The following is a 135,099-nucleotide window of genomic DNA, read 5'->3' as shown; positions in this document are numbered from 1 at the left end:
CTTCTTCTTGCAGGAACTGCTGACACACTCCAGCCACATGAGGTCTAGCATTGTCCTGCATTAGGAGGAACCCAGGGCCAACCGCACCAGTATATGGTCTCACAAGGGGTCTGAGGATCTCATCTCGGTACCTAATGGCAGTCAGGCTATCTCTGGCGAGTACACCACGTCTCCTGGTGAACTGGCCTGTCTCCTGGTAGCGCCTCCAGGCTCTGGACACTACGCTGACAGACACAGCAAACCTTCTTGCCACAGCTCGCATTGATGTGCCATCCTGGATGAGCTGCACTACCTGAGCCACTTGTGTGGGTTGTAGAGTCCGTTTCATGCTACCACGAGTGTGAAAGCACCACCAACGTTCAAAAGTGACCAAAACATCAGCCAGAAAACATAGGTCCTGAGAAGTGGTCTGTGGTCCCCACCTGCAGAACCACTCCTTTATTGAGTGTGTCTTGCTAATCGCCAAAGATTTCCCCCTGTTGTCTATTCCATTTGCACAACAGCATGTGAAATTGATTGTCAATCAGTGTTGCTTCCTAGGAGGACAGTTTGATTTCACAGAAGTTTGATTTACTTGGAGTTAAAATGTGTTGTTTAAGTGTTCCCTTTATTTTTGTGAGCAGTGTATATTTGCTAAATCCTTGCAGATTTCCAGGTGGCTGGTGCCTATCTCTACTAGGCATGAGACAGGTAAATCACAAAAGCCAATTAGCTATGCATCTTAAAACCATGCTTTTTTTTGCATGTAGCTTTTTCTACATGCGAGGTCAGTGTATTGCAAAGATTAGAATAATTTATTAATAACATTAAACTGTTATTGACCCCTGTTGATGTAATTGCTTTTGGCTTTCAACAGTACATTACCCATTTCAACAATGGCCTATCTAGTTATAGATATGACCTAGCTCTCCTGCCGTTAGGTTACACCAAACTGACTTTCTGATTTATAACCATGTCTTTCCTCAACTAGATGACAGACTTAGAAGGTTTCGCAGCCATCTCCAGGGCAAATTCAGACAAGGCTTAATTTGTCCACCTTCAGTCCAGAAGAGTGGCACCTTGAACACTAACCCTGCAGTGAACCGTGGTTATGGACAGAGACTGTACTAGCAGACGCACAGAAACTGTCACAACCAACAGGGTTCATGGAGAAGTCTAAGAGAAAGCTTCTTCAGGCCAGCTTATCAGTCTGCAGCACAGGAACCTTCCTCCTACCGGCGGATGAGCTCATCGTCCACATTGTTTGCTCCAGTTTCTCCTAACCCACATAGTGCTGCTCAGATACAGATCTGTGCTCTGGCTCCTGCAAGAAAAGTTCCATCAAGCTGTACATTGGGAGGTGCCAAGGCCAGGAGTTTGTCACCTCAGACTGCAGCTGGGAAGGCTTATCTCAGACCACAGTTTGCTTTGAATGTTGGAGGTTACAGGCCAAGGAGTCAGCTGCTGCTCAGTCACCTGGTTGTCCTCAGAAACAGCAGAGTAGGAGAGCCTGCTCTGGTAATGGTCCATGAGATCCCAGAACTCTTCAGTGGGTCTGCTATCAAATGACTGAAACAACCTACTGAGCAGAAGATACCAGGTCCAGAAGCCACCAGAGATCTATTTTCTTCTTCCACAGTGTGTACCAGCTTACAACCCTGAACTTCTGAGTGTTCACCCTAAATCCAACTGGGCCATGGACAAGCAAGGAAAAATGTCCAGTGCCACAAATCTCCACATCCCCCTCCTCATTGGGTGCCACATTACAAGCCTTACCTCCCAAGTGTTTGTCCGAATTCAAAAAGGGTCCAGAGGGACAAAGAGCCCATACAAAGGCTCTACACCTCTTCCTCAGTGGGTACCTCTCAACAATTCTGATCTTCCAGATGTTCATCCAGCATCTACATGGACCAGGGCGAGGCTGCCTCACACTTTAGAAGGTTAGGAGGACTACATTTGTCATAGTCGGTTTACTGAGTTGTTCTTGCCATGAAACAAATTCTGAAATCTACAGTCTTATTGTGACAAACTGTCCCTCAAACAAGAAAATCTTTGGAATGTAAGATGAACTTAATGCCACGTACTCTGAAATGGTCTTGAGTGTGAGTGTTTTTTTTATTTTTCTGTCAAACCCTGAGGCAGTTTAACAAAAGCCTACAACGGTTTTCAGTGAATCTGAAAAGCTGACACGTATGTCTAAATTCACATTGAAGGGTAAATCTTCAATTTTAAAAAAGGTTGTATAAATGGGATTTAAAAATCCTCAGAGATTGAGATGGTTTGTTTTTGTTTTTTGTAAAGCCAAAGTTGGATTTAATATGCTGGATTGCATAAAGGTTACATGTTGTGGCATTATTGCATTTGTGCCAATGTTCTTAGAATTGGCTTCCTGATGTCAAAAGGCTCATGTTAAAGTCATACCTGATTTTAGATGTTGGACAAGATCCATCTGGTCTTCTGAAACCTTTGTATATAATGTTACCATGACCAGACTTAAACAAGGCAAGGCAGTATTTACTTCAGCTCCTTAGCTCTGGAAAACTTCCCAAAATAAGAGATGTGCAAAAACTGGTTTCTTTAAATCAGGACTGAAAATATTTTTACCTTCAGCTTTCCCATGAAGGCCAAAGAGGCATTTATCTATTTGTTTTCTCATGAAACATTTTGAGTTACCTTGTGTGGGAATCATGTTTACCCAACTTGGTTTGCTTCTTTTATAACTTCCTGTAGCAGCTAAGTGTGCTGCAGCGTTCACACTTTTGTTTCTGTGTAAACTGGAAAAATGAGACCTTTGGGATCAGATATTTCTTTAACAATGCTACATTTCTCTACACGTTTAGACAATAATGCTTCACAAGTGGTGGATCATTAAATGCAGCAATTATTAAGCTAATCACTTGTCTGAAAAATCTGAGGTAATTCTTTCCCCTAATCAGTGAGCATTAATGATATACTTCATGGAAAAGAATAAATAATATTTGAAAACACTGATTCTCAAACACATTAATGTATCAACCAGAAAGGAATGATTTTATGGGATCTATTGATAGAATCAATACTTATTAATAAGTTCACCAATATATATCAATGCTTAATTTGGTAAAGAAACAAGACAAACATGAAATCTAATCTAAGGGAAATTCAAAAGTGAATTGATAAATAACCTTGAGTATCATTAACTGATTAAATATTTAACTATCTAATATCTCTCCCTGAAAGGTAACTTCAAGGTTTTCACAAATAATTTGGAGTCCTAAATACCTGATTGATATCTGAGGGACAATTAATCACACCATAGAAAATGAAGAAACATTAACATAATGTTAAACAAAATAGCAGTGTCTGCATTTTTCTTTACAAACTCATATTTACTGTAAAAACTGAAATATCTTTAGGATTTATCATTACTGTGAATCACTAAACTAATATTTAGTTGTCTAACCACTGTTTCTGAGAACTGCTTCACAACTGTGTTGTATGGAGCCGACCAACTTCTGTGAAAAGGTATTTCACCCCAGGATGATTTGACAACATTCTACAATTCATCTGCATTTATGATGTCACCCACAGGTTTTTAATCGGATTAAAGTCCGGGGATTGGATTGACCAGTCCAGAACTTTGATTTTGTTGGTCTGGAACCCGTTTCAAGGGCATTTCCTCTTTGGCATAAGACAACATGACATTTTCAGGTATTATGATATAGGCAAACTGGTCCATAGTCCCTATGCGATAAATAGGCCTGACGCCATAGGAAGAGAACCATCCCCATATCGTGATGCTTGAACCACCATGATTCACTGCCTTCAGAGTGCTTCATTTCAGTGTTTAGGGGTCGTCTGCAGCCCTTGGACCCAAAGAGAACAACCTTACTTTCATCAGTCCACAAAATGTTTCACCATTTTGCTTTAGGCCAGTTGATGTGTTCTTTGGTAAATTGTATCCTCTTCAGCATGTCTCTCTTTTAACAGTGGGACTTTTTGCGGGGGCTTCTTGCCAATAGATTAGCTTCACACAGGCGTCTTCTAATTGTCACAGTACTCACTGTTAACTTCCGACTTTCTTTGATCACCCTGGAGCTGATCATTGGATGAACCTTTGCTATTGTGGATGTTCTTCAATCCATTCCAATGGTAATTTCTGGGTTTCTTCCACATCTCTCTGGTTTTGCTTTCCCCTTTAAAGCATTGGATGTCATTTTAGCCGAGCACCCTATCATTTCCTGCACTTCCTTATACATTTCTCCCCTCCAATCAACGTATTAATCAAAGTGCGCTGTTCTACTAAACAATGCCTGGAACGACCCATTATTGTCAATGTGCCTGTTTGAATCAATTATTTAATAACCCAGACTCAGGAGCATGCATGTAATGAATGGTGGTTCTGTTGGTTTTCTACGACTCTACTACACCTACTAGTCAATTATTTTGCCTTGTGGTGAAAGGACTGCTATCATTTTGAACACAGCTGTATATCATGGATTAATCAGGCTTGTCTTTTCTGTTGGGCTCTCGCTTTGGTGTTGGTTCTGTTTGGTTCTCTGTCAGACAGTCCATCATTATTCTCCCAGTCTGACTCGTCTTCCTCGCCCCATCATGACATCATCAGCATGGTGGGTGTATTTTGGGGCAAAGTATTCATCATGGCCAAAATTAATCTATTATTCTTTCAAATCTTTCTTGTTTAGGGTTCAGAAGGACAGAGTTCCAAAGCAAAGCCTTGATAAGAATATCAAGTCTATTCAAGGTCTACTAAGATAAACTGCTTATTCAGTTTGGCAATTAAAAAGATCTAAGTAGCAGAAAAGATCAAGATCATCTTTTTTTTATTATATTGCATTTGAATCAGTTTTGTGTATAAATGCTAAATCAGAAAAGCCAGGTTTTATGCACATTAAACAAGTGTTGACCAAGTTGTGCTTTAATCAGAGGAACAGACATAGAGGCCTACAAATAAAAACACAAAAAACACAATGAAAACAGATGGAAAGAAAAGATATAGGTGCAGTGTGATTGATAGGCTATGCTCAAAAATATTAGTGTGTCAAGAATTTGTCTCATTACATATTAATTAATGAGAAATCTATGGAAAAATCAGTTTGAAGGATGAAGTCTTCTAATTGGAGATCTGTCTTATTGTGAAATTTAAAGAAAAAATAAGATGCCAAGTATATTTATCAAAAATACGATCTAATTAGACACAATAAGTATTATATATTATTAATAATTGCATGACAGTATATTTCCTAACACAGTGATAACATGGTCAGTAAACCATTTACCAGTGGTTTTGGCACTGTGAGCAGGTGCCAGGTCGTGCTGAAAAATGAAATCTTTATCTCCATAAAGCTTTTCAGCAGATGGAAGCATGAAGGGCTCCAAAATCTCCTGATAGCTAGCTGCATTGACCCTGCCCTTGATAAAACACAGTGGACCAACACCAGCAGCTGACAAGGCACCCCAGACCATCACTGACTGTGGGTACTTGACACTGGACTTCTGGCATTTTGGCATTTCCTTCTCCCCAGTCTTCCTCCAGACTCTGGCACCTTGATTTCCGAATGACATGCAGAATTTGCTTTCATCCGAAAAGTACTTTGGACCACTGAGCAACAGTCCAGTGCTGCTTCTCTGTAGCCCAGGTCAGGCGCTTCTGCTGCTGTTTCTGGTTCAAAAGTGGCTTGACCTGGGGAATGCGGCACCTGTAGCCCATTTCCTGGACATGCCTGTGCACGGTGGCTCTGGATGTTTCTACTCCAGACTCAGTCCACTGCTTCCGCAGGTCCTCCAAGGTCTGGAATCGGCCCTTCTCCACAATCTTCCTCAGGGTCCGGTCACCTCTTCTCGTTGTGCAGCGTTTTCTGCCACACTTTTTCCTTCCCACAGACTTCCCACTGAGGTGCCTTGATACAGTACTCTGGGAACAGCCTATTGGTTCAGAAATTTCTTTCTGTGTCTTACCCTCTTGCTTGAGGGTGTCAATAGTGGCCTTCTGGACAGCAGTCAGGTCGGCAGTCTTACCCATGATTGGGGTTTTGAGTGATGAACCAGGCTGGGAGTTTTAAAGGCCTCAGGAATCTTTTGCAGATGTTTAGAGTTAACTCGTTGATTCAGATGATTAGGTTCAAAGCTCGTTTAGAGACCCTTTTAATGATATGCTAATTTTGTGAGATAGGAATTTTGGGTTTTCATGAGTTGTATGCCAAAATCATCCGTATTAAGACAATAAAAGACCTGAAATATTTCAGTTAGTGTGCAATGAATCTAAAATATATGAATATTAAATTTTCATCATTACATTATGGAAAATAATAAACTTTATCACAATATGCTAATATTTTGAGAAGGACCAGTACTTCTTGAAGAAAGAAACAAAAGTAAAATATATTAGGGGAAATACAAGTGGTTACACAGAAATACATCAGTTTTTCAAAACTTGCTGGTTCTGTCTCTCTCTTGGACTGAGTCAGAGCCTTGTGAAAAGCTTAGTGACAAGTGATTTTTTCAAGCCTCATGAAGTCCTTGAGGGAAAGTTCAAGTCAACGCTCAAGTCTTTCGTCCTAATTCCAAGTCAGTCTCTAATAAGGATTCTTTCACCTCCTAGGGTTGGTCTTTCTCTGCGAGACTGAAACATGGATCTCTCCGGCTGAGGCCAGTGTTTTCATAGAATTATCCCACTGCTGCTAATGCTGTTATATATTTTGTTATATTTCGATTCTTTATGCCATACTGTTCTGAACTCGGAGGCCCTGATCAAAACCCTGATCAAAATCAGGTTCTTTTAACCTTAATGTTATTAACAAAATTTAGATCTCCAGTATGGTGCCAAGTAATTTTAGACATGCTGTGATGCAACCTTTGTTGAAAAACCCTGGCCTTGATCCGTCTTGTTTGTCAAACTTTAAGTCAATCGCCAAGATAAATTTTATGTTCAGAATTTTGGAAAAAATTGTTTACACCCAGCTGAAGGCGTTCCTGGATAAATTTAAAATGTTCTAGTCTGGATTAAAAAATGTACCACAGCACTGAATTTACTCTTTAAATGGTTTTAATGACATATTTCTAGTGATGAATTCTGGCAACTGTGGTTTACTTGTGCTTTTAGATTTAACAGCTGCTTTTGACACAGTGGACCATGACATTCTCATCTCTAGACTGGAGCAGTGGGTGGGCATCACTGGTTCAGCTCTGCAATGGTGGAGATGAATGGCATTCAATTTCCTGAATTTTAATGAAACAAATACTGATTTTTGAAATTCCAGCTGTATCCCCACCTTTGGTCCCATATGAAAAATCTAGCGAAAAGGTAAAAATGGACCCAAGCCTAAAATTTGACTGGCATCTCAATGCTGTGGTTAAGCCCTCTTTCTTTTAGCTGAGTTGCCTGTCAAAAATCAAGCCCCTCCTTTCCAGACGCCACCTAGAGACAGTGATTCATATTTGTATTATCTCACGCCTGGATTATTGTTATTCAATTTTGATTGGAGTTAGCCCGGCCTCCCTCTCCTATCTACACCTGGTACAAAATGTTGCTGCACAATTTTGAACTGATAAAAGCAAAAATGAGAGCACACAACTCCTGTTTTTGCCTTGGCGTGCTCTTAGGTCGTGTGACCAGATGCTTTCGGAAGTCTGGAAGACATTTTAAAAATCCAGAGGAGACAGAACTTTGCAGTTGTGGCCCCTAAATTGTGGAATGAGCTGCTGCTAAACGTCAGGCAGGTTCCATCTCTTGCTGATTTTAAAACTTGTTTAAAAGCATAATTTGTCTCTTTGGCTTTTATCTCAGAGTGAGTTAGCATCTGTGTCTTAATGTTGTACCTTTTCTTTGTATCTATAGTGTTTTAGGTTCTCTAAAGCTCCTATGTATTTTACTATAGCTGTTTTAATTGATTTATTCCTGGTAATTACTAAAATAAACATTTTCTCATCACATCCATGACATGCAGGTCACCTCTAACCCTGTATCGCTGTAGGTTTAGTTATCCAAACCTGTACTGTTTGTCCCTAGGCCTAAAATTATTACATGAATGTTTACTATTTATCTTTAAATCTATTAATCTACTAACATTTCATTAAGCATGCAAAAACTGCTCAAGGCTGCTTCATACAATTTTTAAAATCTATCACATGTATTATTTACAAAAACATAGTAATTCACGTATGTTCTAAAAATAATAGTAAAATATTAAAACTTAGTAATGTTCTGAAATTCTGAATGAACCAAAAAAATTTTTTGTTTTTTTTTGTCTTTGTAATGACTGAACACCTGTTTATCAGTGTCTTCATATTGTCCACTGCTTCATTATATATTGCACTAAATATGGTTTGGATGATTTTCTTCTCCTCTAAGATGTTTTAAAGAGTCAGTCATTTTCTACCGCTTATTCCATAGTGGGTCGCAGGGAAGCTGGTGCCTATCCAGGAGTCTACGGGCAAGAAGCGGAGTACACCCTGGACAGGTCGCCAGTCCATTGCAGGGCACACACACAAACAACCAAGCACACACACACCTAAGTGCAATTTAGAGAGACCAGTTAACCTAACAGCATGAGTACCCGGTGAGATCCCAAGCACGCACAGGGAGAACATTTCAAACAGAAAGACCCCTGGCCGGGAGTTGAACCCAGGACCTTCTTGCTTCAAGGCAACAGTGCTACCATGCAGCCCTGTTTTAACTGGAAACCGGAAAAATCCTTGTAATGACACAGCAGTTTAACTGCGAGATGTTGGAGGTCTTTATTTTGTTCTGAAATTATCCAAAGTCATTTAGCACAGCTTTCTTTTGGGGTAACATCCATGTGGTTATTATTATGAAGCTGCAGCTAATATGAACAGATTGTTTTGAGCCAATAACATCCCATAATCCACCAACATCACTGGCTAATAATCCAGCTCATCCTTTCCCAGTAAAACATGCGGAGCAGCTGCAGTCTGCAGCCTACAGACATGCTCCTTTTCACTCTTCATTACATGCGATAAAAAGTGGTACTAAGACTCAGATCAGTAGTCCGAGTCAAGTCTCAAGTCTTTAGGACACAAATCTAAGTCTGAAGACTTATTTTTGTGACTTAAGCGTGACTCCAGTTGCAGAGCTCGTAAATAGTTCATAAGCAGCAATTGGTGGCAAGAAGAAAGTCATTGGTAAAACAAAAGTTATTTTAAATCCTGTTGGCAGTATGCAACAACCCATGTTGGGGGACACAGCAGACACATTAGACAGACACACATGGTGGAGGCAGCATCATGCTGTGGGGATTATTATTTTCATCGTGGGTCATGGAAGCTGATTTAAAAACAATATTATTGTGTTAAATTTTTACTAGACTAACATGATAGAATGCAACCAGGATGGCAATCTTTTCATTAGTCAGTGGGCACAAGCAATGTATGGGACACAGCATCCATGTAAAACGCAATGTGGCAGCATCATCCTCTGGGGATGCTTACCTCAATGGAGCTAAATACAGAGCAATCCTAGACGTAAATCTGGAAGAGGCTCCTAAAGCCTGGGGCAAAGGGTTGCTTTCCACCAAGACAACAACTCATAAACACAAACAAAACAAATGAGAATTTGTTGCAGGAAAATTGCTGTTCACAGATGTTGCCACCCAGTTTGACTGAGCTTGACTGCTAAACCTAACTGCAATATAGATTTGTTTTGACAAGTACAGATAAAATCTGCTCAACACACACCAGATCAAGATACCAACTTACTGTATGCACAAAAAGATTTACATCTATAAAAGAAATCATAAAAACAACAGCAAAAATTATGCATCTTGAAAGCAGTCCTTTTATTTTACAACAGGACTCATATGTAGCATTGTCTCAGTTTTTCTCTGAGAATTGAACTAGGGTGCATTTAACCTGGCTGTGTTTCTTGTTCTAAACAGAAGAGGGCGCTAACACATCAGAGACAGAAGAGGAGCCAGCTGAAATGAAAGGTGATGGATGAAACTTAATCTGTAATTCAGTGAGTTTCTGAGCATATATAATCAGAATGTTGGATGCATGTCTGGATGAGTGGGACTGAGCTTTGAGGGATTTGTTCAGTATTCTCTTGATGGGATTATAACAGTTTGACAATCTCTTTCATAGGGCTGAGAAAGCTTTGGCAGCGTGTGTTTACCCCTGACTGCCACGATGGTTTGTCATGGCTCGATAAAGAATCCACGACAGATGTCCTTTAACGCGCTCTACACCTCAGGTGACAGGTTGAAGGAAATTGAAAGCACGGATGCGTTAGTAGCTTATTTCACTGTTTCCATGGCACCTGGCTGTTTGAGTTGTGTCTGGACCCCTGGACAGACATGATGAAGAGTTCATCATGTTCTATCTGAGCATTAAAGTGCTTACAGTGGTCACATACAATGACTTGCAAAATAATTCCACACATCCCCTGAACTTTCTCGCATTTTGTCATGTTACAGCTGCAAACCTTGCTGTATTTTATTGGAATTGCAATCATGAGATTGATTAACGTTGGAGCTACATGTTTGCGAAGTTGGTAACACGGTGGCCTTGCAGCAAGAAGCTCCTGTGTTTGACTCCCGCCCAGGGGTCTTTCTGCATAGAGTTTGCATGTTCTCCCCGTGCATGCATGGGTTCTCTCCAGGTACTCTGGCTTCCTACCAAAGTCCAAAAACATGACTATGGTTAATTGGTCTCTCTCATTTGCCCTTAGGTATACATGGTTGTTTGTCCTGTATGTCTCTGTGTTGCCTGCAATGCACTGGTGACCTGTCCAGGGTGTACCCTGCCTCTCTCCTGTAGATTGCTGGAGATGGGCACCAGCTTCCCTGCCACCCTGCATGGAAGAAGCGGGTATAGAAAATGGATGAATGATCAACATTGTTGGGCAATTAGAGAAGTACCCAAGAGGCCCAAAAAAATGCTGGGGAAGCTGCAGATATCTGCACTCACCGGCCACTTTATTAAGTACACCTTGCTAGTACCGGGTTGGACCCCCTTTTGCCTTCAGAACTGTCTTAATCCTTCGTGGCATAGATTCAACAAGGTACTGGAAACATTCTTCAGAGAGTTTGGTCCATATTGACATGATAGCATCACACAGATGCTGCAGATTTGTCGGCTGCACATCCATGATACGAATCTCCCGTTCCACCACATCCCAAAGGTGTTCTATTGGATTGAGATGTGGTGACTGTGGAGTCCATTTGAGTACAGTGAACTCATCGTCATGTTCAAGAAACCAGTCTGAGATGATTCGTGCTTTATGACATGGCGCGTGATCCTGCTAGAAGTAACCATCAGAAGATGGGTACACTATGGTCATAAAGGGATGGATATGGTCAGCAACAATACTCAGGCAGGCTGTGGCGTTGACACGATGCTCAATTGTTACTAAAGGGCCCAAAGTGTGCCAAGAAAATATCTCCCACACCATTACACCACCACCACCAGCCTGAACCGTTGATACAAGGCAGGATGGATCCATGCTTTCATGTTGTTGACGCCAAATTCTGACCCTACCATCCGAATGTTGCAGCAGAAATCAAGACTCGTCAAACCAGGCAACGTTTTTCCAATCTTCTGTTGTCCAATTTTGGTGAGCCTGTGTGAATTGTAGCCTCTGTTTCCTGTTCTTGGCTGAGAGGAGTGGCACCCGGTGTGGTCTTCTGCTGCTGTAGCCCATCCACCTCAAGGTTCAAAGTGTTGTGCTTTCAGAGATGCTCTTCTGCATGCCTTGGTTGTAACGAGTGGTTATTTGAGTTACTGTTGCCTTTCTGTCAGCTCGAACCAGTCAGGCTATTCTCCTCTGACCTCTTGCATCAACAAGGCATTTGCGCCCACAGAACTGCTGCTCTGTATATTTTCTCTTTTTCGGACCATTCTCTGTAAACCCTAGAGATAGGTAGAGCGTAAAAATCCCAGCAGATCAGCCTGTTTCTGAAATACTCAGACCAGCCCGTCTGGTACCAACAACCACGCCACGTTCAAAGTCACTTAAATCACCTTTCTCCCCGATTCTGAAGCTCGGTTTGAACTGCGGTTTGACCATGTCTACATGCCTGAATGCATTGAGTTGCTGCCATATGATTGGCTGATTAGAAATTTGCATTAATGAACAGTTGGACAGGTGTACCTAATAAAGTGGCCGGTTAGTGTATAGCTCAGATGGGAGAATCTGTTGACAGGCCAGCTAGTACAGGTCCTTCTCAAAATATTAGAATATTGTGATAAAGTTCATTATTTTCCATAATGTCATGATGAAAATTTAACATTCATATATTTTAGATTCATTGCACACTAATTGAAATATTTCAGGTATTTTATTGTCTTAATACAGATGATTTTGGCATACAGCTCATTAAAACCCAAAATTCCTATCTCACAAAATTAGCATATTTCATCCGACCAATAAAAGAAAAGTGTTTTTAACACAAAAAACATCAACCTTCAAATAATCATGTACAGTTATGCACTCAATACTTGGTCGGGAATCCTTTTGCAGAAATGACTGCTTCAATGCGGCGTGGCATGGAGGCAATCAGCCTGTGGCACTGCTGAGGTCTTATGGAGGCCCAGGATGCTTCGATAGCGGCCTTTAGCTCATCCAGAGTGTTGGGTCTTGAGTCTCTCAATGTTCTCTTCACAATATCCCACAGATTCTCTATGGGATTCAGGTCAGGAGAGTTGGCAGGCCAATTGAGCACAGTGATACCATGGTCAGTAAACCATTTACCAGTGGTTTTGGCACTGTGAGCAGGTGCCAGGTCGTGCTGAAAAATGAAATCTTCATCCCCATAAAGCTTTTCAGCAGATGGAAGCATGAAGTGCTCCAAAATCTCCTGATAGCTAGCTGCATTGACCCTGCCCTTGACAAAACACAGTGGACCAACACCAGCAGCTGACACAGCACCCCAGACCATCACTGACTGTGGGTACTTGACTCTGGACCTCTGGCATTTTGGCATTTCCTTCTCCCCAGTCTTCCTCCAGACTCTGGCACCTTGATTTCCGAATGACACGCAGAATTTGCTTTCATCCGAAAAAAAGTACTTTGGACCACTGAGCAACAGTCCAGTGCTGCTTCTCTGTAGCCCAGGTCAGGCGCTTCTGCCGCTGTTTCTGGTTCAAAAGTGGCTTGACCTGGGGAATGCGGCACCTGTAGCCCATTTCCTGCACACGCCTGTGCACGGTGGCTCTGGATGTTTCTACTCCAGACTCAGTCCACTGCTTCCGCAGGTCCCTCAAGGTCTGCAATCGGCCCTTCTCCACAATCTTCCTCAGGGTCCGGTCACCTCTTCTCGTTGTGCAGCGTTTTCTGCCACACTTTTTCCTTCCCACAGACTTCCCACTGAGGAGCCTTGATAGAGCACTCTGGGAACATCCTATTCGTTCAGAAATTTCTTTCTGTATCTTACCCTCTTGCTTGAGGGTGTCAATAGTGGCCTTCTGGACAGCGGTCTTACCCATGTTTGGGGTTTTTAGTGATGAACCAGGCTGGGAGTTTTAAAGGCCTCAGGAATCTTTTGCAGGTGTTTAGAGTTAACTCGTTGATTCAGATTCTGGTGGAAACAGGAGAGTTGAGATGCACATTTAATTCTGCCGTGATTTGGGCAGCCGTGGTTTTATGTTTTTTGGATACAATCCGGGTTAGCCCCCGAACATCCCTTTCAGACAGCTTCCTCTTGCGTCCACAGTTAATCCTGTTGGATGTGGTTCGTCCTTCTTGGTGGTATGTTGACATTACCCTGGATACCGTGGCTCTTGATACATCACAAAGACTTGCTGTCTTGGTCACAGATGCGCCAGCAAGACGTTCACCAACAATTTGTCCTCTTTTGAACTCTGGTATGTTACCCATAATGTTGTGTGTATTTCAATATTTTGAGCAAAACTGTGCTCTTACCCTGCTAATTGAACCTTCACACTCTGCTCTTACTGGTGCAATGTGCAATCAATGAAGACTGGCTACCAGGCTGGTCCAATTTAGCCATGAAACCTCCCACACTAAAAATGATAGGTGTTTCAGTTTCATTGTCCAACCCCTGTATATATGTATGTACATTATATATATATATATATATATATATATATATATATATATATATATATCAGTAGAACTGACCAGCATGGTGAGTAAACATAAGCAATTCAAAATAACGATAAGCATGTAAATGAGCTACATTCAAATGTGTTGATGCTGTGTGACATTGATTACATTTTGCTTAGTCATCATGATTTACTACAATGGAAATTAATATTTAGACATTATAACGCCATCTGTTGGCGCTAAGGCAGACATTTGTTTTTCTCCCAACAGTGTGTGTCAGTTTCTGAGTCTGTCTGGCTTATCTGCGGGGATCAGTGGGGATTTTCTCACCCACCAATGTAAATATGTGTGAAAACATCAGCAGTTTTTGATCCAGGCACAAGAACAGCGGTGGATCATTATATTGGCATGTCAATCATTTACTGCGCAGCGAACTCCACCGACCGGAGCAACTGCAGAGTTTGATTTGTCAGCAAAACAACTGCTTCAATGTAAGAAGTGCAGGCCACATGGAAATATCTAATATACATTTAGTATCAGCTTACAGCCACACACCTCCGTGTATTTTTATGGGATTTTATGTGAGACCAACAAAACGTGCATCATTATGAAGAGGAAGGAAAATGATGCATGGTTTCCAATATGTTTTACAGTGTAGCGTCCTTTTGTCTTCAGCCTTCCTCAGTAGACAGCTTGAAGAACCTTGTGCTGTAAATTACAGGAGCAGGTATTTCTGGAGTATTTCTCCACCAGCTTCGCACAAATGTTGTGGCTGGATGGAATGTCAGAACAGCTAATTTCAAGTCTTGCTGCACATTGTCAATTAAATGTGTCTGGACTTTGACTGGGCCGTTCTAAAACATGTGATTTGATCCAAACCATTTTGTTGTACATTTAGGGTCGTCGTCCTGTTGGAAGGGGAACCTCTGCTCTAGTCCCTAGTCTTTTGCAGCCAATAGCAGGTTTTTCTTCTAGGATGAATTCAACCTCCTTCACTGACAGGGCCCATTCAAAAACACACAGATGTAAAGGCATCTTTATCCCACTTGAGTTGTGGATCTTGGAAGCTCCTCCGTAGGTAACATGGGCCTCTTTGCTGCTCCTCCTTCAGGTTTACAGCCATATGTTGGTAAATCTGCAGTTCTACCGTACTTCCATTTCATAGAAGTTTACACTGAGATACAAATCCACAGCACCAATTTCCAGATTTTTATTGTTATAAAACTTGTTCTTCAGATATGTACTAGTTTGTGTTGATCTATCACAAAAGTAGAATGAAACATACTGAAGGGTGTGAAAACATTTTCAGGGTGATGTATAAATGTGAATCAGAAATAAATTCACAGCAAACATCTTACGAAGATTTAATGTACATTTATTCTTAACACGTGGAACATATAGTATAAAGATTTCATACTGAATAAATGATATTCATTAAGCCAAAAAAGGGGGAAAAAGGAATTTACATCAAGTCTTTAGCTACATCATCTGAGATACAAATATGCAGAATCCGCATCACTGGAAAAAAAACAAAAAAAAAACAAAAAACAAAATTAAAACTAGTTTCTTCATCAAGGTTTAGTTTGTCTTTGTGAGGGAGCTCTAATGAAACCGTGGACATTTTTGTTAATAAGCTCTACACTCAGCCCAGAGACAAGCTGAAGCTTGACGCTTGTTTAGATGTGGCATCGGACAGCAGCTGGACACCCTCCCCAGAGCGCTGAGTGGTACAGGGTGTGGGGCGGGGCGCCGAAATAACGGAGCAGGGTGGGCGTCAAGTAAATTACATGGCGCACGGGGGTGAGGGACAAAACGTCAAAGATTAAAAACGATGAAGAGCAACAGAAGCTGAGAAAGAGAGAAGTATAATGTACAACGTGATATTTACACTGCAGCCTGGACTGCGTCTAGCGTTGAGGACCAGTCCTATAGGTGACTTTTTAATATAAGAGGGTCAGGTCATACAATCAAGGGACAAAGAGAAGAGGTCGGGGTGTTGTAGGTTCACCATACTTTGGGGGGAAAGCCGTTTTCTCTCGACATGAACTAAAACTGTTTTTAAAAACTACAGTTTGCTGCCAAGCCAGCATATCTCAGTGTGAAACAGTATTATTACAGTATGTTTACAGTTCTTAAGGTGTACAGTACAGAAAAAAGTCCTACAATCTACTGCACAGGCCTCCCATGACAAACGTCTGTTCATAGCCAATAATGTGGTTCCTGTGAGGCTGAGTATATAGCATCCAAAATTACAGCAATTATACCACACCACAGTCCATGAGTCTACCTAGCCTCCGAACATGAACCATAATATTGTTTCCTATGTGCCCTGCAGACCCCTCTGAGGGGGACTGCGAGCACATGAATCCTCCAAACTCACTGTAAACGAGACAGCAACTTTGGTTACAGTTTTTTTTCTTCTTTTTTTTTATGGAGTTTTTCTTTTAATTAAAAAACAAGTTCAGTCCGCAGGGCAGTGCACTCTGTCCTATGCCTGGGTCCCGATCTGCTCTTTCCTGCTCCGTGTGAGACAGTTAAAATCCACAGCTACTTCATGATATTCCTTCCTTTAGTGAGAAGCAGGGGTAAAAAGACAGTAGAGTCCGAAGTGATTTTTGCATAAATTAAAAACAAAGGAGAGTCAGTTTTTACTCGTTTCACTCACGCGCATACAACACATACATACGCACACAAAAAAAGGAGCTTGGGGAGGGGGAACGGAAAGAGGCAGAGCTGAAAGCCCCTGGCGGCTGTCATGACTGGCCAATCAGAAACAGTACATCACAGATGACTTGGGACACCAGAGGGTTCATAAGTGGGGACACTGAGATGTCTAGTAGGCGCGACTCGTACAAAGTGAACTCTGAGTGGTTTTCCTCCACTTTGGCCAGGGCGTGCAGTGCCCGAGCCGCCCGCCGCATCATGTCCACGCTTGTAGGCTCAAAATGAGGACCGCCCTGCATTTGAAGCAAGGAGCTTTGGCTCTGTTGGTATTGTGTGGCTGCCAGGCTGTCCTCCAAGAAGCCTAGCAGGTTCCCCACACTGCCTTTCTGCACAGCGATGGCCCGTGCTGCTAGACTGTCGCCCTGAGCTAAGTTAGCTAGCAAAACAACTGCCATTTCCCGACAGACAGCCACCTTGCGTTCACCAACAAGGCGTACGAGTGAGCCGTAGAGCTTCTCCAAGCGGCTGAATGGTGGCGTTGCCAGAATGAGGTCAACATTGTTGTCCTGGATGCTGAGCTTGCTGAGGGTCTCGAGGACAAGTCTCTGGGGTGAAAGGGAGCTGTGTGGCCCAAGCGTGGGGAAGGGATCCAAGGCCTCTGCCGAGGGGCACACTGCCCAGTGGAGCAAGCCATCCAGCAGTGGCAGACATATACTCTCTGGGTAAATGGAAAGGTCCAGCTGGCCTGAGATGTTGGCCAGAGTGACCAAGCAGTTCTCCCTTAACACCTCAAGGCAGTCCCACCACCACTCGTCTCTGTCGCAGCTCACTCCTTCATCTTCTTCTTCCTCCTTCTCATAGGTGACTGGTGCCTGTTTGCGCTCAGGGTGTCTGTGGTGGAGCAGCACCAGACGGCCCAGCAGCAGCAGGAGGCCTGGGTGTTTGGACATTTCCAGGTCATTGCCTGGAACGAAGGAGAGGCTCCTGATGATGTTGGAAACGCAGATGCAGCGGCGGGCCAATGAGTCCTGCCAGTCCGACAGAGTGCTGAGAGGAGTTTCGTCCTTGCTGTGGGGCTCATCTTCTAGGATTTTGACGTTGCGGCGGCTCTGAGGGTCAGGGTTTATGCTGAACAGATACTTGCCGTTCTCCTTCTGCTCCTCAGCACCTCCGCGGACCACTTCCATTGTGACCGACCCCGGTCGGGCCGACAGTACATCATCAATGGTTGCAGTGACTGGTGCACCAATGGGAAGAGAGGAAGGGGTCTTCTCCCCTGAGGCCTTGTTGGGATCAGAAGACTGGGCCGGCTGTTGTTGAACCTTGTCTTCTAAACAAAACTTGGATTTCTCTGGGTTTTCTGTTGTCATTGTCCCCGCCAGCTTGACCTTCTTGCGGCCTTCAGTGGCCGGTGGCATGCGTTTCCGCTGCTTAAGGAGATCCATCTGACTTTCGAAGTGGGTCTGGATGTGTTCAGTAGTGTCGCCACCGCCAATACTCCAGTGTATCAGGCCACTGTCAAAACTCTGCCGCTGCCCAAGCTTGGATAAGTGGTTTAACTGAAAGGGGTTCTTCTTACGCACCACCTTGATGGGGAGTTTATCAAACTTGCTAGCCTGCTTGGGCTTTTCCAAGTGGACGTTGGGGTCCTGAGAAGACCCTGAGGTAGAGCAGCTGGCTTCCTTGATAGAAGACTCCTTTTTCTCTTCCTCATCCTCATCTTCTGAGGACTTGTCTTTTAGAGAGCTTTCTTCCTCCTCCTCTTTAACCTTCACCTGTGAGGAAGTGTCATGATTGGCCTTTCTTTCCTCATTCTCCTCATCCTCCTCTTCATCTGTGTCCATGTCTTCATACTCAGGTATAGGAATTTCATCATCAGAACCCTCAGCTGCATTGGGATCTATCAGGGTGCGCTGACCAGGGTCTCCCACTTCATACTCCTTTAGAATGCCAAAGATCTCAATGAGGCAGCGTCTGAAGTACTCCACTACGAGCTCCAGGAACCCAGGTAGCTGCAAAACCAACAAAAAAGGTAAATGAATCGGAAAGGTCCAAGAGATAAGACCATCTAGTTCAGTTTGCCTAGCTGATGCAAGGCCCCGACCAAAGGTGAGGGACTTACCTGGCAAAGATTAAAAGTAGCAATGCTGCCGTCATCATACAGTAAAATGTTGATGGTGTCCAAGGCCCAGGTGCTTTCAGCTAATAAACCTGACTTTAGGGACATCATAACTCTCCAAGCCTCAGGAGTGCCTTTCAAGAAAGAACAGAATGCCAATGAGTCAAAATTACTGGAACCTTCACTGCCTGTATGTGTCTTTTACTTCATGAGCTTAAGATGAAACAAGTTCTTTACCAATGTCTTTCATGGTGAGCCGCCTTCTGGGTTTAAGGTGGGGTTGGGTAGCTTCCACAGAGCCAGGAGGGAAGGCCACATCTCGTCGAATCATGGGTTGCTGCACAGGGGCCTGGCCGATATGCGATGCGGGCACTGGGGGGCCAGCTTTCTGCACCTTAATGCCAGGGTGCATGTAGGGGGACTTGCTGGGGGATGTCCTGGTTTCCATAGGCCGGGGCAGGGGAGCTGGGCTTGACACCTGAGGAATGTGGTTCTGAGAAGCTTGGTAAGTTGAGGGTAAGGGTCTGGTCATAGGTGGTCCAGAACTGGCAGGTCCAAACGGTGGCTGCCTCTGGTTTACGTGACCGGGCCACTGCCCCTCGTGGTTCATGCGTTGGTCTGAAGGCATCATCTCCTCTCCTGAACGGTTCATGCCGTGGTACCCAGGGCCCTGGCCTGGTACAGGAGGTCCCTGTCGGTTGGGATAATTGGGATAACCCATCTCATTGCGGCCCTGCCACACTGGGCCCTGGGGGCTGTCAGGACCGGAAGGCATTGAGCTTGTCATCATCTGAGGAGGCATGTGAGTCTGGGAGTTTGGACCTGCAGATGAAGGTCCTCTATCTCTACCAAAGGGGAAGGGGAACTGGCCCTGTGGGCCTGGGGGTCTGCGCTCTCCTCCTGGATATGTATTATACTGGTTATACATGTCCTGCTGGCCCTGGTGCCCAGAGGACTGGGGTCCAGGCTGCTGCTGCTGACCACTGTAAGGAACGTTGTATATTTCTCCCTCATGGCGCTTGGCTGGAGGGCCATACCCTCCATCTACGGGCCGCTTGTAGTTCTGTTAGCAGAAAACAATAAGCACCATTATTATTGCATTAACATCTGTCTCTGCTTCACAAAAACATTTTGAGAATAATGACTGCGTAGAAAAGTCCTTACAGGTTGCTGCTGTGGATATATTCCTGGCTGCTGATTAGGGTATGGGCCACCAGGGGGAGGCCCTTGGCCAGGGTATTGATTTGTATAGGTATCATGCCTGAAGACAACAACCAAGAATGAATGCAATTACATTTGGTCTCCACAGTAAATCCATAGCCTGGAATGCTAGGGAGATTATTCCTGCCGTCATGGTCACAAATGCCTCAAAGGAAAGACAGGCCAGTATGCACTGAATGGTACCGACCTTTGCTGCGGTGGAGGACGGCTGGGTGAATACATCCCTGCGTCAGAACCAGAAGGCATCATATTGGCCTGAGGCGCTCCCGGCCCCATGTTGCCATCAGGGCCCATGCCTGGTTCCTGCCTGTAAAACCAACCAGTAGCCGTCATCAGTTTGTTAAATATACAGACAGTTTCCGAAGACAAATAAGCCTGACCTGAAGCTGACACCTAACAGCTTATAGGGTGCTTACCTTCGTTCATATCCATATGGGTACTGCTGCCGCTGACCCATTGGCATGTTCCCCATAGGACCTGGTGGTCCTCTGTTGTATTGTTCCCCCATTCCACTGTTAGGGTTAGGTGGCATGAACTGTTCTCCGGCTTAGAAACAAAAGCAAAATGACAAAGTTGTTAGTTTCAGCTCCAACGCCTGTAGCATGGGATTGGGTCAGTGCGCCTATCTGGACCTTTGGTTGTTTCGTACCTGAAAAATTCATCTGCATGACGTTTTGTGCAAACAATGTTTCCATTTGGTGTGAAGGGAATGTTTTGTATCAGTTAGACATGCTCCTACCTTTTCTCATGCCTCCAAACGGGTCTTTGTTTGACTCGTAGGGAGCCATGCGACTCATCATCTCTGGACCGCCCATGCCCGGCTGGTAGCCCTGAGAGTTAGGAGTCATGGTGTTTCTTCTGGAAAACGCTGGGTCTCCGCCATCAGCAAAAGGATCCTGCAGATTTACACTACTCCTGCAGAATGACAAGAGTTGTTAAAGTCAGAATGTTTATTAGTCCACCTCCAGATTTAAAACTGTATTGCATGTTTCAGTAGGTTTATTTAAGACTCTGCCCTGCCTAATCAGTTTGTTATATCAGATACCTGAAGACAGTATAGGCCAAAGATTTATGAGCAACCTCACGTTCTGTTCACAATGCCTTTCTTAAAAACAAGTCTGAGTTCTGTGGATTGTGGGACGCATTTACTGGATGATCCTTTTGCTTTTATTGAAATGCAAAATAAATGTTACAAAAGAAAATTAAGACTTATTTTTAAAGTTGGGAAGATTTGCAAGAGTTAGAACTTCAGAGCAAAAATAAAAAAATAAATCACAGTCTGCTTCCGATATAAATGTTACCACCACAGGGGGGTCATTTTGAAGAAAGCAACGTCTAAGCAAGAAAACCTTGTATTACCTGATAATTAAAGTAAAAATGTATTTTGATTAGTGAGTCATGCTCCCAAACTGCTGGCCTCCAGAGTACAGGTCCTTCTCAAAATATTAGCATATTGTGATAAAGTTAATTATTTTCCATAATGTCATGATGAAAATTTAACATTCATATATTTTAGATTCATTGCACACTAACTGAAATATTTCAGGTCTTTTATTGTCTTAATACGGATGATTTTGGCATACAGCTCATGAAAACCCAAAATTCCTATCTCACAAAATTAGCATATCATTAAAAGGGTCTCTAAACGAGCTATGAACCTAATCATCTGAATCAACGAGTTAACTCTAAACACCTGCAAAAGATTCCTGAGGCCTTTAAAACTCCCAGCCTGGTTCATCACTCAAAACCCCAATCATGGGTAAGACTGCCGACCTGACTGCTGTCCAGAAGGCCACTATTGACACCCTCAAGCAAGAGGGTAAGACACAGAAAGAAATTTCTGAACGAATAGGCTGTTCCCAGAGTTCTGTATCAAGGCACCTCAGTGGGAAGTCTGTGGGAAGGAAAAAGTGTGGCAGAAAACGCTGCACAACGAGAAGAGGTGACCGGACCCTGAGGAAGATTGTGGAGAAGGGCCGATTCCAGACCTTGGGGGACCTGCGGAAGCAGTGGACTGAGTCTGGAGTAGAAACATCCAGAGCCACCTTGCACAGGCGTGTGCAGGAAATGGGCTACAGGTGCCACATTCCCCAGGTCAAGCCACTTTTGAACCAGAAACAGCAGCAGAAGCGCCTGACCTGGGCTACAGAGAAGCAGCACTGGACTGTTGCTCAGTGGTCCAAAGTACTTTTTCGGATAAAAGCAAATTCTGCATGTCATTTGGAAATCAAGGTGCCAGAGTCTGGAGGAAGACTGGGGAGAAGGAAATGCCAGAAGTCCAGTGTCAAGTACCCACAGTCAGTGATGGTCTGGGGTGCCGTGTCAGCTGCTGGTGTTGGTCCACTGTGTTTTATCAAGGGCAGGGTCAATGCAGCTAGCTATCAGGAGATTTTGGAGCACTTCATGCTTCCATCTGCTGAAAAGCTTTATGGAGATAAAGATTTCATTTTTCAGCACGACCTGGCACCTGCTCACAGTGCCAAAACCACTGGTAAATGGTTTACTGACCATGTTATCACTGTGCTCAATTGGCCTGCCTACTCTCCTGACCTGAACCCCATAGAGAATCTGTGGGATATTGTGAAGAGAACGTTGAGAGACTCAAGACCCAACACTCTGGATGAGCTAAAGGCCGCTATCGAAGCATCCTGGGCCTCCATAAGACCTCAGCAGTGCCACAGGCTGATTGCCTCCATGCCACGCCGCATTGAAGCAGTCATTTCTGCAAAAGGATTCCCGACCAAGTATTGAGTGCATAATTATACATGATTATTTGAAGGTTGACGTTTTCTGTATTAAAAACACTTTTCTTTTATTGGTCGGATGAAATATGCTAATTTTGTGAGATAGGAATTTTGGGTTTTCATGAGCTGTATGCCACAATCATCCGTATTAAGACAATAAAAGACCTGAAATATTTCAGTTAGTGTGCAATGAATCTAAAATATATGAATGTTAAATTTTCATCATGACATTATGGAAAATAATGAACTTTTTCACAATATGCTAATATTTTGAGAAGGACCTGTATATAGAATAATGCACAGGATTTTACTTGATTCCTGTTGAAGTTGTTGCTGTAATGCCGCAGGTTCACCACAAGGGGAAGGTTTAATGTTATTATAGTGACTCCAGACAAAATTAGCATAACAAAACATGATTTTATGGCTTTGACATCATACCTGACACCAGGCATCGGAGGCATCTGTGAGTGCGGGGTGGAGGCTGGGGTGGGAGGCTTCAGGTCTCCTCCTTCTGTCATTGAGCTGGTGGTTGATTGGGGAGTTTGGGGCCCTTGGAGGGACCCTGAACCAGCTGCAAGAACAATGGTATAACATTAGGCATTTTGGCAGCAGTAAAATCTTTCTTGTTGTCTTCTGCTTATGCGGGACCGAATCGCGGGGGCAGCAGTCTCAGCAGAGACGCCCAGACTTCCTTCTCCAGCTCTTGGGGAAGCTGAGGTGTTCCTAGGCCAGCTGAGAGACATTGCCCCCCCGCCCTCTACCTCCTGACTCTGACCGATTACTGATTGAGGCCATAGAAGGCAGGAGTCAGCCATCTGAGGGAGTGAGAGAGAGAGTGTGTGTATGTGTGTGTGAGAAAGACTGAGTGATGGTTTGTTTGTGTTGTGAGTGTGTGTGACATAGTATCGCTCATCCTTAACTTGAGCTCAGGACTTCTTACTATTAGCACGGCAGTTTGATGAGTCACAGGTTCCCATTCATTGAAACGACACACACACAAACACACACAGTTGGGGTCACTGGCAGGTCACATTTATTCACATTTTCTCACATCAGCCTCTTCAGTTCTCACACTGCCTCTCCACCCCTCCCCCCTCCCCCAGGGCAGGGATTTCCTTCTACTAAAGATGAAGGGGCGGGGGGGTGAGGGGGTCTTGTAAGGATTTAAAAAAAAATTGCCTATGTAGCACAGCAAAAACAGAGAGAAACGCCCTGAAACCCCATTCATCATAGTCCTGATCTCCAGGGACTGACGCTGTGTTGCTGTGGCTCTGGGCCAAGCACAGGAAGCCAGGAGACACCACTGATAGAGCACTGCTATCGCCAGATCACCTTATGGCCCCACGTGGTCCTCCCGCCACACCACCTCTATGCCCAGATCTTCTTCCTGTTGCCAGCTGACAACCCCCACATTGCCTCTTGCAACAACAACCCGACACTGACTCAGAGCCCAGTGTCTGACGGGCCTGGGTCCCAGCCAGACTGAAGCAACACGTGGTTGCTCCTGGTGTTGTTGCTTCCTGGCAGCTACAACACACGTTCATCCAAAACAAACTGCTCAGAAGGAACAGCATGGCCCTTAGCAGACCACTGCCTTTTCTAACCTGACCTACACCCAACACTGACGGTTGGTTAAAATAAGAAGCATTTCCAGTGTGAGAAAATGCAGGACTTCCAACATAGGGATTTTTATTTGTAGAAACAGAGTGCTGCAACAGAAGTCACCGTTACATACATGACAATAAAGTTAGATATTTTAGGGTACCTTGCAGTTTGTCACATTAGAGCCACATACTTTTATGCATTTGGTTTGGATTCTATGTGCTAGAGAAACACAAACTAGTGCGTAATTGTCAAATGGATGGAAAATGATACACCATTTTCAACATGTTTTGAAAATAAAAATCTGCAAAGTCTGCCGTGGTTGTAACGTGAAAACACTAACAGGGACTGAATACTTCTGTGGAATAATTTGACAGCAACTCTGACCTGGGCTCGGGGGCTGGATCTTGGGCTGGTTCTTTTTTGTGTCTGTATTGAAGAAGTCCGGGGGCGGGTCCTCGCCACGCTCAATCTTACACTCAAAGGCATATAAACACTGGATGTACTGTTTCTTGAGCGAGCTGGCCGCACTGCTCGACGTGCCCACGTTTAGACTGGTGGCCAGCTCCCTCCACTTCTTATTCTTGTTTACCTGGCGTGAAAGAAAGAATGGAGGGAGAAATCCCAGGTTAGATGTACTGTACTAAACCAAGATGTTTACGCTGAATTCGTGCAAAACTGCTGGCAAACCTGGGTAAGGCCGCCGATCTCTTTGACGGACACGTAGAGGCGGAAGAGATCGAGAGGTTTGCGGCCCACAGCGGGCAGATTGCTCATGCCCATGGCCTTCTCCTCAGCGAAGGCCAGGTATCGGTCCACCCACATCTTCCTCTCCGGCTCTGGGCCCAGCTCATACAGCCGGGTGATCTTCTCATTGGTGATGGTGGAAGAACTGGACTTCTAAAAGACAACACAGATAATCCATAGGACGGAGGAAACACCATGAATGAAAAACGTCAACTAGACGATGATTCTTACCTTTTTGGATTCAGGTTTTGGAGTCCCATCAGCTTTGTTGTTGACCTTTTGGGTAGGGTTCATTTTGTCCATGCCAAACTCAGAACCAGGTGCTATCCCTTAGTGTTTGGGTTCAAGAGAAAAACATAACCATATAAGAGCAAGTCTTACAGCAGCCACACTACCATCTGATCTATTGTAAGTTAGACTCACCGGGGGTGTTGTTGGCCATGTTCCCACCCACTGGATAAGGCCCCGGCCCTCCCTGGTTCATTACACCGTGCATGCTGTTCATACCTGGGCCATAGGGAGGTCCTGGTCCCAACATACCCTGGGACATGTTAGGATAGCCTGGGGGCCTAGAGAAAATATAGCTTATTTTAACCGTGTGCATCTTAGGACTTACCTGATAAATCTAAACCTACATATACAAGACTTCAGACTGGTATTCTCATTGTTACTTTCACAGTGTTAAATTTATTTTCGAAGAAAGGTCAATTTACTTCATGACATGTGCTCTGCACCCTGACTCTGTATCCTTGCTTTTAGGGATGGTGTCATTCACTGATTAGCTGACCACTGCCACTCTTCACATTTGCACCATTGACTCTGCTGCACACTCAGGCACCAAACTGAACAACAGACTGGGTTGCATGTCTTAAAGAGGCAGTCATCTCTCATGGTCACACAAACAGGCTCAACACACACTCAGCAAATAGATGGGATTCATTCTCCAAGCATGAGACTATGAACGCACAGAGATGCTCTGGCCTGTTAGAAAAAGCACCCACCTGTTGTGTATGGAGTTTGCAGGACCGTGGTGCATGGTGGGGCCCCCATCCTTTCTGTTCATGCCTGGAGGGGGGCACATGCCGGACCCCACCTGAGGAGGCATGCTTCCTATGTTGGCACCCATACTGGGAGCGTAGGGCCGAGGACCCATCTGCCCCGGACCTATCCTTCCGGATGGCATACTTCCATATGGAACCCCACTGCCCTGACCCGGCATGGGGCTCATGGAGCTGCCCATTCCGGTTCCGCTGGGGTAGTTAGTGTTGGGCATCCCTGTGTAGCCTGGCTGCCTGGGATAACCTGGAAGGATTATGGATCACATTTAGGTGTCAAATGTAGTCATGTCTGCTTGTTCAGGCCATCCCAGCAGTGGTTCTGTAAAACAAGGCTAACTCATATTCATTTCTTCATGATGGGAGTGTTTCACAGGCTCGGCTCTAAATTTAAATCTGTGTTGCCTGTTCTGACAAGCCGCCTGATGAAACAGGCTTTATCTGGCCTCCGCCGCATGCTGACTCATGGCAGAACTTCTTCACAGAACACTGAAACCATTTCAGACTTCAAAGTGAAGCGATATCATCAATCAAACAAAAAGGCTATAGTTGTTCTATGCCGGCTGGAAATCGTTCACACGGTTTTCAGCATTCATAAAAACACAGAGAAACCCTGCTTGGCATGACTAAGCAGATCCAGAGTCAGATCCAGGCATGATTACTGGTGTCAAGATAAACCAAGGTTTACCAGGTTACCTTACTTCCTCAACTTGTAGTTAGCCGAGTAACTTAAGTTGACATATATATTGAATTCATCTTGGAGCTTTTTGACTCTGGCAGGAGAGGAATTAGCTTTCACCCATAGGTTTAACTTTAACACCACAGCATGTACAGATTTAACATATAACTTAATAAAGTTAATATCTATTATGGGAAATCTGGACTCATTTCAGTCATCGTAATGCCTAAACATCATAGTGATTAGCAGCCTATTTTCTTTCTGTCAAGTTTTAAACCGATGTCGTGAAAAGTGTTGCATTTTCTTTCATAGTTGCGTAGGAATAGTTAGAACTCAACTCTAACTGCTGCTCTATATTTAATTAAGCAATCACACTGTCACAATCAAGCCTCACCTTGTGGGCCATACTGCCCCCCCTGAGGGCCATAGTTTCCCATAGTATTGTTCTGGGGATATGGTCCCATTCCACTATGTATCTGGCCTCCTGAAGACTGGCGTGGGGATAAGGCAGAGCCAGGCTGTCCAGGGGACCCATACGGAGGCATCTGAGGGTTACGCATGTACACTGGAATAGATCCAGAGGGAATGGTCACTCAGGTATGAGACAGGACACAGCCCACAGAAACATGTTCAAGCAGCAGTGAAAAAATGCATCAGTTGGTTCGACACTGAATCCTGCACAAAACAGCTGAACCAAACTTCTTTGTTCTTTTGGCAGGAACCTCAGAATGAGTGCAAATGCATCCAGTGGCCAAAGTAAGACCCTCTGAGAGCTTAGACAACCACTGACCGAGACTGCTTTAAAGGATTCCTCTACGCTCTTTTCCCTTGAAAGCACTATATGAATAAAAGTGGCATGGCTCAAGACTTTTGCACAGCAATGAGCTGACATCACAGTGTGGTTAAGAACGTTGCTCATTATTTTCCTCATACAAAACAAAAACTAATAATGTGTCTGATTGCTGCCCTCTGACCTGGCAAGCAGAGTCTCATTTAAAGGCACAGTCCCCAAAAGTCTTTACAGCAGAGGAAAAACACGCAAACATTCAAGAAACAATGTGCCACAGCAGACCACTGAGTGTTCACACTATTTAAAGAAACAGACAAATACCTTGTTAAAGTAACTGAAGGTTCAACTGGACCGAAACTGCAAGTCAAACTCTCGGACAAGTAAATCCAGATCAGTTTAATCAAAGTTTGTGTAGATACGGTAGATTAGAGTGAAACTAGCCTCTGCTCTCTGTGCTTCGCCCACAGATCATCGCTGTGGGATCTGACTCTGAGGTAAATAATGAAGGCGGTATATAACAGCGTGAGCACAGATCCAAATGCCGTCAGTATTTATGATACACAAAACTACAAAGTTGGACATGTCTTCTGGAAAATTACTCAATTGTTTCAGTCTCAGGGTTCCCACACATGTTCCCCATAAACAAGCTGATTTTCAGCTCATTCTGGATGTTTAACGCGGTTCAGTTTATTTAGATTTCCCACTATATTTGGGGTTAGGTAACAGTGTATTTCAAGCATTAAACCCAGGATCTTTTTCACCTTGTCATCTTCAGATACTGATGTTCTCAACTCATTATGGGATGAGACTTAATTTCTCAGCTTTTTTTCCCTGCGGTAAGACTTTAAGCTCGTTTTGCTCTGATGATTGTTTTAGTTATGGAGACATTAAAGCTCAAATTCCTGAGATTAGGGGGAAATCTGTTGATTTTAATCGAGAAATCACAACACCGATGCTTGCACCTTGTTCTCACTAAACATATTTATCCCAGATCCATCCATCACCTTCAGATCAGTCTAGAGTGTCACAAAAATGACACGAAACAATGAAAATAGATAATCTGTTATCCTACAGTCAGTGGCTGTATGGAATCTGAGATACCTGTAACATAACCTATGTTCAATCAGCCTAACAATCAATCACTATCTTCAACAACCTAATTTTAAACAGGCAGATCTTTAGTTGTAGAAAATGGAGGAGTCTGGAAAGAAATGCTTTCCTAGAGCCAATTCAATTGTTCCCACACTGATCCTGTACTTTTTAAGCCTGTGGAGAAAGGCTGTAGTCTGAGGTAAAAGGTCAACATAAAAAGTCCAACAAGTATGCTACGATTGAACTGACTTTGTAAAGTACCTTGAGATGACGTGCTGTGAAAGGCGCTATATAAATGAAACTGAATTGAATTAAGACTCCTAAAGAAATCTGGCATACTGGAAGTGGTGTAGACTCAGAGTGACTCCGTGCGCACTGTCCACAGATGTCTGAGGTTTCATAGTCGAGCGTACCAATTTCCTAAATTTCTGGTGATAAATTCCTATATTTCCCACACTTTCTGCCATGACTTAATTGGATGAGGTAGAGCTAATTTGCCTTGCAGCTTTGGGAAAACAACAAGAAAAAAGGGTGATGTTAAAGGTTAATAAAGCAGATTAGGGATGAAGAAGGGGAATGCACCTCAAGTACTCCCGACTATAGGAGCCTTTAGAAACTAAAGAGCGGCACGCTGCCACCTATTCTAATGGAATCTGTCATTTCTGATCAATGAATACATTTTCCCTCATTGCTTACATGAAGTGACGAGGACAGAGGTCCAGTTAAAAGCCTAATTACACTGTAATTGTAGCTGGTGGATATAAACTGATGGAAAAAATTCATTTTTATTTTAGTTCCAGAGGCGCTCACCTCTGTCCGGGCCCATGGCTGACTGGTTCATGGAAGAATGCATCATGTTGTCTGACTGGACGCTGGGTGGCCGGGGCGGCATCTGGTTACCTATGGGACAGCAAAGACACATTGGCTCAACAAACCGTCTTCACCATTTACAACTCTGTAGTTTATCAAAGTTTCTAAAAGCTCAGCTTCAAACACTCTTTTCATTGAGACAACTAAAGTATCTACCTGGTACAGCAGCTGGGGAGAGCGGGCCGGTGCGAGATGGGGTCACACTGGCCGGGGAGCCAACGGGTGACGGCGAGGGTCCACGTATGCCAGGCAGGTGGGGCGGGGTGTGCGGGGAAAAAGGCGACTGGGCCGGGTTGCTCTGCTCACCCTGACTGCTGGACACCCCGGAGGTGCTGACGCCTGGACTTAACACCGCCTCGGTGCCGGTGGGCAGGTCATCGATAGAGCCAGAGAGATCCTGGTTACGAGGTGGTTTAGAGACAAGTTAGGTCATAAAAACATCATCATTTCTATCACTGAGCTCTGCTTTTAAATAAGACAGAGGCTCACACATAGACATGGTTAAGGCTCATTAAACAAACGATTTTAAAGCATTCTGCTGTCTGATTACTGAGCTGCTGGTGTTTAGCTCAAACCTGGAACAACACAACACATCAACATTTCTCTGGCAGAAACTACAGCAGCACATGTGGCTAAACAAAACCAGCAGGTTACAATAAAATTATAAAATATGTCTGGGTTTGGTTACCCTGAAACACGTGAAGCTGAACTCATCACTGATGTGTTCCAGAAATCTCTCCCTTTTTTAAGAGGTGTGTCTGTGTCTCTCATACATGACTCTAGTTTCTGCTTAAAAATGCTCCACATTCCTCCAGGAATTCTGATAATGATCCATGTTGGCAAAGAAAACCCCGTCTGTAGGAAAAGGAGGGGGTGGGGGCCGGGAAGGGGGCTTTTGAAGCAAGTCATCTCAGGAGGCAGCTGAAATAACTGGTGTTGGCCGCAGACTCTGCTGCCATGTGGTGTTGTTATTGAGCCTCGCTGGCTGGGACACAAAAACAGGGAGGCGGGCGGGAAGGTAGGAAGGCAGCGATTGTGTTTGTGGGAAGGTGAGTGTTTACACATCGGCCCGTCACGTGGAGAACATGTGCTCGCTCAGAAATGCAAGCTCATCTGCCTGTCACACTAAAGGAGGGGGAAAAAAATCAGAGAGCGGAAGGGATGAAGGGAAAGAAAAAAGCATGCTTTGGAAAGTGGCCAAGTATTCCCATAGAAATCTCACACACACATGCTGGCTGCAGCCCCGAAGCCGGCGGTTTTGCACTTGAAACGGCGCCCGTTGCTATTTTTGGGATGTGACCTGATGGAGGAACCCCAGAGGGAGTGACAGGAGGAGAACGCTGATTCAGAATCCACCCTCCCACCACCACTCCACCCTCACCCAGTTGCCTCTGCCCTCCCTCACTTCTACGAAAGCACAATCTCCATGGTTTCCTGACCTGAACGGGGAATGTGGCTTCTAAAAAACCCATGCAAATAACGCTGCGGGGGGGATTTAATCACAAGTCTCACTCCAAAGTGATTTTAACAAATATTCATGAACGCAAAACAGGTCAGAACAAGAGATCTCTGTGTAGCTGGAGATCTGAGCCCACTGAAACAGACAGCAGAGTTCAAACAGCACAACTTTGCAACCCTGGTGAGTTTTTCCAGCAGCCAGCCTGGTCAGCTGACTCCCACCCACCACTCAATTTCTCTGTTTCCAACCAGCACCAAACCAACTCTGAGGAGACATCACAAGACCGGTCATCTGACAGAGGGCTCAGTCTGTGCCGACCACAAAGACCACCTCTTCAGCAGCAAAGCTCGCTTTCTCAGCGACAGAGACCCAAATTCAGACGCAGACCAAAGAGGCCAGGCCTCATTTCATGGAGCTATGCCTAGAAATGACACATCTGCAGGAGCTTAGTCTGCAGTGCTTTGCAGGACTAGTCCAAATGTGTATTGTATCTTTTCATTGGACAACATTGAAGATATGACACTTTACATAACAGTCAAACAGAGCCATTATTGTCAAAACCATTGGCAACAAAAGTGAGTACCGTATTTTCCGCACTATAAGGCGCACCGGATTATAAGGCGCACCTTCAATGAATGGTCTATTTTAGAACTTTTTTCATATATAGGGCGCACCGGATTATAAGGCGCATAGAATAGTAGCTACTGCAGTCAAACGTTTGACTGGGGTTGCGTTATGCATCCACTAGATGGAGCTGTGCTAAAGAGAATGTCAACAAAACAGTCAGTCAAACTTTATTAATACACTACAAACCAGCGTTCTGATAACTCCATTCACTCTCATGGTAAGGTCTCCTCTACATAGAATTCTATTGAATAGAGCCAACCGCACGTTAGGAATGCATTGGAGTCTATGAAGTTGAAGTTGAAATCAAACGTTAGTTAAAACGTGAAAGGGAACTTTTCCCTGATTCAGTAAACACGTAAAAGAAACAGTTTGATGCACTAAATCAAACGTTAGTACTGTTAACCTTTCCTGTTTCTGTCCCCTGACCGTAGTCTGATGACACAGGGGAGACGCTTTCTCCAGGGCCGAAGTTACTAGTTTCCTCGGGGTTAACTCCCTCACTCATACGTTGCTGAGTTGAGCATGAAGAAACAGCATCAAAACACTGAGTTGTTGACGAGATTCGGGGTTCTTTTTAATGACTTTGCAGCACGTAAAAACACAGGGCTTACAGACTCATACACCACTGCTCCGGTCGCCGTCTCTACCCACCCCACACACACAATAATACCGACGTCACTCCTTCACTCTTGATTCTCAGCTACGGCAGCACACAGCGCCACCTCTGTCCGGAGGAGTAATGTCAACATCTTCCATACACACACACGAAACATACACCCCACACACTGAGCTTCTAATCACATATAGTTCAGGCAATTCCTGCAACAGTACATTCAAACGTTATACACACACAAATGGTGTTGGACTAGGAGTAAGCACGGTACAGGTACCGCTATTACTTCGGCGACGCCCCTGACTACGGTAGCCGTAATGCTGCAAGCGGTGCGGCTACCAGTCGTACTGAAACATTTTGACAGAGCGCCGTGTACAACCAGTATGGATCAACCAATTAACCAATTGATCCATATATAAGGCGCTCCGGATTACAAGGCGCACTGTCATTTTTTGAGAAAATTAATGGTTTTTAAGTGCGCCTTATAGTGCGGAAAATACGGTACACCCCTAAGTGTAAATGTCCAAATTGTGCCCAAAGTGTCGATATTTTGTGTGGCCAGCATTATTTTCCAGCACTGCCCTGGGTCATTGGGCCTGGAGTTTACTAGAGCTGATATAACATATTTACAAAACTGTGTACTTACTTTTGTGAGATATGTTAACTCTTGAATTACATTTCTACAGTTCATACATCCTTCCTCTTATCCTCAGAACGAAACTCAAGTAGGAGGGACAAAGGGACGAGTTGACATGGAGCTGCCCAGACTAACAGCTGTTACCCACCAAACTTGTTTACAGTCGCTTTATTCAGCCAAAATTATTATAAGAAGCAACTAAGAACAATATTAGGCACCACAGGTGTCTGTTTTTAGGAATGAGCTCTCGTCCATCCATGCTCTATTGCCAATTGTCCTTGCAGGTTGCTGGTCCCTATTGCCAGTGGTCACTGGGCAAGAGATCACCGATCCATCACAGGGCGACACAGAAATACACAGGGCAAGCAACCATGCACACACACACACACACACACACACACACACACACACACACACACACACACTCATAACTAAGGACAAAACAGAGACCAATTAACCTAACAGCCATGTTTCTGGAAAGTGGGAGTTCCCGGAGAGAACCCAGGCATGTACGTGGAGAACATACAAAATCCATACAGAAAGACCCAAGTCTGGGATAAGAACCTTTTTGCAGCAATGCAACCATGCTACCAACAGCGCCGTAGTGCAACCAATGAATGGGCTCTCTATAATCATATTTATCCTTTCAGAGTTAATGGTTGGAAATGAAGCCTGAAGGAATGACCTAAGCCCCGCCTCCTCCTTCTGACAACCGCCCCACGAGCCACTCTGCTTTTCACTTCAGTTCACTTTATGTATATAGAGTCAATTCAATCCAATCATGCAGATATATTCCAAGTCAAGGACAAACGTTCCAAACTGATTCCAGTTATCAAACAATCCAGCCCAGTTCAGTTCTTTGAACCCATCTTTGGTTGTGTTACTTTTGGTTGAGTAGGGAGTTCCCGGTAGTCCTGTTTTTTAGTTGTTATGTTTGGATGGGCAGGGAAGAAGTCCGGATCCAATTCGGCTAGGACTCCTCCTCCTGTCGGTTTGTTTGTGATCATAATTTTCATTCTACCCGAGTTCAACCAATGCCACTGGTCTGGACTTCACATAAAAAAGCATCACTTGAGCCACGTTAATTCATGGACCGTAACAGACGATCATTTTCAGTCCATTCCTGTTAGAACTGAGAAATTGAACAAATTCAACAAATCTCTATAAAGGCTCAAATTGCTGTGTTAAAACCACATGATTTTAGAGGACAGCTGCAACATTTTGTCAACAAATACTATTATAAGTAGCAATTAAAGGGATTCAGGTTAAATGGCTAAAACTGATCCACTATTTTCTTGTTTTCTTATTGGTGAGGTATATAATACACACCATAATACACGATACAACCAGTTTTAAACTGGCTCAGAATCTGTAAAAAAAGTTGTAAGTGTGCTCATTCTTGAAATGTCAACAAAAATAGAGTAAATAAAATGAGTAAAAATTGTTCCTCTCTAGTTGTAGGAAAGACCTCCCAGTGAGACACAGTGGAACCTGTTCCCACAACCTGAAGAAACAGAAGAGTTCATAAAAGTTTGAAGCAGATCTGGAAACAGATTTTATGTTGAAAGGTTTTACTTTTTAGATTTGGCCCAGAAGAGCAGCTGGTCCCTTCCAGAAGGGACTACAGGTCCTTCTCAAAATATTAGCATATTGTGATAAAGTTCATTATTTTCCATAATGTCATGATGAAAATTTAACATTCATATATTTTAGATTCATTGCACACTAATTGAAATATTTCAGGTCTTTTATTGTCTTAATACGGATGATTTTGGCATACAGCTCATGAAAACCCAAAATTCCTATCTCACAAAATTAGCATATTTCATCCGACCAATAAAAGAAAAGTGTTTTTAACACAAAAAACATCAACCTTCAAATAATCATGTACAGTTATGCACTCAATACGTGGTCGAGAATCCTTTTGCAGAAATAACTGCTTCAATGCGGCGTGGCATGGAGGCAATCAGCCTGTGGCACTGCTGAGGTCTTATGGAGGCCCAGGATGCTTCGATAGCGGCCTTTAGCTCATCCAGAGTGTTGGGTCTTGAGTCTCTCAACGTTCTCTTCACAATATCCCACAGATTCTCTATGGGATTCAGGTCAGGAGAGTTGGCAGGCCAATTGAGCACAGTGATACCATGGTCAGTAAACCATTTACCAGTGGTTTTGGCACTGAGAGCAGGTGCCAGGTCATGCTGAAAAATGAAATCTTCATCTCCATAAAGCTTTTCAGCAGATGGAAGCATGAAGTGCTCCAAAATCTCCTGATAGCTAGCTGCATTGACCCTGCCCTTGATAAAACACAGTGGACCCACACCAGCAGCTGACATGGCACCCCAGACCATCAATGACTGTGGGTACTTGACACTGGACTTCTGGCATTTTGGCATTTCCTTCTCCCCAGTCTTCCTCCAGACTCTGGCACCTTGATTTCCGAATGACATGCAGAATTTGCTTTCATCCGAAAAAAGTACTTTGGACCACTGAGCAACAGTCCAGTGCTGCTTCTCTGTAGCCCAGGTCAGGCGCTTCTGCCGCTGTTTCTGGTCCAAAAGTGGCTTGACCTGGGGAATGCGGCACCTGTAGCCCATTTCCTGCACACGCCTGTGCACGGTGGCTCTGGATGTTTCTACTCCAGACTCAGTCCACTGCTTCCGCAGGTCCCCCAAGGTCTGGAATCGGCCCTTCTCCACAATCTTCCTCAGGGTCCGGTCACCTCTTCTCGTTGTGCAGCGTTTTCTGCCACACTTTTTCCTTCCCACAGACTTCCCACTGAGGTGCCTTGATACAGCACTCTGGGAACAGCCTATTCGTTCAGAAATTTCTTTCTGTGTCTTACCTTCTTGCTTGAGGGTGTCAATTGTGGCCTTCTGGACAGCAGTCAGGTCGGCAGTCTTACCCATGATTGGGGTTTTGAGTGATTAACCAGGCTGGGAGTTTTAAAGGCCTCAGGAATCTTTTGCAGGTGTTTAGAGTTAACTCGTTGATTCAGATGATTAGGTTCATAGCTCGTTTAGAGACCCTTTTAATGATATGCTAATTTTGTGAGATAGGAATTTTGGGTTTTCATGAGCTGTATGCCAAAATCATCCGTATCAAGACAACAAAAGACCTGAAATATTTCAGTTAGTGTGCAATGAATCTAAAATATATGAATGTTAAATTTTCATCATGACATTATGGAAAATAATGAACTTTATCACAATATGCTAATATTTTGAGAAGGACCTATAGAATCAGATCAGGGACAACATGTGAGAAGCGTGGCCTCTCCTGTTTAATGCAAACATGAACGTTTGTTAAGAATAATAATACATAATTCAACAGTAACACAACTAAATGTAATCCAGAAAAACAAGGTTATTTTCCTCGATGTGAAGACAACAGCTCCAAACAAACCTATCTCAGAGCCTACAGCAGCACATATCGTATGCACGGCTTACAAAGTGAGCTCTCTTGACATTCTGTAAATATCTGACAGCTCTGATTCCTCAGCCTGGCTTGGCAGAAGCATTGTATACCACACACACACACACACACACACACACACACACACACACACACACACACACACACACACAAGCTCCTACCTACTCCTACTCTGCAGTCATTGATTTTTCCTAACTCAATACTGCACAGCACCAGCCTGTTCTGCTGACTGCACAAGCCGGACAGCGAGGGGTGGGGGCAGAGCGAAGGGATGGAGGGAGGTGGAGGGGGGACAGTTGATGCTGAGGCCCTTCTATTCAACTGTCATTATTAGATGGCAAATGTTGAGGAAAACGCATGAGCTGAGGGGTGGCTACGTAGGACTGGTTTGTATGTGTGTGTGTGTGTGTGGGGGGGGGGGGGGGGGGGGGGGGGGGGGTGATAATAAGCTCTGAAGAGGGTCACAGCAACATCATCTATGGTTATTACAACAAGTAATGATGTGAGTTTAGTAAAAAGTAATATATTTTTTTAAATGTTCAGGAAAAATGAGTAGCCTGTGTTGTGGAGAGGAGGAGAGAGCTGCAGGTCTCGTCTGTAGGAGCCTCTCTCCATGGCAGCCATTTTGTGCCTTTCCCAGCTCTGCCTAACATGGAACTACAGGGCTGAGAACTGCTAAACAGGTTTTATCATCTCTCAACAGCCGAGAAACCCCCCAAAAGACCTGCTTGTGTGTAGAAGATGTATAAAAAGCAGTAAAACCCGTCAATGTAGGGGAATTTAGTAAATAGATGCTTTTTAATGTTTCCCACTATTTCCAATGTTCTCCACTGCTCCTCTCAGTGTGCCTGTGCTGTCTCTGAGTCATCTCCTAAGCTCTCCGCCGTCCTAATGTATTCCATTTGCAGATTACTTTACTGAATCAATCAAGCCTGAACAGAGCCATTAGTCCGCCGTGCCGGCCGCCTTTTACCCCGTCGTTCTTTTTTTTATTCCAAAGTGTGAGAAGCAGAAAGCAGGAGCGAGGAGGCAGTAATGGAAGGTATATCTTGAAAGTGTGACTGTGACCAGTAGTGTAACCAGAGCAGGTGCTGCTGGGGTTGTTGGTGGTGGAGGGAAGAGTTCATCCTTAAGTCTTATACGTCAGCGTTCCATGAACCTAGGCTAGAAGACTTCCTTTGTTTTCAGATGTCCAGATGCTGAAATACAAAATCTTGCAAGTGTATTCACACTGCTTGAACATTTTCACATTTGTCAAGTTTTAACCAAACTGCAATGAATTTTATTGAGATTTTGGCTACACACTGTTATAGTTCAAAAAATAAATGGAAAATTAGACCAGAGCATGCAGAAAGCTATGTGCATCAGAAAACACATTACTCTTGACAAACCGTCCCAGTGGCGAAAAACATGGTAGTGGCAGCATCATGCCTCGGAAATTCGCCAATGCTTTCAGCTATTTTGAAAACAGAAAAAAAAATACGATTTTAGTCAGAAAATGGGCAAAGCTGGTAGAGGCATGCATTAAAAGATGGCTGTACACTTGGGGGTCTTAATAAAGATGCACACTTTTATTTGGCAAAAGAAACAAATCACATAAAATCTCTAGGAACCGCATCAAAGTCTGGTTATTTGACTAAATGTGAAAACGTTCTAACTTCACTGTGTACATTAAAGACTGAGCTCGCTCCAGGGTAGACACGTGCCTTATTAGGGGAGGGAAAAAACCTGGCCGCATCTCAGGTGCTGCCATGGTTACCATGATCCACGTGGTTGTCACATTAGAGCCAACATAACCCCCCGCCCCCCTCTGCTCCTCTGTCTGTCTCCGTGAGGCCTCCCTGCGTGCCTGGCAGGGTCACGGTGCAGTCAGCGACTACAAAAGAAGAAGCTTGTCATTGTTACAGGAAACGCAGAAGCACCAATCATCAAGCACTGATCATCCTCCTTCTCCTCCGTCACTGCATGCACTTTAATTACATACACATAGCCGCTAGGCCTTTTACGCTCAGGAGCCCTGAGACACACACACAGACAATGAGTGGACAAACAGAGGATTGGTCCAGAGTCCCTCATGTTTCTGTTTATTTTCTGACGATCTCTTCTCGTTCAGCAGTCACACAGGCTGAAGTAAGCTTTTGATATCAGAGAGGGGTCATGGGAAGAGTCGCGTCTTCTCTGTTAAGCACAACATCAAATGAAACTCTAAGCTCAGCTACTGAATGTGATGATTTGACACATTGTCATCAGAGTGTGATCGGCGCACTTCTGCCCACCATGTACAACAGATTAAATCAGAATCCAGCATGTTTAGTCCGAAAGCAACTCTGCAACTCCTCTAGCAAATATCAGGAGCAAATATCCAGAGCTTGTATAGGAAAAGTGACCTGTAGGAGACCAGCGTTCCCACCAGACATGCTGACGCATGAAGGCCTCAGAAGTCCACCAAGGGCTCGGAGAGGCAGTACCACCCCCCCACCACCCCCAAGTAGAGGTTTGCAGGCCTGAGCACAACCATAAGGGGGCACTCCCACCCCACTATGAAGGAAAGAAATGGAGAAAGGAGCTAATGCAAGGCAGTCCCCTGCTGGCAGCAGGAGCAGCAGCCATTACGGGCGTTCACTCAGAGCACAGGATGGAGAGGAAGTCCTCAGTCCATCAGTAATCTCAAACACAGATCAGATGATTAAAATGATCATGTCACAGGGCTTGGTGGGAAGCTTCCACACATGAGCTAGCACCTTAGGAGGATAACAACTTGACAAAAGGAACCAGGAACATCTAAAAGCAGTGAGAGAAAATTCAATTGGCCACTGCTGTTCTGTGCTTACATTCCTACCTGGGAAAAAAATGAAGGCTATGATGTATGACTCTTAATCAATAAGGAGGGAGTTTTTTTAAAGGATTCACATTTGCCTAATTGAGCTTCTCTGTGGGGGGGAAAAAAAAAAAGGGAAACACTTCAGCTGTCTGTGAAGCAGCCACAGAGATGCTGAAGAGGAGGAGGGTGGACATAGAGGGGGTGGGGGGGTTCTGATTGCTGTGAATAATGAGGAGATGGTGAGTATGTGTGTGTGTGTGTGTGTGTGTGTGTAGCGGTTGGGCCTTTTGTGGAGATCACAATAGTAGCAAGGAGTCCCAGGGCAGCACGCAGATGCCTCAAGTGAGGCAGGCAGCTGCCCCAGCCTGGGGTGAAGGGTGCTGGGATACGGAGGACCAGAGGGGTGAGGAGGTTGGGCTGTGGGGAGGCTCCAGACCCCTAGAGCCAGACTGATTGCTCTCCTGGACCAGTATGGCCCCTCCCCTCTTACTCTCATACAAATAACCCAATCTGAGAGGGGGAGCTACCGGAGCACATGACTATTGGTGAACTAACTAGGAAGAGGAAAGATGCTTACATGTATATAACATTGGTTTATTGCATAGAGTGAGAGTTAATGTGGAGATGCTTTTATCCATCCAGCCTCAGCGCCTTTTTTCCAGCTCACACAGGAGAAAGCAGAGGACAGACAGTGCTGCAGTCAGCCACAGTCTTTGTGCTGCAAAACTAGCTCAGCCCAGCAGAAATGGAGGCAGAGGGGAGGGGTGTGTGTGTGTGTGTGTGTGTGTGTGTGTGTGTGTGTGTGAGTGTGAGAGAGAGAGTGAACGAAAACAGCTAAACGAAAAGAGTGTTCTGGGTGTGTGTGTGGAGGAGCTTGGAGAGAGCGAAGCGCAGTTTTCTGCAGCTGAGAAACAGTCCAAAACAACACACTTCGTCAGCAGATTGAATTTTCTCAAGCACATTAATTAAAAATCATATAGAGGAAAGAAGAGAGAGGGCAGGGGAGAGAAACAGAAAAGAAGGGGAGGGAGAGAAAGCAGCGAGAGGCGCCCTGGAACCTGAATGAGACACGTCCACACAGGAAGCCAGGGCCCCAGAATAGCAACAGGAAGCTGGCCCCGGACTCTGAATGCTGTCAGCGTCAGAGCCTTCGCAAAGCAGGGCTGTGCTGCACAGCGTTATGAAAGCTGATTTACTGAGAGAGGAGAGCGAACAAGGCAGGGAGGGGGGCAGAGGGCACAGGCGAGGGAAAGAGAAAATGAGAATTTAGACTGAAAGAGGAATGAGAGAGAGGAGAAATATAGGTGTATTAAACATGGAGAAAAAATAAAAGCATGTAATGTAGGAAAAGCTACAGGGGGGGCTGGGCTGGAAAGGATGGGAGGAAAAAAAAAATCAAAGTGGGCCGGCCTTGTCAGGCTGATAGCTCCAGAGCTGTGTCGCAAAAACAAGCTTAGCTGCCGCAGGAGAACCGAGCTGGGCTGGGTTGGGCTGGGCTGAGATGGCAGCGCAGGATGGGGTGGTGGGGGGCGGTGAAATAGAAGATCCTTTAGTTTCACATCAGGGGGTTTGGTACATAAAATTAAAGGTCATTAAAGCAGGGGACCTGCTGATGGGATGCTGGTGGTCTATGAGCTTTGCTACTGCAATGAACAACAGTATTTCTCTGGGGTGGTCTCCAAACAGTAAATGATCCAGTAAGAAATTAAAGACTACAACACCTGAAATAACTTAACAGCAGGTGTTTTGGTATTTTAAGTATCTAAATAAAAAAATGAAGCAAAAGCTAAACTGGCTTATTTTGTCTTGTGTTAAAAAAACTCAATAATAAAAATATTGTATAAATCAGAACAAAGGTTCTGATCATATTTATGTTACAGCAACTGTGCATGAGAAGTGTGTTTAACTGCAAACAATCATCAAATGTTCTTTTTGTTTTATATTCATATAACTGAATCCGACTCATTCTTCTTATGCTTTTTTTCTGTATCAGATCCACAATCAAACTCTTATTCCCTGTGTTACTGAATGCACCATTTACCCTAACCCTAATTAGCAAATGCCCCGTAGCCATCACTAACAATAAAAGACTGGCCTGCATGGCAACCATTATAACCAGCCTATAACAGTTTGGAAAGAAAGGGAAAAAGTGAATATGCAATGAAAATATGAGATGCAACAAGAATTCAACAATCCGATCCTTTTCAGTAAAGTGAACACACATTATGTGTAAGGTCTAATAGCTCACAGTAACCATGGAAATCTTTGGTGAAGAAGTTGTTACTTCCAGAAATAATCACTGTAAAAAATATAGCAAAGTACAGAGTAACGGACAAACAGTGGAACCTGAGGTTTATTAAGCCTGAACACGAATTAAAATTGAATCTTATCTTGTTCCTATCTGAGGTGTATATGCACATGGAAAAAAGCTATTGACTTGTTGTCCCTTCAGGGAACTCTTTTGCACTGACTACTCTCAAAGTACACCCCAGTCAAAACTAAAGAAGCACATACAGTGGCAGAAGCAAAATCATATGGTGACTGGATCGGTCAAGTTCAGCTTGAGCGACCGATCAGAAACTCCAAAATCCCACCTTTCTCCAACAATGCATCATACATAAATGCTACCAGTTTGTGGTCATCACAACACTCTTTGGTGTGGAAGTTATTACTCAGGGAAGAAGACTCAGATATTTCCTATCCTGGGAACATTTTGTTGGTTTGGTTAAGTGGTGCATTGCACTGGCACCAAATTCAGCAGATAACAGGAAGGCTAAACAGAGAGGTTGCTCTGTTTTATTCCTTTTAACTGACCCTTGTCATGGTCCAAGCTAGAGTTGCAAATATTACAGCTTTTTGTAAATCTGTATTAGATGATACACACAGAAACGGAAAAATAGCAACGCTAACATAAGATGCTAAATGCTCAATAAAATGTCGACTTCAAATAATTTTCTCTTTGTTTTCTGCCCCAGACATATAGACTGCTCAAAAAAATAAAGGGAACACTTAAACAACACAATATAACTCCAAGTAAATCAAACTTCTGTGAAATCAAACTGTCTACTTAGGAAGCAACACTGATTGACAATCAATTTCACATGCTGTTGTGCAAATGGAATAGACAACAGGGGGAAATCTTTGGCGATTAGCAAGACACACTCAATAAAGGAGTGGTTCTGCAGGTGGGGACCACAGACCACTTCTCAGTACCTATGCTTTCTGGTTGATGTTTTGGTCACTTTTGAACGTTGGTGGTGCTTTCACACTCGTGGTAGCACGAAACGGATTCTACAACCCACACAAGTGGCTCAGGTAGTGCAGCTCATCCAGGATGGCACATCAATGCGAGCTGTGGCAAGAAGGTTTGCTGTGTCTGTCAGCGTAGTGTCCAGAGCCTGGAGGCGCTACCAGGAGACAGGCCAGTACACCAGGAGACGTGGAGGAGGCTGTAGGAGGGCAACAACCCAGCAGCAGGACCGCTACCTCCGCCTTTGTGCAAAGAGGAACAGGAGGAGCATTGCCAGAGCCCTGCAAAATGACCTCCAGCAGCCCACAAATGTGCATGTGTCTGCAAAAACGTTTAGAAACCGATTCCATGAGGATGGTATGAGGGCCCGACGTCCACAAATGGGGGTTGTGCTCACAGCCCAACACCGTGCAGGACGCTTGGCATTTGCCAGAGAACACCAGGATTGGCAAATTCGTCACTGGCGCCCTGTGCTCTTCACAGATGAAAGCAGGTTCACACTGAGCACATGTGACAGACGTGACAGAGTCTGGAGACACCGTGGAGAGCGATCTGCTGCCTGCAACATCCTTCAGCATGTGGGGTGGCATTTCTTTGGAGGGCCTGACTACCATTAGGTACCGAGATGAGATCCTCAGACCCCTTGTGAGACCATATGCTGGTGCGGTTGGCCCTGGGTTCCTCCTAATGCAGGACAATGCTAGACCTCATGTGGCTGGAGTGTGTCAGCAGTTCCTGCAAGATGGAGACATTGAAGCTATGGACTGGCCCGCCCGTTCCCCAGATCTGAATCCGATTGAGCACATCTGGGACATCATGTCTCGCTCCACCCACCAACGTCACGTTGCACCACAGACTGTCCAGGAGTTGGCGGATGCTTTAGTCCAGGTCTAGGAGGAGATCCTTCAGGAGACCATCCGCCGTATCATGAGGAGCATGCCCAGGCATTGTAGGGAGGTCATACAGGCACGTGGAGGCCACACACAATACTGAGCCTCATTTTGACTTGTTTTAAGGACATTACATCAAAGTTGGACCAGCCTGTAGTGTGTTTTTCCACTTTAATTTTGTGTGTGACTCCAAATCCAGGCCTCCATTGGTTAATAAATTTGATTTCCATTGATGATTTTTTGTTTGATTTTGTTGTCAGCACATTCAACTTTGTACAGAACAAAGTATTCAATGAGAATATTTCATTCATTCAGATCTAGGATGTGTTATTTGATTGTTCCCTTTATTTTTTTGAGCAGTGTATAATTGATGACCACTCATGGCAGGAAGGATAGCAACATTTTAATGCTGTTAACTATCTTCTAAGGATAAACTGTAACAGCTTCAAATTGGTATCAGCAGGTAAAGCTTTACAGAAACCTGAGACTGGGTACAAGCCAGCGAAATGTAACTACTGTGTCTTTGTTATTCATTTGTTAGCTTACACACATGGCCACCGAACCACAGTCAAACAGCAAACTATCAGAATTCCTGAGAATGAAACGGTTTTCTTTCTGAGGCTCGTCTGAGCTCCGCCATCTACATCCCTGATAATAAATGTATAATAAAGGGCTACAAGGACAGGCATTATGAAAGAGCTTTGATACTGTAGCTGTGTTTTATTCTGACAGAAGAATGGAGAAATGTCTGCTTCAGAGTTGGTAAAGGCAGAAAACTGGATTAATGACAGCTTAAGCACAACTACTACTATAGAGGAAATGTGGTATGTAGGGGATTTATCTCAGTGTTCACAGGAAAATAAAATCCACACAAAAGCACTTCATCTCCGCTCAAAAGTGAAAAACACTCCAGATGAAGATTGGATCTTATTTGCTAAGGCCAGAGTAATCAGAGAAACAAGGGCAGGAAGACAGAAAAACAAACTTGGGTGTGAGAGTGTGACCAACATGTGACCTTCCTCAAATCTGAAGCACTTTCAGGCATGTTAGAAGAGAGAAGCGCTACAAGAAGTGGGCGGTCCTGACTAGGATTAGCCCCTCAGGGTGTACAAAAGACTAGAGAGAGGACAAGAAGGAGATTTGGGGGGGGGAAAGTAGAGAAGGAAGGAGTGAAAAGAAGTAAATGTGGCCTGGTTGTTAGTGCCCTTCCTACGGGCTGACAACAAGAGGAAGTGTCACATCCAGTGAGTAGAGGAACCTGAAGTTAACAAAAGGCTGGTCTGCTTTACATCTGATCCAGGCCCGCCTTCCAAAATAAAAGCTCAAACCCTTGAACATTTCCATACCTTGTTCCAGCCACAAACTTAAATTTATTTTATTGGAATGTATGTGAAATAATAAAGTAGTGCATAACTGTGAAACAGATGGGAAATGATACAATAAAAATTTCAATGAGTCATTCTTCTTTCTAGTCAGATGCATGGAGACCATATGATATGTCTCTATTGTCTTGCTAGCTACAGATTATCAGTTGGATTTAGGTTTGGGCTTTGACTGGGCCATTCTAATAAATGAAGACCCTTTGATTTATGTTTAGGGTTGTTGTCTTCCAGTAAGGTAAACCTCTACCAAAGTCTCAAGTCTACTGCAGACCAGATCTTCTTCCCAGGATCAGCCTGTATTTAGCAATTCTGACCATCCTAGCTACAGATGAAATATTCCAACAGCTGCCACATTTCACCATGGGGATGGTCAGTGTGGGGTGAGGTGCAGTTAGTTTTTCTGTCACACGGTGCTTGGTCTGAAATGACCAGGGCACATTATTTCATTTGTTTGCCATGTCCCCTATTTTAATTGCAACAAATTGCCATTCAGACGTAAGGGGTTCTTTCGTTAATGCTTTTCTTCTTGCCACTTGTCCATAAAGGCCTGATTTGTGTCCTGTCAACAAATTCCCCCACCTGAGCTGTGGCTTTCTGCAGCTGCCTCAGAGTTACCAGGGCCTCTTCGCTGCTTCTCCGATCAGTGCTCTCCTTGCTGGGTATGTCAGATTACGTTGACCGGCCATTTCTCGAAATGTTTACGGTTGAGCATACTACTTCTATGCTGGAAGGGCTGAACAGAGCGCTGTGAGATGTTCAAAGCTTGAGATGTTGTTTTAAAACCTAAAAGGTTTAAAACACCTTTCTGTGTCCGTGTGGGCAAACCATATGAAACTCACAGACAAGCACATGCCCCTGTTACTTTTAGTCCAGCTGAACAACCGCGTTCTGCTCGGAGATATACAGTTTTTAATACGGCCTCCCAGGGGGTGATGATGTGCTGATTTATACACCGTCTACTCAGAGGAGAAGTAGAAAAATACCAAGAGTGATTTCTCACCTGAATATGAGTGCAGCTTTTGAATCCTTGTTTTTCCTGACAGATAAATGATCCACACTGGGAAAACAGCACTGCATTTCTCTAAAACCCCTTCTCCTGTTTCCACTCTTCCATGGACAATATGTTGTACTGGGTTTTATCTAAAGGCAACACAGTTCAAGGCACTCAAAAATGTAAACCACATTTCTCAGATTTTTATTTGCAAATAATTTTGAAAAATCATGTATAGTTTTTCATTACGCCTCACAATTACGCGCTATGTTGTGTTTGTCTAACACATGACGCATCACAAATCCGGTTTTAATGTCACCAAATGTGAAAACGTTCAAGGATGCGAAGGAGGTTTCGGTTATCAGATCCTGTACGGTTATAAAATACATTATTGTAGATAAAACATTGTTGCTTTGATAACAAAACTTCCAGACAATATTTCTTGAAAATGTGGCTGAGATGATTGAACTGAAAGCTCCCACAGGACCTCCATGAGACATTAACCAGCTGTTTTCACAAGCTGCCCAGCACTCCTTGTGAAGAGCAAAACCCTTCATGAGTAAAACTGCTGGAGAACCCTTTTAATCAGCAACTAGGGTTATTCATTACAGACTAAGTCAATAACATGACTTTTTGCTCTCCCTCCCCATAGCACTTTATTCATGTCCTTTCCCAGAAATGACACGAGTGTTTGGAGGTCACAAGGAGATTGGAAAACCTTCAGGATGTGTAGGATTCAACTGCATTACTTTGTGAGCTGCTGTCTCTGTAAGTTGCTCTAGGTGAGCTTTGTGCACTGACTGTACAAGAGATTTTAGTTCCCACAACAGTTAAACTGTACTTGTGTCCCAGTACCGGGGTGAAAACACACCAGGAACCAGTTCAGCCTGTTCAGCTAGTTCCACAACTGCTGCCTGTTTTTTACTCCCTCCTCCCTCCTCACCTTCTACCTGCAGAGCTTCAGTCAGGCTGACTGTTGCTCTCCTCCTGACTGCGGCCTCCAGGAGACGCTGAAACTCTTCTACAGCTTTACTCCCACCCTAACCGATGCTAGCTTTTACTGCGCCTGGATGAGGTGATGTCTGAGTGTTTGTCCTGATTAGCTGCTGCTGATCTGAGGCAGAAAAGAAGAAATGTGTCTATGGTTTACTGCATTAACCTGCATAGTGAACTTAATCAGGAAAAACAATTAGTTTGCATGTAGTTTGCAAGTGGTCATATTTAATAGTTCACCAGGCTTCTGAAGTTCCAACCTTTCGTTTGCATCTCTATCGCTGTCTCAATGAAAACTACAAATGAATTTAAACATTTTGTACCAGGAAAGAATAAAGCAAAGAATTGAGACATAACGCTCTAGATCATTAACTGTACTCCAACTAAGGTTTCAGTTAACACCTGGGAGGAGCTGGAATGCTAGTTTCTTTTTCAAACACTGTATTATTGGGGATGTTTTGTATTAATTCAGCTAAATAAGACATACAATTAGTAAACAAAGCATAATATATCCTATAAAACTATCCTTTAACGCATTTTCTCTAGGGATCCAAAGCAACAGGCAGGGTACACCCGAGACAGGTCACTGGTCCATATACAGAACAAGGATGGGAACCTGATCTGATCACAGTTTTGCCCCTTTTCCATTCATGATTCCAGAACCGGACGGATCCACTCTGCTCGACCTCGGTTTACTTGGCATAAAACATTTCCATAAACGGCTGTAGTTGGGACTTGAAGGTCCACCAACAGCCCTCAGCTTGGTGTGCTGTGTAAAGTAAAATTGACACTCACGTCTCACATCGTGTCGTCCAACAATGAGGTTGTGGAGTCCAGAACACCCTCCTGTCCGCAACTCGTTGGACAATGACCATATATGGTGTCCATGATAACAAATCACCACCATGGTGTTTAGTGTGACCAGCTCCAACCATTGTGTTCCCTAACATTTTAATACTCTCTGCTACCTCAGCGAACACCTCGTCATTTCTTGTCTTCCCATTGAGCTGCTGCTGAATATTTCAGTCAGATTCATACGGCCGACCACGCCCATGGCCAATCAGTGAACGGCAATCTGTTAAGGTTACATTTCCGCCCTTTCTTCACTACTGTTGGTCCCACTCTTGAAATTTTTTATGAACTTCTGTCTAAACTCAGGAACTGTGCCTGCTGCTGTTAGACCTGCTAAAAACTTTTCCATGACTCATCAGTTTGATTTCAGACCTATTTCGTATTTACCATTTCTCTCCACAATTTTTGAAAGAACATAATTTTTATACAATTACAACCTTGTTTTTTTTTTTTTTTTTTGAAACAAATGGTATTTATGAAAAATTATTTCATTCAGGTCAGCACTGAGACCACCCTGTTAAAATTACGCAATCACAAAGCTATGTCTATTGATAGTAAGTGCCCTGTAGTTTTGGTTCTGTTGGACCTTACAGCAGCCTTTGACACAGTGGACCATTCTGCCCTTCTGTCTTGTTTGGACCACTTTGTTGGTGTCTGTGGCACTGCACTGAAGTGGTTTACTTCTTATCTGACAGGCAGATCCTTCTCTGTCATGATCAATAATCTATCCGCCCCTCCAGTGTGGGGTGCCACAAGGCCCCATTCTAGATCCCCTTCCATGTTCTCTCCATATGCTGCCACTTGGGAAAATTATAACCTGTCCATCTGTAAAGACTTGTAACTGTTACAATAAGCCAACCGACTGCAACAGGTTTTCTCCATCTTGTTTTGACAAGAATACTGGGATTCTCAAAACTGTTATGCTGATTGAATTTCAATGCAGAAATGTCTTGGTGAACTCGTATTTAACTTCATGGTCGCAATTAAGAGTATGAATTAATCTTATGATATTAAACAGTTTTAATTCTTCTTGGCTTGAGATAATCCAGAACTACGAATATTACAAAAATGTTTGCTGCCGTTTTCTACATGAACATGTTGTTGGGCTACATGATCATCATAATGTATTTTTAACCCCAGCTTATTATCCTAAAGTGAGACCAAAACCAGAAAACTGGAGATGGGACTGGACATCCCAACCTCAGACCCTGCTATGTGGGAGTGTCTCAGCCATGTAACGTTATGGGCAGCATATGTATGAGGTAACGTCTTTGAAATATGTGTTTTGGATCAATGAACATTGAGTTTACCTTAAAATTCTGCTTACAGATGAAATATTTTCAGCTTTCTTTTTTTTGACAGAGCTCATCAAACAGTTGAATGCCAGATGCAGCAGATACCCCAGGTGAACATTAACTGAAAACACCTGTAGGAATCACAGCAGCTGTTTTTTAACTAAGGCTGTCAGGGGTCTGCTCCCAGGCTCTGTGCTCTAATCTGCACCCAGAGGTGTGCGCTCTGCAGGAATGGGTGGGAGGAGGTGGGAAAGAAAGGATTGGTTTATGTCTTCTGGAAGATTAATGCCTCTCTCAGCCTATCACACAGCACTAATAGGGAATCCCTGAGAAGTTAGAAGGGAAAAAGCAACATAAAAATAGCACTGGCCCAATGAGCTTGGCCCACAGAGAGATGTATAAATAAATAAGAGAAATAAATAAAAGAGAAGGGAAACACATCCTGAGGGCATCCCCTAATGGCGTAGACAGCTCTGCCTTTCATCCCTCCCTCCCTTCGTCTCAAGATCTCTAACTCCAACCAATCATTCACACTATTTAAAGTTATTTGCTAGCCGTCCCTCCAACCACCACCTTTCCTCCCTTTCCTCCTCGCCGGCTCCACTCTCTCACTTTCATTCTCTCGCATTAATGATCTCATTTCTCACTCTCCTTCCCTGAGGCCCAGAATGAGGTTAGCGCCACAGTCTGACCTATAAACACTGCCATGGAAACTGCAGCATGTTACAGCGAGGCACCTCTTTATCAGGGAGGGAGGGAGGGCTAGGGGCTTCTCTCACCTTTATCTTAGCCAGCAGGCTATCGCAAAACAGTTTCTCTTTGCTTCCTACACAAATACTTTGGTTCGCACTCAGAATATGTTGTCCCTTTAAGTCAGCAAAAACCTGCAGGCCTATCCACACATCAATCACTTCAAGCATCAGCCTCTTGGTGAGAGTCTCTATATTCCCTTTGTTTTGATCAAAACCAGGTAATGACTCAGAGAACGCACTGGAACATCCTTGGAGGAAGATCCCTCCTCAACAGAGGTGCAGAAGAGACGGAGAAGTGCTGGTGTCTAGAATAACTTCAGGATTTTAGAGTCTTTTCACTCCTGGCTATAAATTAGCAGGAATGTCAACACATTAAACAATAAAGTAAACAAAGATGGTTTACTGATTGCATAGAGCAGACTGATTAACTACTAGAGCTACACCAGGAAGACAGGTGGCAACCAGAATCGGATGACTTTCTGCTTGAAGGGCCTAGACTTGTGACTGGCTTGTTTTGTGGATCTGTGAGCGAACCATGTCTAAGCACTACAAGGCTGTCTTGACAGCAGCACTCTTTAGTGTGGAAGCTGTTGCTGAGTAGTGTTGGGCGGTAATAAGGTATACCTGCGGTATCTTTCAAAAGCAACGGTATCAGTTTTAATACCGTCATTACATCATTAAAAAATATAGGAGATAAGGATTAAATATAAGATAATTAAATCAATGTCTAAAAATTAATCTATGTCCAGCAGCACTTATATGTGGTTGAATTTTCAGTTTTACTTCCACAGTAGTGAGACTTTTGATATTTATGAACGTGACGTCACCACGTGACAGCGAGGAGGAGGAGAGAGAGAAAGATGGCAAGTCGCGCACCGTATGAACTTGTCGCTAAGAAGAACACGACATCTGCAGTCTGGCAATACTTCGGGTTCCTAGCAAATGAGAAGGGGGAGCCAGTAAATACTGATGAGGCAATATGTAAATTATGTGATAAAAAGGTGACTGCAAGGGACGGAAACATGTCAAACCTAAGGACGCATCTCAGAGTTAACCATCCACTCACTGCTGCGAGGATGCATTTGGCCCCGAGTTCAATAAGCGCAACAGTTTCAACACCTCCCGCTGATACCGATGCAGGACCAAAACCAACCACAACTAAGTCCACTGCCACTTATACGCAGTCGACAATAATAGGGGCCTTCGGGAAAACAACGAAGTACAAAAGGGACAGTGTCTGTTGGAAAACCTGCACGGATGCAGTGACAAAATACTTGGCAAAGGAAATGGTCTCTTTCCACACGGTGGAAAAAAAGTCCTTTAAGGACATGGTAAAGGTACTAGATGCCCAGTACGAGCTACCAGGACGGAAACATTTCTCACAAACAGCCGTCCCACATTTATATATTAAAGTTAGAGACGAGGTTCAAGTACTGCTGTCAGAGGCTGAGAGTTATTCGTTAACAACTGACATGTGGTCATCAGTTAACATGACTCCATATATGTCCCTGACTGTCCACACCATTACACCTGAGTGGAAACTTGAATCCAAATGCCTCCAAACAACGTATTTTCCTGAGAGTCATACGGCGGACAACCTTGCTGCAGCGCTCAGAGTTGCACTTCAGGACTGGCAACTTGACGAGAAAAAACTTTCAGCCATAACCACTGACAACGCTGCCAACATTTCTGCCGCAATCAAGTCCCTAGAGTGGCCGTGGCTTAACTGCTTCGGTCACAATCTAAACCTGGCTGTCACAAATGCAATGCATGACAATAGGCAAAAAACCGAGCGCGCCCTCGGAGTGTGCCGTTGTATTGTCGGGGCCTTTTCACACAGCTGGCAACGTAAGAGTGAACTCCACAAGAAGCAAGTGGAGTTGGGACTCCCAGAACATAGCCTCATAACGGTAAGCAGAAATTTGTATCTAAAAATCTGAATCTGTTATAACATAGGCAAACTAAAAATATAATCATATACATTAAGGGGCTTATTTATTATTTATTTATCAATTCGTTTGTTTATTCATCTATTAATTCATTTGTTTATTAATTCATTCATTCATCCATCGGCAGGACTGCGCAACTCGCTGGGGCTCCAAACTGGCAATGGTGGAGCGCATCCTGGAGCAGGCCCAGGGGATCAGACACGTCTTGTCTGACGACAGAAGGAGCAGCCTGTCCCTGACCTGGCAGGACACAGATGTCTTGAAAGCTGTTCACGACGCACTGAAACCAGTCGGTGACTTCACTGATATTTTGTCAGGAGAACATTATGTGACCAGTTCCTCTATCCTCCCCATAATCCAGCTATGCAGGGACAATGTGTTGGCTTTGTCAGAATACGACCTCCAGCTAACAAAGTCAATCAAAACTGGAATTCTAAAAAAGCTAGAGGCCAAGTATGAATCCGATTCAGTGCGCAAATTAATGCGAAAATGCACTTTCCTCGACCCTCGTTACCGTGGAGGATATGAGACTGATGCCAGCGCATTGGCTGAGACCAAGGCAGAATTACAGGCTGAGATCGTGAGCTTAGAGAACCAAGCACCAGCAAGTCCAGTGGTCATCATCAGAGTGGAAGAGGGAGAGGCGCAACCCGAACCCCCACGAAAAAGGGTGACTCTGGGAAATCTTCTGCAAAAACAAGCCGATGCAGTGGCAGGTCCCATCGGCAGCATAGAAGACCGAGTTGGAGCTGAAATAACAGCCTACTGTTTGGAGCCCGTTATCCAAGCAGACAAAGACCCACTTCTGTGGTGGAAATGTGCTGCCCGGCGTTTTCCCCTGATGTCACGGGTGGCCAGAAAGCACCTGTGTGTCTGTGCCACAAGCTCGCCGTCGGAACGGGTTTTCAGCACCGCGGGAAAAGTTGTAAGTCCCCAACGTTCCCTGTTAAATCCAGAAAAAGTTAACATGCTGGTTTTTCTGGCTAAAAATCTTGACTAAACCTGTTGACACTTGCCACCCAGCTCACTGCTATTATTTGTTTCTTTTACTTTTACCACTTTTTTAAAGGTCGCTCTTTTTGTTATTTAAAGTTGTTCAGGCTGTGATTTAATTTAATTGATTTGTCTGCGCATTCTGCGCAAAAACTATTTTGGGTGGTATGGGTAATAAAATTTTTTTGACTGTTATATTTGTACTTTTTAAGCAGTTTCTAATAAACGTTAATATTGTGCACATTATGTTGTTATTGTTTCATTATTAGTGTTTGGTATTTAATTTCTGAACAAGTAGGCACAAGTCAACAGTTTGGTGATGCCGTCTCAGCCTTAAGTCATAATTTTTAATTAGTCACGGTAATGCCGTTTACTGAGGTAAAATGTGGAGACGGTATGAAGGTATCAGAATTTGGATACCGCCCAACCCTATTGCTGAGTGGAGAAAACTCTAAGTTAGCCATTTTCAGTATCAGTGCTGTGTTTAAAAGAATTCAGAGGAAGTCCAAAAATGTAAAAAGCTATTTAAAAGGGAAACTGTATTTTTACTATGCATCAAGGCATCTGCTGTTCATTCAGGCTCTGAAAGGGTAGGAGAGAGCAAAACGTTCAACAGGCAACAGGAAGGCTGAACAAAGTTTAATGTTGCTCGGTTCTATCGGATTGAGCTTTCAACCTCTGCCTGTTACAGAGCAGGTTGGATTTGGTGTATGAGTTTCAGTATCACCCCTAGCTTGGGGTGAAAAATACTCAACTGGTTTGTCTACAGAATAAGCAAACCAACACCAACTAAAGCTGTGTGCAGGTCAACCGATCCAGATTCAACACCAGTGCTCGGGTCACTGCTTATTACTGGTTTTTACTCCAGTCCAGACATTTTTAAATCATTGTTATAACTAAATCCTGTCTAAACTCAGTTCCTTGTATCTGCTGTCTGTTATGTCAGGTGCCCCCCAAGCAAGATGTGCATAAGCAATTTTCAACAAAATCCCTAAAAATCCTTGCCAATTTTTACAGGTACAGCTTGCAAAACTATGACAGGTTGTGCACATTTGTTGATACAACCAACTTGCGCTTTCTATTAACATTTTCACCCTTTACAATGACTGCATTGCACCTTCCTGTCTCTGAATCATATGATCTGCTCTTTGACACCTCTCAGAGTAGCGTACAAAGCTGCACAGAGAACGGCTGAAATACTCATTAAATTTTATGACGTTCAAAGCAAAGTGTTGATATTGCAAACAAGAGCATTTTTTCTGTATGTTTTGTTCATACACAATTAACTAAACTACTCTGAACTGTGTTGCAAACCAAATGATAAAGAATCAAACAGAAATCAAATAGTCCAACGCTTCAAAAAACATGGCAGCTAGAGAGAGGGGCTCACCGGCAGACTGGAGGGCCGCCCCTGCATGCTGTCTTCCTGACCACTCTTGTTGGGCTGGTTAGATGGAGGGGCACTGGACTGGGAACTGAAGGAATCCTGGGAGAGCTCCTGGTTATAAAGCAGACAACAGATGAGCTTTAAGCATTAACCAACTTTTTTAAAATCACCAAAGAGCAACTTTATGCTCTCATTGTACCTAGGGATGGGTACCTTTCACATTTCAACCGATATGGTACCGATACTCGGTACCTAGGAACCGATACCAGTACTCGTAGAGTACCAGTTTTCGGTACTTTTATGTTTGTTTATGTGGTAATAAATGTTAATTCGTTTAATAATAAAATCACATACATTTTCAATTTAACATATTTCTCAGTATGTAAACTTTAATATCTCAAAACAACATCCAGCTGTTTGTATTGAAACATCTCAGTTGTTTCAAACATTTCTTCAACATGAAAACCCTTAACTGATTACGCAGTGTTTTTTCTTAATAATGCACAAATTAAAACCCAGCCATGTTTCTGGCTGCAGACGAGCTGCTAACAGATGCAGGCGCGCTAACAGAAGGCAGGAGTTTAGCCGTAGATCTGAGCCCGATGAAAATTGTGTCTCTTCAGCCTCGAGAAAAATCTGGTGCTTAACCAGGTGCTTCCTCAAATTAGAAGTATTCCTGCTGCTGGTCTTGAACATCGCGTCACAAATATTGCAGTGAGTGTAATATGCATTGCATTTTGAAAAGTGGAGCCATACTTTCAAGCGCTTTCTATAAGACATATGCTCTGTGCGCGCAATGCTATGTTCATGTTTGGCATGGAAAATCGCCCACTCTTCCACTCCCTCAGTTTCACAATGATGCTTTTAGATACTGAAACATGGTAGTTTGTTTTTACATGAATCGGTACTCTGTAGTACTGATGGAATTCGGTCGGTACATATAAAAGTAACGAATTCGGTACCCATCCCTACATGTACCAATCCTAATTTTCTCTTAGCTTCACAAAACAAGAAGGTAGCTCTGCACGCTTCATGTCAAAGGATGGTTTAAAATATGCTGATTTTTACCTGTGGAGGAGGTGGGAATCTCTGATATGGAGACTGTTGCTGCTGCGGTTGTTGCAGGGGGGGTGTCTGGGAGTAAGGTGACTGTTGGCTCTGCTGGGTGTGACCTGGGGGCTGCTGGGCTTGAGGAGGTGGACCTCCTGGTTGTTGCTGTTGCTGCTGTGGTCCTTGCTGCTGCTGTGGGGTCTGTTGCTGAGGTGCCTGCCCTGGTCCAGTGGTTTGTTGGTAACCAGGTTGGCCCTGAGGGCCCTGTTGACTCTGGGGTCCAGGACCCTGTTGTTGTTGCTGCTGCTGCTGCTGCTGCTGTTGAGGCTGCTGCTGCTGCTGAGGAGAGACATAAGGTGGCTGTCCTGAATGGGACTGTGGGGGCTGGCTATAGGGAGGCTGTCCTGCAGCAGGTCCATGGGGCCCTTGTGATTGTTGGTATGGGGGCCCTGGCTGCGCATGTTGGCCGGTGGGTTGAGAAGGATGGCCCTGCTGGGAGTAGGGAGCACCAGAGCTTCCCTGGGTCTGGCCAGAATATGGAGGTTGCTGCTGGCCGGGTAGAGGAGACGGCCCATGCTGACTATAGTAGCCCTGGTTCTGTTGGCCAAAGCCTCCTGGACCCTGTTGTCCATATGCAGACATCTAGACATGAAACAGGAAGAACAGTTGGGGTCAGGTTAGGCTCAATTATAGGCTTTTTATGCACACCAACTCTCCAACTATCTTTCTGGGTTTTATTCAGGAAGCTACACCAGAAATCAGAGATGGGAGAATGCTGGTCAGTTTGCTCCTTTGCAATTTTATAATATGTAGATTTCATACCAACTTTTTACAGGACATTTCTTCAACTTGCTGATTGACCTGAAAGCTGAATGTATTGGAACAAAGTCTTTCCGTTTCATTTTGTGTTAATGCCAGTCACAAAACCTGCAGGATTGGTTGATGTTGGCAGCAGTTTGAAAATTTCAAAGTTGAGGTACGGGTCTCTATTATTTAAAGAATACAAATAGAGTATAGTTAGTAATACAAAAACCTTGCTAATCCCCATCATTACATACCATGACAGTTTAAACTGTCAACTCAATCATTTTGTTTTAAAATAGTAAAACCTTCTATCTATTGTCTATCTTTCTTCAGTTCATAGTTCTTTCTCATATACCTTAGGGCATATTCACACTGCTGGTCCGGTCCAGGGATCGGTAGAAGTGAGAAAATTCATACCATCAGCTGGCCCGGTTAGCTTCCACAGAAATTTTTTCAGACTAGACCAAGTCATGCAGGTGCAATGAATTGTTTCAGGGGCAGATTGGCGTTGATCGAGAAGAAAAAAAGCACAAAGAAGAAAGGCCAGTTTCTGTTGCTACTTTGATGTTCAAATGCACTTGTGCGCCTGAACCTCTTCACTACTCCGCATCGCCCCATGAGACATTTTCAAACTTCGAGCTTTTATTTTTCCTCTACTGAAATGTGTTGCTCTTATGTTACATCGTCTCGTCCTGCTTTTGGTACGCTGGCCTGGCATGCATTTACAAACAAACAAACTGCTCCAGGGCCAGGATAAACCATGCCGAGATCGGCAGTTATAACTGTGCCAGGGTACGGTTCACTGGTCCGTCTCAGGGTCCGGGATGGGTTCACACCGGCGTGATCCACTTCAGAAACCGGACTCTGGCACAGTAAAAAGCGTTCCAAAAGGTCTGGTATGAAAACACTGTTATAGTTAATTGCCTAAAATCTGTATCGGGAGGTCATGGCTTTAGAAATCACAGAGAAATCTCTGACTTGCATCTTTAAATGTTAAAACTTAGTAGATTTCTAAGGTTGCTCTATACTAAATCCAGATGTTTCTTCTTTTTCCTACAACCATCCTGTACTGCACACACGTAGTCTGGATGCCTATGTCCTTAAAAACTATTTTAAAGTTTAATTCAAAGAACCACATTGGGCAACTCTTGAGCTGTAAAGCAGCAGTTTGTTGCCAGACGATGTGAAAACAAAGTGATCTGGTTGTACAAGTCTAATCAAAATATGGCTCTCCACGTAGCTCCATTCTAGCATTGCTTCATTATAATATTGCTTACTCAGACTGTGAGCTTGTTCAGACTAAGATAGTAAGAAGCTGTTTACATGAAAGTGTTTGACTGAAACAACATGACAGTTTGCATTAAGCAACTTCCAGCAGTTAAACTGCTCTAACTACAGGTTGTATTTTTATACCAAAAGCTGATCAAACAAACTACATGTGAGAAAATGATTGAAAACTGTCAAAATCCTCCAAGTGTATCGTTTTAAATTAGTGGCATGAAAATAAAAAATGCATGTGGACTTCAAACTATAAAATGAGCCGTTTTATATTCTGCATAGCCTGCTGTAAAAACAGCATTTTCATTTCATTATGCTCAAAAAGCATACAAGGAGAAAGCTCTGATTCTGTGAGGAAACACATAAATAAACAGAAGGCATGTCTCTGTTGTAAGAGGGATGAGGGAGGGCAGATCTAAAGTCCCAGAGGATTCAAAGAAAATACAAGATGGTAATAAAGAATTGCGGTGCATTTAAAACAACATCAAGTGGCTCTATTGTATCAGACTGGCAGAGGCAGGGAGGCTGTTTTCTTCTCTGCAGGGCACTTATCGAGTTCATGGTCAGACACCAGCCAGGCCAGTATGAGATAATCACAGCGCACAATGGGCACGAGACCACCGGCGGCGGACGTGGAAGAAAAACCTTCACTCCGCGGGATTGCCTCTGTTCAGACGACTGGCTGGCTGAGGAGTTCAACAAGGGTCTGTTTCCTGGCTATGTGCAAGCAGCAAGTGCAAACTGGATGTTTAAAGTGTTCAATCGGGTGAAGGTGCTGCCCGCTGAGGCTGGCAGCACAGCAGGAATGTTCTCTATCTTTTGATTTCATGTGTGAAAATAGAGTTGACAGTGAAAACCTGATTGCTCCTGTATTTTTCGAGTGCTTTCGAGTGCTTTTCCGTTCACTTTCAGGTGAAGACAATCCTGACTGGAGGCAGGTATATACAGGGGTTGGACAATGAAACTGAAACACCTGGTTTTAGACCTCAATAATTTATTAGTATGGTGTAGGGCCTCCTTTTGCGGCCAATACAGCATCAATTCGTCTTGGGAATGACATATACAGGTCCTTCTCAAATTATTAGCATATTGTGATAAAGTTCTGTATTTTCCATAATGTCATGATGAAAATTTAACATTCATATATTTTAGATTCATTGCACACTAACTGAAATATTTCAGGTCTTTTATTGTCTTAATACGGATGATTTTGGCATACAGCTCATGAAAACCTAAAATTCCTATCTCACAAAATTAGCATATTTCATCCGACCAATAAAAGAAAAGTGTTTTTAATACAAAAAACGACAACTTTCAAATAATCATGTACAGTTATGCACTCAATACTTGGTCGGGAATCCTTTTGCAGAAATGACTGCTTCAATGCGGCGTGGCATGGAGGCAATCAGCCTGTGGCACTGCTGAGGTCTTATGGAGGCCCAGGATGCTTCGATAGCGGCCTTTAGCTCATCCAGAGTGTTGGGTCTTGAGTCTCTCAACGTTCTCTTCACAATATCCCACAGATTCTCTATGGGTTTCAGGTCAGGAGAGTTGGCAGGCCAATTGAGCACAGTGAGACCATGGTCAGTAAACCATTTACCAGTGGTTTTGGCACTGTGAGCAGGTGCCAGGTCATGCTGAAAAATGAAATCTTCATCTCCATAAAGCTTTTCAGCAGATGGAAGCATGAAGTGCTCCAAAATCTCCTGATAGCTAGCTGCATTGACCCTGCCCTTGATAAAACACAGTGGACCAACACCAGCAGCTGACACGGCACCCCAGACCATCACTGACTGTGTGTACTTGACACTGGACTTCTGGCATTTTGGCATTTCCTTCTCCCCAGTCTTCCTCCAGACTCTGGCACCTTGATTTCTGAATGACATGCAGAATTTGCTTTCATCCGAAAAAAGTACTTTGGACCACTGAGCAACAGTCCAGTGCTGCTTCTCTGTAGCCCAGGTCTGGGGAATGCAGCACCTGTAGCCCATTTCCGGCACACACCTGTGCACGGTGGCTCTGGATGTTTCTACTCCACACTCAGTCCACTGCTTCCGCAGGTCCCCCAAGGTCTGCAATCGGCCCTTCTCCACAATCTTCCTCAGGGTCCGGTCACCTCTTCTCGTTGTGCAGCGTTTTCTGCCACACTTTTTCCTTCCCACAGACTTCCCACTGAGGTGCCTTGATACAGCACTCTGGGAACAGCCTATTCGTTCAGAAATTTCTTTCTGTGTCTTACCCTCTTGCTTGAGGGTGTCAATAGTGGCCTTCTGGACAGCAGTCAGGTCGGCAGTCTTACCCATGATTGGGGTTTTGAGTGATGAACCAGGCTGGGAGTTTTAAAGGCCCCAGGAATCTTTTGCAGGTGTTTAGAGTTAACTCGTTGATTCAGATGATTAGGTTCATAGCTCGTTTAGAGAGCCTTTTAATGATATGCTAATTTTGTGAGATAGGAATTTTGGGTTTTCATGAGCTGTATGCCAAAATCATCCGTATTAAGACAATAAAAGACCTGAAATATTTCAGTTAGTGTGCAATGAATCTAAAATATATGAATGTTAAATTTTCATCATGACATTATGGAAAATAATGAACTTTATCACAATATGCTAATATTTTGAGAAGGACCAGTACAAGTCCTGCACAGTGGTCAGAGGGATTTTAAGCCATTCTTCTTGCAGGATAGTGGCCAGGTCACTACGTGATACTGGTGGAGGAAAACGTTTCCTGACTTGCTCCTCCAAAACACCCCAAAGTGGCTCAATAATATTTAGATGTGGTGACTGTGCAGGCCATGGGAGATGTTCACCTTCACTTTCATGTTCATCAAACCTATCTTTCACCAGTCTTGCTGTGTGTATTGCTGCATTGTCATCCTGATACACAGCACCACCTTCAGGATACAATGTTTGAACCATTGGATGCACATGGTCCTCAAGAATGGTTCGGTAGTCCTTGGCAGTGACGCGCCCATCTAGCACAAGTATTGGGCAAAGGGAATACCATAATATGGCACCCCAAACCATCACTGATCCACCCCCATGCTTCACTCTGGGTATGCAACAGTCTGGGTGGTACGCTTCTCCACACCGTAACTCTCCCGGATGTGGGGAAAACAGTAAAGGTGGACTCATCAGAGAACAATACATGTTTCACATCGTCCACAGCCCAAGATTTGCGCTCCTTGCACCATTGAAACCGACGTTTGGCATTGGCATGAGTGACCAAAGGTTTGACTATAGCAGCCCGGCCGTGTATGTTGACCCTGTGGAGCTCCCGACGGACAGTTCTGGTGGAAACAGGAGAGTTGAGGTGCACATTTAATTCTGCCGTGATTTGGACAGCCGTGGTTTTATGTTTTTTGGATACAATCCGGGTTAGCACCCGAACATCCCTTTCAGACAGCTTCCTCTTGCGTCCACAGTTAATCCTGTTGGATGTGGTTCGTTGGTGGTATGCTGACATTACCCTGGATACCGTGGCTCTTGATACATCACAAAGACTTCCTGTCTTGGTCACAGATGCGCCAGCAAGACGTGCACCAACAATTTGTCCTCTTTTGAACTCTGGTATGTCACCCATAATGTTGTGTGTATTTCAATATTTTGAGCAAAACTGCTCTTACCCTGCTAATTGAACCTTCACACTCTGCTCTTACTGGTGCAATGTGCAATCAATGAAGACTGGCTACCAGGCTGGTCCAATTTAGCCATGAAACCTCCCACACTAAAATGACTGGTGTTTCAGTTTCATTGTCCAACCCCTGTACTTGTGTTCTCTGGCTTATAAAACAATGTGTGCTACGGTTGTATGGGATGTTGCAAATTTGTGATTACTGCAAAATCCCAAAGAACTGTTTGCCTTGCAAAATATTTTGGCTAGTTGTCAAAGTACCATAAAGCTCTTAACGCTGGTAACACCTTTGGTGAAGTTTGTTGTTTATTGCAGAATGAAAATGTTTTAGAAGGTAAAGTGCTGGTTGGATGGTAAAACAACAATACAAAACAACATCGCACGGTTTCCTTGCATAATCACTGGTTTTAATAGTGGTCTTTGTCACATTAAAACTGTATGCGGTTTAGTGATAAATCACCTGCTTATGTAACTGGGGTCCTGAAGAAGCCTATTTATATTTTTCAACAACAGTGATTGTGTTTGTGGGGCTACAATTGCTGTGACATTCAATGCCTAAAAAAAGACTGAAAAGAGGCAATTAATAGTTTTTTTTAAAATCGTGATCACAATAATATCAGAAAATATTGTGATAAAACCTTAGTCCATATCGCCCACCACTAAATCCAAACCCTAGTTTGGGTTGGATTGGTATGAATTTAAATGGGACCAAAATTGGGTTCTTTATAACCTCATTTATATTATAAGCTGTTTTGTCAGGTAAAATGCTTTTAGATGACATCTATGAATCGGCGCTACAGAAATAAACTTAACTGTATCAAACTACATTTCACATAGTTTCAATGAAAATGCAAAACCTCTAAATGCTTGATGAGAAAGTTTGGATGTTTTGAAGTAAGGTTCTGTGAAGTTATACAGTAATATTTCCCTTACATGTACCAGAGAGATGTCAGAGCGGTGGAGGCTAACAGCTAATCAGACCCCCCTCCCTTTTTTTTTTTACTTGATTTGATTAATTTAAGATGACTCAGACCAATACTGTTTACATCAGTGGGATACAGCTCAATGTTGTTTTCATTGTGCATCAACATCAAATACCATTGTTACATGTTTTCTCAGATGAGAAACGTTCAGAGTTGCATTGTATTGTCCTGTAGTCTTCTGGGTCTTCGTCTGACTCGCTGATCTGAGGATTTATTCAGTTTTCTGAAATGTCACAGCGATATGCAATCTGTCTGCTGCAGGAACTCCTACCACCTACTAGTACACAAACCTGCCTATCGCTTCAACTTAAATCTCAACAACCATCTCTCTTCAAACATCACTTTTGTACTTTAACAGGCCCCTTTACTTGATTGTGAAAATGCTCAATGTACAAAAAGTTTAAAATGTGCCTGTATTGTACAAAGAAACATAGCTAGTGAGGTGCAATACTGACCTGCTGCCCATACTGCATGCTACCCATGGTGCCCGGTGTGCGGCTCTGCATCCCCATCGGGTACCTCTGAGGGCCTGGAGGTCCATAGCTCTGCCCCGGGTATGAACCTCCTTGCTGGGGTCCCGGTCCAGTGGGAGGCCCCTGCTGATGCTGGGAGTAGGGGTTAGACCCTCCGTATGGCTGGCCTCGCATCTTCCCTACCTGGTCCATCGGGCTGGTAGGCTGGAGGACACATGAAGAAAAGATGTAACACGACATTAAACTGTAAAGAAAAGGTTTGACGTTAACAGTAATAGGCCTTATATTATGGTGTCATCACAAGCTGAGTAATGATGCAGCCGACCCTGACAAAGGAGAGTTAAAGCCTCATTTCTGGAACGGTTTTCCATTTGGTGTTCCTAAAATTTCTTATTGATAAATACAGACAAAGACACAACGAGTAAGTGTCCTGTGAGGATCATCTCATAAACCCGTCACAGTGTAATCAAACCAAAATAGAACAAAATGCCGGAGGGGGAGAAAAGGAAAAACCGAATCCAAAAACAAAACACACGTGGATTTACTTTCCCACTAGAAAGGGGAAAAAAAACTGGCTAAGAATGAATGAACAAGCCCACTACATCAGCCAGGAGCGTTTTTCTGCCCAGGAGATCATTGTGCCAGTGGGTGGATACAGTTACAGCAGAGATGTTGGGGAGAGTTTCTGTAACAATATTGTTAGGGAAGTGGAAGTTGTCTGCGGCGTCTGGAGTTGGGCCCACCGACCCTCAGCTGGAGCTGGGTCAGGCTGGATCTCCGCATGGTTTCGACAGCCGGCGCAACTCAGCTGGATGATGCAACCGTCTCATCTGTAAACAGCTGGCGCAGAGGACCATAAAGTGTGTGTGCACATGAGGAGCTCTGAGGAATGCCTCAAAAGACACAACCCTCCTCCAGTAGAAATTAGAGTAATTCCACTGCAGCCTCAGTGAACAGACACCTGGAAACTACAAACACAAACCCTCAGTGTGTATGTGTGTGTGTGTGGACCTCATCAACTCATTGCATCCCTGGCAGCCCCTACGCATTCCCCCACTGCAGAACCATCTGAAACTATAAGCCACAAAGGAGGCTTTGAAGTGGCGACACCTCCTGGCCTGCTGACCTCGGGTAGCAGACACAAAGCTTTCATTGCTTCCCACGGTTATTAATCTGTGAGTGTTTTTTTTCCACCTCCCCCAAAACCTCTTCGCCTCGGTCGAGGGAGACAGCCACCGTTGCTATTTATAGCCGGGGAGACGGAGAGGGCAGCCTGCCGAAAATGTAACAGGTCCCAGCTGCACTGCTGTTTGAAACCGGGCCAGGTCCTGCTCTTCCTGGCCTTTAATAAAGCAGCAGGCTTTGGCATCCTATGAATGACAGTGCAGCGATGAGAGGTGGTGTAAGGGGGCTCAGCAGGAGAACTGTATGTTGGGAAACACTGTAGGTGTTGGGATTAATCAACAAGCTGCAAGTCCAGTCAACCAACATTATCCAAGATAACGTACTCCACTCCAGATTTTCCTTCTAGCCTCCCCCAGGCCACACTCTCCTGAGCTCCTCCAGGTTCAGGAGAAGTGTGTCCTGGAACTGAGTGGGCTTGAGGTGTATAGTGTGTTACTATGGTCCCCTGGGTCATTATGGACCACTCGGGGGGGAGGGGGGTAACAGGCCTGGCAAGAAAATATCCTGTGACCTCTCATGCACTTTTAACCCCAGTCTGGAAGGAAGGACGCCATAACTGCCTCCTCCACACCATGTGACACCAGGCCAAACAATGCACCGCTCAGCTGAGACCTGGAGAGTGGAGTGTGTCTGTGCCTCTTTGTAGCCGCTCCATTTCAGACAAGTGCATATGTCCAATTACGGCAACAATTGCTCCACACACTAAAGCAACTTTTTTTAACAGAACAGAAATACACAATCTTTCTTTCCCTAACGAGCTGCTTAGGAAGCTGGACAGGGCTTCCAGTGTCATGTGCCACAAAGGCCCGAATCAGCCGCTTAACAGCCTCCGATTCCAACAAGAAAAATCACCAGTATACAAACAAACTACAAAACAGCCACAATAAAAAGGTAAAAAGAATCAATTTGTCATTCAGACAAAACCTCCCGGAGATCACGGGGCCATAAAATATTCAACCTCCACCCCCATCACCAACTTGGGTCGATATTCTGCTGGCAGTGGGAATATTTTTACACCAGCTTTAAGTACCTGCCTTAGCGTTAAAGAGCCTGACGGCTTCAGGCTCAGCAGGTAAGGAGCTGGTAAGTGCAGCACATCTGTGATCAGGGTTTGCAGCTTGCAGAGAAACAAGAAGAAATTGCACGGCATTCCCAAAAACAGAAGATCAGTTTACTCCTGAGCAGCAGTCGCTCTGAGGGAAACTTCTAGACTATTACAGAGCTTTGTGAAAGCACTAATGAACCTTCACACATATTGCCATGTTACAACTACAAACCCGATCTATTTTAAAAGAACTGTATGCAAGTACAAAACAAAGTATTGCATAATTGTGAGATGGAAGGAAATGGATGCGTAGTTTTTTTTAAACTCTTTTGATAAATAAAAATCTGAATGGGGAGTAAATTTTTATTCAGCCCCGAAGTTAAAAAAGTCTAGACACATTTACAGCAATTACAGCTGCAAGTATGTTAGGCTATGTCTCTAGCAGATTTGTAACATTTAAAGGCTGAAATAATTCCCAGATTTTAATAGTAAAACAGCCAAGCTCAGTCAGATTGGATGACTATTAATTGAAGTTAGGTCTGGACTTTGAATGGGCCTTTCTAAGACACCAATATGTTTTGATCCAAACCATTCTTTTGTGTTGTCCTGCTGGGAAGTGAACCTCTGGCCCAGTCTCAGGTCTTCTGCAGCCTCTAAAAGATTTTCTCCAAGGGTGTTCCTGTATTTAGCTCCATCCATCTCCCCATTAACTCTGACCAGTTCTCCCATCCAGGCCCAAAACGAGCCTTCCAGCAGCATGTCGCAGTGGAGGTGGTGTGTTTATGGTGATGTGCAGCATTCATGTTTAGCCTGTTGGTCAAAAATATTTTCCCTTATCTGACCAGAACACTTTGGACATGTTTGCTCTCTTTGTCTGGTCTGTCAGTTCAGGTTTAGGTGGTCTTGGCAGAGTTGTAGTTATTGCCACAGACCTCCCAGCATTAGCTGATGGATTATACCAGGGGTGACCAACTCCAGTCCTGGAGAGCTACCATCCTAGATCTTTTAGATGACCCAACATCTGAATTCCCTTATCAGTCATTCAGTTGTGTTGCAAGAAGGGGTGCATCTAAAACATGAAAGGTTTAAGGGGTATGAATACTTTTACAAGGCACTGCATATGTAAAAAAGAAAGTTCTCATTACTGTAAATATTTTACATCAAGTTCTAGCAAATCTGGCATCTTTCAACAAACATTTAGCAAATTCTTCAGAATCAAACCTCACTACCAAATTTTTTTCACAAAAGTAAAATACAGGTACATAAGTGACCTTTGACCTTTAAAAATGAACACAGATTTTAAAAGACAAAAGAACACAGCATCATGTTCTGTACCCACTTATTCAAGGTGGTGGAGCCTCACCTAGCACTCAAAGCAAAGATGAGTTGAACCCTGAGCAGGACGATCACAAAGTCAAGAGACCAAAATCCACACAAACTCTCACCATTCATGTATTAAAGTAACATGATGCGGGATGAAGCTGGAATACCCTCTTGTCTACTTTAAAAACATTAAGACAAATTCTTTGTAATCTTTCTTCTTACCGACAATCAGATTTGATTTTCTCCTGGAGAGCACTCGGTTTTAATCCCTCTTCAGTTAACAGGAATTTTAACATGAAGTGCTTCAAGTTTTCCTGAGCAGGGTTAATGAGCACAAAGGAACACCAGTATATATTTTAGAAATCGGTTTATAGGTCCTAAAATCAAGAGGAAATCCTTGTTTTAATAACAGTGAGTTTATGATGGCTGGTTGAATAGAAATAAATGTCTTACTGTGGGTTTTTGCTTCAACTGATGAAGAAATCTGTTTTGTTTAAACTGGATATTTTGTAAACTACAACAAACATCTGTAGCACACCTTTATTTGTTTTGGTTGTAGGTCTGTTCTACGTTCTAGGAGCTTAATCAAGAATATATGTCAGCTTTAAAGAAAGATTCAACAATCAATCAAAGTCATAAAAGTGAAATACAAGGACCCAAAAACTGCAAAGTGAGAAAGAGAAATTACTTTATACTTTTTAGCTTTTTTCTTCTTGTTCTCCTCTGAGCCGACGGTGTATAAATGGTAGCGTTATCGCCCACTAACAGGCTTGTTCATGAGGTCCAAACGGCTCATGTTCACGGACATTGGGAGATATGTCAGGGCGCTTAGATTCCACGGAACGACAGTCCATCTAGCAATGAGAAATATTTTTCCTCGTACATTAAAAGGCAGGTGTAGGAGTCCTCTTTCAGCCAGCTGACCACCAGTGCACAGAAACATGTGGAGGAGGGGTAGTACAGCATCACTCTATGCCTCACACAGCTGAAAGAAAATCTTGTGACCCTAGGACGTCATCAAACTACAAACCACAGGAATGGTTTAATGGAAACTTAACGGTTTTGAAAGTGTGACTTTTTCAAACCTAACTAGACCTTGGTAAGCAGCCTCTGCCGCTGAACCATCAATAATCTACACAACAAAGAGAATAATGCCAGTCAGTCAGCCTTAAATACAGAGGTGCAACCAAAGCCGAAGCTTCTTATTACATCTTACTGGCTCTAAACATGTTTTGTACTACTCAGCCTGAATGCGAAAACAGAACAGAGCTCAGAAGCTTTAGTTTACTGCTCCTTGTCCTCCCTTGATAATGTTACCGCATCTGTCCGCTGCAGGATGGAAGAGTGGAGAGTGGCCCTCTGCTCAGGCTTTTATTGATCTGTTCAGATGCATTTCCCTGGTATTTCTTTAATCCAAAACACTATAGCAGACATCCTTCAGAATCCTAGAGAGAATTGCATTTTAGGTGTATATGTGTGCTTGAACCCCACCACATAAGTGATTGGCTGTTTTCCAAGGCACCACTCTTCTTTCGCCAGGTCACACATTTAACAGCTTTTGCTGTGTGTGGAGGAGATACAAGGACTGAAGCACTACTGCCAAGTAAACATCTGACTGTATCTGTCTGCTTCACTTACCCACAGTTTAATTAGAAAATACAAACCATAAACCTATTATGTTGACTACTGAGGAAAACACCATGATCAAGCATGAGGTAGGGAATGTTTTAAAAGGCAGGTAAGTGAAAGCTAATATCACAAACAGATCCAATCAGCTCCGGGACTTATTTTGTTTACTGTTCAAGGTAAAGCAAAACAGAAGATTGGTGTCTGATGCATCACAGGGAAACATCCGTGGTTGGATACAGTGGAAAGAAGATGGGTATTATAGGATGGATAAGCTCCGGGACACTACACATATACACCAATCAAGGCCTCAGAAAAACTTAGCTGCCAACTATGACCTACAGAAATGTTGTCCAGACAAATGTTTTAAATCGTGACCAACCTATTTGGTTGTGTGGCTATTTCAATAAAAGTATTTTCTAAAATCTGAAATACCTCAATTAAGTTCTTCTATCAGCTGACCATGCTGAAACAAAATAAGTGAACTGCTGCTTTTTTCTCATTTACTGCATTCCTTTCAAAGTTGGCAAAAAAAAATTAAAAATCTAAAATAACTTATTTGATCCAGCCAAACACAGATACGTTGCAACAAAAGAAAACTAAAAAAAGCAAAAAAAAAGCTGGCATCTCCAAGAACCACAAGAGACGAATAAAGTACAAATTCTTAAACAAAAACGCTAAAACCTCTTCCAATAAGCTCATAGCCATGACCACTGCCAATTTGCAGTGATTAAATTGGAACTTTATGTTTTATATTTAAAATGTTCAACTACAACACTTTGAACACAACACCCACACGGTAAAACATGATGGTGGCAGCATCATGCTGCAGGGATGCTTTTCTTCAGCAGCGCAGGTAAGCCTGTCAAGAGTTCACAGGAAGACGGATGGTGCTAAATTCAGGCCAATCCTGGTAGAGAGGCTGTCAAAGAGGTCCACCTTCCAGCAGGACAATGAGCCCACATTGTCCGGCTGACACCACACAAGAAAAATGTTCTGCCTAGAACATGTGTCAAGAACAGGCTGCAAGAACTCCCAAACCAGGCCCACAGGAACAGATTGCCATTTATTTCTTGCAGGTCTTGTTTGGGTAGTTCTTGCAGCTCGATTCTGACACACATTCTGGGCAGAACATTGTTCTTATGTGGTGTCAGAGAAATATGAATGTTGTGCACTGCAGTGGGAGAGACCTATGAAGACCTCCTAGGAGTTCTGCAATAGAGTTCTTCTGAAGTCGAAAATGTCCTTGTTCTTGCAGAAAACATTTCTCAGTTCTTGTCTAGAATTTACTTTAATTCTTTAATTTACAGTTGGACACAATGGAGTAGGTTTAAATCAAAGCATATTCATGTGTTAGAATGTCCCAATCAAAGTCCAGACCTAAACCCAATTCAGAATCTGTCACAGGACTTAGGCGGACTCAGGTCGGCTCCATATGAATGCACGCCACTCGTGAAGCATTGATACCAAATGTTTATGTAGAAACACATCTGAAGTATCTCTACCAACTATCAAACAGTACCTGATTTTGTCCAGTCATCAGTCAGTTCAAGAGAAATCTCTCATCCCTTAATTTCTCCTCAGTGACTAAAGAAACCATAAATAAATGACCAGAATTAGCACATGGCTAATCTGCATAAGAGGAAGCCCGCTGGCAGGGGATGCTGCTCTCAGAACAACGTGTCATGGCCCGGGTCAACGGTGGAGATTGCAACTATTCTAAACCATGTGCACGTGAGTGGGTGAACATCATACTCACACGACAACAGGGATTTGTAAGGGGGTGAGGAGGGTTGAGCGAGTTTAGTGGTGGGAAGGTGGCGAGGCGGTGGCTGAGAGGAAAGCTTGAGTCAACAGGGCCAGGTGCAGCAGATAGACCATGAGGGGAGAGACGATAAACAACTGCTGCTAATTTAATCCGCCACATGGCCTCAGTCCAGCGCGCACACACCATTGTTCTGCCTGGAAGCCCCACGACACGCAGCACAAGACACCAGCTCCAACACAAGGCAGCTAAGGCCGGCCTCATATGCTGGAGGAGTTCCACGCATCACATCACAGTGACACAGGACATCCCACTGTCTTTAAAACCCCTGTGAAGCAGGACCTTAGTTACTCTGATCAACAACCGGCTTCATTTCACGCCAAATTTGGAAAGCACACTGATCACTAGCTGTTCCATCAAATAGGCTCCTGGTTTGTTTCCAGCGTGATCGGCCCTGACCAGTGATGGTCAAATAGTTTTCCATTCAGTGGATGCACCATTACCAAGAGATAAAAGGATACGGTAACAACACTCTTCAGTGTGGATGCTGTTACTGACGAAGGAAGGCTCAAAGTTAGTCGTTTTCAGAACCAGTGAAGTAGTTAAAGGCAGAGAAAGCAGGTGGAAGGTGTAAAAGGAAACTTATTTATGACATGTCAGACATGTTAAGAGTCGGTTCAGGCAGCAAGACAGCAAGACTTCCGGCAGATGCTGGGTAAACTGAACATACAACCTCTGTTTTTATCATTTGGGATTTCAGCCACGCTGGATTTGACATTTCTGATGGCTTTCGGAAAAGCTAACCAGAGGGTCTTTGTTTCCTAGTGAACACACAAAGGGGCCGCTGTTTTAGTAACGCTATCTGCTGCACGAGCACTAACAGCTAGTATGAGATGCTGAAGCTAGTTTGAAATGTTAAACCTGTGATGATTTGGTGAAAGACCGGTCTCATACAGGTGGTGCGACATAATCTCTGGTTCTATTCTTAACCCTTAAAGAAAAATCTGAATTGGCTTTAGCAGATCAAAGCTTTATAAAAACTGGAAATCAGAAATTGACAATAAAATTCTGAATGGTGAATCGCTACTACCAAACATCTTTGTTTATTAAAAGTGTGGCCCTTATAATGCTTTCGAGCGGCCCCCGACTGTAGTTCAACAATGGTACAGATTCAGCTCACCAGGAGAGTTGGTTGATGCAAATGAAGAGGTTTTTCATTTTCTCAGGGCAAAGTTATCAGACAGATTACAATCTTCCTAATAACATGAAATTTATAAGGTTAGTGGCTGCTTACAGCATATGGTAATTACACCTTGGAACATGAATGAAGTACAGAAATACATTCATTTTTAAGTGAACAACCATGATGTTGAAGTGTTACTCTTCTCCATGTTTTTGTGATCATCAACAAAGAAAACCAGCTGAAATAACGAGTAAAAACCACGCTCACAAGTTGACGAGCTGCAGCTTCTGCAGACTATATGCATCTGTTCCATTCACCACTGTTCACTATAGCACATTGCTGTGTGGTTAGAAGGCTGATATGAATCAAGTTTTTTGTTGAGCTGATAACATCAGTTGTACTTTCATAGAAATGCAGCTCAGCTCTCACAAGTATACCAGCGACTGTTCATGAAGCTCTCCCATGAAGAACAGCAGCAGATTTTAGCTGCTCTGGAGACGTGGTGGAAGTCTAAGGGGGGGCAGAGATCAGGCAACAGTGACGTAACACCTAAAACGCCTGTCGGCTTGAAGAATGAAAAAAATATGACAAAAGGGTATGCTCTTAATTAAAAGATTTATCTGAACTGTTCCACCTTCCTTCTGACCGCTGCATGACTCAGAGTGAAAGTGAAGATTACGAGTGGCGCCGTCATCCACATAGAGCAGAGGCAACGGCACCCCCACTCACCCAGATGTTCACCCAGCTGTTCACAAGAACTTCTAAAGATGCTCGGCAGAGAGAAACCGGTCTGGCACACGAGGTGAGGGTAATGAGAACAAGACGACGACGTTCTGGCCTGACTCAGAGACGGCTTTGAAAAAAGGGCCAGAAACTTCTGATCAGGTCCCCAACAAACAGACTGATGGTATTACACTTCTCTCTTACAAGCGAAAAATAAACGATGCATTATTATCGTCTATCAGATTAATACCAACAGGTCCTGACTCAACAGAATATGTCAGTCATGCTTAATCCTGCATTTAAGCAAACAATGATAGTGAAACTAACTGGTGTAAGAAACAGAACATGAAATGAAGATATAACCTAGTAGCACCAACTGGTAAATATGGTCTTATCTGCTCGAAATACTGAAGATCAAAACCAACAGCACACATCCTGACGTTCTTCTCCTATACCCTTTAAACATGTGCTTTTGGCCTTTGGTTGATGGGGTTGTGCTATGTTTTTAATGTTCTGTAAATGATCGTGCTACTGCAAGCTCCTCAGGAACATTAAAGTCCTGCCTTATATTTTTTGAAGGATAAAGCTAAATCAATAATAAATTCATTTAAAATATCAAGCTTCTCCCTCTGCTAAGACACGGGGACACAATCAAACTTTTGGTTGTTATGGAAACATCCTAATCCTACGCAACAATGGACATGATTTAGAAAGCTAATCCCGCATTTGATTCAGAGCAGATGTGAGGATCAAGACGCTTATTTTGCATGTATTGCAAGTGTAACAATCAGACATCTGATTAATCACTAATATACAGTGTAAAAAAAGACCAGAGCCAGAGAACAGAACCTTGTGGTACTCCTACAGGACATTTCTTTCTGTTTGATAAATATGGTTTCATCCAAATAATTGTTGGTTCAGAAAGAGCGTCATTTTCGACATGAGAAGAATGTCAGCAACAACAACCCTCATCAAGTAGCTTTCACTTTTTTCATAAAGACAGAATTTGCTGGATCTGCAGAATTGTGAAGGCTAAAAAAAAAAAAAAAAAAACTGAATAGGGTGTAAAGGCAAAAAAACAGCTAAATTTTAGATTTGTAAATTCTTTCTAAACCACACGGAGAAAAAAAGACCAGACATTCTGATGGGTCAGGTAGAAGAAATTAACAACTCCATCCTCAAAAATTTAAATAAAGAAATGAATGCATCCTTCCATGAAAACAAACTCAACAGATTAGTTTCAATTTAACAGTACTGCCTGGCACAAAACACAGGTTGTTGGATAAGAATATCACTACCGGCTGAAAGAACCTGTGTACTGAGTGGGAATAAGGAAGAAAAACAGTCCTATCAGGAAGATCAAAACAGCTCACTGTGGCCATTCAATAAAAATAAAAGCAGGTTCCCTGCTGCCAGGCCTGTCACTTCAGCATTACAGCTGCATACTCGAAAGAGGGAACATCCAACCAGACTGCCAGCTGTCAAGCCGTCAGCCTAAACTTATATTTCCAGGTGACAGCAGCTGATTCCAAGGAGAGAGACGAGGTGGCTGTTGTTTTATTCGGAGTTACCTGAAGGCCTTTCAGTAGGGTGAGCATGTGGTTAATGAACAAACACCCACACACAACTTTTTATTTTTAGCTATTTGAATATTTGTGATATCTAAAATGATGCACAACAGACTAGTAATGATGTCTGTCGTCCTGGAAAGCCTAGCTTTGTTTTTAAGGAGCACAGGTAAAGCTGCAAAGCTGCTCAGCTCACATGAGAAGTTTACCAGGAAAGCTCATGGATCGAAAGCAGGCCCCTGTGCTCATCTTCTGCTCAGCTAGGCCAACGGGTTCCTCCATCAGCAATGACTCCTCCCTCAGCACTGGAGGCAGGACAACGATGGTTGTGCCACGGCAGGCGCTGCCGGGAAGGATGCTTATTCAAGCTGACCACCGGCACCCTGGACGACCTATTACGGAAAGTGTGTCACTCACTAAGATGCCAAAAATACCCACACTGCTGAATGAAGCAGAGCCACTTAAGGCCCTGGCTCTGACACTGGCTGTCTCATGGTGAGAGACAAAACACGGACACTGACATAACACACACGTACAGCCAAGCCATCTGAAGACAATACAGAACTCATCTAAAGCTCACTCTCATAGCTGTACTTACATGACGGAGTTAACACATCATCGCCATTAGCAGGCCAGTAGTAAGGGAACCTCTCTAACATGACAACATGCCAGATAAACTGAGGAGGACAGTTAGAACCAATGAGGTTGGTTATTTGCATACTCCAGAACACCTGATCATTGTGATGGAAATGTACAAAACAGAAGTGAGGAGAAGTAACAGCACACTTCACATACAAATGTCTCATGTTAGCATGAACTTGGCAGCAAGTGCGTTGACACCTGCAACACATGCAAGAAATCGGTCTGGTTCTTCTGCTGACCACTGGCTCCTGATTTTTCACTGTTAACCAACCACAGCTTGATTACCAGCAGCTCTATGTCAGCCCTTTAGATGCTAAACGTAGAGCTGTTAGTGGCTAATGATTAGTCACAGTATTCTCACAGCATTGAAAGCTGTGAACACCCCTAAACTGATGGTCAGATTTTAGCCGACGTTTAGTCCAAAATCAAGTTTTAGGTAAATTAAGCAATAAATGATTCCTCTTAGAGATGCACTGATTGCAGTTCATGTGTTTTATTAGTGATTTTAGTAAAGCTCTGAGCTGCCAGTCTGAATTTCACTCTAAAACCTGTAATTAATAGCATCTACATCTTTAAGCTGGCTTCCCAATAAAATCTTTACAATGAAATAAAAACTAGAAATAAGAACAGCACCAGGTCACAAAGGTTCTTCTCTCAGCATGACTGGAAATATGTCTTTATCCTCCAGGTCATTAGACAAAGGTGTTTGCACGAAATAAAAACCAACTGAAAGCTAATTACAGCTTGAATCATTAAATTATTTTTTGCACACACGAAAATGTAGAAATACACAACATCAGAGAATGTTCCACTTGTTTCTACTATATCCATGTCAAATCACTCAACACAACATTTCAGCTGGAAAAAGCTGGAATTTACAGTTAAATGCCTTAGCTTGTTTAAACATCCATTTCATTAAAACTATCCAGGTTCGTTTACCGTAGCACTGAATGAACTAACCTTTTAGTAACCCAGACAACAGTCAATGACCATGTGCCCTCCAAAGTTAACGGTATGCAGCATTATTCCTAAAACAAGCTCACCTCTTTATGTGGTGGCCAGCGCTGTACAACATTAGGATATTCAATAATGTTGGTGAATGTTCCTGCTCCTGGCCAGAATCTGCAGTTTTGGCATTTAACAACTGAGTTAGATTTTCTTTATGACTTTACCTCCTGACCACCTCTTCACTTTTTAAAACTTCTTTAGTTGCATCAAACAACGATTCATCCATGCATTGTCGGTACCGGCTTCTCTCTGCAGTCACAGGGGGTGGGGGTGGGTGTGAGGGTGGTGCCTATAACCAGCGACCATTAGGTGAGAGGCAGGGTACACCCTGGACATGGCTAGAACCATGTGTCATAAATCTAGATTGGAGTCCAACTGCAGATGTTGGGACAGGGAGGCAAATGTATTAAAATGTTAAAAGAAACTTCTTTTTTGTATGTGACACATGAAACATTTGGAATCAAACGCACCACAAATTACTTGATCACATGCTAAACGCTGTGGCGCAAAAACAAAAACCGTACGTCACTTGGAACAAACTATTCCTACAGTGAAACATGGTGGTGGCAGCATTATGCTGTGTGGATGCTCTTCTCCTGCAGGGATGGAGAAGCTGGTAAGCATTGCTGGGGAAAATGCATGGACCTACAGAACCTTTTAAGGGCTCTAAAAGATCTCAGCCTGGCTCGGAGGCTGCATGTTTCAGATCAAATCATATTCATGTTAGCCTGGCCCGTCAATACCAGCCTAAAACTAGGAGTCACAGGGGACAAGCCTTGAAAACTGATGCTTACAAACGCTCTTCATCCAACCTGACTGAGCTTCAGCATCTGTTGAAAAGAGGAAAGGGCAACAGTTTCAGCTACAGATGGACAAAGCTGCTAGACTGTAAGACGCTATGAAATCCATTTGAATATTTCCCAAAAATTCTGTTTGTTTTTTTTCCCCAAATTCCATTTTTTCCATTCCAACCATATTTGTTACCATAAAAAAAAGGTAATTATGGAATGAATAAAAACTGTCATTCAAGATTCACAACAATTATAACAAAGTGCTGTGGTTCAGGAGAACATGGAGCACCTCTGCCATGAAAGTTTTCTTCCATTAAAAACGCTTTACAGTTATACGGATGTCTCATGAAAAAACAAAACTTGCAACAGGGCCATTGCTACTGTTATTTCTTCCATCTGTCAGATATCTCCATTCTTTCTGTTTAACCCCCAGTGCTAAACTTTGCTACGGGTTTTTTTTTTCTTTTTTTTGGAGGACATCAGTGCTTCAGCGAGCCTTGTCGAGCCAAGCCGACCCTCACCTAACCAGATAACAACTGGTACAATGAAGCAAATACTGACACTGTATGACTTCCAGAAATATTACAATACAACCCATAGGTGGAAAAGAACCTGACGCAAGTATCAGCAGCTCGTGCATTGCTCATAATTCTTTCTTTCTGCTGTATATATAAACCATTAGTCTTTTTTTTGTGCAGATCAAAGGTGAAATGTGTATAAGAGCAGGAAAGCATAATTCTCCACCTTTTGAGTATCAACAGCTGCACCTATTTAAAGGTTAACCACTTTATTTTATAAAAACCCCCCCCCCAATGCGTCATGTAAATGAGCCTGTAGTCCCGCACAGACTCGGAGGAGGATATTACTATGCTAATCTGGAGTATTTTCGAAGGTAAATGTCAAAAGAAATGAATTACTTTTACATTCCAGCGTGCCCTGATGCAATAGCCTGGGTCTGACATTTGTCCATGAGGTGCCTGATTTTCCGACTGTACAGTCAAATGCAACGCAGAGCATACAATTATTCAGATCAGGCTTTTTCACTATCTAGATGAGTTTATTAACTTCTGAATCCCAGAAAGATTTCAACAGCAATCAGACAGCTGGCTTGGAAGAGCTTCTTTTCAGTCCTTTTTGTTTTAATATTTTAAATAAACTCTGTACAGAGAATGTTGAGGGGAAGAAATGAAGATTTCACAAGTGGAATGTTATTGAAAGACAACCAGAGGCAGACTTTGAAAGCGTAACTGCGGTTGTCAGTGGGGTGAAAAAGGCTGATGTTAGTACACAAAGACGGATGCCTGGTGACACGTGGAGTAAGAGCAGGTCAGAGAGACTCCTGAGGCGGCGCGCACACACACTCTTACACACACAAACCACAAAGTAACTGCCGTACTTTATACACAAATACACACAGCTGCCAGGAGCAGACGAAGATCATTCACAAAACACCCCCTCCCTCCGCTGGGTATCACTGACACCATTTCTCCCTCTTCCGCACATGCTACCCCAGTATCTCACACACACACAGTTGCCAGGAGGCACCGCACTGTCCATGTGGCCTATAGAGAATCATTACTCAGCAGTGAAGACTTAAAAGTGGAAAGTAAAGTTCGCCTTTTAACTCGCATTCCTCCGCTCGCTCCAACAAAGCCATACTGGACGGCAGTGGGAGCTCCTCTTTGGGTTGTCTGTGGAACTTGGTGGTGCGTTCGCTGAACACAACCAATTCAGAAAACGCTGTTCTGGTTGTCAGGAACAGCGTGAGATTCTCTAGTGACTGCATACTGCGGAAAAATACTGCTGGATGAACCGGCTCCATGCTACAGTGTTGACTAGTTTTCAACAGAAGTGAAGAAGATTTTACTCCATGTCTTCCTCAGTCTGGTGACCATCCTGATGAAAACACACACTATAACTTTTTGCTGTTCTGCTCTTTGTAGATGGACAAGAGTCAGAGAAGCAGTTGTTAATTGATCAATTAATCAGCCACCTGCTTGTACAGTGCCTGCAGACTAACAGACACACCACTAACTTGTCAACAGTAGTTTAAAAACAGTGAAACCTTAAAAACAGTGATAAGAGGCCATCCTGTAGTTTCGTCCTTTTTTAAGAAATAAACATTTTCCAGATAGCTGTAGATTTTTAAGTCAAGGAAAAGTTTAATACCCCTCTTTAAGCCAGCTGACAAACAGTGTGCAGCAAATAGGCAGGGGATGGGATATGTTGTACTACTCTAATCTCCATGACGCCAGTGAAAACCCGGGTCACTCCAGCACTTTTTCTGAAATTTCATGAAACGGACTTTCAACCATATGTTTATTAGGACAGAAAATATTTGCAGCTTTAAAATGGCAGCGTCTGAAAACCTTAGAAAACCTTAATACCAAAAACCAACCCAGGCCTAAATCTCAACCAGAAACTCAAAAAACATCCAAATAACATATCCCATAATAAGCAGCTTGGATAACATTGGAGAAAATTTGCTCAAATTGGCTTAGTTCAAAATAAATTGTTTTCCTACACTGTGAGCATTTCTCCCTTAGGGTTGTTAAAGAAAACATATTTCAGTATAATTGATACTAAAGAAAAGGCCTTTTTTATAACCCAAATTTGTGCCGAAAATCAACAGAGGGGTTTTCATCTTCCCAAGATGGTACGCAATTTCACACAGCAGCGCCACACGCACACACCCACTCAGCATCTCCCCTCCATGCAGCCGTAAATGGAAATAGTCATGGTTGTAGTTGTAAAATGGCAAATATGTCTGGAGAAAAGCCATTAGTTGAGAAGCATTGAGTGGTGATATTTTGCCTATGAGGCAGACAAACAGGAAAAACTAAAGGAAGTCAATTAATCCTGGTGCTAGCTGTGGCTACAGAGTGATGGTGAACCGATACTATAATGTTTAGAATAAATTTGAAAAGATTCTGTTTATTAATCATTCACAAATAAACAACAAAATATCAAACTGATGCTGGCGGCCCATGTATAGAGTGGCTTCGGTCCTTAATGTGGCTGTCCCCAGGTTCGAGTCCCAGCCACGGTGACCTGTACTGCATGTCTTCTCCACTCTCCACCACCTTTCCTGTCTGCCTACTTTCAAAAAAAAGAAATGACAAAATAAAGGCCACTAGTGTCGCAAAACAAACAAACAAAAAAGAACACATGATGTTTTGGTTTTTTTTGGAGAAGGACTAGAAGTGTTCAATTTACAATCACCTGTTCTATTCATATTCTAGAAGGTCAAACCAAACAAAGTCTAAGATAAATGCAACCAATCAGGCTGGTTTCAGTTTTCTCTGAGGTCTGACCTGCTGAGTCTGACTGTAAGACGATTCATATTGTCCTGCTTGGGAGTGTAACGCATAGAAAAAATGTACTGCAGGCACATTAATAGATGTGGTGTTTTTATCTCATGTTTGCTAAAACTGAAACAATCTATCAAAGAAGATGCTGAAAATTGACATGTTTACACCCTAAAAAAATCCCAGTTTTGATTAAAGGTGCGCATCGGATGATCAGTGATTGGCTAAGCACCTGCTTTCCTAAAGGGATGTGCCTCCCACCACCACCACCTTTTCTTCAACGGAGCTGTGCCTCCACCCGTATGCATATTCCAGCCTATCTTCAGTTCAGCAATCCAGAGAAATCTTTTTCTCTCTTACCAACATTGTTCCAGATTTTATAACACGACGTGATCAAATCTTATCATTCCTTTAATGATTTAATCGGCTCAGCTTGACACATTGTTTGGAAGTCTTGTGTTCTAGAATAATGGATAATATTAGTTTGAAACTAATTGTTTTTTTTATATTGGTCACTTTTGAAAATAAGACCTTGTTTTTCAATAGGGTTCACCTGCATGAATGAAACTTAATATTTATCTTTACAGTTAATAAAGAAAGAAAGTTTTTTAGATTTCTTTAACAGTGAAGCAAGCGAGCTTCCCCTGGGGTAGAAAAGTACAAGTCCACCAACCCAAGATTCCAGTAGAAGAATGTTTCAGTGTATTTTCCTTATTTTCCTCCCCATGGTTTTGGAAAACCTGTGCTTAAAGATGCTCTGAGCCCAATTGTTTCATCTGTGGAGCGCATCATTTCAGCTCACCATTTCAAACTTCTCTAACTCACATTTGGACTCAGGTTGGTTAATGATATTTCAGGGTGATCCATCTGCCTGTGGCTCTAATATTAGCTCCATTATGTCTGCGGGGAATTACGTCTTGCTGTTATGCTAAGCTAACTTTTTACCACAAGGAATGGTCATTTCTCTCTTATATAGAGACCTAAGTCAAGTCAAGTTTATTTAGATAACGCTTTTCAGCAACAAGGCACTCAAGGCGCTGTACAGAAGGAAAAACATTACAATGATACAGAAAATCAAACAATAGAGGTAATTAAAAAAAAAGAGAATAGAATGATGGATAAGAAAATGAAAGGAACTAATAATGTTTAGATGGCCCAGTCAAAGGCCACTCTAAACAAATATGTTTTTAATCTTAATTTGAAGCAACTTAGGGTTTCAGCGCTTTTACAGTTTTCTGGGAGTTTTTTCCAGATTAGTGGAGCCTAAGAACTAAAAGCTGCTTCTCCATGTTTGGTTCTGGTTCTGGGTGTGCAGAGTAGATTTGAGGGAGAAGACCTGAGAGGTCTGGGTGGTTGATACACCGACAACAAGTCTGTAATGTATTTTGGTGCTAAGCCATTCAGTGATTTATAGACTAACAGAAGTATTTTAAACTCTATTCTCTGAGCTACAGGGAGCCAGTGTAAGGACTTTAGAACCGGGGTGGTGTGCTCCACTTTCTTAGTTCTAGTGAGGACGTGGGCGGCAGCATTCTGGATCAACTGCAGCTGTCTGATCGACTTTTTAGGCAGACCTATGAAGACACCGTTGCAGTAATCAATTCTACTGAAGATGAACGCAAGAATTAGTTTTTCAAGGTCCTGCTGAGACATTAGTCCTTTAATCCTGGAGATGTTCTTTAGGAGATAGAAGGCCGACGTTGTTACTGTCTTTATATGCCTCTGAAGGTTCAGGTCTAAGTCCATCACTACACCCAGGTTTCAACCCTGACTGGTGGTTTCTAACTGTATTAACTGAAGCTGTGTGCTAACTTTTAAACGCTCTTCTTTTGGACCTAAACATCTAAAAATGAGGTGTTATATAAAATAAAGGAAGCATTGAGTCAATATTTGCCTTTAGGATTTTCTTTTAAATTCACTCATTCGAAGAATCGTTGCAGCTGATTCCAGTCGGTCAGAAAGTCAAAAGTACAACCTTCTGCCAATCAGTCAACGAACTTTTCATTAGCCCTACAACATCTAGCTAACAGCGCTGTTTGGTGTGAGCAATGTTACTGAGGGGGGAAGAAACTCAAGTCTGTGATTTTGTAGTGTTGGGGAGGTGTTTAAAATGGATGCAAAGGGGGGTTAGAAAGCTATTTCAAAAGGAAACTTTTATGACATGTCTGCAGGTCATTGAGGCTAAAAGAAAGCAAGAGAGAGCTAGACTTTCAGAACATAACAGGAAGGCTGAATACAGCAAAGTTGCTTGTTTGGATCCTTTTGAGCATTCAACCTATAACATGCAACATGGTAACGGGTAACAACTAGAGTTAATAATCATTCTTAATGAAGCCACAGCCACATTTTGTATTAGGTGGTCAAAGTTCGACAAAACTGGAGAGCGGAGATGGGCCACAAAACTTTAATCCATGCGACTTTAGCTTTGATGCCGATCACAAGTCAGTCAGTTAGGGAAAAATTGCTTATTTCCAACCTGGTAAACTGATCAATGTTTGTTAAAAAACTAAACCATCAGATCCAACCTAATCTGCTTAACTGATTTTTATGCCTACATAAAACAGAAAAAAAATAACCTTTCTTTGGAGTCAGTCTAAATATTTCAATGGGTAATTAATCAACCGGTGGTTTTCCTAAAAAAAGCATGGCTCTATAATTGTCCGAATCCAAACCTGTAAAAACTCTGTATTAAGTGATGCCTTTTGTTATTGTGCGTATATTAAGAGGCAGACAAATGCTTTAATTTGTTCTACTTCTCAATGACAAACCAGAGGTTGGTCTGTGAATGATCAGGTAGACCAGATTCAGATTCCACCTTGGCTACCTCTGAGTAAACATCCACATTAAGGGTGTATTCACACTTACCACTTTTGGTCCGCTTTAAACGGACCAGAGTTTGATTCACCCCTTGGTCCGGACCTTATGTCCTCCCCTGGTCTGGACCAAACAACCGGTATGAGACCCACTTTTTGAGGTGGTCTCGGTCCGCTTCCAAACGGACTTTGGTGCAGTTCACTTATGGTCTGAATACGAACCGGCCCCTATCCGAACCCACTGCAGAAAACATACATCTCTTTGGACCTAACAAGCCACCGTATTCGATAGCAAAGGTGTACGTTATACGCAAATCATACCTGGCCAGCTGATTGTCGCAACACCGGGCATGTGGGACCGGGCACGCAGAGCACACCGTCTTCTTAGGCGTTCAGCACGCATTGTCGGACGGGGTTCCAACATTAGAAATGGAACGTCTCAAAGTCTGTGTTGAATGAGCTGCTCTTCACCCTCACAATAATATCGTAGCTTTAATAACGGCACAAATATGAAGAACAGAGGTGCTGCACGCAGCATGTCTACAGCTGTTTTCCTAAATTTCCGGGTATGTGCTCTGTCCCGCCCCCGTCATTTCTGTCCAATGGGAACAATGAGTGTCACCCGCGTGGCTTTGTTTACAAATAATGGTTCACTTGCAAAAAGTACAATGTGAAAACAAACCGCACCAAATGAAAAAAATAAAATACGCTTTTGCTCCAGACCAAACAAGTGGACCGGAGGACTTTCCTGGTGTGAATACACCCTAAAATATTTCTCTGAGTGTCTTTTGCACGTTGCAGTCAAGATCCTTCTTTGGTTGAATGTCAGGTAAGAGTGCATCTATTTGCAGTAGTCTTAGTTTGGCCCTTAGTGTCCCCAACGGTGGGAATTTCTCTAACGAGCAGACCAGGAATCTATGATTATGATTCAGTTCATACTGAATCGGTCTGGGATGTCAGCCTTGCGGAGCTGAGGGGGCATCCCTGATGGCTCTTTTCCACGTGCCAGACCGGGGAAACACCTGGCGTTACGCCATCCTAAACAACCCTGCTTCCCAGAACCTGTTTGTGCCAGTCATGATGAAAGCCGGCAATATTACCCCTCCGCTCCTGCTCAATTAAACACATTAATCCATCGATCAAGCAGCCAAAGGCAGGTGAGAGGCACCATAAAAAAAAAAACCTCCGTGGGATTATTACAGGAGATATATCTCCAGCAATTAAAAACGGCCAACAAGGCTGATGAATGAGAAGTTAAAGCATTTAATAAACCACACTACAACACAGCCAGGAGCACTTAGAAAGGAATGTTCCTGTGCAGTGGATAAATAGTAAAAAGCTGTGTAGACCACAGCTATGATCACTAGAGATGTGTAGAAAAAACATCTACATACACTGAGGGAAAATAAAGAGATTGAAGCAGCCGTTTTGTCTAAATTTTAGCTCTTGCCACCTTTTAGTACACTTAACAGCCTCAAATAGTTAAATTAGCATCCTACGCTTCTGTCACCCAAACAATATGAGTGCGTCTTACAATATTTCAGCAGTAAGTGTTTGAAAACTTGTTAGTACATGTTAGTACATTAAGTAGAGGGCAACTGCAGTCTCACACCAGATTATGTTTTTGACATTAAATGAGTAAACACAGATTTTCATGTTATGATAGTATGATGGTAAAATTACAATGATTTCATGCTTTTACCACAAAACCTAAAGAAAAAAAAGAATCTATAGCACAATGAGTGTCTGTGTAATTTGCAACCAGAAATACTTCCAGTCGACCAAATTTATGGTTTTTGTTATCGATGGGAAAGCATGGTAGTCTTCTTTCAGCCAGCTGACCGGCAGTAAATTTTTTTTTTTTTAAGTAGCAGGTGGGGGAGCAGTCAATTCTGCGCTACCCTATGTGCCATAAAGCCAGAGAAACCTATGGTTACACGGTTATGGTACCATAATAACTCATTTCTATACTTCAGACCAGTTGCGAGCAGCAAAGCCCCTTTCATTTGGTTTTCAAATGTCATTAAGATTAAGAACAAGAACCTCAACAAGAGTAAAAGGTTTTAATGGTTATGCGTTGAGCTATGTAGCAGTGCAGCAAATGCAAAGCAGAATTTACTCATCTTTTCATGCAGAGTATGGAACAATAATCCTTTATATTTGCTGAATTAATAAATGTGGTGCTACCCAGAGCAATTTTTCAGTTTTTGTGTATATGACAACCGTCCTCCATACCCATTTATCCTTCCAAGGTTGCAGGCCGGTGTCTATCTCCAACAGTCATTGGGCGAGAGGCAGAGTACACTGGTGAATGTTTTAACTGCAAGGTGTCATTAACAGTTTTGAACAGTGCCCTTGAATTAAACTATGATCGCCACAATACTTCCAAGACTGCATAGAATATTATGCATATTCATATTTTGCCTCTTCCTGAGTTTGTCATCCTGTTCATCAATTCGCACAAGTTCAGCAACCAGACAACTGGTTAGTGGACGATGCAAGCCTGTTTGTCCTTAGTAAAACCGAAGAAACCCAAATGTTGCCAATCGATTGCCCCCAGTAAGGAAAGAAGGATCCGCTACTGAATATTGACACTACCATTGATAAAAAAAAATTAGCATTTTGGTGCATTTTTAACAATGTTAAAATGTAATTGGAACAAAACTGAAAATTCAGATATCTAAACAGAATCCATCACCAAAAGCAAACATTAAAACTATATACTATACTACTGCATTGTCCCAGCCAAACAGTGACCTGGAATGCATGCAAGAAAACGGTATGTTTCTATTGAGACTAAACAGATTCACTTGATTGATGTAAAATACACAAAAAGTGAAATGTTAAAAAGGAAGAGGGTCTTCGTGCAGCATTAACCCAGAAAACTAACAAAACAACACAGAGAGAGGGCTTTCTGGCAATGTGGCGATCCATGGTGAAGAAACAGACAAATTATAGGGGTATCTGGTCTAACGTATTGTGAGCTGAATACTTTCACTGCCATTCAAACATTACTCCCTGAGTGCAGTACAAGGCTGTAATATCTTGTTGGGATTCAGGAAAGCGTCAATCATTATGTGTAAAAATCTGTCATATTCCAGCTGAAAGCAACAAGCAACAGCAGCAGCACTAATCTAGAGGAAAGTCTAAATTGGTGAAGACTACATTGTTAGGAAAGAAGTACTACAAAGAAGTACAAAGTTGAGGTTCTTGTACTCAGACAAGTTGTGTTGGAATTATTCAAAATACAGACAACATGTGCCAAATCATCCAAAAACAACTGGCAAAGCCTGAGTACACATAACCATGAACTTCTCCACATTCGGTCATTTTACAACCAAAAACCTTAATCTGTTATTGGGATTTTATGTGATCAACCAAGTTAAATGTCAAAAAAGTGACATCTATTTGCATTTACCCCCGTTTACTCTGAAAGCCTTAAAGAATCAATACAACTGAAATCTAAGTATAAATACAACTACTTGTTAGAACATTCGTGAACAAACAGCATCATGAAGACCAAGGAACAGAGCAAAGAGAAAAGTTGTGGGGATGTTTAAAGTATGGTTAGGTTATAAAACAATAACCCAAGCTGTGAACATCTCTCAGAGCTGTGTTCAACCCATTATCAGGAAGAAGGATAAATATAGCAGAATTGCAAACCTACCAAAACATGGCTGTCCACCTAACCTGACAGGTTACAAAAGGAGGTGCTCTGGTCATTTAAGATCAAAACTATTGCATATTGCATGTCACCCTAAACACACCTCCCTAACTGTGAAATATGGTGGTGGCATTATTATGCTGTGGGCATGCAGTTGTTTTGGAGGGACAGAGGATAAACACCATGCAATCATGGAAGAAAAGCTTTGAGAGGCAGCAGACGACCTGAAACTGGAGACAAGGTTCACTTTCCAGTACAGCCAGCTCTACATTGGAATGGTTTATACCAAAACATATTTATGTTAAAATGGCACAGTCAAAGTCCAGACCTACATCCAATTGAGAGTCTGTTGAATGACTTGAGAACTGATGTTCACAGATGCTTCCCTCCAATCTTGACAGAGCGTGAGCCATGTTTCAGTGAAGAATAGGTAAAAATGTCGGTCTGTAGATGGGCAAAGCAAGTCGAGAGATAACCTAACAGACTTGCAGCTGTACTTCAAGCAAAGGGGTATTCGACCAAGTACACAAAAAAATAATCCATTGATGTTTCTGATTGTACCATGACAAAATGTGAACAAGGTTAGAGTAAAGGTACTGCAAGGGCCTGTAAAGTGAATATAAAGAAAATCTAATAAAATCTTATTCCCCATAAATCTGTGCTATAGCATCAATTTTAATCCACATATGTTTTAACAGGAACGTTCTGCATCATACACAGGACATAAACTGCCAATAACACGACGTGGAGTAAAACACCACACGTGTGCAGTATCTCATAGGAGAGAGGAGCAGTTAATCACTAATGACATGGAAACCCTGCCAATGGAAGTAAAGTAGACAATTGTAAACCTGCAGTAAAAAAAAAAAGAAAAGTGTGACTCTTGGCTGACACCTTGGTTTGCTTGTAAACAGAACAGCAGCCAGTCCAAGTGTCACATGGCAAAGAAGACATCCAGCTTGTGGTTCTGCTTCTGCGCACCTGATCTGAAAACAGTGGAGAGCAACACTATAAACAGTGGCTACACGACCACACCTACCCTATCTGCTGTGCTAGAGTCAGTGTACTTGGAAGGGCAACCCGCCCCCCAAAACAAAACAAGAAAACCCCAAGTGTACATCTGTGCTTAAGCAATGAAAATGATAAGAGTCTCGACAGAGAGGGGTTAAGCTGATCACACAAATAACAACAAAAAGGTACATTCACAACATTACAGTCAACATGCAAATTACTGCAGTGAGAGGAAGTGAGCAAACTGTTCTCGGAAAAAATGCTTGAAACAACTACAACCAACCCGATTTGTATCGTTCTGCTGTTTATAAGGCAAATGATAGAGATCACTTAAGATGTTTGAAATTAACATGATGACCGACATTAATAAAATAGGAAGGGGGGTTGACATTGTTTAAATTACACTGAAAATGCCAAATAAGACCCAGCGACTGTGCTGTCTTACACTGTGGAGGAACACATTATCTGGGCAGAGTGGGCTGTTTTTCTGCAGCCTTCCATTAGAGGCAATTATAAATGGCCAAGAGCGGAGGAGCAGGGAGCCAATCAGATCTCAGCTCGCATGTCAACTCAAGACCAACTGTCTCCTGGCTCTGACAGCAGGATTTTTACCTCCATAATTCAAATCCCAAAGCAAAGGCAATCTGCACTTTGCCAACTTGAAGCGAACGGGGCCACGTGGAAGGAGAGGAAGCGAACCGAGTCGAACCGAGCCGCTCGGAAATAACCTCTCCGTCAGGATGAGTCATTAGCGGTCACCAATCGCACTTTTGATCCGAGTACACACATCCCCGAACACGGATTATTTGCGAAAGAAGCGGATTCTTTCACCGATGTAGAGGTCTATTTTGCCTGTAATTATGAAAATACTTTCTAACGGTCATCGCTGTCATTTGCATCCTGTTTATAGCCCTGACGGCCGCAGAGACAACTTTATCTCCCCCCCCCCCCCGCCCCGAAGGGAGCCAAGGATCAAAGACAAGCAGTTTGACCGCAGATCGTGACAATAATAAAAGCAGGAGCTTTAATGATGTCAACAGAAGGAGAAGCTTTGAGAAGGAAGATCACCTCATCTCTCCTTTACACACACACATATATACACCAGTTCTGCTCACTAACTCTTGATCTACTTAGTCAAACTCCTGCCCCGTACCGAGCAGGGACTCACACAACCCCGAGTCGACTCTTGCAGCATATGCACCTTTTTCTCCGTTTAAACACCATTGCAGAGGTGGTATACAGAGCAACAGAGAGGCAGCCATTTTATAGAGCTCTTGCTTCACAGACAATGGCTGATCCAATGCAAAATGCAGCTCAACATTGCCTCTTCTCAACCACTTGCCCTGTCAAAGTGAGACAGAGTGGCAGGTGAAGTTTACCTGGCTCCTGCTGGGTGGTTGTCCAGTGTTTCCCGGGCTAATGGGAGGCGGATGATGGGTCCTTTGTTGCCAACCCGGATGGACCCCACTATACTGACTGCTGCTCAAATCTCCTGTTCCCTTGTTAGCCCCTTCTTGATTGTTGTAGTCTCCTTGGGGGTAGTTTGAGTAGCTCCTGGCAGAGCTGGGGGATGTCAGGAGCTGATTCAAAGTTGGCGTGGATGTAGGTTGCTGGCTCCCCATGTTATACCTCTGGTTGTTGTAGGAGGCAGCCATAGCAGTGTTTCCTCCTGCTGGCTGCTGCTTGACTGGCTGCCCCCCAGCCGCCGGAGGCTGGTTGTTCCGCGGGGAACTCATGGGCCCGTATCCCTGGCCCTGGTATGAAGTCCTGTTTTGGAACGGGGTGTAGCTGTTGTAGTTGTTGTGGTAGCCGTGTTCGTGTGAGTTAGCGGGGTAAAGGTCCATCATGCCCGGCCCCGATGCAGCTGCCATGCCAGGGCTTTGTTGTCCGCCATGTTGAGGAAAAGGGCCCCGGCTGTAGTGCTGGTTGTAGCCATAAGGAGGTGGAGGAAAGGGTCCGGGGTGGTGGTGGCCCATCCCGGGCAGGTTATTTCCTTCGGGCCCGCCTGTATCATTCTGATTGCTGCTGTTATTATTTACCCTGGGTAAATTCCCGTTGCCGTTCTTCATGTCAGGATCCCCTCCTCCCCCAGCGTTCCCAGCATCGCTCCCGTCCTGCAGCTCCTTCTGAACCGGAGATCCCGCGTCAGGTCCCGTGTCCTTGTTTTCATGCTGCTTCTCACCCGGTACCGACTCGTCCTGTGGGTCCCGGTCCGGCTTTTTGAGTTCGGATGGCGGGCTAGTGTTGAGAGCAGCGACGCTGGCGACCTGAGCGGCCATGATATCCCCCTCTCTCTCGCCTCCACTCTTTCTTTACCTCTCTTTCAGCACGGCGACTCGCTTGCTGTTAAACTCCGAAGAAGCATTGGATAATAATAAAATTACATTTGTAACAACATACCCGTCGTCCCGGTTCATTCCCCCCTTGTTCCTCCGGTCGCACCGGTGTCGGGTAATCCACAGCGACCCCGTTTAAACTTCAAACAGAGGGTAAAGTTTGTGAGAAAGAATGTATAAATACAGAGCCAGGGAAATGAATTTCACCGACACCAGCCACTGTGCCTTTCTGTGCGTGTGTGTGTTGGGCAGAGAGGGGGGGGGGTCTATTACAGAACGAGAGCGCGAGCTAGAAATCAACCAGACCAACACGAGGCTCCGCGAGACACAGCCATCTTACTGACCTGTCGCGAGAAACGTAAAACCTGGAGTGGAGTACAGAGCGAGGTCTGGCTCCGGATTGAGCTGGCTTCCGTGTTTACATTGTTGTTTAAAGCTAGCAGGAGGCAGATGCACTTCCAGACATGAACAGGCTTTAACTATAAGTGGTGCAGAAAAATGCTGCCTTATTAAAGAAGTAATCAATGTAAAGTAATTATCATCCAGAAGTCATATTAAATATTAGGTAAGTTAGGATGCAGGATATTTTATATTTTAAATGATTGTAATTTTACAATGCTCTGAACAACACATAATCATTTCTTAGTTGATTCATTGATTTATCTACATGTTTAATACAGATGATTTTTTACATTTCCTTTTAGTAGTTTAAAACATACTCATTACAGGAATTAAACTATTTTATTTTAAGACTTTTAATAATTAAGTTAAACCATTCTTTTCCCAGGATTTTATTGTTTTACAACACACAACTTTAATGACCTTTAAAAGAAGAATTGAGCACAGAAATTCGAATTTGCTGTGGATTTTCTCTAATCCATGGGTCAATACTGGGGAGCTTCTAAAGGGCTGGGCTTGATGATATTAGGACGGCTCACCCAAACCTATAAAAGTTCAGGAGTTTTAAGGTGCGTTGTATTTGTACCTCGAAATCAGATTTTCAAAACTCCACATAAAAAAAAAAAACAACTGTGCCCCTGAAGTCAGAATTCCAACTTGGAAAGTAAGAACGCTTCAAGCAGCCTTGAATTCAATATTGAATAGGGCTGCTGTGTCTAGTGGTGCCCTAGTGGTTAGAAAGCAGAGCATTTGCATCCTGGAGAGGCTGCAAATACCCTGTCAAACAATTGCAGTCCACTGTGCCCTAAGGGATGGGTTAAATTTATCCTTTGTGCGATCAATACATTCTATATTATTATTATATAGAACATAGTGAAAGTTGCAGGAATTAATTTTTTTCACAGTAACTTTTTGGATCTTTTTAAACCAATGTCACACATTGTGCTGCACAACCTACAGTTGTGAACATGCTCCTTTTAGTATTTGAATGTATCAAATGATGAGAAACACATTTCTATCTGGCATTGCTAATAGTAGTTAACATTACAACAATCAGATATTCCACTAGTTTTCCAAATTGACACTATTACCTCTTCAACATGCTATCATTTACTTAACCCAGTTCTGATTTATGAGACAAATCAACCACAGCAGTAGATGCTGTCATAAAAAAATAACATAAGCACAAAAAAAAAAAAAATTAACTCACTGACTTGCCTGATCTGTCTTAAATTCGTATCCACAACAAATACAATATATAAAACTGTCTGGGTGGAGGGCTGTGGGGGGCTAGCAAATTTAAAGGGATATCCATTTGTTCCCTACCCCACTGGGTCAAACTTATACATATGGGTCCCAATCTATAAATACATTTACCTAAATCCTTAAATAGGTGGGGCCTGTAGTGCCAAATTTTCATTTATTTTTGACATGGCCTAAGCATAGTAACTTATTGTCAGCGCTGACTACTTATTGCAGCTGGAAGTTTATCTTGGCCGGTATACAATAATAATTAGTTCAAAAGCACTTCTTACATTGAACACAATTCAAAACAATGGGAAAGTCCAATTAACTCACAAATGATGCTGCAGCAACAGTTCTGATGAAAATTAAAAAGAGAGATCATATTTCCCCTATTTTAGCTTTCCTTCATTGGCTTGTCAGGCTCCTCTCCTGTGGAACCAGCTCCCAGTTTTAGTCCGTGAGGCAGACACCCTGTCTACTTTTAAGGCTAGGCTTAAAACTTTCCTTTTTGATAAAGCTTATAGTTAGAGTGGCTTAGGTTATCCTGAGCTATCTCTGTAGTTATGCTGCTATAGGCTAGACTGCTGGAGGACATAATGACCACTTTCACTCTCTCTACATTCTCACACTACTCTCCAATTTTGCATTATTTGCTGTTATTTCAGCTTTTAACTTGATGTTCTCTCTCTTTTCTCTTCCTAGAAGCTACACCTGGCCTGACTCTGTGTTTATCTGGGACACCTTCCTGAAGGGGACATCGGCTGAGCTGCTGCTGGCAACAACTTAATGCTCACCTCATACAGATGATACACTTGGCCCTGTCTTTCAGTGTTTAGCCCTGTCTCTCCTAGACATAGCTACTGGCTGAGCTTCTACTGTGACTCATGGTATGTGCTCTCTTTTATACTCCAGATCTGAAAACTGTCTCAGAGTTCATCTGCTTAGCTGTCTTTCTCTCCCAGATAAAGCTTCTAAAAGAGCTACAACCATTAACATTTACTTTTCTTTCCCATAGAAAGTACTACTGGATCAGTGCTTCTGTGTTCTTTTTGTGTCTCTGCTCTGTTCTCTCAAACCCCCCAGTCGGTCGTGGCAGATGGCCGCTCACACTGAGCCTGGTTCTGCTGGAGGTTTCTTTCTGTTAAAAGGGAGTTTTTCCTCTCCACTGTCGCTACATGCATGCTTAGTATGAGGGATTGCTGCAAAGTCAACGCAAGCGGCTATACACTGTTGTAACATGCTCATCCAGGAGGAGTGAATGCTGCAAGTCACTGACTTGATGCAATCTGCTGGGTCTGCTGGAAGAACTATTTAACCAATTTGAATAACAAACTGAATCTGACTGCACTGTTTGATAATTAGGATTAAATTAAATGTATATAAATATATGACTTGTAAAGTGCCTTGAGACGACAAGTGTTGTGAATTGGCACTGTATAAATAAAACTGAATTGAATTGAATTGAGATGATCTAAGAAAGACAAACGTAGATGTATAAAAGTTGGGGAATCCTATGGACTTCTAAACACCTGTCAATTCCAAAATAATAAGTACGGCCAATTTGGCCACAAGGATGAGATACAGGTCCTTCTCAAAATATTAGCATATTGTGATAAAGTTCATTATTTTCCATAATGTCATGATGAAAATTTAACATTCATATATTTTAGATTCATTGCACACTAACTGAAATATTTCAGGTCTTTTATTGTCTTAATATGGATGATTTTGGCATACAGCTCATGAAAACCCAAAATTCCTATCTCACAAAATTAGCATATCATTAAAAGGGTCTCTAAACGAGCTATGAACCTAATCATCTGAATCAACGAGTTAACTCTAAACACCTGCAAAAGATTCCTGAGGCCTTTAAAACTCCCAGCCTGGTTCATCACTCAAAACCCCAATAATGGGTAAGACTGCCGACCTGACTGCTGTTCAGAAGGCCACTATTGACACCCTCAAGCAAGAGGGTAAGACACAGAAAGAAATTTCTGAACGAATAGGCTGTTCCCAGAGTTCTGTATCAAGGCACCTCAGTGGGAAGTCTGTGGGAAGGAAAAAGTGTGGCAGAAAACGCTGCACAACGAGAAGAGGTGACCGGACCCTGAGGAAGATTGTGGAGAAGGGCCGATTCCAGAGCTTGGGGGACCTGCGGAAGCAGTGGACTGAGTCTGGAGTAGAAACATCCAGAGCCACCGTGCACAGGCGTGTGCAGGAAATGGGCTACAGGTGCCGCATTCCCCAGGTCAAGCCACTTTTGAACCAGAAACAGCAGCAGAAGCACCTGACCTGGGCTACAGAGAAGCAGCACTGGACTGTTGCTCAGTGGTCCAAAGTACTTTTTTCGGATGAAAGCAAATTCTGCATGTCATTCGGAAATCAAGGTGCCAGAGTCTGGAGGAAAACTGGGGAGAAGGAAATGCCAAAATGCCAGAAGTCCAGTGTCAAGTACCCACAGTCAGTGATGGTCTGGGGTGCCGTGTCAGCTGGTGGTGTTGGTCCACTGTGTTTTATCAAGGGCAGGGTCAATGCAGCTAGCTATCAGGAGATTTTGGAGCACTTCATGCTTCCATCTGCTGAAAAGCTTTATGGAGCTGAAGATTTCATTTTTCAGCACGACCTGGCACCTGCTCACAGTGCCAAACCACTGGTAAATGGTTTACTGACCATGGTATCACTGTGCTCAATTGGCCTGCCAACTCTCCTGACCTGAACCCCATAGAGAATCTGTGGGATATTGTGAAGAGAATGTTGAGCGACTCAAGACCCAACACTCTGGATGAGCTAAAGGCCGCTATCGAAGCATCCTGGGCCTCCATAAGACCTCAGCAGTGTCACAGGCTGATTGCCTCCATGCCACGCCGCATTGAAGCAGTCATTTCTGCAAAAGGATTCCGACCAAGTATTGAGTGTATAACTGTACATGATTATTTGAAGGTTGACGTTTTTTGTATTAAAAACACTTTTCTTTTATTGGTCGGATGAAATATGCTAATTTTGTGAGATAGGAATTTTGGGTTTTCATGAGCTGTATGCCAAAATCATCCGTATTAAGACAATAAAAGACCTGAAATATTTCAGTTAGTGTGCAATGAATCTAAAATATATGAATGTTAAATTTTCATCATGACATTATGGAAAATAATGAACTTTATCACAATATGCTAATATTTTGAGAAGGACCTGTATATGCTTGGAGGAGTCAAGGTAAGGCTTTACTGTGGGGTTGTTTTGCTGTCATTGTATTGTTGAACTGCACAAAGTAAATTCAACAAAGAAGGAGGAGGTCTAACCTTCAAACCTATCAACCTCACCTGGATTTAACAATTTAGTGAGTTGAAACTGCCAAGCATCATGGTAGTGGATGACTTAAGGATGAGGACTACTTCCAAATTCTTTAACTTAAACTAGTTCAACAGGAAGATGGTTGAAACTTTGAAATGATAAGGTGTTTCAACAGGACAATGGCCTCAAGCGCATATCAGACCTTGTTTTAGAATAGATGGAGCAGGCTAACATTAAGTTTATGAAATTATATTCAGAATGGCCCAACATAAGCCAGACCTGACGCAGGTTCTTCATCAGGATCCAGCCAATTTAAATTAATTCTGCCAGTTTGCCAAGAAAAGTGGTCAAATGTCCAACTGTTGTTTTAAAAACTCATTGAAGTAGTATCCTGTGAAACCCTTCTTTATCACCCTGGATGAATAGGATTACAAATGCTTAATTAAAGCCCAACATTAATATGACACCCATAAGTAGTGTATGTACACTTTAGGATTGCAATGGTGTATTGAAAACAAGGCTTTTTTTGTAAGATATTTGTTTTATGCTAATTAAGAATTTAAATGTTATTTCTTTCACTATTCTGCCTTAAAGTTAACCATATATGCTCTATTTGAAAGAAAAGCTGTTTGTGTTCTGCCCTACGTTCATATAATCACTGTGCTTCCAGGATTCTTACTATCTTATCTTATTAGGTGGTGAAAAGAGTGGAACAAAATAGGTTACAGTGTCATCTTCTATGAGAGTGGGCTAATGGGTGGAAATGACTGCCTCCGTGTGTCTGCAACTGCAAATGAGAGGAGGGAACACAGCGCAGGAAAGTGGAGGAAAGCATGGAATTACAACCTGTGTGTGCCTGTGAAATGTGTGTGTGAGAGCAAGAGCGACAGAGAGACACAGAGAGAGAGAATAGAAAAGGAAGAAGGATGGGGGATGTACCGAGCCAGTCACAGAGCAGGAAGTGAAGACAGAAAAAGAGAAACAGCGCCAGTGGAAAAGTGACAGTGGATGGGGTCACTGAAATGTAATACACAACATGAAGTTTGTTACAAACGCAAAATCTTCCTGCAGCACACACAAGAGTGAGAGCAGATTTGGAGAAAGAATAAAGTCGCTCTATATGGTTAATACAGAAAAGGACTTTAAAGCTCTTCAGCAGTCTCTGCCTCCCCACCCCCTTTTCTTCATGTTCTCTGCCTGCCTGCCTGCCTCATGCTCTCCTAGCAGCAGCCCTCATGTCTACTTCATGTGCTGTCGGAATTTTCTAAATCACTACACCAGCAAGATAAAAATTTTATTTTACAATTATTTATAATTCATTTTATTGAGCTAAAAAAGACAAATAAATACCAGTAAAGCGCTGTTTAAATAATAGCATGCCTAATAGGCCATGCTGTTATTTAATGTCTAAAATGAGCAGGATATTGTGTTTAACTCATAGTGACTGCTAACAATAGTTGACCTGGCCTGTGAGCAAACCCAACTGGTTTTCCAAGAATTACACTAGATGACTCTGACCTCTGGATAATTGGGACATAGAATGTGATTTTCCTAATGGGCCTTCACTACTTTTAAAGAAACTAAAAAAAAAAAAACAAACTATAGCAAACAAGAAATATGGGACACAAATACAGAAAAATCATTATAACATTTGTGTACATACAATCATAACATCACACATTTTCTTTGGGCTTTGGGAATTATCAGCATTTGAAGTCTTATGTATGTTATGGGATGCTCTTACTGGGAAATAACAGATGGCCATGCAGTGACCACAGCACTTACTCGTCATTAAAATAAAGTTTTTTTGGGGGTATTTACGAGTAAGCACAATGTTCACAGACACATAGACAGAGCATACATGGTGAACTATGTTTAGAAAATCAGAGAAAATTCTCACGAGGTAGTGAAGCTAGCAACTACCTTGAACAAGGCCCAATCACGGAGGATTATTTCCACTTTGTCAAACAGCACAAGCTAAAAAGGTTACAGCTTGACTGAATTCAGTGTTCAGTATTTTGATACAATGTTTTACTATGAATTCGCAGATCAGTCATGCCTTATGTTTCTGCCAAAATTCCAAAACAGGAAATTGTAAGTTCCCATGCTCCTGGTAAGCTAACAGCTCCAGGTAAGTTAACAGCTAGCCTGAATGGGGCCAAGATCAAAGTCCAATTCCACAACTTCAGATAACCTATTATATAAACCTAGTAAACCGCATAAAGTTACATTTGCATTAAACAGTTATGTACATAAAAGACTGTCAGTCTGCAGTCCTTATTATGACCTTCCCATATAAAACATGTCATGTAAAATTGAACATGTTACCATAACTTTGCCAGAGCAACTGAGAAAGAAAAGAAAAGCAGTGATTAAATAAATAGCATTCCACTGAACCACTATAAGGGTTTTTAAGCCATGTTACTTCTTGTTACTTCTCTAACAACTAGTTTCTCTGGCCTTATAAGCTTAGGACGTTTGTTTTAGCACATGGTCAGATTATTGATGCAGACCTAAGGCTACTATGGTTCTCACAGTAAACACCCACAAATGTCTATCTAAATAACCATCATGGTGGTTTAAAGGTTTCTAATGTCACATCTGCATTAGTTGCAATGAAATATTGAAATCTGGAAATGTTTAATGATGGTAATAATAGCTCATCTGAGAGTTTGGTAAGCTAGTGGCTAGTTTGCATAGATAAATACCTTATTTCTAGGCCTACACGTGCTTTGCAAGAACCAAGGAGTTGGTCCTGTCTTTCAGGACCTCGAGAAAAGAAATAAACTCACTCTTTTCTCCCGTGCAATTTGACAATTATTGTGTTTTTGCTCAGACATTTCAAGCGAGAGTGCGTTCTTTGGAAAAGCTGTAATGTTGTCATTCTCACATTCACCCTGGACAAGACTTCCCAGGAGGTCTGCAGTTGGGGTTCTCGTGATTAATGAAATCTCCTGGCTAGGACTAACCTTGTTCTTGCTCTTACCATCCGGAACGAACAAACAAATTTCTTGTTTCCTGTGGAGTATGTAAAGGCCTTTACGCAACATGAGGTTGTTAAAGGTAAATGTAAAGGTAAAAGTTGTTTACATGTGTCGCAGGTTTCAAAGTTATACCACTAGGAATCCCATTATAGGTTTTCCCAGACTGTTGAGCAGCAAGCTGTGGACTGTCATTTTCATTTCTTTTAACTGGCCACATCTTTAAAGCATGGAATCTATTTACTACTTGCTATCAAGAACCGGCATGCAAACATGGCTTGTTGATTGCAGCTAAATGAAACCACTGTGACTCACAGTATGAATATATTGATTTAAAATGTAAAAGTTTTTTGTATGATTATCAACCAGAGCTAGAGATCTATTAGAGTAATAGAAGACTTGCTGCTTTCATATTTAGTCAACTTTTAGAAAACTGCTCTTTTTTAATCATTCAAGTAAGCTTTTCCCCATGAATGTCTGTGCTTAGTCTGCATCTGTCAGCCAAAGCAGAATGAGTGTTTGAGGGTGTTGAGGGTGAGAGTTTAACAGCTTTGCAAAAAGAAGCAAACCAAAATAACTATGATGTTCTTCTATGACTAGACAGTGTTATTTTGGATTTAAGTGGCTTATTTTCATATTTTGCATGTTATTTTCAGTTACTTTTGTTGACATGTTTGGTAAAAGAAATTGTGGAATACCAAAAACTACAGATTCACTGCTAATTGTTTCAACTCCAGGAGCGCTTAAATGCTGCAACACTGAGCTTTCTGGAGCCTCCAGTGGAGCACGTGAAGGCAGCATCGCTGCTTGCAAAAGCAGCAGAACTTTGCTATGTGAATGTGGGGGATGGGAAGCAGCAGCTCTCTGCTCAGCTCAGCCTTTTCTCTCCACATTGCATAGCTTTCTGCATGTACCGCTCATTCTGTCAGTGGCAAACAGCTCATCCTTTCTTTTTTTAAGTTTTACCAAAAAACCAGTAAAATATTCTGGTGTATTTAAAAGATGCACACACAGCTTTTGTATGTTAGTAAAGGAGAGAATGCAGGGTGGAGGGGGCCAGCTCAGCTGCTGTCTGCTTATATAGGCTAAGGGAGGAGTGTGTGTGTTAGCAGATAGAAGGCTGTTAGAGAGGAGGGGGTAGGGAGCTTCTTTTTCATTTTAGCATAAACTTGCTCTTTATTATCAAGGGGTGCAGTCTGTTTTCCTCTTCCTTTCATGCTTTTAAAAAGAGCCCCAAAATCGTCTTTCTGTGCTTTGTTGTTCACAGTCTTATTTTAGAGGAGGCTTCAAAATGTGCTTTATTTTCAGAGCTCACCCTGAAAATGATTGTTTTTCAGAAGTCTATGTAGCTTTCTGCTGCAGTGATTTAAAAGTGTAAAGTACATAAGTTAAATATCTATGAGAGAGCAACATGATGCTAAAGACCTCCCATGCAGCAAGGAGGGCCGTGCAGTTATTTATCTAGTTATTCTTGTTTTGCAGGGATAGAGTGTGTTTCTAAATGCTATGGCATATCTGCAAAGAGCTTGTCAGCAGCCACGAAGACTAAAATAACATGGAAACAGTGATTCTTAAAGTTGATTTAGAAAGCAAAGCCTTATGTTGTGAGATGCTGTAGTTTGTTGCTGATCTTGCAAATGGAGCTTAAGCCTAACCATTTATGTACAGTCTCCCATATTTACATAAGTATTCACTTTTAACAACTTGACACATCACAACTGCAATCTACTGAGCATTTTGTTTGGGATTAATCTGTGACAAACCAACACAAAATAGTGCATAACTGTGATGTAAAATGAAAATCACACATGCTGTGCATTTGTATTCTACCCCCTTTACTTTGATACCCCAAATTAAAAATATGGAACAGCTTTATGGCCTACATGGAAAACACTGTGCAATGGAGAGACTAACCCTCCACATCCCCTTGAATATACTATCCCCACTGTCAAACATTGTGGTGGCAGCAACATGTTATGGGGTTGTGTTCCACAGTTCGGAAAGGGAGACAGGTCAGAGTGGACATTAAGATGTAACAAGTCAATTCAGGACAATCCTGGAAAAAAAACAGAGACTGTACTTGAAACTGGGATAGATGTTCACCAGCAGCACACTGATTCTAAACACCTGGTTAAGATCAAAGCACACTAATGTGTAAGAATGACCCTCTCAAAGCCTAGACCTAAAAATAAGTGAGAATCCTAAGCAGGACTTAAAAATGTATGTTATGGGATGCTCTCCATCCAATCTGACTGAGATTGAGGCATTTTGCATCAAATAATACTTAAAAAAATAACTTTACACTCTACATGTGTAAAGCTTGCAGCGATTTACTCCAAAAGACTTGAAGCTGTATTTAGAGTGAAATCAGGCTTTACAGGATACTATTTTGGAAAAGTGAGGTTAATTACAAATACATGCCAGACCTTTCACATCATTATTTGCAAAGAAAAGTGAAAACAACATTTTGGTGTTCTTCCCTATAAAAGTTATGCCCTACTTTGTGTTGGTCTGTCATGAAAGCCCCATAAAATACTTAAAAGTGTGTGGTTGTAATTTGACAAAATGTAAAAATCTTCAAGGGCTAAATAGTTTGCAAGGGACTCTAACTGGTGTCACCCATTGAGGAAAAATGACCGAAACAAAACAGACATCCCAGAATATATCCTAATATTTCACCTTATGTATGAGTGTTTCCTCTCATTTGAATCATTCAAACAAAAATTACAGTCCTTGGTTGAAGAATTCCCCCCTGGTCCACTGTCACATTTTTCCCTTTGCCCTGAATGTTGATAGTTTATTTTGATGGAGAGGAGGAGGAGAAGGAAGAGGGCATGGGGAGTCAGGTGACAGGCCCCTCCCACGTGCCCCCATCTGTCCTAGGATGATGATTTAGGAGTGTTTACTTGTGCCTCACCACCGCCTCCTTGCGAGGATGGTTGTGATGTATCACCCTCAGCTTCAGTGGGACAGCTTCCTTTGCCATCACCAAGCCAGCCGCTGGAACTTCATCCAGCTCCCTCTTGCTCTGGAATCTTTTCTAAATTGGAAGGATGTGACAAAAGAAGGAGAAAGGAATTTAGAAGGTACATCTTGATGAAAACATTTGTGTTAGATTTTTGTCATGAAGTCAAGACAGTAAAAACGGTCCAGGAATTATCAAAGCAAATTGTGGCTTTGCGATAGTCAAAATTACTATCTCAGTAAATATGTTTAAGCATTCTCAGCTTCAGATAGTAAAAATGTCACTCTTGTTAGTTAACAGGTGACTGATTTTGTCTTTTATATTAATCCTTCGTGATCCAGTCTGGGAATGAAGCCACGCCATCACCAAGACAACCCAATAATGTGGTGTGGAATTTCTTAACTAGAGTGCAGTTGAATTCAGACGCACCAGCGTGGCGCACACCCACGTGCACAATGACCAAACACATCCGTACCTGACAATAATGTACACAGTGAGAATTTATGACTGTCAAGAGTGTGTTGTTAGCGCACACTAGACCCAAATGTGAAAGTCAGTCCTACACTGAAGCTGTCCTGCTGACACACACACAAACAAAGCTCTTGGGTCCTGTCCAGATGGTTGCCAGGCAGCAGTTCAACGCATAGTCTGGAGTGTGTTGAGGAAGGAAGTGCCACTTTACGAAGTGCAGTGGCCATCCGGCTAGTTTCCAAACACGTTGTGTGCGAGCGTGGAAACAGCTGTTAGAACATACACCTTACAACCGCACACCCACAGCTGAAGAATAAATGGGATGTCATGCAGAAAATCACTTATGTTTATCATCCATATTTTTAGGTGCACCTTTTCAATTGCTTGTAAAGACAATAGTGAATCAATGGTGAATGAAAGGGGATTCAAGTGGCTGAATGTGGCATGGTTGTTGGTGCCAGACAGGCTGGTCTTACTGTACTAAAAACTGATGATCCACTAGGGCTTTCATGCCCAACCATCCCTAGAGAATGGCAAAAAAGAGAAAATACTTAGTGTCACCTATAGGAATGAATATAACTTGTTGTGAAGACAGAAAATTCAGCAGTAGCTCAAAAATCACTTGTTACTACCAAGATGTGCAGAATACCATCTCTGAACGCACAGCACATTGAACCTCAAAGCAGGCTACATCTCCTGTCAGCTAAGAACAGAACTGAGGCACAGATTTCAGGTACAATAACATATGGAGAGAATGTTGCCTAGTCCAATGAATCTCAATTACACCTGCAGCATTCAAACGATGCGGTCAGCAGACAACATGAAAGCATGGGTCTATCCTGCTGTGTATCAACAGATCAGGCTGCTGCTGGTGGTATAATGGCGTGGGAGATATTTTTGTGGCACACTTTGGACCCCTTTGTACAAACCGAGCATCACTTAAATGTTTAGTAACAGAGGGTGTTCAGAGCTATGTTTGTATAACATTTAAATGATGCAAATGGGATGCAAATGGTCAGAAGTACAAATAAGCAGTTTATTACTCCAGTTATCATTACATTTTATTCAGCCTGTGGTCATATTGTATTTTGAGGCTGAGGTTGCTGAGAAAACAGCAACTTTTCCACTTGAAACATTAACTTCTGGTGATTTATTTTGGTTTTTTTCTTTCAACTCAGAACTACGACATTTTGATTTCTGTGTACAAATTAAATACTGATTAAAACTGTATTGTTCAACCCAGTGAATGACAGTTGTTTTTTTCAATTTTTTAAAATAACAAAAACAAACAAAAAACAAAGAAAGTCTGAATCCTGTTGGACAACTGTTAAAATGACACTGTGGTGGTTCTTAATTTAGTTCAATTCAATTAAGTTTTTTTCGAGCCATTTCACAACAGGTCATCTGAAGGCACTTTACAAAAGTTAATTCAATTAATTGAAACAGACAAATTCCAAGTCAATTACATACATTCCAAATTGATCCTAGTTATCAAACACTGCAGTCAAGTTCACTTTATTATTCAAATTGGTTAAAACGTTTTCTATGTAAGGAAAACCCCCAACAGATTGCATGGAGCCACTGACCTGTAGCATTCACTCCTGAAACATGTAGCTAAAGTGGACAGTTGCTTGCAATGTACATGTAAACGGAGTGAGCATGTAGCTACAGCATAAAACAAAACTACCCTTCAATAGGAAGAAACCTCCAGCAGAACCAGAGTTGTCTGTGAACAGCCATCTGCCATGACCAAGAGGGGAGACAAAGCATACAAACAAAAAAAAACCACAGAAGTACTGATCCAGGAGTACTTACTATGTTGAAAAAAAGTAAAAAGATAATAGCAGCAATGGCTCCTTCAGTAGCATCATCTAGGAGATATACACAGCTAAGCAGATAGGTTCTGAGCCAGTTTTCAAGTCTAGAGTATGAAAAACAGCACATACAGTGTCATAGTAAAAGCTCAGCCAGTAGATATGTGTAAGAGCAAGACAGGGTTAAACACTGAAAGACAGGACCAAGTATATCATCTGTAAAATGAAACCATTAAGTTCTTGGCAGCAGTAACTGAGCTGATGCCCCCCTCCAGGAAGGTGTCACAGGAGATGTAGCTTCTATGGAGAGAATAAACAGAGAGAGAACATAAAGTTAAAAGCTGAAATAACAGCAAATAATACAAAATTGGAGAGTAGTAGGAGAATGTAGCAGAGTGAGGGAAAGTGGTCATTATGTCCTCCAGCAGTTTACGCTTATAGCAGCATAACTACAAACAGTTCAGGATAACCTAAGCCACTCTAACTAAAAGCTTTGTCGAAAGGTTAGGTTTTAAGCCTAGTCTTTAAGGTAGACAGGTTATCTGTCTAACCTAGGGACTAAGGAAGTTTACGCTTATTTTTTTAAAAAAACCTTCTACCATCACTCTATGTTGTATAAACAAAACACTAGAAAACATCAATGCCTTATAACATGTTTTTTTTTTTTTTCCTACTTGTGTGTTGGGTTAAAAATTGCCTGGAATTACTGAACAAATATCCACACAGGCACCAGCGCTAACACTGACTTTTCTAAGGTGTCTTTAAGAAAGGAAAGAGCCTAGATCACAGTAAGGCAGAGCAAGGTTAAGAGCACAGAAAATAGTGTCTCACCCTGCAAGGACAGGGAAGTGATTGCTCTCATTTCACTGAGGTTGACAAGAAACCACATGGGGGGTCCCTGCTGCGAGGAAAGTCAGCTCTGAGAGCATACTGTTTATTGTTGGCCACCTACGCTGAAAAATAGCTCATTCCTATAAATTACAAATCGTCTTTTCAGTGTTGTAACCATTAAGGCGATCAAAGCAGAGGGCAAGAAGTTCATACAATTTTTATTTTTTTCAAAAAGACAGTTGATATTGTTTGCAAACAAAAAAAACGTTTTTAATGCTGTTAAGGAGAAGTTCATATTCTGGTACTTAAATGTTGAGATTCTAGATTAGGTCTTTATGTTGTGGTACTTTTGCCTCAGAAGAAGACTTACTAAGAGACAAAACATCAGAAAAACAAATAAACAGTTTATTTTTGCAGGCTTCACAAAGTTGTATATGCATGGCAGCCATACTGTGTTTTGAGGTTGAAGTTGGTGGGGAAAAGTGAGACTTTTCAGGATGTACCATAATGACTATTACAGATTATTTTTCTGACTTTGAACTTGACTTCTGAGTACAAATGTAACACACCATTGGTGCTAGTCAAACTAGCAAAACATTGGGTTCTTCATAAAACAGATTATGCTATTGGCTTTATGCTAGTTGCTTGTTAGCTGAAACAATTTGCAAGCTGTACACTAGAAAATGGAGAAGCTGCCAAAGGAGTGAATATGCAGAATGAAACAGCAACATCACATCTACAGAAAGTCAACTTAAAGAAAATGTTAGGAGGTGTTTGCTACATAAGCTGGAACATTATTTTACTATACGTCTCTTTTGAAAATTCACAATATGGACAAACTTCCTTCTATAAACCTTAGAAATGTCTAAAGGTTACAATATTCTCATCCAATCTTAAAATAAAAAAGGATATCAAAGGGATTATTTCAGTTTTTTTTTGGTTTAGATTCTGTCAAAATGTTAAATTTATTTGTTATTTCAACTGTAGTCTTACTGTGTTTATTGGACTTCTTAATACATTTCCAGTCTCAACAACATCATAGCAGTTCATGCAAATGATGTTTTATGAACCTTTAAACCATCGTGGCATTTGCATTGAGCGGGTATTTATGCAGAGGCTGGTGAATATTTACACGGGAAATTGATTTTGGTGACGGTGCAGCAACAATGACCTGCTGTATGAAACGTACTAAGAACAAAATAACCCTCACAGTCAGACTAACTACCTGATAGAAAAGTAAGACTATAAAAGTCAATAATATTGTGTTCATTAAGACTACTTTAATTTTACTTTTATCATCACTTCAATGTCAGTTAACTTCACCAGAAATGTGTTACTTGTTTTGTTGTAAGAATGTTTAACAGATAACTATGACCTCCTACCTCAACTTCCTGTGTAAACAATTGGCTCTGTGTAAGAAATGTGACCGATGCAAATAAGACAATATTTTAAATATTCACAAAATAGTTTTTGCATAAATCACAATAATTAGGGGGGGGTATTTATCTACTTCAGGTAAAATATTAAGTAGTTAAAACCTTTCAAGAACCATAAAATGTTATAATGTTTCATAAATTAAAAAAAGGATAACACTGATCAATGTCATCCCGAGACAATAACACAACAACAGATCGTCTTGAGTCAGGTTTTTCCAGGTGCGCTGCACCACATGGAGACAAACAGGAAAAAAGAACCTTCCTGCCATCTGTAATGAACTGAACTGAATAGGAACCAAACTTAAAAATCCTGAACTCTTCCTATAAACAAATACTTTGTGAGATTCATATTTTATAAAATCTGACAATATAATCTTGACTACTTTGAACTTCATGAACTTCTACAAACAATGTTGATGTCAATTTATTAATACAGCACATTTAAAATCATTACCGATTGACCGAAGTTCTTCACAATTACACCAACAATCATAAAATAAATAAAAACAGAAGAATTAAGACTTCGAAGAACACGTTTGCCTCTCATACTCAATCAGTCCATGGCCAGGGAAAAGAGAAGAGTTTTTAACAGACATTTAAATGATTCTGTGCTCTGACTGGTGCCGACAAGTAGAAGTAAGGTATTCCACAGTGCTGGGACTGGCCACAGTGAACAAAACGTTATATCACTAAAAATGCACAAACAATTTAATCATTTTTACCAGTGCCCTCCTTGACATTTGTGGATTGGTTTTCCTAGCAGCCCATTTCTGATTTGTAAAACTATAATTAAACAAAAAACACATATTTCAGTTGGGGTGTCAGAAGCTGTGTGTTTACAATAAGTAGTTCTATTAAGGGGATCTGGGTTTATTTTAAGGGGAGACAGTGGCATAAAATTCAGACATTATTGTACAATGGAGCGGTTAATAAAATGAACCCAAATGGCATGTTTAAGATGGAGCGATCTTACATTGTATTGAACAGCACATGAGCATGTATCAGTCTAAACTGTGTCAGGTCACAAAATGATGAATGGAACACCTGTAAATAGAAAAACAAGCCATTGCATCAGCATTGAAATGACTCTGTAGAAACCACAGAAGCAGTTTCTAGGAAAAAAATTTTTTGTGTAAATTCAGTGTGTTGATACACAGGAACTATGATGAAAAATGACTTATGTGATTCACTCTTAGGGCCCCTGAAAGGCTCAAGAGACCAATCTTCTCACATAGCTGAATTATTTTCTTGTCCCACTTTTTCACACTATTGTTTACTGATGCGTGATTTGTTGTGCCTTTACTCTTCTCTCTTATGGGGACTGATGTGTGTGCTGTTTCAAGCATGACTGCTTCAAGTCATAACGGGCGAAGAGGAGGTAAAACGGAAAGAAAAAAAAAAGATTAGATCGCGTTAGCATGGCAATCTGATATGAGATAGATGCTGGAGTCTACGATGAAACAGCAACAGGGATGTGTCTGAAACACAACCAAAGCCTAGTGAGAAGAAAATGGGAAACAATCGGTATTTGTGCCACATAACCAGACAGTTTGCAAGGTCACATCAAACAGTCAGGTTTGGGAAAAAGCAAACCCTCAAACAATTTTTATTATTTTTTTGTAGTAGGACATAAGAAGAAAAAGTGCTCTGGTATTTTCCAAGTTTTATAATGAAGTAAATACAACCCTGTGTGACCTTGTTGTTTTCTTGCAACATTGTGGAGAACTTATGGCCCACTTGTTCATTAAAATGTTGCTGTGAAGTCCTTAAAAAGGATTAAGCAAGTACAGAAAATACAAGGAACAACGTTTTTAAGTATGTGCTCCCTATCAATTGCTTGAAGCTGCCAACATCAATTCTCTTAAGTTTAGTGTAAACATACAGTAGCTCTTAAAAGTCTACACACCCCTGTTAAATGGACAGTTTTTTTAAACAAAAAAATAAGACCATGATAAATGATTTCCAAACTTTTTCCACCTATCAACTTCTCCATAACCCTCTTGTGGTCACCCCACAGACTGTCTTATCAAATTTAGATGTGGACTCTGGCTCGACCATTCCAACACACTCTCGGGTATAACTATGGGATGTATGCTTGGAGTTACTGTGGTGCTGAAAAATAAAATTTGCTCTGGTTGTTTAGCTGTTCAGCAGACATCCAGAGGTTCTGGATCAAAACTGACTGGAATTTAGAACTGTTCAAGATTTCATCCACCATGACAGAAATTCTTGTCCAATCAGAACAAAAAGCATGATGCTGCCATGACCATACTTCACCCTGGGTGTAATATTTATGTAGAAATGTTTACCGTTGTTTTTGAGCTAAAGATACCTTTCGGATTCGTGGCTTCTAGACATTTTCTCCCACAAGGTTTTGGAACACTTCAGGCAGGCCTGGATCTTTTCTTTGGAAGAACAAGCTTCTGCCTTTCAATCCTACTCCTTAGTTATTTGGAAAATACAGGAGACTGTTGACACATGTAGAACACAGCCTGTCCTAACCAGAAGCTCCTTCTATGTTGCTGTCGTCTCCTTGGCAACCTCTCTGACCAGTTTCCATCTTCTCTTTTAGTTAATTTTGGAGAAACAACCAGTTTCAGTAAAGTCACTATTGTTCCATACTTCTCTAATAATAAATTATTGTCTTTTCTTTGTCATTGTATATAAATAATGCCATGGACCTTTCCATAGTTATGCCTTTGGCTAAATGATGCAAATAAACAAACTGCAGGAAAATCGAACTCGGGCAGCTGAACTTCATTTATGGTTAATATGATTCTCTGTAACTGATGGCAGGTGTATACCGATGAAGATCAAAGGCTGGAAATGAATCAAATGGTGGTTTGCTTGTGTGTAATTGATCAATATAATGTGTTTCACTTAGTGAACTGAGTTACTGAAATAAATGAAATTTTCAATAATATTCTAATTTGTTGGGTGTGTCACATTAAAAGTGGAAATAAATCTAAAACCACTTATCTTTGTATCATTTTTTTACATGAAAAACCTGGCATTTTAACAGGGGTGTGTAGACCTTTTATATCCACTGTATCTGTTCAAATTACTGCAACACTATGTTACTAGCATCCGATGCAATCTACTTATGCCCAGGGGTGAAAGTGACCCGGTACGGTCCGGTACTGCGTACCACTAAAAGATTCAGCGCCGGTACTCAGTACCGGGAAGAGGGAAGAACGGCTGTCTGCTATGAAGCCGTCATCAGAACCAGTTACGGCTGCAAAAACTCACGAGCACACAAAGATCAGATCCGCTACCAATAGTTTAAAACACAACTTAATCTGTTTATAAATATAGCTTTTTTCCCCTCATTCCAAATAGTTTCTGAACTGTTCTGCTATGCTGGAGCTTCAGTGCTCTTTGCTTCTCTCCCTTCGGAGCTCGAGGCTTTTGTGAACGGCCAGCCTTTAAAACGAGCACCGCTACGTTTAATGTCTGTCTGCTCGCTGCTAAATACCTCTGTTAAAAGCAAAGGGAGAGAAACTAGTTGTGGTTCATGTTATTTTGCTGAATTGCAACAACACAGTACAGCTCGAAAACACCACTTATGACCAGAGATTTCACATACACTACACGAGAGCGCATGCGCGCTTACCTCCGAAACAGAACGGTTGCCAAGGAGATCGGTGCATTCGATTTAATGGACTGGGAGATTTTACACAGGTGGTGCACAGACATAAAAAACGCCACTTGCATTAGGACAAGACGAACAATACATCACTTAGCATCTACAGACTTTAAAAAAAACCTCGAAAACAACCGAATTGTCAAATCTTTTAATTTAAATGAAATCAAAACTTTCGCCACTGCATGCATATACAGGGGTTAGACAATGAAAATGAAACACCTGTCATTTTAGTGTGGGAGGTTTCATGGCTAAATTGGACCAGCCTGATAGCTAGTCTTCATTGATTGCACATTGCACCAGTAAGAGCAGAGTGTGAAGGTTCAATTAGCAGGGTAAGAGCACAGTTTTGCTCAAAATATTGAAATGCACACAACATTATGGGTGACATACCAGAGTTCAAAAGAGGACAAATTGTTGGTGCACGTCTTGCTGGCGCATCTGTGACCAAGACAGCAAGTCTTTGTGATGTATTGAGAGCCACGGTATCCAGGGTAATGTCAGCATACCACCAAGAAGGACGAAACACATCCAACAGGACTAACTGTGGACGCAAGAGGAAGCTGTCTGAAAGGGATATTCGGGTGCTAACCTGGATTGTATCCAAAAAACATAAAACCACGGCTGCCCAAATCACGGCAGAATTAAATGTGCACCTCAACTCTCCTGTTTCCACCAGAACTGTCCGTCGGGAGCTCCACAGGGTCAATATACACAGCCGGGCTGCTATAGCCAAACCTTTGGTCACTCATGCCAATGCCAAACGTCGGTTTCAATGGGGCAAGGAGCGCAAATCTTAGGTTGTGGACAATGTGAAACATGTATTGTTCTCTGATGAGTCCACCTTTACTGTTTTCCCCACATGCGGGAGAGTTACGGTGTGGAGAAGCCCCAAAGAAGCGTACCACCCAGACTGTTGCATGCCCAGAGTGAAGCATGGGGGTGGATCAGTGATGGTTTGGGCTGCCATATCATGGCATTCTCTAGGCCCAATACTTGTGTTAGATGGCCGCGTTACTGCCAAGGACTACCAAACCATTCTTTAGGACCATGTGCATCCAATGGTTCAAACATTGTATCCTGAAGGCGGTGCCGTGTATCAGGATGACAATGCACCAATACACACAGCAAGACTGGTGAAAGATTGTTTTTTTTTTTTTTAAGTTGCAGAAGGCAAAAAACCTAGTCAGAAGTAGGCCTATCTAACAGACAATCAGTAAAGTCTTCTTACCTTCATGACTGTAGGGAGTTTTGGCTTTGTTTCTTGTAACAAAAACCAATGGAACTTTGTGAGATTTCAAGACTTTAATTCTGTGTCACAACTTAAAGGAGATTTTATTTCTTTTTAATTTTAATTTTTAATTTTCTTTTTTTCTTTTTAACACTTCAGGAAAGACCTTTTGACAGGGAACTGGGTTGCTGTGGGTGCGGGGGTTGAAGGGGACCCTGCACCACCCACTAGTCAACAAACAGAAAAGAAAACAGAACTTTATCTCATCAATGTGGGAAGGCTGCAAGATAGGAGGCTACAAGGCCTTTGAGAGCCAAGATTATTCCTTGTTGCTTATTACTGTCCTTCAGGGGAAGGCTGGAGATCAGGGTGGTACTGGCTGGGGGTCAGATCTTAAATCTTTCCATTGAAATGCTGATGAAAAGGAGGGCATTCACCTTTAATTGCTCTTTTTGCCATTATTCAGGGCGACACACCTCAGAGCTGAAAAGCTGAAAAACAAACCGCTGAGGCTGATGTGCTGCAGCTGCTACCTTTGTTGTTTTTTTATGCTGGCAGGAGAGGAGGATTCTGAGATTAGAAGACAAAACGCACTGTAATGTGTGACAATAAAGTAAAATGAGGCTGTGCCTATGACTTTCCAGTTTTCTCTATCTGTTGCCAGTTGAGTTGATAAAACATAATCCGCTGTTTCCTCTGAATGTGATACGAGAGCTTACAATTTGGAACGCATCATTTGAAGCGTTTAGGATTTGGAACAGATTCACATTAGAAGGGGGTATTTGAACTAGAACCTTAAGAGACACTGCTAGGCTCATCTCATGCCAAATAGGGCATTTATAAAAGGTTGGCAGAGGCTCTTTGGAGTGAAGGCTGGCAAAGGAATGACGCCTGCGTCCTAGTGCCAACCAAGGGTTTTGTTTGGCGTGTGTCTCTGTAGTATGGCTTGTCTTCTCCAGAAAAACTGGCCCAAACACAGCTTTTGCATTAGGTTCCTGAAGCATTCCAAACTGAAAGTGATTAATTAAAAACCTCTCAGCTTCTGTTTGAGTCGGGGCACAAGAATTAGAAACAATAAATAACAGCATAGGTGCCTGTTTAACCTTGGCAGGGTTAGGGTTCTGGCTGTGAAGACTAGTTTAAAATAAGAAAATAAAAAAACACACTTTAATGTGAAGAGATCCTAAAAAATTAACATAACTGCAGCCAATTTACTGTTTATTTACCCTTTCCAAACACAAGCTTCATGTATTTGTTTGGGATTTTAAATGATTGACTGACGCAAAGTAGTTTATCATTGTGCAGAGCAAGAAAAATTTGGAAAATGTTTTCTAAATGTTTTTACAAATCTTACAAGTGTGTTGTAAACATGGATTCAGCTCCTGTTACCCTGATACCCACCTCTGCTGACTCTTTAGAGGTTGCAGATACTTCAGACTCCACTTAAAGTTATGAACTAAAGACTTGACTTGGACTCCTGATAAGACTTGAGTCTTAGTAACTGTTTTTATCTCATAATGAAAAGTGAAAGGAAGCTGGCATGTGAGCTACAGACTGCAGCTGCTGCATGTTTTACTGTGAAAGGATGCACTTGATTATTAACCAGTGATGTTAGTGAATTATGGGATATTAATGGCTCATAACGATTTGTTCACGTTAGCTGCAGCTTCATAATAATGACCACATGAATGTCTCTCCAACTGAACCCTGTGTTAAATGCCTTTGGATCATTTAGGAAACAAAATAAATTTAACTTACCTCTAACAGTCTCGAATTGTTAAGCTAACTGCAACATTACAAGGACGCTTCAGGCTGAAAAAAATCAAAATAAAAGCACTTCCTGTTGTGCTCATTTAGAAGTTTAACAGTCATTTATTTACTTACTACACTGTGCCTCGTTCATTATCTTGTAATTTATACCTTAAATTTGAAAATTTTTACTCATTAAAACAAAGGTTTTGTACATGGATTTAGAAAATGGTTTCCCAATATTATTAAAAATTAGTGTTAGTGTTAGGGTTAGTGGTGACCTAGATGTCATGGATTTAAAGAGAACATGTTTGTTTCAGTTATCAGAGACTTGTCTTGGACTTGTGGCTGGCTGCATGGTGGCGCAGTTGGTAGCACTGTTGCCTTGCAGCAAGAAGGTCCTGGGTTCAATTCCCAACCTGGGGTCTTTCTGCATGGAGTTTGCATGTTCTCCCTGTGCATGCGTGGGTTCTCACCAGGTACTCTGGCTTCCTCCCACAGTCCAAAGACATGCCTGTTAGGTTAATTGGTCACTCTAAATTGCCCTTAGGTGTATGAATGAGTGTGTGCATGGTTGTTTGTGTGTTGCCCTGCGATAGACTGGCGATGTGTCCAGGGTGTACCCTGCCTCTCGCCCATAGACTGCTGGAGATAGGCACCAGCTCCCCCGTGACCCACTATGGAATAAGTGGTAGAAAATGACTGACTGACTATTTATGGCTGTAACATGACAAAATGTAAAAATTTTCAAAAAGTGCCATTACTTTTGCAAGCCACTGTAACTGATAAACAGGTGTTATAACGCACTTTCTAAAGAAACATTTTACCTAAAAAATTTGTCCATCTGATTTTTCAAGAGATTTTGAGAAATTATTTATTTGACAAATGTTGGTGCCACATATGCAGTTCTCAATGACACCAAAACAGCTCTAGTAACATGTTCAGGGACATCCGAAATGTTTAATTTTAGCCACGAGAGAGCAGTTAAACATGGTTGGAAAGCAAGGGCAAAAAGCTCAAGTTACTTACTTACTATGCCTCATTTTAACCTGCCAGAAAGGCCTACTTTAAGAGGAAATAAAAAAGAGGGAGGAGGTGGTGAAAACAATGCATTTTAAAGGCAGCTCTTCCCCCAGTGAGCCTTTATCTGTCACTCAAAGCCAGCAACGTAAACACATATTATGGGAGGGGTGGCACAGAGGGGTTTCCATAGCCACAGTTTTAAATGGCACGGTGGTGCTGAACACAAAACCTTCGTCTCCTTCCTACGTGTGTATGTGAGAGAGACAGAAGAAAAAAACCTTTTTTTTTTTTGTTTTTTTTTTGCCTTTCTGTTTATTTGCTGTTGAAAAATAAAATCATGCTATGTAGATAGCGCTCGCTATCTGTGCTGCTTCCACTAAGAAAGAAAGAAATAAAAGAGGGAAAGAAAATAAGATAGAAAGAGTGCCTAGTAGACTGAGAAGGGGTGAAAACAGGCACGCACACACACACAAGGCCGGTTATGCAGAAACACAGATTTAATGTAAGGCTTGGCTCTCTGGTTATGAGCAGGGGAGAGAGGAAAAAGCTGGTCTGGACTTAAAGAGAAACACACAAGAGGAGGGGGAAGCAGAGTTTCATCCAAAGTGGAGCTCTGAGAAGATCTGGAGAAGACTCAGGCTTCAGCCACTGGACATGATCTATCTTCTAGTGGCTTCTTGGAAACATGGCAGGCCTTCTCTAAGGGTAAGTGGTGCTATGATCCATTGAATTAACGACAAGGGGGCTTTGGGAAATTCGACCTCTAAACCATAAATAGACAATCCAGCAGAACTTGATGTTTCATTTGAATTATTTCAATTAGATAATACTGGAAATACACTTGCAGTTGTCACTACAAAGATTTTAAACATTTATGGTCTCAGTTTAACAGAAACAAACTACATTGTATTGGGAGTTACTGACACTTAACAGTGTCTGTAGTTGTCCATAGTGCATGGTTCTGCTGGAGGCATCCCGGGTTAACAGCGAGTTATTTCTTTTCACTGTATCCCTGTGCTTGCTCAAGATGATTGATTGCATCAGAATGAAGATTCAGAGCCATATGCTTGCATAGATTGACAGCCATTTATAACAGGTGTTTAGTTTGGAACTAGATTTTAACTGAATTGAGGTGGACTCTGTTATTTAAAGGAATACCTTGTGTTTTTGAAGTGAGGTTCTGAGCAGTGAGGTGAGGTTCTGAAAAGGCTTTACCCCGCAATAGATGAGTCACTCTCCCAGCTACCTCTGGCTGTCATATATCACCAATCAAGCCAGCAATATCCTGTACAAATCTGAGTTTTGGGAATGCTTTATCATCTCATTCCAGTGTTTTTCTTTTTGTGTTTAATTATATGGACCAAAAACTAAACAAATTCCAGAGTTTTAAACATGGCACCTTACTAGGTTTTGATTGGTTGCATGTCTCCGTGAGCCCACTCCTTGCTCCTGACCATAACAGTTCTTTCTTCTGGTCCAGCTCTGGGTTGGTGTTTAGAAACAACCAAGATATGCCCAGAGTTTGTAGAACCAGCACCAGTTCTGAACAGCAACTGGTTTGATGGAAAAGAGGTTATTGACTGCCATTGTCCTCATGCGCCTGAGAAAAGGAAAATATTTTGCGGGTATGGAAAATGGATAGATGGAGAACAAACTGAAAAGAAAAATAGCTCAGTGTTTAGCTTTTAAATCAGTCTAGATAAATTGAATTACAGCTTTAAAGCTGTGCAAAAATGGCATTAGGTCAGTGTTGTTTGTTGAGTAAATCACCACTGGATGTTCAGTTCTTTGGCGGCCAATGCAACTTCTCCCTTGGAAGTCTTTATTTTAGTAGTATAAAAAAACATAAAGGTTTTAAGTATGAATAGTTTGCCAGTGCTTTGTATGGTGTGTAAAGGGTATATAATTCACACAGGCAACATTAAAGCCCTCTCCAAACCCCTCTGATTCTGCTTCTTCTGTCATCTCTGCTGAAAACCAGGTAGGAACCCTTAACTGTGGCTTCTCACCCACCGCTTAATCTTGCCCACAATCACATTCAGTGACAGGCGCACAAAGGCATCCGGCGAGCCCAACAAGTCTCTCCTATTATATAACCACTGACAGCTGGGCTTTTCAAAGGAGGGGTGAAACCCCCCATCCGTGTGGCAGCACTTTGTGTCAACCAGATCTGACAGTCAAGAAAAGGACCTGGGTAGAGGAAAGGAATTATCAGGCCAGGTGGGGGCATCCAGCTCCAATAAAACATGTGCTAAGTGACAGAGTTCAAATCAAAACTGCAGCATGGACTAGCCTCTAACATTTCCTTTTGGTCCATTATCAAATGTCATGTAAGATGTGGCATCAAGGTAGGCATTATTAAGGCATCAATAGACTGAGAAAATATATGCCCAAAAAAAACCAAACAAACAAAAAAAAAATTTATATATATATATATATATATATATATAATTCATATATATATATGAATTTGTTTTGATTTAATGATTTATTTTAGAAGTATCACAAATTGTCTAACTTAGAAAATGACTGGATCTTTCTCTTTGCTGACATGCTAAAAACTTTCAATGGTTGTATTTCAACCATACTCACTTTAAGGGAGGTGCACTGAAATGTAAAAAGAAAAAAAAAAAAGATAAACTGTGGGAACAATACATAGGTTGGTTTGAAGCCAAGGGGGTGATGTCTTCTGATTGTTTTTCTTAATATGTCATTCCTTTGAAACGTTGGCACATGACACTGAACAGAGGCACTCGAATGTTTGATTAAACTGCACATTGTCTCCCTTTAGGCCTGCGAATGGAGCTTTGATGCTACAAACACACAGCAGAGCGAAAGGAGCCCAGAATAGCAGGGGGACAATTGACAGGCGGTGTGTTTGCCACCCTTTCTGAATAGTTCCCTGTTCTCCAGAGAAAGAATCACCATCAGCGGTACCATTCCAGGGCAGACATACTGGAGATGCTGTATATGATGAGGGCCATTGTAAAGGGCCTGTCCATAATAACATATTATGGACAGGGCCTATATTTGGCCAATCAGAGATTTTCTGCTGTATTTCTACCTCCTGACGACACAAGGCCCAGTTTGTACATACACATTCTGGCTTTCTGTGCTGGTACAGAACGTTCCGAAGATCATGGCTCAGATTTCTTCCCAAAGAAAGGCAGATATGGTAGGTAATGGAGGTAAGACAGGTAACTTCCAAAGCCAAAAAAATGACCAGAACCGTTCTAGCTTTGTGTTGTGTCTGTTACCATTGACTTCACATGTAAGTCAAAAACTGGGAGGAAAGAGTGAACAATTTCATAGTAAACACAGGCTACAATTGCCTAGAAGTGCTTTAGCCTGCTAATTAGTGTTTTAAAAATTTTGTTGTAGTTCATAGTCATCGCCACCTGCTGGCACAGCATATATTCTACAGTACTTTTGACCAAGAACAATATTTGCTAAAAAAATATTTGTAGAATTGTAACTGGGTACAACAATAGCATGGACAAAATCACGTTATTGGACACACAGGGTCTTTCACAATGCTGTTCATCAAAACTATATGCCGTTATTAAATGACGTCCAATGACGTTTTACCGTGTCTGACTTGAACATTAAAGGCTTCAATATTAAAGACGGTTTTTGACCTGAAGGTATCCCAGTTCACCAGCCACCGGTATAACCAGTTTCTTTCCCTGTGTAACGTCTCACTGTTGAGCCAAAGACGGTCAAGTCTACATAGAGGTCATAGTACAGCAACAGTTCCCTCCATCCACAGACAGCTCATTAGTAAACAGGAACCAGAAATATCCAAATATAAAGCTAAGTGATGCATTTTGCCAATGTGATTTATTAGAACATACATGTAAGACGACAGAGATCGCTGGTATATTTCATTTCTTTGTTTTCCTACATTTAAATGTGCTTTTACTTCAGATTAGAATTACACTCCACTGCGGGTTTTGCAGGGAGCCGGTGCCTCGATTTACTGTGCGCTTTCAGCTCCGCAGCACTCACTGCCAACCTTCAAGATCCTTCCGCGGCTCAGTTGTGAGTGAGTGTATGTGACTGTTGTTTTACAGCACGAAGCAACAACGTTTCTTACACGGTGCCAAAAACAGCCAAAAAACCCCACCATAACTATTTTTTGAATTCTGTTAACGGCATTGTGAACATAATAATTTTAAAAATGCCCATGTAAGACTCGGGGAACTTGATGCACTATTTCGTCCCAGCTGTCCTGTCTTTGCAACGCATACAATACATTCCAGTGTTGTTCCGCGAAGTGACGAGGCTCTGCCTGCCTGCTGTTCCTGTAAACTCCCGCCTTGACTCAACGAGCGACCGAGACAGAGACAGAGCCGGAGAACAGAGTGGAAAAGCCCTATAAAACAAGCAGGCCCGCAGCACCCACATTATTCTGTTAGAGAGCGCACATTGGACTGGTTGAGTGAAGAAGACTGCAACAATGTGAGAAAATAACAGCTCATACTTATCACAAGGGGGATATATTATTGAATCAGATGCATTGTGTAACAAATGAGGTTATTTTAACATTTTAAAGGGATAGATCAGGATCTAAGATAATTTACCTGTGGGATTAAGAAGTAATTCTTTAACCAAATAAAGTTTTTTAAGTAAAGTTCTGTTAAAAGTTACAAGCAGGTAATAGCTTACCTTCAGTGGATAACGTCTGGTATCTTTCTTTTGAATAAATCAACGTTTGTTGGACATACAAGCTGAAGCTAATAGCTACTCAAAGAAGGGTCTAAGATATTTGTCAGAGGACATTTTTTAACAGCCTGATAAAGGGTTTAGATCAAGGTGTGCAGGTGTTCGACAGGCCCAGTCCAAGTCCAGGCCTAAATCCAACTGAGAATCCGTGGCAAGACTCGGGAATTGCTGTTCAGAGCAATAGGCAAAAAATTTGATCAAATGTGCAAAGCAGTTAGAGACATACCCCAAAGATTTGGAGCTGGTTTTGCAGTGAAGGTGGTTTTTAGAAGGATTAATACAAATGTATTAATTAATAGTTTTTAGATTTTTATTTTCCAAGTCAAACTGAAAAGATGTATCAATTTCCTTCCACTTCTCAATTATGTACTACTACATGGTAGACTATTACATTCAAATACATTGAAGTTTGTGGCTGTAGCATGTCAAAATATAAAAAAGTTCATGAATACATTTGCAAAGGTAGTCGCTAATCAACTGATTGCTAATCTTACTAGTATGAGTTGAACACCAACACATTTCACCGTCTCCTAACATGAGGTTTTGACGTTGTTGCAGCCATGTGACTGATTTTATTCCTTCTTGGGTGCTTGAATCTCATCAGCTTGTCAGCTTTGCATCTTAACCCACAATTCATTCAACATCAGGCTCTGAGCGATGTGATGCTGCAGTGTGATGACCAGTGTGTCAGCAACTGGTCAGAATTTGCGCAAAACCAGATTCCACTGCCCCTAAGTGACAGTTTATGATCTTTGATTTGGTATGGTTGGAACATTGCCTGGCAACAAAACTTCCCCAAGTCCTGAATGAAACAACCATCTGTTCCCCAGCCCAGTAAAACTGAATTAATTTGACACAGGCCCTAACCATCAAATATAGCTGTAGGTTGATTTCTCTTTTAAAACCAGAATGGCCAAAAGAAAACATAGGTCACTAAAAAAGCTGAGTGAGCTAAGGTGAATACCTTTCAAGTTGATTTGAGGTTTCTTATTATACACTTGGCCAATTTGTATTGGAGAATGTTATTCTTAAGTGGAGACGAGACAAAAGATAGGCTATTATTTGTGTTGAGTGTAAAGCAGGTTATGACATCCTAATCCCCTTGTCTGGAATGCTGCACAATGGTTTCCGACCATTTCTAGTCTGACTTGTGTAGCAAAAGTATTTACCATCTTTTGCCACATTTTGCCATGTTACAAACCCAAGCTTCAGAGCATAATTGTGAAGTGGAGGGAAAATGAGACATAGATTTTACAATGTTGTGCATTCTTCTTTGCAAAATAGTAGAAGCTCAGTCTGACTGGATGGTGAGTATCTGAATTACATTTCGTTCTAAGACAGTTTAACACAAGAATACGCTATGATCTAAACCATTACTTTGTGGCTCTGGTTGTATGTTGTCCTGCTGGAAGGTCAACCTCAGTCTAAAGACTATTGCAGCATCTAACAAGTTTTCTTCCATTATCCTTTATTGAGCTCTATCCCCTTTTCTATCAAATGTGATAGAAAATAGTTTCTCTATGGGAGTGGTGTGGGTTCCATGGTATGTGCGGTGTTTGTTTTCTGACACGGACAGGATTTTGCCATCAAGTCAAAACACAAGGTTTTGGTGCATGGCTTGTGGCAAACTGCAAAAAGAGCTTCTAATGTATTTTATCAATAGCTTTCTTCTTGCAGCTCTTCAACAACGGCCAGATCTTTGGAGTGCACGTCTGATATCATGTCATATACATTTACCCGGTTGACAGATTTTCTCACCAGAGCTGTGGCAGCCTCTCTGATTAATGTTCTTATTGCCTGCCCTGCCAGTTTAGCAGCTCGGCCATGTCTCGGTTGACTGTGGCACACTCTTTCCATTTCCAGATGATGGATTAAACGGACTTCTGTAAGATGTTCAAAACTTGGGTGTGAATAATTTTGCCAGGAATTGTATTTTTAATGAAGACCATGTTGAGACTGAAACATACTATCAAGTAGAGGAAGAAGACAAAACCTACTTAGTAATAACAGATTCAGGTGAGTTGCTTCAGCTCCTTCCTGCATGTCTGTGACCTTTTGCCTGCTCCTCTTGACCCACTGCCTGCTCCTTTTAACTCACACAACAAGCTATTCTCCTAGTTTTATCCTCCCTGCTTCATGACTGTTAAACCTATGCAGATTGTTTTACCCTCCAATGCACGTGCCCACACAATACCCACTGAGAGGGGATGGGAGTTTTAGGTTCACCGCTGTGACCCCGAGCACAGGGGTTTTATTTTGTGTGTGTGTGGAGCTAACCTTGTATCCCATTCGCCACCAGTGGCTTGAACCTTACAGCTGAGCACAAGGCACACTCCTGGGCTCACCCTGAGAAGACAATGGAGCACCACGCTGATTGGCAGGCAACTGTTGTTTCCCTTCACACAAAGTGGAGACGTTCACCAAAGGATGAATCCTACATTTATGGTGATCTTTTAGCTTCTTTTTATGTTTTTCTTACTACCTTGATGCTAAGGGACTGGGCCTGACTTACCATAGACTGCTTTAGACGCTTCCTTCAGAAATGGAATCTTCTGGTTGGTGAACAGCTGGTTTTGCTCTTCCTGTTTCCTTTTGCTTTTCATGATAGGCTGTAGTGGTGGATGTGTTGGTGCACTACATCTCAAGGTGGCAAAAGGAAATCCTTTGTTGAAAGCTCATATCCCAATAAGGTACACTAAAGTTTGTGATTCTAGTGAGACACAATGTAGGAAAGTTTGAATGGTATGAATCATTGCGCAAGGTGCCGTATTATTCCTCCTGAAAGCAAAATCAGGATGAAGAAACACTAATGATTTCAGCACAGGAGTGTTTTGATTATCAGAACTTTCTTTGTAACGCTGCTTTAGGTAAGTAGCTTTCTCCCCTGGTCTTCCCTGGTCACAAGCCGACTCCTGGGACCAACTAAGAGCTCCTGGTCTTGAGATCTTAGAGTTCTACTGGGGATGCGTGGATGTAAAAACTTGTTGAGATAAAGGCATTTAAAAACTAAAAGTGAAATCTTAGAAGCAATTCTAAAAGAAACAGGCAGCCAGTGGAGGGAATACAAAATTGGGCTAATATAATCATGTCATCTTTTCCCCACACAGGCTGCATCCAACATGGCAGTGGCAGCATCATGCTTGTTTCAGCAGGGCCTAAACAGTAATTCAAATAGAAAACAGATGGAGCTAAATTCAGGAAAATCATGGCAGAAAACCTGGTGGGGGTTGCTACTATATTTATTTATTTATAACAATAATCTCAGAAACATTTTTTTCAATTTGTTGCATGCTACCCACTTTACAAAATAATGAAAATAAATAAACTGATTCAGTTTGATTTGGTTTGGTAAAATGTATTTCTGCAAGACCAACTGGCAGAGAAGGGTCAAGAGGAGAGGATACAGTTGTTTTGCCAATAATGGATTTATTCTTTAAATATGTCCCAAAGATCTTTTCTGTTTTGACAGCAAAACAAGAAAAAGGTCTGTAACTCAGTGTGAGGACTGGATGTGGAGAAAAGCGAACAAACAGCACCCTCAAAGCAGTAGTGGGTGGGTGAGTGTGGGAAAGAAAGCAGAAGATTGGAGCAGTGGCTCCGGACTGACACCCAGTGGTTTCTTGAACACAGTGCAGGACAGGGAATCTTTGAAACGCTTTGTTTTTATGGTTATTCTTTCATTCCAGCGTGCCTCCAGTAGTGTGCACAGCAGATATTATCAGGAAAATTAACCACTCTCAGAATTTCCAGTCACCTCCCTTGAACCCTCAGCTTTCGCCTGCATGTGAATGAACTGGGCTGCCAGAATCTCCTGGATCTTTCATCTAGTCTGCCATGAATGGCTAAAATAATTGAATAGGGTGACCCACACTCGGCAGCTGAAGTGGAAGATAGATTCTGATCCCTGTAATAAGTAGGGCTCAATAAGTGCTGGAGGAAGCCCCTTCTCCACCCCAGCACAAGAATGACTCGGTCGGATTAAGGTTGAGGAGTTTAATTATGAACAAGTAAATGAAGTTCTTCAAACCTCTGTCTCATAGGGTAATTTTAGCTCGAAGATGGTAGAGGGTGATTTGGGCTATCTTTTTACTCTCTAGTCCGCTCGCTTAAACTGAAGCATCCTCTGTCACTTGACAATCAGAAGCCTTGTGAGGGATGAGGAGGTGAGATGCACGGAGGCGGGTGCAGGAGAAGGAGACGGGGATGAAGTGCCACTTAGGATATTGCTTCATGGACTACTCTCCTCGTTAAACTCATTGCTGTGGGCATAAATACAGCCAGGCGTCAGATGATTTATTGACGCGTGCTCCCTCTCCTCCGTCTTCCTGCCTAACAAGGTTGTGGTCAAAATACCAACAAAAATATGCAGAGAGCTGGTGAGCAATTTGTAGTAATGACCATAAAGATCTCTCCATTGATTGGCAAACATATAACTATATATTTTTTCAAAATGGACATTCATTTTACTTTTTCATTTTCTATCAGAAACAAGCTTCTTTGTTGAATGAAAATAAATTTTAGTCTAAAAGGGAAGTAGATAATTTTGGGCTTACCTGTACATAAAACATAATCTATAATAATCAGATAATCTATTGTCTATTAGAATTACTTTGAAATAACAGACTATTTAAAGAGGGAATGCTTATTTATTCACATTAATGTACATAAAAATGTTCATACTTCCTAAACTGTTTCCCATTTCGTCAGACTACAACCAAATCAAATCAAATCAATGTATTCTATTGGAAAGTTATGTGAAATGTTTTGAAAAATGAAAACGTAAAAACAATTTTATGGCTTTTCTTTTTCAACAGTGGCTTTTGTCATGCAACTTTTAATAAACTTTCTTGTTTCTCGCCCCTTAGTTGTGGATATCAACAGCTTCTCTCGATTCATTATGGATCTTGGGTGATTCTCCTATCAATGCTCTCCTTGCCTGGTTTGTCAGTTAAGGTGGAAAGCAATGTCTTGGTAGGTTTGGGATTGTGCCATACTCTTTCAGTTTTTAGATAACGGATTGAGTGCTATGTGAGATGTTTGTTTCAGAGCTTTGGTCTTTGTTTTAGAACTTCACTCTGCTTTAAACTTCTCCACAATTTTATTCCTGTCCTTTTAGTTGTGTTCCCTAAAACCTTCAGTCAGAGCACCTATGGAATGGTTTAAATCAAAGCATATTTACATGTCAAAATGGCCCAGGCAAGCCCAGTAAAAAATTCAACTCAGAATCTCTGGCTTAAAAACATTTATTGCATAGAAGACTGGACAGAAATTCTCTAGATGTGCAAAGCTGGTAGACAGATACTCCAAAAAATTCCCCCCAACGTCCTCTGGACAGGAGTGACTCACTGCTAGGCCCTAGCATTTGGCAGTTACAGTACAAATTTGGGCGTACTTATCTGCTTGTCTGGCTTTTGTTTACCTTCTACACTGATGACACCCACATGTATCTGTTGATTCTGCTCAATGATTCAAAACCCTCTACACACATTTCATGTCAGTGAAATCCACCCACATCTACAGCCTCTCTAACCAGAGCTATTGGCCACCCTACTTCAGTTTAGTCAAAATAGTAAAATGTTAAACTTTACTTTTTCAACCTAAACTGTAAAACAAAAAAACAGTCATAATTGTTCATGTTAAAATGTCTTGAAGATTTGTCTCTGACCTTGTCGCTCTAAACCCCAACATGGCTGAACCTCTTGGCACAGTCCTCTTTATCTTGCTTCTTCACACAGGTTTGGAAATGTACATGGTACTGATGCTTATTGGAAGCAAATATTCAATAGAACAATCTAAGATTCCCCCAGTGGGCCCACCACCTGCAGGGGGAACCGTGAGGGACCGGTGCAAAGAGGATTGGGTGGCGGACGAAGGTGGAGACCTCAACGGCCCGATCCCCGGATGCTTAGGCTGGCTCTAGGGACGTGGAATGTCACCTCGCTGGGGGGGAAGGAGTCTGAGCTTGTGCGGGAGGTCGAGAGATATCGACTAGAAATAGTCGGGCTCGCCTCCATGCACAGCGTGGGCTCCGGAACCCATCTCCTTGAGAGGGGTTGGACTCTCTTCTACTCTGGAGTGGCCCACGGGGAGAGGCGGCGGGCTGGTGTGGGTTTGCTTGTTGCCCCCCAGCTCAGCCGTCTCGTGTTGGGGTTTACCCCAGTGGATGAGAGGGTTGTATCCCTGCGCCTTCGGGTTGGGGAGAGGTCTCTGACTATCATTTCAGCCTACGGGCCGAGTGGTAGTGCAGAGTACCCTGCCTTCTTGACGTCCCTGTCGGGGTTGCTGGATAGTGCCCCTCCCGGGGACTCCATTATTCTGCTGGGGGACTTCAACGCCCACGTGGGGAACGACAGTGACACCTGGAGAGGCGTGATCGGGAGGAATGGCCTCCCCGATCTGAATCCGAGTGGTGTTTTGTTATTGGACTTCTGTGCTAGTCACGGATTGTCCATAACGAACACCATGTTCAAACATAAGGGTGTCCATCAGTGCACTTGGCACCAGAACACCCTAGGCAGGAGGTCGATGATCGACTTTGTTGTCGTATCATCAGACCTTCGGCCGCATGTTTTGGACACTCGGGTGAAGAGAGGGGCTGAGCTGTCCACTGATCATCACCTGGTGGTGAGTTGGATCCGCTGGAGGAGGAGAAAGCCGGACAGACTCGGCAGGCCCAAGCGCATAGTGAGGGTCTGCTGGGAATGCCTGGCGGAGCCCTCGGCCAGGGATGTATTCAACTCCCACCTCCGGGAGAGCTTCGACCAGATCCCGGGGGATGTTGGAGACATAGAGTCCGAGTGGACCATGTTCTCTGCATCTATTGTCAATGCTGCTGTCCATAGCTGCGGCCGTAAGGTCTGCGGTGCCTGTCGTGGCGGCAATCCCAGAACCCGGTGGTGGACACCGGCAGTAAGGGATGCTGTTAAGCTGAAGAAGGAGTCCTATCGGCTGTGGTTGGCTTGTGGGATTCCTGAGGCGGCTGACGGGTACCGTGAGGCCAAGCGGGCTGTGGCAGAGGCAAAAACTCGGGCCTGGGAAGAGTTCGGTGAGGCCATGGAGAAGGACTACCGGTTGGCCTCGAAGCGATTCTGGCAAACCGTCCGGCGCCTCAGGAGGGGGAAGCAGTGCTTTGCCAACACTGTTTATAGTGGGGGCTGGAGACTGCTGACCTCGACTGAGGACATTATCGGGCGGTGGAAGGAGTACTTCGAGGATCTCCTCAATCCTGCCATCACGCATTCCGTGGTGGAAACAGAGGCTGGGGACTCGGGGTTGGACTCTTTCATCACCCAGGCTGAAGTCACCGAGGTGGTTAAAAAGCTCCGCGGTGGCAAGGCTTCGGGGGTGGATGAGATCCGCCCTGAGCACCTCAAGTCTCTGGATGTTGTAGGGCTGTCATGGTTGACACGCCTCTTCAACATTGCGTGGCGGTCGGGGACAGTGCCTCTGGACTGGCAGACTGGGGTGGTGGTCCCCCTTTATAAGAAGGGGGACCGGAGGGTGTGTTCCCACTACAGGGGGATCACACTCCTCAGCCTCCCTGGTAAGGCCTACGCCAGGGTATTGGAGAGGAGAGTCCGACCGATAGTCGAACCTCGGCTTCAGGAGGAACAGTGTGGTTTTCGTCCCAGCCGTGGAACACTGGACCAGCTCTATACCCTCTACAGGGTGCTCGAGGGTTCATGGGAGTTTGCCCAACCGGTTCACATGTGTTTTGTGGACCTGGAGAAGGCATTCGACTGTGTCCCTCGTGATGCCCTGTGGGGGGTGCTCCAGGAGTATGGAATCGGGGGCCCTTTATTAGGGGCCATCCGGTCCCTGTACGAGCGGAGCAGGAGTGTGGTCCGCATTGCCGGCACTAAGTCAGACCTGTTCCCAGTGTATGTTGGACTCCGGCAGGGCTGCCCTTTGTCGCCGGTCCTGTTCATAACTTTTATGGACAGGATTTCTAGACGCAGCCAAGGGCCGGAGGGGGTCTGGTTTGGGGACCAGTGGATTTCGTCTCTTCTTTTTGCGGATGACGTGGTCCTGCTGGCCCCCTCTAGCCAAGACCTACAGCATGCGCTGTGGCGGTTCGCAGCCGAGTGTGAAGCGGCTGGGATGAGGATCAGCTCCTCCAAGTCCGAGGCCATGGTACTCGACCGGAAAAGGGTGGCTTGTCCTCTTCAGGTTGGAGGGGAGTTCCTGCCTCAAGTGGAGGAGTTTAAGTATCTCGGGGTCTTGTTCACGAGTGAGGGAAGAATGGAGCAGGAGATTGACAGACGGATCGGTGCAGCTGCCACAGTAATGGGGGCGCTGTGCCGGTCCATTGTGGTGAAGAGAGAGCTGAGCCGAAAAGCAAAGCTCTCAATTTACTGGTCGGTCTACGTTCCTACCCTCACCTATGGCCATGAACTTTGGGTCATGACCGAAAGAACGAGATCACGGATACAAGCGGCTGAAATGAGCTTCCTCCGTAGGGTGGCCGGGCACTCCCTTAGAGATAGGGTGAGGAGCTCGGCCATCCGGGAGGAGCTCGGAGTAGAGCCGCTGCTCCTCCACATTGAGAGGAGCCAGTTGAGGTGGCTCGGGCATCTATACCGGATGCCTCCTGGACGCCTTCCTCGGGAGGTGTTCCAGGCACGTCCCACCAGGAGGAGGCCCAGGGGACGGGCCAGGACACGCTGGAGGGACTATGTCTCTCGGCTGGCCTGGGAACGCCTTGGGCTCCCCCTGGAGGAGCTGGCGGAGGTGTCTGGAGAGAGGGACGTCTGGGCGTCTCTGCTGAGTCTGCTGCCCCCGCGACCCGGTCCTGGATAAGCGGAAGACAACGAACGAACGAACAATCTAAGATGTAGGAACGTTATGCACCCATAATTTTGGGGGTTCATTTTCCATAAATCATTGTTAATCTGTGATTTCTTTCTGAACTAAAACATGACATTATGGCTCCTTACACAACAGTGCCTTCCTCAGTCTAGCTGAAAATAAATCAATATAATTGTGACCTAGACTTTAGGATTGTATGACTTTCTTGAAATGAATGTTCAAAGTTCTAAGACTGCCCCCAAGTGATCAAATAATTATAAGCTAAATTAAACAAAAATAAGTCATAATTTCACTTTTAGTTAGAAGCATCCAGCATGCCGAGGTGAGTGAAGCATCTGCACAGAGTACTGTGAGATTAAGTAAAGGTATAATTGCATTATTGCTGTGATAACTGAGTTGCAGTTGCACTGATTTTGTAGTAGTGGTGCACATGTGCAGTACGTGTGAGGTGTGCATCTTCTCCATAGTAATACATTTGAATTCAGCTTGACATATTAGCAGGCTTGCAGCCAACATCCTTCTGTTCAGATGGTGATGCGTTGGGTCTACTTTGAAATGAGTATCTTGATGAATACCCTTCACATGAGAGAAATTACAACTAAGTTTATATTAAATGATGACTTGATACTTGTAACAAGGTAAGCCTGAACAACACATGTCCAAACATGTCCGTCTATGGGCTGTCCGTATTATGTTGAGGTCCTCCTGAGGCCATCAATTGAACCACACACACGGATGGAAAGAACATTCATACTCCATGCAGAAAGCAGGGCTTTGAACTCAGGGCCTACTTGCTGCAACTGCACCAACAGCCAGGTCCCATTAATTGTCTATACCCATGCTTATCAATGCAGAGTCGTGGCTGTCTGGGCGGGTGTGGGGTGTGTGTATGTCTTGTGTGTGTGTGTGTGTCTGGTTTGGGTCTACCTGGACAGGGCAAAACCTACCACAGGGCAACACAGAGATACACAGCACAGACAACATTGTTTGTCCACGCTCCATCCTAAAGGCAACTCAAGGTAACCAAACAACCTAACAGTTATGCTTTTGGACTGTGAGAGGAGCACTCAGAGAGAACCCACGCATGCACTGGGAGAACATGCAAACTCCATACAGAAAGACCCCAGGTCAGGATTCGAATGCAGGACCTTCTTAATGAAAGACAGCTTTGCTGCCCACAACCTGGTGCTTGCAGTCTTTATTTCCGTGCTGAACATGTGGGGAACCAGTTCACAAATCAACTCTGACCTAATGCAAATCTTGAAGGCAGACTGCAGCAGGAGGGAATATAACAGCTGTATGACTCTGTTTCTCAAAGAATTGCTGCTTATAAATGTATTGGAGGGGTGTCACATCCTGCATGCCAGAGCAGCCTGTGCCTGTACTGTGCCAATTTGGTTTTATATTTAATCTTACATTAAAACCATAGCAATGACCTATTAATAAGTACATCATTTTCTGAAGCTTGTAGATTGTATACTAGCATAAACATTGATTAGGCTAAACCAACAGGAGTAAGAAAAGACCTAACAGAATTTTGACTTATAGAGTTTGTGAAAGATCATTTATACATGATGTCAGACTTTGATAGGATATTTATTAGATGCAGCTCCCGAGGGCGCTCTCTCAATTGTTTACATGTCGATCATGAAGTAGGATAGTGTTTGAAAAATGCTCAGGGACTTTTGAAAGAAAAGAGACTAATCTTAATCAAATATTGGGAAGGCACACTTCAAGCCTTTTACATGTCCTCCACATCAGTAACGCTTTAGTGAATACCAGCCTTGGATGCTGCAGCATGGTCTGGCAGTAAGAAACAGAGAAAATGAAGAGAAATTGTTGTTGCCTGCTTTTTGACGCAGAAATCTGCCTCACTGGTTGAATACAGTAATTGTACATCTCATAAGCTGTCAGCCTCATGTGGCCACATGTAATTTCTTTGTCTCTGTTACTCCTCCCTTTCCCTCGCTCAGATTTTGCCCTCCTTGCTCATCCTATCCTCACAGCGTCGGTTCCCTCAGCGGTTTGGAGGGTGGCACATCAGGACTGATTCACTCTGACAATGAGCCACTTGCGCTAATTTACTCATTAATGCTAATATGATTGACATTTCATTTCAGCACGCTCCCTTCCCCTGCCACTGATAGGCTTGGTCGAGGCAGCCAGTAATCACTGACAGGACCATTAAAGGGAGATTGCATGCAATTATCTCCCTAATTCAGAGGGTTCTTTTAATTTGGCAGCGTAAAATTGTCAATCTTGGAAGTGTAATCGGCTTCATTCCCATTTAAGAACGGGACTAAAAATAAATAAGAGGGTATGTTTCTCTTCCTTGTGGTTTGATGCCAAAGCAGATGCAGAGACAGTAAATGGATGGATAGAACAAAGACCCTGATGAGGGATCTATCTATGCTAACAGGAAACAGGGATTTGCACAGAAGCCAGAAAATAAATCTAATATTGTTTTGTACACAAAGTAACAAATAAAACACATTCCCAAAAAACATATCCTGGCCTATATATTGCATACAAAAATGTATAAAAATTGGATCTGTGCTTTTAGAGGCCCTTATATAGGATTCTGGAATCTGATGGCAAGCTCTAGAAACAGTGAGATTCAATTCGTCCCAAAATGGAAGAAGATGGGATGAGAAACACTGCCGGATTTTTCAGAATGGAGGAAGAGACACTTGGAAACAAAGTAAAACAGACTGAGGAGACTGTAGCTCAGTGGGAAGAGTAGTTGTCTTCCAGCTTCCATTTGCCGCATGTTGATGTGCCCCATTGCAATGTACTTAAACTCAAGCTTCCTACCGATCTGCGTAGTGATGTATGAATTTGTTTGGGTTTGTGAGTTTGATTGGGTTAAAGTGGTTCTAGTGAAATGTGCTTTGAGTGGCTGTATGAATGGAAAAGCTAGGTATTAATTCAGTCCATTCACATACTGGGTGAAACACCCTACATACTGCACTGCATGTTAGACAATATTTTATATATATTTATATATATATCTTATATTTATCTCCTATTCACAATTATTTTGTTTAAAACTGACAAATAAATAGTTATAGATCTATTACTTGTGGTATTATTAAAGTCTGTTATATCCTGAGAAGCAATAGAAAAGAGGAGGAGTTATGCTTTGCAATTAAATGCTGTCTTGAATGGATGCAGGCCAACCTGGTCTTCTTGACTTGAACGTGATAATACATCTAATGCAAACAAAATGGTAATTTAAGTTCTTGTTAATTGATGTTTCACAATGAAGACATTTTATGTGTCAGGTGTGGTTCTTGGAGTTGGATCCCAGAATGATGACAGGCAGGCAGGAGCATAGTGATAAAAAGGTGTTAATAAATAACAAAAAAAAAACAAAAAAACACAGCAGGCAAAAACATGGACATAGGCTAGGTAAACGTTGGGGACATGGACTGGCTAGGCTAGGCTTGGCATAACAAACAGTATTGAACAGGTTGAAACAGTGAGACTGATAGACATAAGCAGGTGGACCGGATGAAGGCAGAGGCAGAGAGTGAAACGAAAACATAACTGGAACTACGCAGAGCTCTGAGGACACAATCTAACCAAAGGAAATTCTTACAAAAGTATCAGAAGATAAAATTTACCATTAACAGAACAAGTAAGAGACAAAACCTAAAGGAATAAACTAAAACATCCCTGGGAAAACATAATCATGAAAAGAGGAAAAACCCAAAATAAAACTGAAAAACCTTTAAATCATGACTAATAGAAACAAATTCTGCATGGACTGGCTACTAATATTGCAAAAGTTGTGCTTTAAAAACAACTAAAATATTCAGCCTTACCATCCCTACTGATGAAGGTCAAGTAAAATGAAATGCCAGAAGAAGCACTGGAGCACTGCTCCTCCCCCAACAGTTGCTTTGCACTGCTGATCAGCTGGCTAAAAGAATGCTACTAAAACTTCACTGACAAAAACCTTGGCTGTTTGGACTGTTTCTGTTTGTAAAATACACTTTATTAAGGTAACATTGCTTTAAAACTACAGTTGGCAAGCTATGAGTGTTTAAAGCAGCCCGATGCTGGCTTCACATATCATTTTAGTAATTCTAACTGACCTAAAGCAGTAAAAATCTAAATTAATGTCAGAAAATTAGTGAAATGAGGCTCATGAAAACATAACATTGAAGATTAGAATATTACATCAGACCAATAAAAAATCTTTTTTGATACAGAAATGTGGGCTTAATGAAAAATATGCTTGATACACAGAATGATGTTTTCAAGCCTTTATTTCTGTTAAATATGAGGACTTTATGCTTACAAATAATAAAAACACGACATTTGAGATTAGAATAAAAACTATTTTTAGTACAGAAATGTCAGCTTATTGAAAAGTATGGTTAATACCAGCTTTAAGGTTATTATTTTCAAAAGGTAGTTTTAATCTGATAAATATACCTCATTGGAACTCATATTTTAATTTACTGAGATGCACTTGTAAGCAGTTATTTTATCAGCAGTGAGGCAGGGCAAGATAAATGTATAGCAACTTTATTTACAGGGAACAAAATAAAGAACAAAGATGAGACAAATTAAAAACACAAAATTCACCAAAAGAAGAATAGAAAAAGAAAAGTCAATGAATTATTTTAAAGCTAATAAAAAGCACAGACATGAACTGATAAAATAATCCTTGACTTTTAAAGCAAAGCTTGTTAAAATCAGCTTTTCAATCCTGATTTAAACCGTTCCCACACATCTTGGGTTTTCAGGGATTTATTGTCAGGGCTGAGGAGCCCTGAACCCTTGTTTAGTTCTGGCCATCGGAACATTGAGGGAACAAGTCTTTAATGACCTGAGGGGTAAACAGGGTTCGTAGCTGACCAGCAATTCTGAAATACATTTAGGCCCAAGACCTTTCAGAGCATGATACACCATCAACAATATTTTAAAAGCTATCCTTTTATAAAGAAAGAGCAAGCACCATGATCAATTTTCCCGGTTTTGATCAGGACTGTTGCAGCAGCATTTGGATGAGTTGTTGCTACTTGAGTGATTTTTTACAGAGGTCTGTATAAATATTACAATAATATAACCTACTGAAAATAAAAGCATGCACAACTTTGCATAGATAACTCTTGTTTTTAAGGTGGTAGTAGGCTGATTTAGTAATGGACTTTGAGTAATTGTTAAAATTCAACCAAATAATAAGCCCTGATTCAGATTACTTAGTACTGTCAAAATAAGGTGAGATCTTTCCATGTAATCCATGCAACATTTATTAACTGCTCACAGTTAAAGCCATAAAAATTACAATAAATATCCTTTTGTGTAATCCATGCAATAATTATTAAAATACACAGTTGAGGCAGTAGAGAGTGAAACAAGCATATTCTTATATTCTGGGACAGAAAGTTTGGAGAGGCCTGTGTGGAGCCACATATTAACTGTCTTATCTTTTGAAGTGTAACCAAGGAAATGATGTATAATGATTTTCCATTTTCTACAAGTATTAAATGAAATGAGTAATCTTTGATTATCAAGTTAAAAGACGTATGATTGAAATATGGTTAAGAACTGATAATTAAAGTAAAAAATCAGCTATATATGAAAGAGATATAATGTTGATCAGTTGTGAAGCATGAATACAAAGAATGAAGTGATGGTTTTGTAACTGTGTTTTAAAGTAAATACAGAAAGCTGAGAAAGGAATGTGTAATATTGTGTAAAGTTTAAGACTGAGCTGATTAGGGAGAGAACTGTAGGATGACTAGGAGTGACGAGAGCCAGCTGCATGCTGACAGCGAATCTTTTGAAGACTAACGCAAGGAAGGGAGGATGAGACTCCAGCCAGCTGCGTGGCTATTACTGGTATCTTCAAGGCCAAAAAACAGCACCAGTTGGATGGAGAGCTGGACTGAGCAATCCCTTTAGACATAGGGAAGTAGGAGGGAGGGGTTAGCTCATCGGATAACGAAAGTACATTCGGTGTACTCAGCCATCTGTCGGTGTGGACCACTATTTTTGTAAGTGCAGGCTACACACTTTTACACACTTTCTGTGTTTGTGTGTGTGGAGAGGGGGATCATTCCCCTTGCTTGATTACAGGAAATGCACCATTCTGATATGCAATTCTGACGTGCAAATAAGCAATGGAAAACACCTTTACTACACAAATGACATAAGGTTATCCCTTCGTTTGTTCATGGTGCATCTGTAGGCCATGCCAACCTGGTCAGAGAACTATATCATCCATGTCTAAAACTGACTGAGATACATGTTGGCTTATCTATTGCTAAACTTGGTACCTTTTTGACAAAAAAAATAGGTTCCCACTTCAAAATAATCTGAGCCATCTTATTAACATGCTTAAGTGTTACATTAAGCATGATTTTTTTTTAAATGTTATTTCAACGCTACCCTCCATGAACAACAGTTCAGGGAAACACTCTTTCAAATTTTAACCAAGAATTTTAATAATACATTGTTTTAGACAATATATTTTGGAGAGAAAAACCTTTCTTATTTATTAATAAAAGACAGAAAGGTATTATCTCACCTTATGCCAAAAAATGTCCTGCTGGAAACTTTTGCCGTTTTTTGTATGGATTTTTGATGTGAACAATTAAAAAAAGAAAATCCTTAAAATCAGAAAACTTCCTTTTTTCCCAATATTTGCATTCTTTAGCTAAAGCCACAGTTTTCAGAAAAGTTACAAAGGATCTTTGAAAAAACCTTTCAGTCCGGAAAACAATACAAGAAAATCTATGATATTTCATATTTGCCACAGTACAGTAGAATGTTACTCATAAATATTTAAAAATGGGTCATCAGGGATGACTAGACGAGACTGAAACTGCTCAAACCCAGACTGCAACACTGAAGATGCTGCAGAAATATGCAACAAGTACTGACTGGATTCTGCCTAGATTTTCTAGATTTTGCTTATGTCTGGACTGAGATGTAGGATTGAGACACAGAAGTATTTTCCTCCTAAGAAAACAACCAGACCTGGTTAATGTTAGACTTTGTGGGAGAATGTGTCACGGTCTGAAGGTACCAAACTGGAGCTTTTTGGTCATAATTCATAAATATGTTTGGCACAAAAAAAAACAACACTGCATAGAGCTAAAATAACACCGTACCCACATTGACACATGGTAGGACAGTATCATGCTCGGGGGATACTTTTCTTCTTGTCTACTAGAAAACCGAAGATGAAAATGGATTTTATTCTTATTAGTGATTCTCTGCATGCAACAAAATATTCAAAAGAATGACCTGATTTCAGGAAAATTAAAGTTTTGATTTATTATTTAATGCCAGAGTCCAAAACTACATAAATTTGGCCAAACGTCCTTGGGGTCCACTGAAGACAGGTGTTCAACAGATATCCTCCTATTTGGATTTGGAAAACTTTTTTCTCTTTATAAATTTGTTTGTTTTTCTGTTTAATTGCTTACCGTAAATGTGGGAAAAAAATTCTGAAATTATTCCAAACCCTAGGTTAGGATGTTTTGTGATCTGTGTATATAATTTGACATGGGTTAGTTATGGAATGTCAACATACTGCTGCACGTTTTTCAGGGGCTTTGTAATAGAAAATGCAAGACAAGCACAAATTAACTGTCATGATGACAAAATGATGCTGGTACTCTGATATCATCCAAATATGCAGCGAAAGACAATGTGCTGTTTCATAGAAAGAAATAAGAGGAAATATAATTTCAGTCTTTCTGTATATAAGTATAAATTCATTATTGTACAGCATGAACTGCATTACAGTCACTCTGGGTGAGTGGTGTCTATGCAGAAACTATTCCCCTCATCGCTACATTCAATTTGTACATGCAAATATCCTGACCTGTACATCTGACTGCTGTCCTTGTGCATGTTTCAGAGAGAATTGGTTGACTATAGGTAATTTTAATTCAATTCAGACATGCGTTCTTGTGTTTCTATAGTCGTGAAGTCCACAAATGTCCATTTAAACCTTCACCAAAACCTTAAGCATCTTGGTGGAATGCCTAACTTAAATTTTTACTTTATTGCAACAACAAGGCTGAGCTTGGACACTAAAACAATTTCATAGGGACTGGTTTAGGTCCTCTCAAAACTTTCAGACACCACAAGTACTGTGAAAATACAGAAAAACCAGACGACTTAAAGATGCACAATACCACCTCTGACCCCATTCTACAGTGACTATTTTCAGGATTCCCATATAAAGGAATGATCTACCATTTCCTCACAGGAATGTGGAACTCCTCAACACAAATCTCATTCAACAGCCATCAACCGACCCTAGAGAAACTAGAGCCAGAGTGGATGGCAAAGGCTGTGAAAAAGGGAATCTACATGAATAAGAGAGCAAACCCTTCACATTCAGTGCAGGAAAATGGCTTTTCATGCTCTGCTCTCAGAGAAGCCAATTGATGCAATGCATAGCACGTCCGCTCTGCTCACTCACTGCAGGCGATTCAATTACCTCCAATGCAAATTGGCCGAGGCTTTTATTTCTAGGAGGCAACCCTGGTTACCCATAAGGCATCTCATTTGAGAGTTCACCAATTAGGGAGCTAATGCATCTCTCTGTCATGGTTTGGAGTGAGAGAAAGACACTGGTGCAAATGAAAGCATCTCATTTAAAGAGCGAGAACGAGGGAAAGAGGTCCAATATGAAACCAGACTCACTTATCTAAACTTTATAAACCCTAATGAGAGGTGCTCAAAAAGTTTTACTTGAAAGTCAAAACCTTCCTTAGATGCTGCTGCCATCAGATTTTACAACTCTGCAAAAGTGTTCAGACTCCCAAACTTTTCAAATATTTGTGAAGTGAAAGATAATTAAAATAAAATCCTTTACTCTAAAGCAAATCCAGCACATCCACTTGCCTATAGAAGATGCCTAACAAGTTGATCTAACCAGGTTCCAAAACAATATCCCAAGCTTTGAACAACTCAGAGAACGGTTCAATTGCTAACCTGAAGATGAAAAGAGAATGGCACATCTGCAAACCTGCCAAGACATGGCCGTCCACTTAAACTGACAGGCCAGTCAAGAAAAGCATTATTCAGAGCAACAGCAAAGCGGCCCATGGTACCCAAGGAGGAGCTGCAGAGATCCACTCCTCAGGTGGGAAAACAAATATGACAGGACAGCTCTTAGTTGTGGGCTCCTCAACTCTGACACTCTTTACCCTTAATAGCGGTAAGAAGAAAACCATTGTTAGCCATTAACAGTCTACAGTTAAGAAATGATTCAAACCCCTAGCAGATTTAGGTTAAATACTGTCACAAATGACTCTTGCAGAGGACCCAAATGCAGACAGGCAGGAGCAGCACGGTGAGTTAAAAAGATTTAGTTGTGGACTTGGGAAAAAATGAGGTGGTACAGGTGAGCAGAATCTACTGATTGCGTGATGGCTGTGGCAGAGAGTGGTAAACATTATATATGTATATATATACAGGTCCTTCTCAAAATATTAGCATATTGTGATAAAGTTCATTATTTTCCATAATGTCATGATGAAAATTTAACATTCATATATTTTAGATTCATTGCACACTAACTGAAATATTTCAGGTCTTTTATTGTCTTAATATGGATGATTTTGGCAAACAGCTCATGAAAACCCAAAATTCCTATCTCACAAAATTAGCATATTTCATCAGACCGATAAAAGAAAAGTGTTTTTAATACAAAAAACGTCAACCTTCAAATAATCATGTACAGTTATGCACTCAATACTTGGTCGGGAATCCTTTTGCAGAAATGACTGCTTCAATGCGGCGTGGCATGGAGGCAATCAGCCTGTGGCACTGCTGAGGTCTTATGGAGGCCCAGGATGCTTCGATAGCGGCCTTTAGCTCAACCAGAGTGTTGGGTCTTGAGTCTCTCAACGTTCTCTTCACAATATCCCACAGATTCTCTATGGGGTTCAGGTCAATTGGCCTGCCAACTCTCCTGACCTGAACCCCATAGAGAATCTGTGGGATATTGTGAAGAGAACGTTGAGAGACTCAAGACCCAACACTCTGGATGAGCTAAAGGCCGCTATCGAAGCATCCTGGGCCTCCATAAGACCTCAGCAGTGCCACAGGCTGATTGCCTCCATGCCACGCCGCATTGAAGCAGTCATTTCTGCAAAAGGATTCCCGACCAAGTATTGAGTGCATAACTGTACATGATTATTTGAAGGTTGATGTTTTTTGTATTAAAAACACTTTTCTTTTATTGGTCGGATGAAATATGCTAATTTTGTGAGATAGGAATTTTGGGTTTTCATGAGCTGTATGCCACAATCATCCGTATTAAGACAATAAAAGACCTGAAATATTTCAGTTAGTGTGCAATGAATCTAAAATATATGAATATTAAATTTTCA

At 42.4% G+C, this 135,099-nt stretch overlaps 1 protein-coding gene across 3 annotated transcripts; it reads right to left on the bottom strand.

The window, feature by feature from the left end:
* Positions 1–15,357: 15,357 nt before the first annotated feature.
* arid1ab (AT rich interactive domain 1Ab (SWI-like)) lies at positions 15,358–88,421 on the bottom strand. 3 transcript variants are annotated; one of them, XM_047383432.1, is made up of 20 exons: positions 87,161–88,421; positions 62,109–62,330; positions 54,974–55,597; positions 53,909–54,016; positions 29,739–29,979; positions 29,523–29,612; positions 27,225–27,395; positions 26,098–26,398; positions 25,520–25,665; positions 25,328–25,425; positions 25,040–25,249; positions 24,737–24,941; positions 23,186–23,318; positions 20,743–20,918; positions 20,420–20,549; positions 20,191–20,310; positions 19,947–20,043; positions 19,020–19,845; positions 18,786–18,916; positions 15,358–18,675 (listed from the first exon to the last, which is right to left on the bottom strand). In XM_047383432.1, the coding sequence occupies exons 1-20, from the start codon at positions 88,058–88,060 to the stop codon at positions 16,753–16,755; spliced, it is 6,852 nt and encodes a 2,283-aa protein (XP_047239388.1). In that variant the 5' UTR covers positions 88,061–88,421; the 3' UTR covers positions 15,358–16,752. The 3 variants fall into 3 exon arrangements, with proteins under 3 accessions (XP_047239388.1, XP_047239391.1, XP_047239389.1); XM_047383435.1 differs by having other exon boundaries at positions 88,182–88,414; XM_047383433.1 differs by lacking the exon at positions 27,225–27,395.
* Between the last annotated feature and the right edge of the window lie 46,678 nt (positions 88,422–135,099).

Source organism: Girardinichthys multiradiatus, chromosome 13 (assembly GCF_021462225.1).
Source record: "Girardinichthys multiradiatus isolate DD_20200921_A chromosome 13, DD_fGirMul_XY1, whole genome shotgun sequence".
NCBI lineage: Eukaryota > Metazoa > Chordata > Actinopteri > Cyprinodontiformes > Goodeidae > Girardinichthys > Girardinichthys multiradiatus.
This window is presented reverse-complemented; position numbering and strand designations above follow the sequence as displayed.

Bases quoted from the DNA above. Each gene is read 5' to 3' on its own strand.
- arid1ab (XM_047383432.1), bottom strand. From the start codon at position 88,060: ATGGCCGCTCAGGTCGCCAGCGTCGCTGCTCTCAACACTAGCCCGCCA. The intron at 25,426-25,519 runs GTGAGTCTAACT...CCAAACACTAAG, and splicing joins CATGGCCAACAACACCCCCG to GGATAGCACCTGGTTCTGAG. The intron at 18,676-18,785 runs GTAAGTCCCTCA...TTGGTTTTGCAG, and splicing joins CTACTTTTAATCTTTGCCAG to CTACCTGGGTTCCTGGAGCT.